The 143,857-nt window shown below is 47.1% G+C and overlaps 1 protein-coding gene, 1 long non-coding RNA gene and 5 pseudogenes across 29 annotated transcripts in view; all 7 read right to left on the reverse strand.

Moving 5' to 3' along the window:
• Positions 1 to 1,163: 1,163 nt before the first annotated feature.
• On the reverse strand, positions 1,164 to 65,322 carry LOC100437020 (suppressor APC domain-containing protein 2-like; annotated as a pseudogene).
• On the reverse strand, positions 21,180 to 31,242 carry LOC100433645 (borealin-like; annotated as a pseudogene).
• Positions 65,323 to 75,295: 9,973 nt separating the features above from the next.
• On the reverse strand, positions 75,296 to 77,560 carry LOC112134375 (putative uncharacterized protein FLJ44672; annotated as a pseudogene).
• Positions 75,296 to 78,592, reverse strand: LOC112134376 (putative uncharacterized protein FLJ44672; annotated as a pseudogene).
• Positions 75,296 to 83,724, reverse strand: LOC134761730 (proline-rich protein 36-like). Its single transcript, XM_063725826.1, has 3 exons — positions 83,626 to 83,724; positions 75,918 to 83,460; positions 75,296 to 75,597 (listed from the first exon to the last, which is right to left on the reverse strand). Exons 1-2 carry the CDS (start codon positions 83,722 to 83,724, stop codon positions 82,012 to 82,014), a joined length of 1,548 nt encoding a protein of 515 aa, XP_063581896.1. The 3' UTR covers positions 75,296 to 75,597; positions 75,918 to 82,011.
• A 14,835-nt stretch (positions 83,725 to 98,559) lies between these two features.
• Positions 98,560 to 102,137, reverse strand: LOC112131706 (putative uncharacterized protein FLJ44672; annotated as a pseudogene).
• Positions 102,138 to 102,575: 438 nt separating this feature from the next.
• Positions 102,576 to 143,857, reverse strand: part of LOC129060625 (uncharacterized) — a 71,809-nt gene continuing 30,527 nt past the window's right edge. For 6 of the 28 annotated variants that reach the window (XR_010140673.1, XR_010140665.1, XR_010140664.1 and 3 more), the window contains 15 exons: positions 139,243 to 139,330; positions 127,651 to 127,834; positions 126,352 to 126,495; positions 125,888 to 125,954; positions 125,378 to 125,467; positions 122,984 to 124,125; positions 122,393 to 122,497; positions 116,532 to 116,894; positions 116,080 to 116,398; positions 114,138 to 114,261; positions 113,243 to 113,441; positions 112,686 to 112,779; positions 112,308 to 112,372; positions 111,829 to 112,029; positions 102,576 to 106,820 (listed from right to left, as the gene is read on the reverse strand). This is a non-coding gene — a long non-coding RNA (uncharacterized LOC129060625). Of the gene's footprint in view, positions 106,821 to 111,828; positions 112,030 to 112,307; positions 112,373 to 112,685; positions 112,780 to 113,242; positions 113,442 to 114,137; positions 114,262 to 115,854; positions 116,035 to 116,079; positions 116,399 to 116,531; positions 116,895 to 122,392; positions 122,498 to 122,983; positions 124,126 to 125,377; positions 125,468 to 125,887; positions 125,955 to 126,351; positions 126,496 to 127,650; positions 127,835 to 139,242; positions 139,331 to 143,857 lie in introns of all 28 variants that reach the window. The other 22 variants (XR_010140672.1, XR_010140667.1, XR_010140658.1 and 19 more) reach the window with 22 other exon arrangements.

Genomic DNA, 143,857 nt, shown 5'->3' on the forward strand with positions numbered 1-143,857 from the left:
TGGCTAACATGGTGAAACCCCGTCTCTATTAAAAATACAAAAAAATTAGTCAGGTGTAGTGGTGGGCACCTGTAGTCCCAGCTACTCCGGAAGCTGAGGCAGGAGAATGGGGTGAACCTGGAGGCAGAGCTTGCAGTGAGCCGAGATCGCGCCACTGCACTCAAGCCTGGGAGACAGAGCGAGACTCAGTCTCTAAAAATAAAAATAAAAATAAAGACAAAATATTAGCTGGGCGTAGTGGCGCATGCCTGTAATCCCAGCTACTTGGGAGGCTGAGACAGGAGAACCACTTGAACTCGGGAAACAGAGGTTGCAGTGAGCCGAGATCGAGCCATTGCTCTCCAGCCTGGGCAACAAGAGTGGAACTCCATCTCAAAAAAAAAAAAAAAAAAAAAAATCAATTAATGTGATTAAATCAATCAATTTTTGTGGTTGGGTCGGTTCTGTGATTGAGTCATTTTGTGCTTAGATTAAGCCCAGACAGCCTTTAAGAGTGCCAATAAGTATATATACATGTAATTTTTTTTTTTTTTGAGACAGAGTCTTGCTCTATTGCCCAGGCTGGAGTGCAGTTGCGCGATCTCGGCTCACTGCAAGCTCTGCCTCCTCGGTTCATGCTATTCTCCTGCCTCAGCCTCCCGAGTAGCTGGGACTACAGGTGCCCGCCACCATACCCAGCTATTTTTTTTTTTTTTGTATTTTTTAGTAGAGACGAGGTTTCACTGTGTTAGCCAGGAAGGTCTCGATCTCCTGACCTCGTGATCTGCCCACCTCAGCCTCCCAAAAGTGCTGGGATTACAGGTGGGAGCCACCATGCCCGGCCATATATGTGTAATTTCTTTTATATAATTTCAACTTTTATTTTAGATTCAGAGAGTACATGTGCAGTTTTCTTACATATTGTGTGATGCTGAAGTTTGGGGTACGAATGATCCCATCACCTAGATAATGAGCATAGTACCCAATCACTAGTTTTTCTGCCCTTGCCTTCCCTCTCTCTTCCCTCTGCCCCATCTAGTAGCCTCCTGTCTGCTATTCCCATCTTTATGTCCATATGTACCCAATGTATGTCCATATATCCCATTTGTAAGTAAGAACATGCAACATTTGGTTTTCTGTTTCTATGTTAATTCTGTTAGGATGATGGCCTCTAGCTGCATCCATGTTGCTGCAAAAGACATGTTTTTTTTTTATGGCTGTGTAGTATTTTACAGTGTATATGTACCACATTTTCTTTATCCAGTCCACTATTGATGGGCATCTAACTTGACTCCATGTCTTTACTATTGTGAATAGTGCTGTGATAAACATACAAGTGCATGTGCCTTTTTGGTAAAATGATTTATTTTCTTTTGGGTCTATACCGAGTAATGGGATTGCTGGGTAAATGGTAGTCCTGGGCAGATTGCTTGAGGCCAGGAGTTTGTGACCAGCCTGGGCAACATGGCAAAGCCCCGTCTCTACTAAAAATACAAAGAAATTAGCTGGGCATGGTGGCACATGCCTGTAGCTCCAGCTACTTGGGAGGCTGAGATAGGAGAATCACTTGAACCCAAGAGATGGAGGTTTCAGTGAGCTGAGATCACATCACTGCACTCCAGCCTGGGTGACAGAGCAGAACTGTCTCAAACAACAACAACAAAAAAGACAATGTGAGAATATTGAAAGCTCAGAGAAAAGAGCAACTCTCATAGACAAGGGATCTGGATAACATTAGCAGCTGATTTCTTGGCAGAAAGCTTGAAGGCCAGTAGGCAGTGGATTATATATTTAAAATAATGAAGAAACCTGTCAATTGAGAAATCTATAGCTGGAAAACTTGTCCTCCAAAAATGAGGGAGAAATGAAGACATTTCCAGATTTTTTTCCCCTCGTTCATATTTCCAGAAATCTTTTTTATTTCTTTAGATATATAAACACTGTTACTTTATATTGTGACAATTCTAGTATCTGGGTCTACAGAGTCTATCTGTTGCTTCTGCTGGGTCTCATAGTGTATTGTTTCCTTGTGGTGTCTGTGAATTTTTAAAACTGGAGATCTCATTCTCTTTTTTTTTTTTTTTTTTGGTAGAGATGGCGTCTCTCATTATGTTGCCCAGGCTGGTCTCAAACTCCTGGCCTCAAGTGCTGGGATTCCAGGCATGAGCCACCACGCCCGGCCAAGATGTTCCTTTTCCTTGGAACTTGATCAACATAAAATCCTGAGGCCTGGTGTGGTTGTGTTCCTCTGGGGCAGATTCTCAACCAGGGACATTTCTGCCCCCAACGACACATTCTGACATCCTAAGACATTTCTGGGTGTCATAACTGTGTGTGCACGCACGTGTATGTACCTGCACATGCTACTGGCACCTCGTGAATAGAGGCCAGGGATGCTGCTCACATCCTGCAAGGAGATTGACCCGCCCAGTGTCACTAGGGTGGGCTCCAGGCAGGGTCCGCATGTGCCTCTGCCAGCCACCTGGACCCTGCCAGCCAGGGCCACTTTAAATTCTCTTTAAATTAGCTGGGTGTGGTGGCACATGCCTGTAGCCCCAGCTACTTGGGAGGCCGAGATGAGAGAATGACTTGAACCCAAGAGACGGAGGTTTCAGTAAGCTGAGATCACACCACTGCACTCCAGCCTGGGTGACAGAGCAGGACTCTGTCTCAAAAAAACGACAAAAAAAGACAATGTGAGAATATTGAAAGCTCAGAGAAAAGAGCAACTCTCACAGACAAGGGATCCAGATAACATTAGCAGCTGATTTCTCGGCAGAAAGTGGTCTCCAGGGCCACACACTAGCCTGATTACAAGCTGTAAACTTGGAGGACCTATTTTTTTTTCACCTTGCATGGAACACCAAGGCTGAGATGCAGTTTTTCCGGAGGTGCCAGCCTGTCTCACATTTCCACTTTAGCCGTGGGGTCCAGCTCTACGTGGGCGATCTCCTGATGAAGTCACCCTGGGACAGACACTGTTCTGTCTTCTGCTTGCAGTCCTATAAAGATGCCAGGATCCCCCAGGGCATGGTAGGCACCCTCAAAGGCAGATGTGGGGAGGCCCTGGTGGGCAGACCCCAGCATGTTGATGAAGTGCTTCTCTCTGGCTGCTGCTGGCCCACCCACTGTACTGCAGTCCACCTGGTGCTGGGGCTGTGGGCGACAGGCCTTCAGGACTGGCTCCCTTTCCTGCCCAGGAGGTCCAGGCCTGGCATCCTTATGTCCCCTGGAAAGCCCACTCCCATCCTCAGGGTAGGAGGGCAGCTGCACACTGGACTGGCTTGGGCCTATCCTGTGACACCCCTGCAGGCCAGGTGCAGCAGGGGATATGGTTCTGTGGGGTTGCTGTGGGCAGGTTAGCGTGGAGCTGGGTTCCAGAAGGGAGTCGCCACGCTGTCTACCAGGACTCCTCTTCTGAGACACGGGTGCCTTGTGGGACAGTGCACCAAAGTGCCCTGGACACAGGAGGTCCCTGCGCCTCACACACAATGACCCTGCATCAGGATCCCTGCACCCCACACACACTGACCCTGCATCAGGGGTCCTGCTCCCCACACACACTGACCCTGGATCGGGGGCCCTGGGCTGCAGAACCCATCCATGATGTTGCTGTGCCCCTCGCTCTGGTGGCACTGGGACCCTCCAGGCTGGGCTGAGCAGGGGCCCCCCACCAGTGCGTACCAGCGGGAGTGGGCCTGGATTGGGGGGCATGGATTGACACCCAAGGGGACCTGCCCCAGCCTCCTCCTGTACCGTGGGGGTTCTAGTTTTCCTTGGCTGAGGGAAGTGGCCTCTCCCTGCTGAAACCTGGGGTTGGGCTGGGTGTGAGAGGAAATGGGGGTGAGCAGGACCCCAAACCTGGGGAATCCTGAGTGTGTGTGTGTGTAGGGGGCCAGGCCTATGATGTGCCTGGGAGCTGTCTGGGTGCCCTCCTGGGGAGCCAGGCTCACAGACTGTTGTGTGGGACTCAACGTGGGGCAGTGTCCTGGCCAGGATGAGGAAGGCCATCACCCCGGGGTCTGCGGGAGGTACATGCAGGCTAAGATCTCGCCCACCCGGCTCCCCGATCCACTGCAGCCAGAGTCCCTCAGCCTTGGCCAGGACCTGAAGTCCGAGCGCCATCCCTGGGGCTCCCCGGCCAGGCGGGCACCCCCGCTTACAGGTCATCCCCACCCCCTCCATCTGCTTCCGTTGGAGTGACAGCTACAGTGTCCTGGTGCCCTGGTTGAAAGGGGAAGCTGCCCTTGGACCCGCATCGGAGCCACACGGCGCCTTCTGTTGGCAGTTGTCGGAAGTGCAGCCTGGTGTGAGCAGTGCCTTTCCCTGTAGATGGGACCCAGGGCAGCACAGCTGGAAATGGGGGATGGTAACTTGTGAAGGGGATCCCCACTGTCCACTGACAGTGGCAGTAGTAGCTGCGGACTATGCAGACTCAAGACGGCCCCAGCCCATGTCAGCACCAGGAGCTAAAACGGAGTCAACGGTTTGGTGTGGGGACCAGCCGGGGGCAGGCCTGGGGAGCCCATTTGGCAAGGGGGGCAGGAAGGTGCCCACTCTGGGACTGTGTCTGGGCCTGCCGGGGGTCTCCAGCCAGAGGGTGGGTGTGATGGGGCGCCCACCCTCGAAGGGCTGAGTGCCAGGCCGGCCCTGGGGGCCCGCGCTGCCCACACGGACTAAAGTCTAGAGGCACCCCCCGTCCCGCTGGCTCAGGGCGCGGGCCTCAAACAGCTGCTTAATGAGTGCTGACTTCTCCTGCTCCAGCTGCGTGATGCGCTGACTAGTCTCTGTCACCTCCTGGGTGAGGAGTCGGTTCTGCTCATTCAGCATAAGGATGGTCTGCTGCTGCCGGCCCAGGGGCGAGGTGGACGTGCGGGCAGGACAGGGTGGGGGGCGGAGGAGGACGTGGACAGGGCTCGGCTGGCACAGGCCGCAGCCAGCAGCTCCCTCAGGCACCGGGCCACCTCCTGTGCCTTTGGCAGTAGCCGCCTCTGTGGGCGGGGGCTCCCGCAGCCCCATAGTCGGTGCTGGCACTCCTGCACTCGTCGCAGCTGCTGCTGGTACCAGCCGCGGCCCCTCGCCATCATCTCCAAAGCCTGCAACAGCACCGCCTTCTCCTGATCCAGCTTCTTTATCTGCTTCAACAGGCCGCAGTCCACGCCGCTGGTGATGGTGTGCCTCCGACGTTCCCCTGGGGCACTGGGGGCCCGCCAGGCATCCCCTGAGTCTGCCTCCTGGGCCCTGGGCCCTGCAGGCCACTGCACCTGCGTCCGCGCTCCGGCTCGGTTCCAGCGCGGTGCTCTGGGACAGCTCCGGCTCCGCAGGGCAGGGCGCCGCCTCGGCCCGGGAGCACAGCTGCTCCGGGCTTTGGGCCGAGCCGCTGGGACCGGCCAGAGGGCCGCCCACGCCCAGGGACTGGGGCTTCCTCTCCAGGACCGTCCGCAGCTCTTCAGCGGGCGCGAACACCAGGCGCTGCGGCGGTGGCGGCTGGTCCCTGGTCCCGGCCGCGGCGTGTGTGGGGTCCCGGGGGCCGCCATCGGGCTCAGCAGCGTGGTGAGCAAGCCGGCCACGAAGCCCCTGAAGTCAGGTAGCCGCTGGCCTGGGCTACCTGGCACAGGCCCTCCAGCACCCCGCGTGGCAACTCCCACGTGTTGGCACCCTCCCAGCGAGACTGGATCTCGTACAGGTGCATGCAGCCGTAACGCCTGTTGTCCAGGATGTGGAACAGGGTGTGCAGGCTCTGCAGCAAGGCGCGCGGCAGCCCCTCAGTGCTGGGCGTGGGCGCGGGCGCAGGCACGGGAGTAGGCACGCGGCCCCGCTCGGCCACGGCGGCCATGGTCACAGGTGCCCGGGCTCGGTCCCCTCGTCCCCCTGCGTGCGTCCCCGGGCGGCCCCATGGAGGGGCCGGCCCAGAGCGCTCCCAGATTTTTTAAAGCAGAAAAAAATTCATTTATCTCTAAATTTGTCATACAAGTAGTGTTAAATTCCTTCAGGTTCAAATAAATGAACTCTAGGCAGTACCTATATAAGTAAATAAGCAAGCTATATGAATATATAAAGCTCTTTGGTAAAGGTAAACACAAACATAAAAACAGTATTATTGTAATTTTGGTTTGTAACTGCACGTTTTATTTTCTACAGAATTAAAAAGACAATGCATAAAATGTAATTATAAATCTGGTAGGTGGTATACAATGAATAAAGATATAATTTGTTACATCAATAACGTAAAAAGAGTAGAGCTATATAGCAGTAGAATTTTGGTATGTGATAAGCTGATATAAATTCAAATTAGAATGCTATAACTCTAGGATGTTGTATGTAATTCTCATAGTAACCAAAAACGAAATATACATCGAATATAAACAAAAGAAAATGAGAATAGAAACAAAAACAAAAATAAAACTGAAAATAAACGAAGTAAATAATTGAGAAAATGACTGGCAAAAATCAGTAACACTGACTTATTAAAACTTTCCATGCTACATAAATCTGGAAACTCTATTTCACGTAAAACTGGAGCTGAAAGAGACAAATATTTACTTATAAAGTTAAAAGTTATATAGGAAACAAACACTAAATTTTTTTAGAAAAAATTATGAAAAGAGTAAAAATATGCCTTATACTATCATATAGTTTCATGTTTTATAGCTCTGGGAAAATAGAAAAGAAAATGTTCTCTTAGCATGAATCCTTCTGTGCCCCAAAAAAGCCCTATGGATTATACCATTATTACCTAAAAAGTCTATTCTCAAATGCAGCAGAGTGATAATTTTTACAAGGTAGATATTATTTTTAGATATGGAATAATATTGGTGATTTCAATTTTAATAACATTGGATTAAGATGAAATAATGAGAAGATAAAGGTCCCTCAGCAACATAACTCACAAACATTTTCAAAAGCAGTAAGAATTTACATTAATTATCTTTTTAAAGTCAATAATCTACATTTTTAATGTATGCATATAGCATAGCTAATGTACTATCGCTGGGTCCATTTATTCAATGAAAAATTGCTGCTATGTATCAGACATTGTTCTAGGCCTAGGAATGGATACATAAGTGAACAAAGCAAAGATTCTGGTTCTTGTAGAGTTTCCATTAAAAGACCATTTAGTAAAATTTTCTTTCCCCCAAATTTAAAATCCGTAAGATCATTTAACAACATGTATAAAAGTCACTGTGGACCGGGCACGGTGGCTCACTCATACCAGGTGTGGTGACTCATAGTGCTCTGTCACCCAGGCTGGAATTCAGTGGCACAATCTCTGCTCACTGCAACCTCTGCCTTCCGGGTACAAGTGATTCTCCTGTGTCAGCTTTCCAAGTAGCAGCGACTACAGGTGCACACCACCACACCTGGCTAATTTTTGTATTATTAGTACAGATGGGGTTTCGCCATGTTGTCCAGGCTGGTCTCGAACTCCTGACCTCAAGTGATCCCCCCCCACCTCGGCCTCCTAAAGTGCTGGGATTACAGATGTGAGCCACCACACCCAGCCTTATTTTCTACAACTTTGATAACTTTAGCATATACCCCAAATCTGTAAGACCTAATATTATCATTCAAATGCAACTCATGGCTTCTCATTGTACTCTGACTTACTCTAACTTTTGAATTCTTGATTCTAATATCAGTTTTAAGTCTGACACAAAAACATGGGAGTTCTAATCAAAATCCCACCTTTTATCATAATAAAAACTATCAAGAAATTATTAGTAGAATTTAAGAAGGAAAATAGGCCTATTAACATAATATTTTATGCCTATGGGCCCCAACAAAGCCTCCAGCTTCTATTTAGATACAAAATGTAAAAGTCACTACTGGATCCACAAGTGGGTCTATGGTAAAGAAATTTCTCCACCTAACCAGCTCCTTTTACATGATGTTACATGTTTCCATTGTTTTTTCATTTTGGCAAATATTGATTGAATGTCATCTTTGTGTTTGTCTAAGTGCTGGGATACAGAATCTGAAAAGATGGACACAGGACCTGCGTTCAGGGAGTTCACACATTTTTTTTTTTTTTTGAGACAGAGTCTCACTCTGTCACCCAGGCTGGAGTGCAGTGGCATGATCTCTGCTCACTGCAAGCTCCACCTCCTGGGTTCATGTCATTCTCCTGCCTCAGCTTCCCAAGTAGCTGGGATTACAGGTGCCAGCCACCGTGCCTGGCTAATTTTTGTATTTTTAGTAGAGACAGGATTTCACCATGTTGGTCAGGCTGATCTTGAACTCCTGACCTCAGGTGGTCCACCCACCTCAGCCTCCCAAAGTGCTGGGATTACAGGCATGAGCCATCACACCCCACTAGGTGTTCATGCTTTAGTTGGGGAAAATATACAATAAGCAAGCCAATTTTTAAAATGAGAACTGCAATCAGAGTTAAATGCTACAAAGACAATCTCACAGGAAGATGGGATGTAGAATGATAAGGCTGTCAAACAGAATAAGAGAAACTATTATTTCTTACGATCTTTGTCTTTCTTTGTATTGGTGCTCAACTGAGTCGGCCGTGCTTCAGAGGCAGCCTTCATTTTATAAAATCTATTATTTCTCCTTCCAGTTTTTTCTCTTCCTCAAGCTTCCTTATCTCCTCCTGTTGAATCATTTTAAGACGCATGAACTTGTCCTGCAGCTGTGAAACCAATGTGCAGTTGTGACACCAAAGCATGATGTGGCTGAACACCCAAAAGAATATGTTTTTTTCTGATTATCAAACACACCCAAATCATCACAGTAGAGCATGATCTTAATAACAATCTCAAACACTCAGGAGTTAAACACTCAGATATGGAATTTTTCTTTTCTTTCATTTTTCCTTTTTTAAGATGAAGTCTCACTCTGTTGCCCGCTGGAGTGCAAATGCATGATCTCGGCTCACTGCAACCTCCATCTCCTGGTTCAAGTGATTCTCTTGCCTCAGCCTCCTGAGTAGCTGTGACTACAGGCATGCACCACCATGCCCAGCTAATTTTTGTATTTTTAGTAGAGACAGGGTTTCACCATGTTGGCCAGTCTGATCTTGAACTCCTGATTTCAGGTGATCTTCCCTCTGTGGCCTCCCAAAAACTTTTTTTTTTTTTTTTTAATATAGAGACAAGGTCTCACTATGTTGCCCGGGCCAGTCTCAAACTCCTGAGCTCAAGTGATCCTCCCACCTCAGCTTTCTGAAGTGCTAGGACTAACTGGATGCAGTGGCTCATGCTTGTAATTTCAGCACTTTGGGAGGCCAAGGCAGGAGGATACAAATACAAAATCAGCCAGGCATGGTGATGCAAGCTTGTAATCCCAGCTACTTGGGAGGCTGAGGCAGGAGAATCACTTGAACCCAGGAGGCGGAGGTTCTGGTGAGCAAAGATTGTGCCATTGCACTACAGCCTGGGCAACAAGAGAGAAACTCCATCTCAAAAAGAAAAATTGCATATCTTGACACAAACGAAGATTAAAAAACAACATATCAATGGTTACGAGATACAGCAAAAGCAGTTTAAGTTCACTCTCACTAAAGGCCTATATTAAGAAAAAAGAAAAAGATCAAATAATGTAATTTCACACCTCGAGGAAAGAGAAAAAGAAAAACCAAGTGCAAAGTCAGTAAAAGCAAGAAAATAGTAAAAATTGGGCTGGGCACGGTGGCTCACACCTGTAATCCTAGCACTTTGGGAGGCCAAGGCGGGCGGATCACCTAAGGTCAGGAGTTTGAGACCAGTCTGACCAACATGGAGAAACCCTGTCTTTACTAAAAACACAAAATTAGCCAGGCATGGTGGTGCATGCCTGTAATCTCAGCTACTTGAGAGGCTGAGGCATGAGAATTGCTTGAACCTGAGAGGCAGTGGTTGCGGTGAGCAGAGATTGTGCCATTGCATTCCAGCCTGGGCAACAAGAGTGAAATGCTGTCTCAAAAAAAAATAGTAAAAATCATAGCAGAAATAAATAAGATATAGACTAGAGAAACAACAGAAAAAAAATTAGTGAACTAAATCTGTTTTTAGAAGATAAACAACCCTTAGAAAAACTAAGAAAAAAAGAGAAAACTCAAACAAATAAAATCAGAAATGAAAGGTGACACATTACCGCTGATACCAAAGAAATACAAATGATCATGAGACTACTATGAAAAATTATAAGCCAATAAAATTTGATAACCTAAAAAAGAAATTGGATAAACTTTGTTAATAAATTCCTACAACCACACAATCTACAAAGATTCTATCATGAAGAAACTGAAAATCTGAAAAGACTACTAATAGGTAAGAAGATTTAATCAGTAATAAAAACTGCTACCAAAGAAAAGGTAGTACTAGGTGACTTTGCTGGGGAAGGCTATGAAACATTTAAAATTGAAATAGTAGGCCAGGTTCAGTGGCTCATGCTTGTAATCCCAGCAGTTTAGGAGGCTGAAGCAGGCAGATCACTTGAGCTCAGGAGTTCAAGACCAGCCTGGACAACATAGTGAGACCCCATCTCTACTAAAAGTACAAAAAAAATCCAGGCAAGGTGGTGCATGCCTGCGGTCCCAGCTACTCGAGAATCTGAAGTGGGAGGATCACTTGGGCCTGAGAAATGGAGGTTGCAACAAGCTGAGATTGTACCACTTCACTGCAACCTGGGTGACAGAGTGAAATCTTGTCTTAAATAGATAAATAATATGGAAATAGTATAAAAATACATCCCAAACTCTTCCAAAGAATTGGAGAGTACGCTTCTTCTTTTTCTTCTTATTTTATTTTTATTTTTTGAGACGGAATCTCGCTCTGTTTCCAAGGCTGGAGTGCAGTGCGGTGGCATGATCTCGGCTCACTGCAACTTTCACCTCCTGGATTCAAGCGATTCTCCTGTCTCAGCCTCCTGAGTAGCTAGAAAGACAGGTGTGCACCACCACGCCTGGCTAACTTTTGTATTTTTAGTAGAGATGGGGTTTCATCATGTTGGCCAGGCTGGTCTTGAACTCCTGACCTGAGGTGATCTGCCTGCCTTGGCCTCCCAAAGTGCTGGGATTACAGGCATGAGCCACCACGTCCGGCCAGGATAATACACTTCTAAATGCATTTGAAGAAGACATTATTACTCTGATACTACAGCCAGAAGAGGACATTATGATAAAAAAAATTATAGGCCAACATTTGTGATAAGCAAACTAGCAAATCCTCAACAAAATACTAGCAAACTGAGTTAGATCACACATTAAATACCAGATAGTCCAAGTGGAATTTATTCTTGGAATGCAAGGATGATTCAACTACATGAATCAATAAATGTGACCACATGCAGAAAAACAAAATTAGATCTTTATCTCAAACCATATGCAAATCTCAACTCAAAATGGATGAAATACTTAACTGCTGTAAGATCTAAAGCTGTACAACTACTTTAAAAAATTAGGTATAAGTTGCTTAACTTGGTCCGAGCAATGATTTTTTGGATACAAACTCCAAAGCATAGACAACATAAGCAAAAATGTACAAATAAAATTATATCAAACTAAAAAGCTCCTGCACAGCCAAAAAAAAATCAACAAAGAACCATGAAATGTGAGAAAATATTTGCGAACCATACATCTCATAAGGGGTTAATGCCCAAAATATACAAGAACTCAAACAATTCAATAGTATGAAAACAACCTCATTCCAAAAATGGGCAATGACCCTGTAATTTTTTTTTTTTTTTTTTGAGATGGAGTCTCACTCTGTCACCCAGGCTGGAGTGCAGTGGCATGATCTGGGCTCACTGTAACCTCCACCTCCTGGGTTCAAGCGATTCTCCTGCCTCAGCCTCCTGATTAGCTGGGACTACAGGTTTGTGCCACCACATCTGGCTAATTTTTGTACGTTTAATAGAGATGGAGTTTCACCATGTTGGTCAGGCTGGTCTTGAACTCCTGACCTCAAATGATCTGCCCACCTCCTGACCTCAAATGATCCGCCACCTCAGCCTCCCAAAGTGTTGGAATTACAGGCATGAGCCCTGCGCCCGGCTGAATCTGAACATTTTTTAAAAGAAGACATAAAAGGCAAATAGGGATATGAAAAAATATTCAACCTCATTAATCATCAGAGAGATGCTAATTTAAAACACAATTAGATGGCACCTCATATCTGTTAGAATGGCTATTACCAAAAAAAGAAAGATAAGTGTTTACAATAATGATTTTATAAAATGTTGATGAAAATGTAAATCAGTACAGCTATTATGAAAAACAATATGGGAATTCATTAAACAATTGAAAATAGAATAACCATATGGTTCAGCAACCCCACTAATAGTTACATATTCAAAGGAAATAAAATCATTATGTCAAAGGGATATCTACACTTTCATGTTTATTGCAGCATTAATTAACAATAATCAAGATATGTAATCAACCCTAAGGGACCACATAGCTGAGATATCAAAAAGAAACTAATCTCCAGAAAGAAAAAAAAAAAGCAGCAGATGTACAGGAATAAGGTTCATAACTAAGGGAAGTGAGGTGGGAGAGAAAGAGAAAATTTAAATGGTTGCTTTGGTTTCTGGTCACTTCCTAGTTTCAGTTTAAGTCTTCATGAGATCCAGCTATGCCTCTTGTTCTTGGATGCCATGACGTACCCCTGTATACCTCCAGACTTTTCCTTTATACCTAAGCTAATGGATTTTTTTTTTTTTTGAGAAGGAGTCTCACTCTTGCCGAGGCTGGAGGGCAGTGGCGCGATCTTGGCTCACTGCAACCTCCACCTCTCAGGTTCAAGCAATTCTCCTGCCTCAGCCTCTCAAGTAGCTGGAATTAAAGGCATGCACCACCAGGCCTGGCTAATTTATTTTTAGTTGAGACGAGGTTTCATCATGTTGGCCAGGCTGGTCTCAAACTCCTGACCTTAGGTGATCTGCCTGCCTCTGTCTCCCAAAGTGCTGGAATTATAGGTTTGAGCCACCACACCCAGCCAAAATTTTTATTACTTATAATTCAACTGTCTTTGAGTGAGACATCTGGCCTATAGTGCCTAATTACCAATTTATTTTTATGAAAAAGGAAGTTCATGTTCCAGTTTACCTAACAACACTAAATGTTCTTAAACTAAAGCCACCTACACTTGAGAGAAAGAAATTATGGTTTCAAAAATATGTCTTCACCAAAAACGTATTTGTGGCAATTAAAACTATATTAATAGCCTTCTTTTCCATTTTATTAGAAATGGCATGGAATAAAATAATTTACCAACTTAAAATTTTCTCATTAATCAAGGCCAGCATTAGTCAACATTTGCTTATTTATAAAATGAAGACAATTTTCTAGTGCATTAATAGCATTAGACAGTACAAGACTCTTCTCAAAAGTAAATGGCTTGGGTTTGTCACAAATTAAACTTTGTGCATGAAAATTTAAATTATAAATAAAATAAATAAATTTTTATAAAATGATCTTAAGGGTTATTTAAGTGGAAAATTATCTAAGTTCTCTTGAAAAAACACTACAGACTATACTTTTATAAAGGCTATATTCCAATCTACATGGTAAAAACTTACTTTTTGAAAAACAGCAAGTATCCTCCAAAAACTAAACTCTTGAGATTAAACCCCTGAATTAATCGGGCACCCAAAAATTAATGCAAATTATATCCAACTTCAGTACTGACTTCTTTTTTGGCTTCTTTCAATGTTGCTTCTTTCTCCTTGACTCGCTGCATAAATCTCTGTTTCAACTTTTCTTCCTCCCTCTGACATTGATCATAGAACTCTTGTCTTTTGGCTTCAGAGATTTCTTGAAAACTAAAGAGAAATGTTTTCTTAGTCATATTAAAATGAGGTAGGAGAATCGCTTGAACCTGGGATGAGGAGGTTGCAATGAGCCAAAATTGTGCCACTGCACTCCAGCCTGGGAGACTGAGCAAGACTCCATCTCAAAAAAAAAATAATAATGCTAGTATAAACATGTAAAAAATATATATTGTATGTAAGGTCCTATATAAGGAAATTTACCAACATTCTCTCATGTTTAGCAGCACAAAATGGAAATTTCCATATCATAAGATGTAAAAACCAAGGCATAATACTTAAGATCAGAATATATAGAGAGTATATGTAAAGAATACCAGAATTTTCCAACACTTGTATGAGTGAATTCTTATCCCCACCACTTTCCAGCATGTCATACTTCTTCACATCTTTTGACCATAAAATTCAGGGAAACCTCTAATGTATGAGACAATTTTCAAAAATAGTCTAAAATAAGGCAAATAGTCTAAAATAAAGCAATAATATTTTGAAATAAATTTCAAAATATTATTCATTTAAGATGGTTAAATTTTTGGTGTCTGCAGAGAACAATGAATGATATAACTGGATTATATACACTGCAGTGCCATATTTTTGCAACATGAGTCCTACTTGTCTTTTTTTTTTTTTTTTTTTTTTTTTTTTGAGGCAGAGTCTTTCTTTGTTGCCCAGGCTGGAGTGCGGTGGCATGATCTTGGCTCACTGCAACCTCTGCTGACCAGGTTCAAGTGATTCTCCTGCCTCAGCCTCCAGAGTAACTGAGATTATGGGCACCCACCACCATGCTCGGATAATTTTTTTTGTATTTTTAGTAGGGACAGGGTTTTACCATGTTGGCCAGGCTGATCTTAAACTCCTGACCTCAGGTGATCTGCCTGCCTTGGCCTCCCAAAGTGCTGGGATTACAGGCAGGAGCCACCACACCCAGCTGTATTATTCTTCAAGTTAGAGAAGTACACCTGCTCTCAAACTTTTCTCATTTAACTTCCAGGACACTGCACTACAGCTTTTCAGCTGGTTCCTCCATCAAACTCTTCTTAATATCTTTTGTCAAACTTTGCTAATATTTTTCTATCTTTTTCTTTATCTTTTATTTTGAGATAAATTCTAGCTCTGTCGCCCAGGCTGGAGTGCAGTGATGCAATCTCAGCTCACTGCAAACTCCGCCTCCTGGGTTCAAGTGATTCTCCAGCCTCAGCCTCCCGAGTAGCTGGGATTACAGGCACACACCACCATGCCCAGCTAATTTTTGTATTTTTAGTAGAGATGGGGTTTCACCATGTTGGCTAAGCTGGTCTTGAACTCCTGACCTCAGATGATCCGTATGCCTTGGCCTCCCAAAGTGCTGGGATTACAGGCATGAGCCACTGTGCCCAGGCTATCCTGTCTTTCATATAATAAATATACCTTTCATATAAATACAAAAAAAATAGAATACTGGGTTTTTTCTTTGATACACATTTCAACTTATATATGTACTGTATATACATATTTCAGCATAAAAATGAGATCTCACATTATGTTGTTCCTACTAACTATCTCTATCTTCATCAAAAGATGATTAAAACATCTAACATTCAGGATTTTTCTTTAGGATGGTTCAAGATGGGAGAAGTATAATTATTCTCATACCCAAATTATTGTACCTTGTGTTTGTAGGGGACTCCTAAATTATCCATTTGGTTGTGCTAGCAATATTTTTACTCACCTTCCTACTTCTGTAAAGCCCATTTTCTGCAGTTTTTGGTACCTATAACATTCATAGTGCTGAGTGTGGGTTTTTTCTTTTAGATTTTCCATATTGGTACAAAGAAGCGTATCTCAGAGCTTAATGAAGTCACAGTGATTTTCATTTTCCACTAGTAAAAAAATAATAGTGAATCAACCACATTCATTATCAATCCCTGACAATCATGAATGAATGAAATCATGAAATAATGAATGAATACATTATTAATAGCTATTAATAGCTATAATTCTTTAAACCACATAAGTGTGGTTGTACTATACGTACCAACTATAGGCAGAGATTATATATAGGTTAGCAAATTTGCTTTAAAGTTATTACCTGAAGAATAAGCAAGAAAGAGTGAAATATTTTATATGCATATATGCTATAGGTTTTTATTAACAATTGTGTTGTATGTTATAAACTACCTCTGGGTATTTTGGAGTGCTAACAATATGTAATATAACATCACTAGTGTAAATAATTTTATCAAAGTAAATTCTGCTAGCAAAAAGGCCTTACAATTATACATACTTTAGTTGGAAAGATATTCCATGCAATTAGAAACTCAAAGAGGGAGCACAGAGAGCTATACTCCTATCACAGAAGATAGACTTTAAGTCAAAAACTGTAAAATGATATGAAGAAGGTCATATAATGATGAAGAGGTCAGTTCATTAAAAAAAATTGTAAATATATATGGACCCAATATCAGAGCTTCTAAATATATAAGGCAAATATTAATAGACCTGAGGGGGAGATAGACTATATTACAATAATAGTAAGAAACTTACATACCCTACTTTCAGGAATGGATAGATTATCCAGCCAGAAAATCAGTTAAAAAAAAAAAAAAGTCAGATTTAAACTACACTTTAGACCAAACAGACCTAATTGACATATGTGGAATATTTCATCTGACAGCAATGTAATACACATTTTTCTCAAACAAACACAAGACATTCTTCAGGACAGATTATATGTTAGGCCACAAAATAAGTCTTAATATATTTTAAAAGACTGAAATAAAAATGTGAGTGCAGATATCTTTTGACAGATCAATTTCATTCCACTAGGGTACATACCCAGAAGTGGTACTGCTGGATCATACAGTAATACTATTTTTAGTTTTTGAAGAACCTTTATATTATTTCCCAAAATGGCTGTACCAACTTAAATTCCCACCAATGGTGTTTAAGAATTCCCTTTTCTCTTGGGAATGTATATAAACTGCTGGTGGGAATATAAATTAGTTCAGCCATGGTGAAAAGTAATTTGATAATTTCTTTCTTTCTTTCTTTTTTTCAGACAGAGTTTCACTCTTGTCACCCAGGCTGGAGTGCAGTCGGACGATCTCAGCTCACTGCAACCTCTGTCCTCCTCTTAGGTTCAAGTGATTCTCCTGTCTCAGCTTCTCGAGTAGCTGGGATTACAGATATCTACCACCACGCCCAGCTAATTTTTGTATTTTTAGTAAGAGATGGAGTTTCACCATGTTGACTAGGCTGGTTTCAAACTCCTGATCTCAGGTGACCCACCCTTTTCAGCCTCCCAAAGTGCTGGGATTACAGGCATGAGCCACCGTGTCCAGCCTGACAATTTCTTAATGAAGTTAAAACAGAACTACCATTTGACCCAGCAATCCTATTACTGGGTTTATACGCAAAGGAATATATATTGTTCTACCATAAAGACACAGGCATGTGTATCACAGCACTATTCACAATAACAAAGACATAGAATCAACCTAAATGCCCATCAGTGGTAGACTGGATAGAGAAAACATACATATACACCATGGAATACTGCACAGCCATAAAAAAAAAGAACAAGATCGTGTCCTTTGCAGCAACATGAATGGAGCTGAAGCCATTATCCTAAGTGATGTAATGCAGGAACAGAAAACCAAATATCACACATCCTGTCTTTTATAAGTGGGAGATAAATATTGAGAACACATGAACACAAACAGAGGAACAACAGACACTGAGGCCTCCTTGAGGGTGGGAGGAAAGTGAGGATAGAAAAACTACTGTTTTTCCTTTTTTTTTTTTTTAGTATACGTGCTGCCAAAGTGAGCATTTTCTTTCTTGTTGTTTTTGAGATGGAGTCTCGCTCTGTTGCTGAGGCTGGAGTGCAAAGGCACAATCTCAGCTCACTGTAACCTCCGCCTCCCGGGTTCAAGAAATTCTCCCACCTCAGTCTCTTAAGTAGCTGAAATTACAGGCGCATACCACCATGCCCGGCTAATTTTTGTATTTTTTAGTAGAGATGGGGTTTCACCATGTTGGTCAAGCTAGTCTTAAACTCCTGACCTCAAGTGATCCACATGCCTCTGCCTGCCAGAGTACTGGGATTACAGACTCGAGCTACTGCATCCAGCCAGTACTATGCTTATTATCTGTGTAATGAAATAATCTGTACACCAAACTCCCATGACATGGAATTTGCCTGTATAACAAACTTGCACATGTACCCCTGAACATAAATACAAAATTTTTTTTAAAAAGAATTCTTTTTTCTCCATATGCTTGCCAGCACTTGTTATCGTTTGTCTTTTTGATAATAGTCATTCTAACAGACATGAGGTGATACTTCATCATGTGTTTAATTCACATTTTCCTGATGACTAGAGATAGTATTTTTTTCATATTGCTTTTGGCCATTTGTGTTTCTTCTTTTGAGAAATGCCTGTTCAGATCCTTTGCCCATTTTTCCTTGTGTTGTTTTCTTGCTATTGAGTTGTTAGAGTCATACCAAAAATATTGTATATTTTGGACATTAGCCCCTTATCAGATGTATAATTTGAAAATATTTTTTTCCAGTCTCTGGGTTATATCTTCATGCTATTAATTGTTTCTTTTGGTTTTGTTGCTGGTGCTTTTGAAATTCTTCTTTTTATTTTATTTTATGTTATTTTATTTGAGGCAGAGTCTCGCTCTGTCATCCAGGCTGGAGTTCGGTGGCATGATCTCGGCTTACTGCAACCTCTGCCTCTCAGATTCAAGCAATTCTCCTGCCTCAGCCTCCAGAGTACCTGGGATTACCGGCACCCGCCACCACACCCAGCTAATTTTTGTCTTTCTAGTAGATGGGGTTTCACCATGTTGGTCAGGCTGGTCTGAAACTCCTGACCTTAGGTGATCCACCCGCCTCAGCCTCCCAAAGGGCTGAGATTACAGGCATGAGTCACTGCACCCTGCCAGCTTTTGGAGTTCCATTCAAGAAATAATTGTCATGACCAATGTCATGGAGCTTTTCCCCTGTTTTATTCTAATGGCTTTATAATTTTAAGTATTGAGTTTAAGACTTTTATGCATTTTGAATTGTTTTTTTGCATGCTGTGAAATAAGAGTCCAATTTTATTCTTCTGCGTGTGAATATCCAGTTTTATCAATACTATTTATTGAAGAGACCATACTGTGCCCAGTATGTGTTCTTGGCACCTTGGTCAAAAATCAATTGACTATACTTAAGTTTATTTATGGGCATTCTATCCTGTTATGTGGATTAATGTGTCTGTTTTTATGCCAGTGCCATGCTGTTTGGATTACAATTGCTTTATAATATATTGTGAAATCAAGGAGTACAATACTTTCAGCTGTGTTGTTTTCTCCCAAAATTGTTTTGACTATGCAGGGTTTTTTCTGGTTTTGTATAATTTTAGGAATTTTTCTATTTCTGTGAAAAATGACTTAGGAATTTTGATAGGAATGGTATTAAATCTGTAGAGCACTTTGTGTAGTATGGACATTTTAACAATATTATTTCTTCTAATCATGAAAATGGGGTAACTTTCTATTTATTTGTGTCTTCTCCAATTTTTTGTAAACACAAAACCAGAATTTATTGAAAGCAGGTACCAGCTCTGATTACAACCAATCAGTTTAGAGATACCATTACTCAGAAGAACAATATATACAAAATATATATATATGTGTGTATGTCTGTGTGTATATATATGTGTGTATATATATATATGTATATATATATACACACAATATACACAAAAATCTCAAAGAAAGGAGAATAAAAGAACTTAAAAGAATTAAACTTGAACAGGACTGTATTACTAAAATGGTCTTGTTGCAAAGTAATAACAAATATCACAATGAGCCCTACTTGAGAAAACCATGTGCCCTCAAGCCTGGGGGTGAGGACTCTAGTTCTCAAATTCTTAGAACACAGCACAGGATTCTCTGGGGCAGAGAGCTGGCTGCAGCATGAGGGCCTCACTGTTGACTCCATTTAACCAAGTCCATGCCCCAGACACAGGATAAACACAGAGAATGAGGCCACCAGGCAAATCACACCAGCCCCTGCCCCCATGAGCCCCATAAAAGAGAAGTGGTTTCTGAAATCAACAGACTTGGCAGGGACCACTGGGCCATAGATAGCTTAAAGAGAATTATTTTGTGATCAGTCACATAAAAACCCTAGAATCTAAGCCCTACAATTCCCTTATCCAAATTCCCACTGACTAGGGAGGTAGAAGAGTAAGACACAGAAGCTGTCACCAAACCAGTATTTGGTCTTCTGTAAACAGGGATAAACATAAAACAATGTTTCAGCCGGGCACAGTGGCTCATGCCTGTAATCCCGGCACTACAGAAGGCTGAGACAGGTGGATCACTTAAAGGTCAGAAGTTCAAGAACAGCCTGGCCAACATGGTGAAACCTCATCTCTAGTAAAAATACAAAAATTAACCAGGTGTAGTGGCATGTGCCTGTAATCCCACCTACTTGGGATGCTGAAGCAGGAGAATTTCTTGAATCTGGGAGATGGAAGTTGCACTGAGCCAAGATCATGCCATTGCACTCCAGCCTGGGTGACAGAGCGAGACTCCATTTCAAAAAAAAACCAAAAAACAAAAAACCAAACACTGTTTCACAAGTGGGCTTCAAAGTGCTACTGGGCACAGCAGGTGAAAGATCCCAAAGTCCCATTGAGCACCTCCCACAGGAGGAGGAAAAGGATGGGGAGGGGGAGGAGAGATGAGTGCCTGAGGGGAGATGTGCATGTTCCCTGCTGAGGTTACTGATGCCAACTGTCCTGCTCTGCTGATTTGTACAGTTCCCCCTACTTTCTGGAATAGCTCTCTCATGGCCCAAAGCTCACTTCTCTGAGTCTAAACCCAGCCATCCCATTACTGGGTATATACCCAAAGGACTATAAATCATGCTGCTATAAAGACACATGCACATGTATGTTTATTGCGGCATTATTCACAATAGCAAAGACTTGGAACCAACCCAAATGTCCAACAGTGATAGACTAGGATTAAGAAAATGTGGCACATATACACCATGGAACACTATGCAGCCATAAAAAATGATGAGTTCACGTCCTTTGTAGGGACATGGATGAAATTGGAAATCATCATTCTCAGGAAACTATCGCAAGAACAAAAAAACAAACACCGCATATTGTCACTCATAGGTGGGAATTGAACAATGAGAACACATGGACACAGGAAGGGGAACATCACACTTCGGGGACTGTTGTGGGGTGGGGGAGGGGGGAGGGATAGCACTGGGAGATATACCTAATGCTAGATGACGAGTTGGTGGGTGCAGCGCACCAGCATGGCACATGTATACATATGTAACTTACCTGCACGTTGTGCACATGTACCATAGAGCCTAAAGTATAATAATAATAATAATAATCATAATAATAATAAGAAAAATAAATAAATAGATTTGCCAAAAAATAAAAAAAAATAAAAAAAAATAAACCTCCCAGTCTCAAGCATAGAGAGCAGAAATGCCAGATGCAAAGGCTTTCTGGGTAGGGGTGGTGGAGGCAGTCTTCTAGAGAACATGGAGTTCTTGTGCACCACCTCGGTTGCAGGCAGGGCAGGGCAAAGAGGATGCTGAGGTACAGGGGGCAGAAGGCAGCCGCTCAGAGAGCAGGGAAGATTCAGTTGGAGACTGACAGGATGTTTCCATGGCATGGTCCCTGTAAGCAATGGCTGGGGTCAACTGGGATGGAGGGCTGAACAGCACAGCTCTACCTAACTGGTGTGGGAAGAGCATGTCTCTCCCCTTCCTGAATTTCCCCAGAGGAACATGGCTCCTAGCTTTGGAACTTTACACTCAAACAATAAGCCTGAAGGGAAGAAGTCTTGGCTGGGCACGGTGGCTCAAGCCTGTAATCCCAGCATTTTGCAAGACCAAGGCAGCGGGATTACCTGAGGTCAGGAGTTCGAGACCAGCCTGACCAACATGGTGAAACCCTGTCTCTATTTAAAACACAAAAAATTAGCCAGGCATGGTGGTGGGCACCTCTAATCCCAGCTACTCAGGAGGCTGTGGCAAGAGAATCACTTGAACCAGGGAGGCAGAGGTTGCAGTGAGTGAAGATCATGCCATTGCACTCCAGTCTGGGTGATAAGAGCAAAACTCTGTCCCAAGGAAAGAAAAAAAGTCCATCCTGTCAACTTTGGTTTCTCATTTATGGGTGCGTGTGCTGCTGCAGATTTGGGCAAGATGGTTGGAGAGCTTCTTAATGTTTCCCAAAGCCTACGGATCTAGCTGGGCAATACTGAGCCTCTGCAAGTCACTGGCAAATAATCACATGCACTCTTTGCCACCCACTGGCACAGTGAAGAAGATCTCTTTGCTGTGGGCAAGAGGGCTGCCATTTCCTGAGATGTTGTAAATCTGCTCTCCTGTGGCAGGAGTGCACAGGCCAGGGATCATGAAGACCCTCGAGTCAAATCTGGGTATCAGGCCTGGAGCTGGTTTCACTATGGACACGTCCAATCAGCCCACAGCTCGGGTAACAGTGTTAGCACAGCTTGACCTTTCTCTTCTGCCTTTTTCTTGTACAGACTGAGTTCTCTTCTTGGATGGAGGTCACCTTTTGACTCTTGCAGTTTGAAGATCCCTGTGTATATTTTCCTCTTCTTCGTTCTCTTCCACTATCATTTCATCTACTTGTATCATCCTTCATGCTTTAGTAGATTTCAGGGGTGTTTGAATAGCTCCTGCAGTTAGTTTGCTTATTTCAGTGATATCCAGGTCAGCTTTTGCTGCCTCTTCTAAGCCTTGTTTGTTTCCTCCAAAGGAGAAGTAGTTGAGACATTCATCTTTGCGCAGCGCCTAGGGGAGCCACAGGATCTGGATGTTGTAGAGGTTATCCATCTCCTTGAAGAGGTTCTGCCTGACTGACTCAGTTGGCTTGATTCATATTTCCACTTCACGGTCAAAGTCTTTAAGAAAGGAGGTGAGCTTCCACCTCCCTAAGGAGTTGGTCTTGGCTACCCAACTGCTGCCCTTCCTAGGAGCCATGATGCTCGGTGGAGGCTGTGGGGAGCAACAGATAAGGAGCAGGAAGGCAAACTCTTCTTCAATTTTAAATCGAGTTTTACAGCTCTCTTTTCTTTTTTTGAGGTGGTCTTGCTCTGTTGCCCAGGCTGGAGTGCAGTGGTGCGATCTCGGCTCACTGCAACATCCGCCTCAAGGTTCAAGTGATTCTCCTGCCTCAGCCTCCCAAGTAGCTGGGATTACAGGCATGCACCACCACATCTGGCTAATTTTTATTTTTTTATTTTTTAGATGGAGTTTTGCTCTTGTTGCCCAAGCTGGAGAGCAATGGCGCAATCTCGGCTCACCACAAACTCTGCCTCCAGGGTTCAAGCAATTCTCCTCCCTCGGCCTCCGGAGTAGCTAGAATTACAGGCATGCACCACCACACCCAGCTAATTTTGTATTTTTTAGTAGAGACGGGGTTTCTCCATGTTGCTCAGGCTCATCTCAAACTCCTGACCTCAGGTGATATGCTCGCCTCAGCCTCCCAAAGTGCTGGGATTAGAGGCGTGAGCCACTGCACCCAGCCTAATTTTTCTATTTTTTTAGTGGAGATACGGTTTCCCCATGTTGGCCAGGCTGGTCTTGAACTCCTGACTTCAGGTGATCTGCCAGTCTCGGCCTCCTAAAGTGCTGGGATTACAGGTATGAGACACTGCACCCAGTATTTTTTTGTTTGTTTGTTTGTTTTGAGACAGAGTCTTGCTCTGTCACCCAGGCTGGAGTGCAGTGGTGCAATCTCAGCTAACTGCAATGTCCACCTCCCGGACTCAAATGATTCTCCTGCCTCAGCCTCATGAGTACCTGGGATTACAGGTGCCCACCACCACACATGGCTAAGTTTTTGTATTTTTAGTAGAGATGGGGTTTTGCTATGTGGGCCAGGCTGGTCTCAAGCTCCTGGCCTCAAGTGATCCACCCGCCTCAGCCTCCCAAAGTGCTGGGATTACAGGTGTGAGCCACTGCACCTGGCCAAGATTTACAGTTGTTAGTGCACAGATATTTTACTTCCTTGGTTAGATTTATTCCTAAGCATTATATTTTTCATCATTATTCACAATAGCCAAGACATGGAAGCAATCAAAGTGCCCATCAACAAGGTGCAGAATAAAATACTGTAGAGCTTTTAAAAAGAATGAAATCCTGTCATGTGTAAAACATGAATGAAACTGTAGGACATTATGCTAAAAAAAAAAAAAAAACCAGGCACAGAAGGACAAATACTGCATAATCTCACTTATATGTGGTTAACTAAAAACGTAAATCTCACAGAAATAGAGAGCAGACAGGTGGTGACTGGAGGAAAGTGGGGAGGCAGAGGGATGGGGAAATGGAAAATACTGATCAAACAGTACAAAATTTTAGTTAGACTGGAGGAGTAAGCTTCAGTGATCTATTGCACTGCATGGTGCCCAAAATTAATAATAAGCTACTGTATATTTCAAAATTGCTAAAATGGGGAGTGGGGTGAAGGAAAGTTGCTGAATAGAACCCCTCCTCAGTCAGCCCCCTATATAAACACCAAATTGAACAATTATCCATGCATGAAGGCACCTTCATAAGAATGAAAAATCAGGTGAGCAATCACAGTACCTGCTTTTAACATTATATCAAGAAAAGAGGCACTGAAGATTGTAGTAAAGAGTCTTGTGTAACCTGCGTCTGCTGACGTTCATCCCCCAGCAGCACCATACTGAACAGAGAGAGAATCTGTGTGCTTTGGGGAGGGAGAGTGAAGTGACTGTGGGACTTTGCATTGGAATTCAGTGACTGCCCTGTCACAGTGGAACACAACACAGGGCAGAATTCTGCTAGGGCCCACAAAGGGAGCATTTTTTTTTTTCACCCAGGCTGGAGTGCAGTGGCACGATCCTGGCTCACTGCAACCTCCAATTCCCAGGTTCAAGTGATTCTCCTACCTCAGCCTCCTGAATAGCTGGGACTACAGCTACACACCACCACGCCTGGCTAATTTTTGTATTTTTAGTGGAGACAGGGTTTCACCATATTGGCCATGCTGGTCTTGAACTCCTGACCTCAGGTGATCCATCTGCCTCAGCCTCCCAAAGTGCTGGGACTACAAGTGTGAGCCACCACTCCTGGCCAAAGGGAGCATTTAACCTAGAACCCACTAAAGAGGAATCACCCATGCCAGAGATAGATAGGAAGTTAAGTTCCAGCTACCTCCACCACATGTTAATTAAAGTGCCCTGGGGTCCTGGATAAATTTGAAAGGCAGTCAGGCCACAAGGTCTGCAGTCCTTGGGCAAGTCCAGGTACTGAGCTTGCTCAGAGCCAGTGGAATGGGAATGCCTGTGACCCAGCAAGATGCCAGTTTTGGTGGCCAAGAAATGCTTGTATCACACCTCCCCCAACTCCAGGCAGTGCAGCTCAAAGAGAGATGCCTTCCACTTGTGGGAAAGAGAAGGACAATTAGAAGAGAACTTTGTCTTACAACTTGAGTAGCAGCTCAGCCACAGTAAAACACACACTAAACCGATTCCAGGACCTACTTCCTGGACGTTTCTAGACCCACTCTGGGACAGAAGGGAACTTGCTGCACTGAAGAGGTGGACCCAGCCCGGCAGGACTCACCACTTGCTGACTAAAGATCCTTTGGGCCTCAAACAAACATAAGTAGTAGCAAGGCAGTAGTTGCCATGGGCCTTGGGCAGGACCCAGTAATTTGCAGGCTTCATATGTGACCCAGCACAGTCCCAGCCGTGGTGGCCACAGGAGGGACTATGTCACCCCTTCCTCAACTCCAAGCAACCTAGCACAGACAGAGAGACTCCTTCTGTTTGGGAGAAAGTGAGAAAGAGTTTGAGAGATTCTGCCTAATAATCCAGGGAATTCTCCCAGATATTATCTAAGACCACTGAGGCAGTATGAGTCTGCTAGAGTCACAGTGTTACTGGGCTTGGGGTACTCCCTAGTAAATTCCCTTTGAATACTTAGAAAACCCTCTCAAGAAGAACAGGCACAATTGAGCCCAGACTGCAAAGATTACAATACATATATAACTATTCAATGCCCAGATATAGATAAACATTGACAAACATCAAGACCATCCCAGAAAACATGACCTCACCAAATGAACCAAATAAGGCACTAGTGACCAATCCCAATCTCATGTCTCAGGACAGAGATAAGTAACCCTTCAGAGAACTCAAAATAGCTGTTTTAAAAGAGCTCAATGAAATTCAAAATAACACAGAGAAGAAATTCAGAATTATATTAGATAAATTTACCAAAGAGATTAAAATAGTTTTTAAAAATCAAGCTGAAATATTGAAACTAAAAAAATTAATTGACATACTGAAGAATGCATCAGAGTCTCTTAACAGCAGAACTGGTCAAGCAGAAGAAAAAATTAGTGAGCTTGAAGAAAGCTATTTGAAAATACAGTTAGAGGAGACAAAAGAAAAATGAATTTAAAAGTAAAGTTTACCTACAAGATCTAAAAATTGTCTCAAAAGGGCAAATTTAAGAGTTATTGGCCTTAAAAAGGAGGCAGAGAGGGAGAGATAAGAGTAGAAAGATTATTCAAAGGGATAATATCAGGGAATGTCTCAAACCTAGAGAAAGATATCAATGTTCAAGTACAAGAAAGTTATAGAACACCAAGCAGATCTAACCCATAGATTACCTCAAGGGATGTGATAATCAAACTCCCAAAGGTCAAGGATAAAGAAAGGATCCTAAAAGCAGCAAGAGAAAACAAACAAATAACATACAATGGAGCCTCAATGTGTCTGGCAGCATACTTTTCAGTGGAAAACTTACAGGCCAGGAGAGAATGGCATGACATATGTAAAATGCTGAAGAAGAAAACCTTTTAGCCAAGAATGGTATATCCAGCAAAAATATCCTATGAACATGAGGGAGAAATGAAGACTTTCCCAGACAAATACAAGTTGAAGGATTTCATTAGCACCAAACCTGTCCTAAAATAAATACTAAAGGGAATTCATATATATATATTACATTGATGGGCAATAAGAAACCATTTGAAGGTACAAGACTCACTGGTAATATTAGGTTGGCTCAAGAGGAAATGTGGGTTGTGCATGGTGGCTCATGCTTGTAATCCCAGCACTTTGAGAGGCTGAGGCAGGAGGATCACAAGGTCAGGAGTTCAAGACCAGCCTGGCCAACACAGTGAAACCCCATCTCTACTAGAAATACAAAAATTAGCTGGACGTGGTAGTGGGTGCCTGTAATCCTAGCTACTCGGGAGTCTGAGGCAGGATAATTGCTTGAACCTGGGAGGTGGAGGTTGCAGTGAGCCGAGATCATGCCACTGCACTCCAGCCTGGGTGACAGAGCTAGACTCTGTCTCAAAACAAAACAAAAAAAAAAGAGGAGCTGTGTTTTTTGCCATTACTTTTAATGGCATAACTTTTAATAGCAAAACTGCAACTACTTTCGCACCAACCTAATAGTAAGTATACAGATACACATGGAATGTTATAACAAGCTTATTGTGGTGGGTAAAGCACTCATATCTGGAGTAGAAATACTAAAAGGTAAACCTATCAAAAATGATAACTACAACTTTTCAAGACATAAACAGTATAAGATAGAAATAGAAATTTTTTAAATGTTAAAAAAGTGGAGGGATGAAGTTAAAGTGTAAAGTTTTTATTAGTTTTTTGCTCATTCATTAGTTTCTTTGTTCATTTATGCAATCAGTGATAAGTTGTCATCAGTTTAAAATAATGGGTTATAAGATGCTATATGCAAGCCTCATGGTAACCTCAAATCAAAAAACATACAACAGATACACAAAAAATAGAAAGCAAGAAATTAAAGTATACCATCAGAGAAAATCACCTTGGCTAAAAGGAAGACAAGAAGCTAGGAAAGAAAGAAGAGAAGACCACAAAGTCACCAGAAAACAAATAACAAAATGATGAGGAAGTCCTTACTTATCAATAATAACCTTGAATGTGAGTAAATGGACTAAACTCTCCAATCAAGAGACATAGAGTGATTAGCTGGGTGTAGTGGTGGGCATCTATACTCCCAGCTACTCAGGAGGCTGAGGCAGGAGAATCACTTGAACCCTAGAGGTGGATGTTGCAGTGTGCTGAGATTGTGCCATTGCACTCCAGCCTGGGTGACAGAGCAAGACTCTGCCTCAAAAAAAAAAAAAACCAAAAACCAAAAAACAACAACAACAAAAAAACAAGACCCAATGATCTGTTGCCTACAAGACCACACTTAAAATGACACAAATAGACTGAAAATAAAGGGATGGGAAAAGATAATTCCATGCAAATGGAAACCAAAACAGAACACAAAAATGTATACTTATATCAGATAAAATACATTTCAAGACAAAAACTGTAAAAACAGACAAGGAAGGTTCATCACATATGAATAAAGGAATCAATTCAGCAAGAGGCTATAACAACTATAAATATGTATGTACCCAACATTGGAGCACTTAGGTATATAAAGGAAATATTATTAGAGCTAAAGAAAAAGAAAGATTCAAATACAATAATAGCTGGCGACTTCAACACTCCACTTTTGGCATTAGACAGACCATCCAGACAGAAAATCAGCAAAAAAATCCCGACTTAATCTGCAGTATGGACCAAATGGACCTAAAAGATAGTTACAGGACATTTCATCCAATGGCTACAGAATGCACATTCTTCTCCTCCACATGTAGCATATTCTCAAGGATAGAGCATATGTTAGGCGACAAAACAAGTCTTAAACAATTCAAAATATGAAATCAGCAAGTATTATCCCTGACTACAATGGAATAAAAGTATAGATCAATAACAAGAGGAACTTTGGAAACTACACAAACACATGGAAATTAAGCAATATGTTCCTGAATGACCAGTGGGTCAATGAGGAAATAAAGAAGGTAATTTTAAAATTTATTGAAACAAATGAAAATGGAAATATAACATACCAAAGCCTATGGGACACAGCAAAAGCAGTACCAAGAACAAAGTTTATAGCAATAAGTGCCTACATCAAGAAAAGTAGAAAAACATCAAATAAACAATCTAACAATGCATCTTAAAGAACTAGAAATGCAAGAGCAAACCAAACCCGAAATTAGTATAAGAAATAATAAAAATCAGAGCAGAAAGAAATGAAAAAAATACCAAAGATCAATGAAATGAAAAGTTTATTTTTTGAAAATATAAACAAAATCTGTGAACCTTTAGCCAGACTGAGAAAGAAAAAGAGTAGATCCAAATAAATAAAATCAGAGATGAAAAAGGAGACATAATGGCCAGGTGCAGTGGCTCATGCCTGTAATCCCAGCACTTTGGGAGGCTGAGGCAGGAGGATGGCTTGAGCCAGGAGTCTGAGACCAACCTGGGCAACATAGTGAGACTCCCATCTGTAAAGACAAAAAAAAAAGAGAAAGAAAGAAAAAGGAGACATTACAACTGAGGCTGCAGAAATCCAAAGGCTCATTAGAGGCCACTGTGAGCCACTATATGCCAATAAATTAAAAAACATAGAAGAAATTGATGAATTCCTAGACATATACATACTATCAAGATTGAACCATGAAGAAATTGTAAACCTGAATGGACAAATAACAAGTAATGAGACCAAAATCATAATAAGAAATCTCCCAGCAAAGATAAGTCCAGGATCTGATGGCTTCACTGATGAATTTCAGCAAACATTTAAAGAACCAATACTAATTCTACTCAAACTATTCTAAAACATACAGGAGAAGGGAATAAATCAGAACTCATTCAACAAGGCCAGTATTACCCTGATACCAAAACCATACAAAGACACATCAAAACAAGAAAACTCCAGGCCAATATCTCTGAGGAACATTGATGAAAAACCCCTCAAAAAAATACTAGCAAACTGAATTCAACAACACATTAAAAATCATGCATCATGACCAAGTGGGATTTATCCCAGGGATGCAAGGATGCTTCAGCACACACAAATCAATCAATATGGTACATTATATCAGTATGGTACATTCCTATCAGAATGAAGGACAAAAACCATATGATCATTTCAACTGATGCTGAAAGGGCATTTGATAAAATTCAATATCCCTTCATCATAAAAAAATTTAAAAAACTGGGGTAGAAGGAACATACCTCAACATAATAAAAGCCATGTATGGCAGACTCACAGCTAGTATCATACTGAATGGGAAAAAACTTAAAGCTTTTCCTCTAAGATCTGGAAAACGACAAGGATGCCCACTTTCACCACTGTTATTCAACTGGAAGTCCCAGCTAGAGCAATAAGACCAGAGAAAGATATAAAGGGTTTCCAAACTGGAAAGGAAGAAGTCAAATTATCCTTGTTTGCAGATGATATGATCTCCTACGCAGAAAAGCCTAGACTCCATCAAAAAAAACTATTAGAACTGATAAACAAAAGTAATAAAGTTACAACATACAAAATCAACCTACAAAAATCAGTAGCATTATTATATGCCAACAGTGAAAAATCTGAAAAAGAAATAAAAACTAATCCAATTTACAATAGCTATAAATAAAATAAAATACCTAGAAATAAACATGACCAAAGAAATGAAAAATCCCTACAATGAAAACTATAAATACTGATGTAAGAAATTGAAAAGGACGCAAAACAATGAAAACAGAGTTCATGTTCATGGATTGGAAGAATCAATAATATTGTTAAAATGTCCATACTACCCAAAGCAATCTATAGATTCAATGCAATACCTATCAAAATACCAGTGACATTCTTCAAAGAAAAAGAAAAAACAATCCTAAGATGTATATGGAACCAAAAAAATACTTAAAGCAATTCTGGGCAAAAATAACAACACTGGAGGAATCGGATTACCTGACCTCAAATTATACCACAAAGCCATAAGTGAAACAGCATGGTACCAGCATAAAAACAGACACACAGACCAATGGAACAGAATAGAGAACCCAGGAATAAATCCATACAGCCACAGAGAACTCATTTTCAACAAAGGTGCCAAGCACATACATTGGGGAAAGGATAAGCTCTTCAATAAATGGTGTTGGGAAAACTGGATATCCATATGCAGAAGAAAGAAACTAGACTTTTATCTTTCACCACATATAAAAATCAAATCAAAACGGATTAAAGACTTAAATCTAAGACCTCACACTATGAAACTACTATAAAAAACATTGGGGAAACTCTTCAGGACATTTATTAATACCCCACAAGCACAGGCAATCAAAGCAAAAATAGACAAATGGGATCATCTCAAATTAAAAAGCTTCTGCAAAACAAAGGAAACAATCGACAAAGTGAAGAGAAAACCTACACAATGAGAAAATATTTGCAAATGATTTATCTGACAAGAGATTAATAACCAGAATATATTTAAGAAGCTCAAGCAACTCAATAGGAAAAAATCTAATAATCCAATTTAAAATGGGCAAAAGATCTGAATAGACATTTATCCAAAGAAGACATAAAAATGTCTTCTTTTGTCTTACTGATAATAGCCGTTTTAACATGTGTGAAGTAACTGCTCATTATGGGTGTTTTAAAATGCCAAACAAGCAAATGAAAAGGTACTCAACATCACTGATTACCAGAGAAAGGCAAATAAAAACTACAATGAGATATCATCTCACCCCAGTTAAAAAAGCTTTTAACCAAAAGACAGGCAATAACTAATGCTGGTGAAGATGTGGAGAAAAAGGAATCCTTGTACACTGTTGGCAGGAATGTCAATCAGTATAGTCTTTACGGAAAACAGTATGGAATTTCCTCAAAAAAACTAAAAATAGAACTACCGTATGATCCAGCAATCCCACTAGTGGGTATATACCCAGAAGAAAGGAAAGTAGTATATTAAAGAGATAGCTCCACTCCCGTGTTTGTTACAGCAGTATTCACAATAGCCAAAATTTGAAAGCAACCTAAGTATCCATCATCAGATGAATGAATAAAGTAAATGTGATACATATACATGATGGAGTACTCTTCAGCCATAAAAAATAATGAGATCCCGTCATTTGCAACAACATGAATGGAACCGAGGATATTATGTTAAGTGAAATAAGACACAGGAAGACAAATTTCACATGTTCTCACTCATTTGTGGAGCTAAAAATTAAAACAATTGAGCCCATGGGGATAAAGAGTAGAATGTTTATTACCAGTAACTAGGAAAGGACTGGAGAGGGAGAGAAGTGGGGATGGTTGATGGTACAAGTAAATAGTTACATAGAATGACTGAGATCTAGTATTTGATAGCACAGAAGGTGACTACAGTCAACAATAATTTATTGTACATTTTAGAATAACTAAAAGAGTATACTTGGATTGTTTGTGACACAAAGAAAGGATAAATGCTTGAGTTGATGGGTACTCTATTTATCCTGATGTGAGTACTACACACTGAATGCCAGTATCAAATATCTCATGTGCCCTATAAATACATACACCTACTGTGTATCCATAAAAATTAAAAATTAAAAAACCCAGGCCCAGTGTGGTGGCTCATGCCTGTAATCCTAGCAGTTTGGGAGGCTGAGGCAGGCAGATCACCTGCGGTCAGGAGTTTGAGACTAGCCTGCCCCACATGCCAAAACCCCATCTCTACTAAAAATTCAAAAAAAAAATTACCTGTTTATGGTGGCATGTGCCTGTAATCCCAGCTACTAGGGAGGCTGAGGAAGCAGAATTGCTTGAACCCAGGAGGCAGAGGTTGCAGTGAGCCGAGATCACACCATTGTACTCCAGCCTGGGCAACAAGAGCTAAACTCCATCTCAAAAAAAAAAAAAAATTTAAAACACAATAAGCTGTTACTTCACCCATGCTAAAATGACCAAGACAAACAAGTGCTGGTGAGGATGTGGAAAAAAGGGAATGCTTGTACACTGTTGGTGGCAATGTAAATTAGGATAGCCATTATGAAAAACAGTATTGGAGTTTCTTCAAAAAATTAAAAATAAAACAACTACCATATGATCCAGCCATCTCACTACTGGATATATTACCTCCCCAAAATGAAGTCAGTATGTCGGAGAGATACCTACACTACCATTACTCACAAGAGCCAAGATACGGAAGCAATCTCAGTGTCCATGTATGGATGCATGAAGAAAAAACGTGTGGTATATATACACAATGGAATACTATTCAGCCTTACACATCAGGAAATCCATCATTTGCAGCAACATGGATGGAACTGGAGGACTTTACACTAAGTGAATATGCCAAGCACAGAAAGACAAATAGTAAATGATCTCACTAACATATCAAATTTTTAAAAGTTAAACTTGTAGAAACAGAGAGTAGAATGCTGGTTACATGAGTTAGGTAGAGGGTATGGTAGAAGAGATGTTAGTCAAAGGATACAAACTTTTAGTTTAGTTAAAGAGATCTACTGCACAACATAGTGACTACGTTAATAACAATATTTTATACTCCTGAAAATTGCTAAGATAGATGTTAAGCTTTCATCACAAAAATAATTGCGATAACACAGGTTAATTATATCAATTTAGCCATTCCACAATGTATATGTATTTCATAACATCATGTTGTACATGATAAGTACATACAATTTTGTCAATTAAGATTAATTAATGAAAAATAATTTGTATGGCTCTCTCCTGTGTTTATCAGGTCCAGAAGATTGATAATATATGGTTTATTGTGATTAATACTGTGACCAAATTTTACACATCAATATATAGTACAGATATATATTTTATAACACATACTAATATATAATACAACATAATATATATTAAAACATTAAGTTTTAAGTATGTTTAACAAATTTTAAAATTTCTAATATGTCAATTTTTGAAAAACATCATTCGGGGCTGGGCATGGTGGCTCATGCCTATAATCCCAGTACTTTTAGAGGCCAAGGCAGGTGGATCACCTGAGGTCGGGAGTTTGAGATCAGCCTGACTAATATGGTGAAACCCCGTCTCTACTAAAAATACAAAAATCAGCCAGGTGTGGTGGCAGGCACATGTAATCACAGCTACTCAGAAGGCTGAGGCAGGAGAATCACTTGAACCTGGGAGGCAGAGGTTGCAGTGACCCAAGATCATGCCACTTGCACTCCAGCCTGGGTGACAAGAACAAAAATCTGTCTCAAAAAACAAACAAAAAAACCCAAAAATATCATTTGGAAACCAGTACAAGTAGAAATCTTCCATTCCGCAATAATTAGTACCATAAGTATATGAAAAAGATAATAAATTACTGCTTACTACACTATTCTAACTCATTATGATGCTAAATAATAATATAAATGTCAAAGGTATAATCTTTAGCCAAAGGTAAATTGTACTTTGTTTTAAAATGTTTATCATTCTTTTTTCTAGTGACCAGTTTAAAATGGTTTCTACATTAGCTAGCAATGAGTTTATGCAACACGTCTACACACTAGTATTTTTGCTTCCATTTTGTTTAAAGTGCTTTCCAGCATTCTCAATGTCATAATTTATACAAAGACAGATAATATGCATGTGGCACATTGGGAGCATTGGGATAAACAAAGAGGTTCTTCCCAGCCTCTGGAGATTTTGGCTTAAAGCAGCGTTCAGCAAACTTCTATGAGAATGAGTTATTGTCACAGTAAGCATTAATTTACATAAAACAGAGTTTGCCTTCCTCATTAGTAATTGTTAACTTACAGATTAGCAAGAGTTACGAATATTAGCTCAATTTAAAATGTTACTTTGAGACTATGAATGATACACATATATTTAACTTAATCATTCCAGAGTCTGCCCTCTTTCATATTTACCTTGCAAAACTCCCCAAGGGTAGTAACAGCTTCTGACCATCCTTTTTCCAACTTTCACTTCATCCATACTCCCTACCACAGCAAACAGTAACAGTCCCTAGAAAACAAGAATGATATGAATTGAATTTTCTAGCACCAATAAAGCTTACTATATTACTCTCACTCCTGTTATAAAAATGACAGCGATGATGATATTGTAATAAATTTAATCAGGGATCTACCCTGTGTCTCATTTTAAGACTTGACAGTATGCGCTAATTGGTTTCTGTCAGCATCAGTCGCAGGCGGTGCACACAACTGGAAACTGTCTACTGAGCACAACCTAAAGCAAGGTATCCTGCTGAGGGAAACACAAAGAAAAAAGATTTTCAGTAGACATCATTTTTCTCACACTATCTTTACCGTGAACCACCTTTACCCTGAATGTTGAAGAAATAACACGCAAGTAACTTTTAACTCTCGTATAAAAGTTAAAAGACAAAATATTAAAAATGACTACCACTATTATAATAATTAATAGATACAATATAAAATGTATTAATAAACAATACGGTATACATCTCCATAAATTATGTTTATTTTTTGAGACAGAGTCTGACCCTGTCACCCAGGCTGGAGTGCAGTGGCATGAGCTTGGCTCACTGCAACCTTCACCTTCCAGGTTTGAGTGATTCTCCTGCCTCAGCCTGAGGAAAACCTCAGGGACTATCTAAATAAATGGAAAGATATTCCATGTACATGGATAGAAAGACTCAATATTGTCAAGATGTCAATTTTCCATAACTTAACCTATGGATTCACCACAATCCCAATCAAAATTTCACCAAATTATTTTGTGAATAACAAATAACAAATAACAAAATAACAAATAACATGTAATAACAAACAAATAATAACAAACTAACTCCAAAATTTATATGAAAAGGCAAAAGAACTAGAATAGCCAACACAATACTGAAGAACAACAATTTACCACAAAGCCATAGTAATTAAAACAGCATGGCATGGGCAAAATGACAGACAAACAGATCAATGGAACAGAGTAGAGAGCCCAGAAATATGCCTACGCAAACAGTGTCAATTGATATTTGACAAAGAAGCAATGGGAATTGAATGGAGAAAAGATATTCTTTTCAACAAATGGTGCTGGAACAGGATATTCACATGCAAAAATAATAATCTATAAACAGACCTTACGTATTTCACAAAATTAACTCAAATTGGATCATAGGCCTAAATGTATAGCATAAAATGACAAAATTCCTAGAAGATAATGTAAAGTCCCAATTAGGGAAGGGGAGTCAGGCTTGTGGGAGCAGAGGAAAGAAAAAAAAAAAGCAGATAAGCTGCAAGTCTGCCTTTCTTCATAATCCAGAACACACAGCCCTCCTGCACAAATAACTCACAATCTTCCTGTGTCTAGGTATCAGCAGACCCTTGGCTGATACAAAAAATTGCAAGTTAAGTCACTGCCACTGATAGTGGCAGGAGGTGGACAAATGCCTAGGCAGACAGGGGCAAGTCCCCAGGGAAATCCCACCTCCAAGCCAAAGACAGTTTAAAGCCTGAAAGCCAAGCTACAAGTCAAATCCATGGACTGGATTGAGAACCTGTCTTCCTGCTTGGTGCACATTCCTCTGACTGATCCCCACCCTTCAGCTGTTTTACATATACCTATGCTTCCTAATTTTTTTTATATAGTTGTGCCCACCTTTGGGTGGTGCCTTTGTTTTAACCTTTTTGCATACTCACAAACCAATCAGCATGCACTCCCCTATTCTGAGTCCACAAAAGCCCTGGGCTTAGCCACACAAGGAGAGAAACCACCCACAGGTCCCCTCTCCACTGAAAGCTGTTCCATCACTCAATAAAATTCTTCTCTGCCTTCCTCATCCTTCAATTGTCAGGGTATCCTCATTCTTCTTGGATGTGGGAAAAAAGCTCATGAATCACTGATCTCGGGTAGAACCTATAACACAGGCAGGCTAGGGCATGATGGCCCAGCCACAGGCTGAGCCACTGTGCAAGCCAGACTGGGCCAAGTGGACAGGGAGCCTCCTGTGTGGCAGGCAGCATGCCCAAGCAAGGCCCAGGTGGGGGTGTCACTGGCCAGAGGTCCCTGGCTGAGAATGACTGAGGAATCCTGCATCACAACCTCGGCGTTATCAGCACTACACAAAGCCCTCTTCAGCATACAGCCTAAGAACTATCCTATATAATCTCCAGCAATCCTTTGTTGGTTTGCAGTCAGCTGCTTTCTTGCAAGCTGCCCATTGCCTCCCTAGCAATGTATTTTTCTACTTTCTTTAATAAATCTACCTCCCCTACCTACAACAAGGTAAATTCTTTCTTTCTTTTTTTTTTCCAGAGAGAGTCTCACTCTGTCACCCAGGCTGGAGTGCAGTTGTGCAATCTTGGCTCATTGCAACCTCTGCCTCAACAAGGTAAATTCTTTATGCCTGTGCCACCAGTCCAGATAGTCATCACTCCCTCACAACAGATAACATAAAAGGAAATATAGGAGACTTTGGGTTTAGCAATGACTTCATCGATATAACACTGAAAACATGATCGATGAATAGAAAGAATCAATGAGTTGCACTTCATTAAAACTAAAACTTCTGGGCTGGGTGTGGTGGCTCATGCCTGCAATCCCAGCACTTTGGGAGGCTGAGGCAGGTGGATCACAAAGTTAGGAGTTCAAGACCAGCCTGGCCAACATAGTGAAACCTCGTCTCTACTAAAAATACAAAAATTAGCCAGGCATGGTGGTGGGCATCTGTAATCCTAGCTACTCAGGAGGCTGAGGCAGAAGAATTGCTTGAACCTGGGAGGGGGAGGTTGCAGTGAGCCAAGATCACACCATTGCACTCAAGCCTGGGCGACAGAATGAGACTCCATCTCGGAAAAAAACAAAACAAAATGAAACACTAAAACTTCTGGTAGTCAAAGACATTGTTAAAGATAACAAGGTAAGCCATAGACTGAGAGAAAATCTTTGTAAAACACACACTTGATAAAGGACTGATGTCCAAAATATACAAAGAACTCTTAGAACTCAACAACAATAAAATGAACAACCCAATTAAAAATGGGCACAAGATCCAAATAGTCACCTCAACAAAAAAGATATTCAGATAACAAATTAAGATGTAAAAAAGATGATCAACATCATACATCCTCAAGGAATTGCAAATTAAAAGAAAAATACATGGTACTACACATTTATTAAATTTCCACCCAGTGAATCTAAAATAAAAGTTAAAAATTGTTTTTAGGTTGGGCACAGTGGCTCACACATATAATCCCAGCACCTTGGAAGGCTGAGGCAGGCAGATCACCTGAGGTCAGGAGTTCGAGACCAGCCTGACCAACATGGTGAAAATCTCTACTAAAAATACAAAAAAAAAAAAGTAGCCAGCCATGGTAGTGCAGGCCCGTAATCCCAGACACTTTGGAGGCTAAGGCAGGAGAATAATTTGAACCCAGGAGGTGGAGGTTGCAGTAAGCCAAGATCACGCCACTGCACTCCAGCCTGGGTGACAGAGTGAGACTCCATCTCGAAAAAAAAAGAAGACAAAAGAAATTATTCATTTTGTAAACTGAATCTTTGTATACCCTTGCCTATATCACAAACAGAATTTTGAGAGCAGCAAGAGGAAAGCATCTTGTCCCATATAAGGGAGCCTGCATTAGACTATCAACAGGTTTCTCAACAAAAATCTTGCAGGTCAAGAAACAGTGGGATGATTCAATGTACTAGAAGAAAGAGAAAGAACAAAAGGAATACTTTACCCCCAATAAACTGTCCTTTAAGAATAAAGGACAGGCTGGGTGCAGTGGCTCATGCCTGTAATCCTAGCACTTTGGGAGGCTGAGGCAGGCAGATCACCTGAGGTCAGGAGTTCAAGACCAGCCTGACCAACATGGCAAAACCCAGTCTCTACTAAAAATACAAAAATTAGCCTGTGAGATGGTGGGTGCCTGTAATGCCAGCTACTCAGGAGGCTGAGGGAGGAGAATTGCTTGAACTCAGGAGGCAGAGGTTGCAGTGAGCTGAGGCCCCACCATTGCATACCAGCCTGGGCAACAAGAACAAAACTCTGTCTCAAAAAAAGAAAAAAAAAAAGAATAAAGAACAATGCTCCCATCTGATCATTTCAGCTGTGGCCTGGCACTCTTCTGAGAGCCCAGCCCCCAGGTAATCTGCCCTGGCACTGCTGTCACTTTAGCATTCTGCAATTGCCTGAGCATTCTTCCTGACCCTGCCTAAGTTTATTGCCAGCTGTGTGGGGGCCAACCTGCCCCTCTCTATCACAGCCAGCACCTGAACCCTGGGTACCTGAGGACACATATGCCAGCCTTTTCCTGATGCAGTCCCTCCAGCACTTATGCATGCCATCCAGAGCACCATATAGGGATCTGAGAATCAAAAAAATGGCTAGCCTAGTCCACCACTGGCACCTGATCACTCCCTCTGGAGACTAAGGCTGTGCTGACCCAGCTAGCCAACACTACAACAGCTGAAATCCACCCTCATGTGCTGAAAGGTGAAGCTGCTTCCCCTATGTACACAAAGTAGCAGCATTCCTGCATGAGAGAACAGGCAAGCCACAGGGCTGTCTGTATTGGGCTGAGGGAAGAGGTCCTACCCTGAGGTTGCTCCTAAGAAGAGCCACAAGACAGGCATTTTCAATGGCTCTTGGCTACATTATGACCTGGAGATAGATGACAGTGTCTGTCTGAACTGAGAGTCATGAGCTCTGGGACAGGGGTATGATAGGGAAACAGATCATTTTCCTACCTACACAGGAGATAGAGCTGGTACAACTCCTCCCTCCCTACAGAGACCTGTGAGCATTTCACTAGGAGCTGCCCCAGCCACCCCTGTAAAGGCTACTGTTCACATTCATCATTGAGATGTTGGTGGGTAAGCTTTGTGGTCCAGCTCTGCCCAGCTTTGTCTTCCCCTCTTTGCTGAACAGGCAACTCAGAGTCTAGGCATTGCATAGACTAGCTATCACCTGAAACTACAGAGAGGAAATCACAGTAAACAAAGATCAAACACACACTATCTGCTTCTGCCATAGCTGGCTCTTATTCATAATTTCCACTTACTGGCATGCAGGTTAAACTGCACAAACCAATAAAAAGTCTACTGACAGAAGGGAACAGGGCTAAAGAAACAAAGCCAAAGCCTGCTACCTGATATATGCTATAGTTACACCCACAAGGGGGAAAAGCCCCATCTAAATTAAAGTAAATTCAAAAATAAGAATTGGCAACCTTCCCACATGAGAAGAAACCATCATAAGAACTTTGGCATCATGAATAAAAAAAAAAAAAAAAGCAGAATATTTTGACACTACCAAAGGACACACTAGCTCTCTGGCAATGGGTCCTAACTAACCAAAATGAAAATTCTGAAATGAAAGATAATTAATTCAAAATATGGATTATAAGGAAGCTCAAAGAGATCCAAGAGAAAGTTGAAAATCAACACAAAGATATCAGAACAATGCAGAATGTGAGCGAAGTACAGATATCTTTAAATACAAACAATGGAATTTCTGGAAATGAAAAACACACTGAAGGGCTGGTTTACAGTTGAAAGGTTTAACAATAGGCTAGACTAACCAGAAGACAGACAGAAAATAGGATCCCAATACCTTCTAGCATGTAAAGTTTCTTCTGAGAAGTCTGCTGTTAGTCTAATGTTGATTTCCTTTATAGAGGATTTGAAAAGTCTCTCTTGCTTCTTTCAGAGTATTTTCCTTCTAGTTGAGTTTGGATAGTCTGGTGAAGTTCATCTTGCAAAATATTTCCAGGTATTCTCTGAGCTTCTTGCATCTGGATGTGTACCTTTCTAGCAAGGCCAAGAGAATTTTCTTGATTATTCCCTCAAATATGTTTCTAATCTTTTTACCTTTTCCTCTTCTCTCTCAAGAATGCCTACAACTCATAAGTTTGGTTGCTTTACATAATTTCTTATTTCTTGAACTCTTATTTAAATTTTCTTTATTTTTTGTCTGACTGTGTTAGTTCAGAAAACCTGTTTTGTTTTTTGAAAAGATAAGAAAATTGATATGGTGCCAGGCTGGGCACAGTGGCTCATGCTGTAATCCTACCATTTTGGGAGGGTGAGACAGGTGAATCGCCTGAGCTCAGGATTTCAAGACCATCCTGGGCATGATGGTGAAACCTTATCTCTACTAAAATACAAAAGATCAGCTGGGCATGGTGGCAGATGCCTGTAATCCCAGCTACTCAGGAGGCTGAGGCATAAGAATTGCTTGAACCTGGGAGGCAGAGGTTGTAGTGAGCTAAGATCGCTCCATTGCACCCCAGCCTGGACAACAAAGCAAAACTCTGTCTCAAAAAAGCAAATAAAAGAAAGAAAATTGATATGGTGCTAGCTAGATTAACCAAGAAAAAAGAGAGAAGATTCAAGTAAGCACAAGCACAATCAGAAGTGATATAAGTGACATTACAATGGATACCACAGAAAACAAGATCATCAGAGACTATTATGAATATCTTTATGCATACAAACTAGAAAACCTAGATAAAATGGTTAAATTCATCCCTCCCTGCTCAGATGTGGCTCAAGCAGGAGGGGCACAGGGACAGAGATGCCACAGACCTTCGACCCAGAGCAGCTTGAAGGCAGTGAATAATAGCTCTTCAGATCTGCAATAAAAAATGGCCTCTTCTAGAGAATTGTTTGAATCCAGGAGGTGGATATTGCAATGAGCTGAGATGGCACCACTGCACTCAAGCCTGGGCAACAGGGTGAGACTCCGTCTCAAAAAAACAAAAAAGCCCTCTTCATAGCTTAAATTACAAAAGTTAACTAAAATACTTGCATGTTTTTTCTTTACCCCAACTCATTCCTTACATGTAGGCTCAATCTTTTCAGTATTTGCTTTACTCGTTCAGCAAAAGCCAGGAAAAACAACTTTGTGGTAATCAGGATGTTATCCAACTGTATATTGTTTACCTTATTGTAAATACTGGTGAACAGTGGTGAATAATAGTTTTATATTCCTTTAAAAAATAAGAAAATGGATAAATTCCTGGAAACATAAAACCTCTTAAGACTGAACCAGGAAAAAATAGATACCCAAAATAGATGAATAACAAGTAATAAAATTGACTGAGTAATAAAATAATTTCAAACAAACAAACAAACAAAAAGAACAGATGGGTTTACAGCCAAATTTTGCCAGAAGTATAACGAAGAGCTGGTATCAATCTTACTGAAACTATCCCAAAAATTTATGGAATTTTTGGATTGGAAGAATAAATATAATTACAAAGACCTTACTAACCAAAGCAATCTACAGATTCAACACAACTCCTACCAAATTACCAACATCATTTTTCATAGGATTAGAAAAAGCGATCCTAAATATCATATGAAACCAAAAAAGCATCTAAATAGCCAAAGTAATCCTAAGCAAAAAGAACCAAGTCAGAGGCATCATGTGTCTGACTTCAAATTATATTATAGTGTTAATGCTATACTAAATAAAACAGTATGGAATTGGTACAGAAATAGTTAGATTAATGGAACAGAATAGAGAGTTCATTGTTAGGAAGGATACAGCTAAAAAAAGGACAAAAAAATTGTGAAAGAAAAGAGAATAAAGAACCAGTAATAAAGCCACATGCCTACAACCAAGTGATCTTTGACAAAGTTGGCAAAAATAAACAATGGGGAAAGGGCATTCTGTTCAATCAATGGTGCTGGGAAAATTGGCTACCCATAGGCAAAAGAATGAAACTGAATCCCCATCTCTTATCATATACAAACTTTAACTCAAGATGCATTAACGACTTAAATGAAAGACCAGAAGCTATAAAAATCCTAGAAGAAAATTTAGGAAAAACTCTTCTACATATTGGCCTAGACAAATAATTCATAAATTAGACCTGAAAAGCAAATGCAACAAAACCAAATATACACAAACGGTACTTAAACTAAAGAGCACAGCAAAAGAAATAATCAAAAAACAGATAACCTACACAATAGGAATAAAATATTTGCATCTGACAAAGGACTAATATCCAGAATCTAAAAAAGAACACAAACAACTCAACAACAACAAAGAACAACCCCATTAAAAAGACTGCAAAGGATATAAACAGACATTTCTCAAAAGAAGACATACAAGTGGCCATCAAACACATGAAAAATTGCTCAATACCTCCCACAAAATAATAATGGGAAACTTTAACACCCCACTGTCAACATTAGACAGATCAACAAGACAGAAAGTTAACAAGGATACCCAGGAACTGAACTCAGCTCTGCACCAAGCAGACCTAATAGACATCTACGGAACTCTCCACCCTAAATCAACAGAATATACAATTTTTTCAGCACCACACCACACCTGTTCCAAAATTGACCACATAGTTGGAAGTAAAGCTCTCCTCAGCAAATGTAAAAGAACAGAAATTATAACAAACTATCTCTCAGATCACAGTGCAATCAAGCTAGAACTCAGGATTAAGAATCTCACTCAAAACCACTCAACTACATGGAAACTGAACAACCTGCTCCTGAATGACTACTGGGTACATAACGAAATGAAGGCAGAAATAAAGATGTTCTTTGAAACCAACGAGAACAAAGACACAACATACCAGAATCTCTGGGATACATTCAAAGCAGTGTGTAGAGGGAAATTCATAGCACTAAATGCCCACAGGAGAAAGCAGGAAAGATCCAAAATTGACACCCTAACATCACAATTAAAAGAACTAGAAAAGCAAGAGCAAACCCATTCAAAAGCTAGCAGAAGGCAAGAAATAACTAAAATCAGAGCAGAACTGAAGGAAATAGAGACACAAAAAACCCTTCAAAAAATTAATGAATCCAGGAGCTGGTTTTTTCAACGGATCAACAAAATTGATAGACTGCTAGCAAGACTAATAAAGAAGAAAAGAGAGAAGAATCAAATAGACGCAATAAAAAAAGGATAAAGGGGATATCACCACCGATCCCACAGAAATACAAACTACCATCAGAGAATACTACAAACAACTCTACACAAATAAACTAGAAAATATAAAAGAAATGGATAAATTGCTCAACACATACACTCTCCCAAGACTAAACCAGGAAGAAGTTGAATCTCTGAATAGACCAATAATAGGATCTGAAACTGTGGCAATAATCAATAGCTTACCAACCAAAAAGAGTCCAGGACCAGATGGATTCACAGCCAAATTCTACCAGAGGTACAAGGAGGAACTGGTACCATTCCTTCTGAAACTATTCCAATCAATAGAAAAAGAGGGAATCCTCCTTAACTCATTTTATGAGGCCAGCATCATCCTGATACCAAAGCCTGGCAGAGACACAACAAAAAAAGAATTTTAGACCAATATCCTTGAGGAACATTGATGCAAAAATCCTCAATAAAATACTGGCAAACCAAATCCAGCAGCACATCAAAAAGCTTATCCACCATGATCAAGTGGGCTTCATCCCTGGGATGCAAGGCTGGTTCAATATACGCAAATCAATACATGTAATCCAGCATATAAACAGAACCAAAGACAAAAACCACATGATTATCTCAATAGATGCAGAAAAGGCCTTCGACAAAATTCAACAACCCTTCATGCTAAAAACTCTCAATAAATTAGGTATTGATGGGACGTATCTCAAAATAATAAGAGCTATCTATGACAAACCCACAGCCAATATCATACTGAATGGGCAAAAACTGGAAGCATTCCCTTTGAAAACTGGCACAAGACAGGGATTCCCTCTCTCAACACTCCTATTCAACATAGTGTTGGAAGTTCTGGGCAGGGTCATTAGGCAGGAGAAGGAAATAAAGGGTATTCAATTAGGAAAAGAGGAAGTCAAATTGTCCCTGTTTGCAGATGACATGATTGTATATGAAGAAAACCCCATTGTCTCAGCCCAAAATCTCCTTAAGCTGATAAGCAACTTCAGCAAAGTCTCAGGATACAAAATCAATGTACAAAAATCACAAGCATTCTTAATACACCAATAACAGACAAACAGAGAGCCAAATCATGAGTGAACTCCCATTCACAATTGCTTCAAAGAGAATAAAATACCTAGGAATCCAACTTACAAGGGACATGAAGGACCTCTTCAAAGAGAACTACAAACCACTGCCTAATGAAATAAAAGAGGATACAAACATATGGAAGAACATTCCATGCTCATGGATAGGAAGAATCAATATCATGAAAATGGCCATACTGCCCAAGGTAATTTACAGATTCAATGCCATCCCCATCAAACTACCAATGACTTTCTTCACAGAATTGGAAAAAACTACTTTAAAGTTCAGATGGAACCAAAGAAGAGCCCACATCACCAAGTCAATCCTAAGCCAAAAGAACAAAGCTGGAGGCATCACACTACCTGACTTCAAACTATACTACAAGGCTACAGTAACCAAAACAGCATGGTACTGGTACCAAAACAGAGATATAGACCAATGGAACAGAACAGAGCCCTCAGAAATAGTGCCACAGATCTACAACTATCTGATCTTTGACAAAGCTGAGAAAAACAAGCAATGGGGAAAGGATTCCTTATTTAATAAATGGTGCTGGGAAAACTGGCTAGCCATATGTAGAAAGCTGAAACTGGATCCCTTCCTTACACCCTATACAAAAATTAATTCAAGATGGATTAAAGACTTAAACATTAGACCTAAAACCATAAAAACCCTAGAAGAAAACCTAGGCATTACCATTCAGGACTTAGGCATGGGCAAGGACTTCATGTCTAAAACATCGAAAGCAATGGCAACAAAAGCCAAAATTGACAAATGGGATCTAATTAAACTCAAGAGCTTCTGCACAGCAAAAGAAACTACCACCAGAGTGAACAGGTAACCTACATAATGGGAGAAAATTTTTGCAACCTACTCATCTGACAAAGGGCCAATATCCAGAATCTACAATGAACACAAACAAATTTACAAGAAAAAAACAAACAACCCCATCAAAAAGTGGGTGAAGGATATGAACAGACACTTCTCAAAAGGAGACATTTATGCAGCCAAAAAACACATGAAAAAATGCTCACCATCACTGGCCATCAGAGAAATGCAAATCAAAACCACAATGAGATACCATCTCACACCAGTCAGAATGGCAATCATGAAAAAGTCAGGAAACAACAGGTGCTGGATAGGATGTGGAGAAATAGGAACACTTTTACACTGTTGGTGGGACTGTAAACTAGTTCAACCCTTGTAGAAGTCAGTGTGGCGATTCCTCAGGGATCTAGAACTAGAAATACCATTTGACCCAGCCATTTCATTACTGGGTATATACCCAAAGGACTATAAATCCTGCTGCTATAAAGACACATGCACATGTATGTTTATTGTGGCACTATTCACAATAGCGAAGACTTGGAACCAACCCAAATGTCCAACAATGATAGACTGGATTAAGAAAATGTGGCACATATACATGATGGAATACTATGCAGCCATAAAAAAGGATGAGTTCATGTCCTTTGTAGGGACATGGATGAAATTGGAAATCATCATTCTCAGTAAACTATCACAAGGACAAAAAAACAAACACTGCATGTTCTCACTCATAGATGGGAATTGAATAATGAGAACACATGGACACAGGAAGGGGAACATCACACTCTGGGGACTGTTGTGGGTTGGGGGAAGGGGGGAGGGATAGCTTTAGGAGATATACCTAATGCTAAATGACGAGTTAATGGGTGTAGCACACCAGCATGGCACATGTATACATAGGTAACTAACCAGCACATTGTGCACATGTACCCTAAAACTTAAAGTATAATAATAATAAAATGAAAAAGAAAAAAAAGAAAAAGAAAAATTGCTCAACACCACCAATCATCAGAGAAATGCAAATTAAAACCACAATAAAGGCCGGGCACAGTGACTCATACCTGTAATCCTCGCACTTTGGGAGGCCAAGGTGAGTGGATCACCTGAGGTCAGGAATTCAAGACCAGACTGACCAATATGGTTAAACCCCATCTCTACTAAAAATACAAAAATTAGCTGGGCATGATGGTGGGCGCCTGTACTCCTAGCTACTTGGCAAGCTGAGGCAGGAGAATCCCTTGAACCCAGGAGGTGGAGTTTGCAGTGAGCCAAGATCACACCACTGAACTCCATCCTGAGTGACAGAGTGAGACTTGACTCAAACACACACACATACACACTTACACACACACAATAAGATATCATCTTACATAGTCAGAATGGCTATTATTACAAATGCAACAGATGTTGGTGTGGATGCAGAGAATAATGAATGCTTATTCACTGCTGGTGGGACTATAAATTTGCACAACCTCTACGAAAAACAATATAGAGATTTCTCAAAGCACTAAAAATAGAGCTACCATTTGACACAGTGATTATACTACTAGGCATCTACCTGAAAGAAAATATTATATAAAAAAATCACTTTCCCTCATATGTGTATTACATTCCTACTCATAATAGTAAAGTCATGGAATTAACCTAAATGTCCATTAACAGTGGACTGGATTTTTTAAATGTGGTATATATACACCATGGAATACCACACAGCCATAAAATAAATGAAATCATGCTCTGTGCAGTAACATGGTTGGAGCTGGGGGACATCATCCTAAGTGAAATAACTCAGAAACAGAAAATCAAATACCACATGTTCTCACTTATAAGCAGGAGCTAAACAATGAGTACACAAGGACATAAAGATGGAAACAGTAGATAGTGAGACTCCAAAAGGGAGAGATTGGGAGGGGGCTGATGGTCAAATAATTATCTATTAATAGTGAGATGTGATCACACCACTGCACACCAGCCAGGGCGACAGAGTGAGACTGTATCTCAAAAAAAAAAAAAAAAAAAAGATCTGTTGGTTAAAATGTTTTACTATCTCAGGGATAGGTACACTAGACACCAAACCTCACCATTATGCAATATATCTATTTGACAAATGTGCACATATACCCTCTGAATCTAAAATAAAAAAACAAAGGAAGTTTATAGTAGCAAACACCTACATCCTTTTTAAAAAGATCTTGCCCACAAGTGGTGGCTCACACCTGTAATCCCAGCACTTTGGGAGGCTGAGGCAGGCGGATTGCCCGAGGTCAGGAGTTTGAGACCAGGCTGGCTAACATGGTGAAATCCCTTCTCTACTAAAAATACAAAAAAAAAAAATTAGCAGGGTGTGGTGGTGCACACCTGTAGTCACAGCTACTCAGGAGGCTGAGGGAGGAGAATCGCTCGAACCTGGGAGGCGGAGGTTGCAGTGAGCCAAGATTGCACCACTGCACTCCAGCCTGGTGACAGAGGGAGACTTCATCTCAAAGAAAAAGATCTCAAATAAACAACCTAACTTTACACCTCAAAAAAAAAACCTTAAACCAAAAATTAGTAGAAGGAAAGAAATAACAAAGATTAGAGCATAAATAAATGAAATAGAGAATAAAATATTTTTTTAATCAGCCGGGCACAGTGGCTCACATCTGGAATCCCAGCAGATATCTTGAAGTCAGGAGTTTGAGACCACCCTGGCCAACATGGTGAAACCCTGTCTGTACTAAAAATACAAAAATTAGCCAGGCGTGGGGGCATGCTCCTGTAATCCCAGCTATTTGGGAGGCTGAGGCAGGAGAATCACTTGAACCCTGGAGATGGATGATGTAGTAAGCCGAGATCATGCCACTGCACTCCAGCCTGGGCATAGAGTGAGACTCTGTCTCAAAAAAAAAAAAAATTAATCAATGAAGCTAAGAGTTGATATGGAAAAATAAATCAAAACCAAAGCCATTACCTAGACTAAGAACAAAAAGAGAGAATATGTTAATAAAATAAGAAATGAAAGAGAAGACATTACAATTTCTTACAGAAATAAACAGAATTATAAGGGACTACTATGAACAATTATACACTAACCAATTTGACAACTTAGAAGAAATGGTGAAATTACTAGAAATACATAACCTACCAACATTGAATGGAGAATAGATAGCTTAAAGAGACCATTAACAAATAGAGAATCTAAAGAAGTAATTTTCTAAAACTCCAAAACATAGCCTAGGACCAGATTACTTCATGAGGAAATTCTACCAAACTTTAAAAGAAAATTTAATATAAAAAATCCTCAAATTCTTTGAAAAAATAGAAAAAGGAGGTAACAATTTCAGAGTCATTTTATGAGGCAAGCATCCCACTGATATCCAAGCAAGAAAATATACTTCCAAGAAGAAAATTATAAACCAATATCCTTGAGGAATATGGTGTATGAATTAAATCTAAATAAATCTGTTTACAAAGAATCAATTCTCAGCAGAAGTTTTCCAAATTAAAAAAATAAAAAAAATTCTCACACTGGATTCTGGATAAAAACTCATTTATAGCCTCTTTGTCAGATATTGTTACTGAAACTTATGTTAATGGAGGAGTTCGCTTGAGCAGTAGCTTCTTCATCTGTTGGGAGCTGATATATCTGGATGCCACTGCTAATCAATTCACTCATTATCTTACTCTTAAAAGTCTGTAAATAATTTTTAGAAATTGTGTCTGCTTTGGCAATCAGCGGTATAATGTTCACCTATTAAGATGACAAAATCTCAGCATCAAGGATTCATTGTTCATCCTATAGTTTTTACAGTAAAGCCTTCACAGTCTCTGACAACAAATTGTGTAACTAGATAATCACTGGCTGTCATGCCTTTCTTAAAAATTATTTTCCAAAATTATCAATACTTTTGAGATTCATCTTTTAACTAAATTCAGGTTTACAAGTCTCAACATTGTTTCCTTTTAAAAATCCCTTACACCTCTACACATATGGAGTTAGTAAAACGTAAATAGTAGGACAATGTAAATTATTTATTTTCAATTTTCTTATAAGGCTGAGTGATTAAAGACAGATTGAATGATGTTTCATCAAAATTGTGGAAAAGATTTTGTCTTTCTACTTTTTCCATCAATTAATCTTAATTAATGTCCCATTTTCATATACTCTTGCCCCACCTAGATGTGTTTGCAGATAGATTTGATTTTGTTTTCCAAAGACCACCTAAAAAGAATTTCTTTTTTTTTGAGACAGAGTCTTGCTCTGTCACCCAGGCTATAGTGCAATGGCATGATCTTGGCTCACTGCAACATCCACCTTCCAGGTTTAAGCGAGTCTCTACCTCAGCCTTCCGAGTAGCTGAGATTATAGGGGCGTGCCACCACACCCGGTTGATTTTTGTATTTTTAGTAGAGATGGGGTTTCTCCATGTTGGCCAGGCTGGTCTCGAACCCCTGACCTCAGGTGATCTGCCCACCTCAGCCTCCCAAAGTGCTGGGATTATGGGTGTGAGCCACCGCACCCAGCCTGGTTACCATAGTCTAAAGGCTGTGTGTGTGTGTGTGTATGTGTGTATGCGTGTGTAAGAGCACCTTGCAAACAAATATATTCATTCTTTTGTAAAAAGACATAATTTCCACATTGGAAGTTGAATAGTTGCATATTTGAGGTTGAATTTTTACCCACAACGTTTTTTCCTAGTGCTTCAACATGATCACTCCTGTGTTTTGCATTTGCACTTAAATAAACTTTTTAGAAAATAACAATATACAAAATTATAAAATGTTTTATTACTGTTAAAATATCTTATTAAATTATAGCTCCACAAAATCAGTATCTGTAATACAGTACAAATATATAAATATAAATTTTAGGCAGACTGCTTTTTAGATTGCTCAAAGCACATTTTTCAAAAAATCCATGGACAGGCCGGGCACAGTGGCTCACGCCTGTAATCCCAGCACTTTGGCAGCCCAAGGGGGGTGGATCACCTGAGGTCAGGAGTTTGAGACGAGCTTCGCCAACATGGTGAAGCCCTGTCTCTACTAAAAATGCAAAAATTAGCTGGGCATGGTAGTGGGCACCTGTAGTCCCAGCTACTTGGGAGGTTGAGGCAGGAGAATCACTTAAACCCAGGAGGCGGAGGTTGCATTGAGCCAAGATCATGCCAAGACCAAAACTCCATCTAAAAAAAAAAAAAAAAATTAGCCAGATGTGTTAGCAGCACCTGTAGCTCCAGCTGCTCAGGTGGCTAAGGTGGGAGGATCACTTGAGCCCAGGAAGTCGAGGCTGCAGTGAGCTGTGATCTGACAAAAAACAAAAACAAAGAAACAAAAACCAAACAACAACAAAAACTCCATAACCTGACCTCCTCGCTATGAACAAAGCTGGATAGGACACCTCTTTTCTCTCACTGTCCATCATGAGGACTGCTACAGCACTCTGTAAGCTCCCTCATAAAGGCTTTGGACTGATCACCCTGGCATTTTAGTAGTTCGCCCTGTGGAATTCAAACCAGCCCCATCTCTGGACCATTTGGGGCACTCCTTTGTGGGAATTCATCTGCACCACTTTTGAGGCAGCTCCAGCCAGCCTTGAATTTGACATGACATAACATAGTGATGGTAAATCATTAACATAAAGAAATGGAAACTTTCGGCTGGGCGTGGTGGCTCAGGCCTGTAATGCCAACACTGGGAGCCTGAGGCGGGCGGATCACCTGAGGTCATGAGTTCGAGACCAGCCTGGACAACAGGGTGAAACCCCATCTCTACTAAAAATACAAAAATTAGCCAACCATGGTAGTAGGTGCCTGTAATCCTAGCTACTTGGGAGACTGAGGGAGGAGAATCCCTTGAACCTGGGAGGTGGACGTGGCAGTGAGCCAAGATCATGCCACTGCACTTCAGCCTGGGCCACAGAGTGAGACTCTGTCTTGAAAAAAAAAAAGAGAGAGAGAGAAAGAAAGAAATGGAAACTTTCTATGTCAATAATTCCTCAGGTGTTCAGATTTAAGGGGAAAGGCATTCATTGCAAGGAGAACTGACCAACTTGAGAAAGAAGACAAGCAAGGCATGGTGGCTCACACCTGCAATCCCAGCACTTTAGGAGGCTGAGACCAGCAGATTGCTTGAGCCCAGGAGTTCCAGACCCATCTGGACAATACAGCAATAACCCTCTCTCTACAAAAAATTAAAAATTAGCCAGGCATGCAGGTACACGCCTGTGGTCCCAGCTACTTGAGGCTGAGGTGGGAGAATTCCTTGAGCCTGGAAGATCAAGGCTGCTGTGAGCCTGGTTCATGTCACTGCAACTCCTGCCTGGGCAACAGAGTGAAATCTTGTCTCAAAGAAAGAGAAAAGAAAAAGACAGTAGCCATATACTCTTGCCTATCCCTTTATATAATGGTTTTGTGAATATTAGAGATTTTATATTCTGGAAAATGGCTTGATAATAACAAGTGAACATGAAATTAAGAGTGCGTATCCCAGCTGGGTGTGGTGGCTCACGCCTGTAATCCCAGCACTTTGGGAGGCTGAAGTGGGCAGGTCACCTGAGTTCAGGAGCTCGAGATCAGCATGAACAACATGGAGAAACCCTGTCTCTACTACAAATAAAAAATTAGCTGAGTGTGGGACATACATATATATAGTATATAGTATATATAGGGCTCTGTACCATGCATGCTTTCAGGCATCCACTGGGGATCTTGGAACTTACCCCCAAGGGTGCTACTCTGTAGGCAAATGGCCATGATCGGTAAGGTAAGTCAAGATAGAAATCTATCAAATGTGAATTGTCTCCCCCAACAACCAAAAACTTTGTATGTTGAAGCCCTAACCCCCAGTACATCAGAATGTCATTTTAATGGAGATAAAGCCTTTAAAGAGGTGATAAAAGAGTGAGACTGAGCTGGGCACAGTGGCTCATGCCTGTAATCCCAACACTTTGGGAGGCTGAGGTGGGTGGATCACCACAGGTTAAGAGTTTGAGACCAACCTGGCCAACATGGTGGAATCTCGTCTCTACTAAAACTACAAAAATTAGCCAGGTGTGGTGGTACATGCCTGTAATCCCAGCTACTCAGGAGGCTGAGCCAGGAGAATCACTTGAATCTGAGAGGCAGAAGTGGCAGTGAGTCAAGATCATGCCATAGCACTCCAGCCTCAGCATAAAAAAAAAACTGAGACAGTTATAGTGGGGTCCAATCCAAACTGACTGGTGCCCTTATAAGAAGATAAAATGTAGGGCTGGGTGCAGTGGCTCATGCCTGTAATCCCAGCACTTTGGAAGGCTCAGGCGGGCGGATCAACTGAGGTCAGGAGTTCGAGACCAGCCTGGCCAACATGGTAAAACCCCGTCTCTACTAAAAACACAAAAAATTAGTCAGGGATGGTGGTGCATGCCTGTAATCCCAGCTATTCAGGAGGCTGAGACAGGAGAACTGCTTAAACCCAGGAGGCAGAGGTTGCAGTGAGCTGAGATTTCAGAACTGCACTCCAGCCTGGGCAAAAAAAGTGAAACTCGGTCTTGAAAAAAAAAAAGATAAAATGTGGATACCCAGGAGACACCAGGGAAAACACCATGTGAGAAAACAGAGATAAGGTTGTCATCTGCCAGACAAGGACAGAGATTTTCCAAGAAAGCACATCTTCTGATACCTTGATCTTGGACTTCTAGCCTCCAAGACTGTGGGAAAATATTTTTCATTGTTTAAACTACCCAGTGTATGGCATTTTGCTATCCCAGCCCTAATACACTAATGCAAATGCCTTAACAATTAACAGAAAAAAATAATTAGGATATACACATATAATACAAAATAACAGGTACAGTCATGCACATGCATAATGCCATTTCAATAAATGCTGGGTCACATATATGATGGTAGTCCCATAATATTGTAATACTGTACCTTTGCTTTTTGTTGTTGTTATCATTTATTTATTTATACATGTATTTATTTATTTAGAGACTGAGTCTTTCTCTGTCACCCAGGCTGGAGTGCAGTGGTGTGATCTTGGCTCACTGCGACCTCCGCCTCCCAGGTTCAAGCAATTCTCCTGCCTCAGCCTCCTGAGTAGCTCGGATTACAGACACACACCACCACGCCTGGCTAATATTTGTATTTTTAGTAGAGGCGGGATTTCATCATGTTGGCCAGGGTGGTCTCAGACTCCTGACCTCGGGTGATCTGCCCACTTTGGCCTCCCAAAGTGCCAGGATTACAGGTGTGAGCTTCTATGCCTGGCTATTTATACATCTATTTATTTAATTTCTGGATTCAGGGGATATATGTGCAGGTTTGTTACTTAGATACATTGCATATTAGTGAGGTTTTGGCTTCTAGTGTGCTCATCACTCAACTAATGAGAATTGTACCCAATAGGTAATTTTTCAAATATCAACCTCCTCCCACCCTTCCCCCTTACAAATGGCCCATTGCCTATTATTTCTGTCTAATACTGTACCTTTATTTGTTTACATACAGAGATACAACCGGGTGCGGTGGTTCATGCTTTGGGAGGTCGAGGCAGGCAGACCACTTGAGGTCAGGACTTCGAGACCAGCCAGGCCAACGTGGCAAAACTCTGTCTCTATTAAACATACAAAAATTAGCTGGGCCTGGTGGCACAGGCCTGTAGTCCCAGCTACTCAGGAGACTGAGGTGGGAGAATCACTTGAACCTAGGAGGCGGAGGTGGCAGTGAGCTGAGATCACGCCACTGGACTCCAGCCTGGGAGACAGTAAGACTCCATCTCAAAATAAAATAAAATAAAATAAAATAAAAATAGATAAACAGATGCTTGCCATTGTGTTATAATTCTACAGTATTCCATACAGTACCATGCTGTCCAGGTTTGTAGCCCAGGAGCAATAAGCCATATCATAAAAGACTATAGTCTAGGTATAGTCTAGGTGTGTAGTGGGCTATATCATCTAGGTATGTGTAGGTACACTCTATGATGTTTGCATAATGATGAAATCACCTAAGGCTAGGTAACTACACTTGCATGCATGTGCCTTCAAGATGTGTTATTATCTCAAAATTAATATTACATCGTGAAAGGTTGGGACCAGGAACAATGGCTCACACCTGTAATCCCAACACTCTGGGAGGGCAAGGTGGGTAGATCACTTGAGCCCAGAAGTTCGAGTTCATCCTGGGCAACATAGTGAAACTCCATCTCTATAAAAAATATAAAAAATAGCTGAGCTTGGTAGCAAGCTCCTGCAGTCCCAGTTACTTGGATGGCTGAGGTGGGAAGACTGCTTGAGCCCAGAGATGGAGGATGCAGTGAGCTATGATGGCACCACTGCACTCCAGCCTGGGTGACAGAGCAAGACCGTGCCTCAAATATAAAAAAAAAAAAAAAAAAAAAGGAAAACTTGGTGGATTTACCAAGCATGCTTTACTGCCAAGGTTCTTCATTATTAATAGATCAAGAGACTTCAGGGAATGTCCTGTAGGTGAAATGAAGTAAAGACACATGTGGACACGAGAATCATGGTACTCAAGGAATGCTTAATCTTCAGTTATTCTTGAAGACAGGCCATAAATTGGGCATCTATGTAGTCAATTATTGGTTGGTAGCTAAAAAAATAATTTATACATTTAGCATAGCAGTTTAATAAAATCTGAAGCCTGCTTTTTTGATCACTTAACAGTTAACATGTATGCTAAGCAGTTTTCTATAGTGATAAAGAAAAACTTGATAACATGTCCATACAAAGATATTAATTCCAAATGAATAATAAGGCTCATGCTTTGCTCTACGGTTATGCAAAATGTAAACATAGAGGAAAGCTGGGTGCATGCCACAGAGGACTAGTATCCAGAATATACAAAGAACGCAAGCAACTAAACAATAACAGCAACAAGAACAAATAATTGCATTAAAAATTGGGCAAAGGACATGAATAGACATTTTTCAGAACACCAAAATACAAAGTAAAACCACAATGAGATATCATCTTACCTCAATCAGAATGGCTATTGTTAAAAACATAAAAAATAACAGGCCAGGTACAGTGTCTCATGTCTGTAATCCCAGCACTTTGGAAGGCTAATGTGGTAAGATCACTTGAGGCCAGGAGTTTGACACCAGTCTGGGCAACACAGCAAGACCCCATCTATACAAACAATTTTAAAAATTAGCCAGGCATGATGGCATGTGCCTATAGTTCCAGTTACTCAAGAGGCTGAGGCAGAAGGATCAGTTGAGCCTGGGAGGTCGAAGGTGCAGTGAGCCGAGATTGTGCCACTGCACTCCAGCCTGGGTGAAAGAGTGAAACATTATCTCAAAAAATAATAAAAATAAATAAATAACATAATTTGGCAAGGATACAGAGAAATGGGAACCTTTAGACACTGTTGGTGGGAATGTAAATTAGTACAACCTCTATGGAAAATTTGTACAAATAAAGTTAAATAAAGAAATAAGGAAGCCAGGCCCAGTGGCTCATGCCTGTAATCCCAGCATTTTGGGAGGCCAAGGTGGGTGGATCACCTGGGGTCAGGAGTTCGAGACCAGCCTAACCAACATAGTGAAATCCTGTCTCTACTAAAAATACAAAAATTAGCTGGGTGTGGTGGCAGGTGCCTGTAATCCCAGCTACTCAGGAGGCTGAGGCAGGAGAATCACTTGAACCCGGGAGGCGAGGTTGCAGTGAGCTGAGATCATGCCATTGCACTCCAGCCTGGGGGACAAGAGCGAGACTTCATCTCAAAAAAAAAAAAAAAAAAGAAAAGAAATAAGGAAATAAGCTAAAACTAATAGAAGCTATATTTAAAACCTTTTGCTATAACTGTTTAAAAATCTAAAAATCTTGTAAAAAATCAATTAAATACAAAAGTATTAATCCTACAAGAAAAGAACATTACTTAGGAAAATAATAAAATCTGGAAGAAAGGGTATTACTTATACAAATTAGTCTATGTCAAAGGAAGGAAAGTTCCTTGAAAGAAGAAAAGCTTTTTGAATTTAAATAAGAAAACACTAACCTGGCTTCTTTGTTTATTTGATCACCATATCCCACTGTCTCCACAACAGTCAATTTCAACTGAACATTGCTTTCCTGAAGTTCATATGTCTGAATTTAAAGTCCAACATTTGAGTAAAAATGTGAGGATTTGTTATCTTTCAAGTTAGTATTAAACAATGTGCCAATCAGTGTTGATTTTCCAATTCTAATTTCCCCGTAATAGATGTAGACTCATTGTCATAGGGGCATAAAGGGGCTGAGAAGGAGCAACACTTTGAATTCTTATGGTGGTTTTTAAAATCTTAGAAAGTTTAACTCATAGAAGTAGAGAGTAGAATTTTGGCTACCAGAGGCTGGGGAAGCAGGGAGAAAGGAAAGGTGGAGTTGTTGGTCAAAGAGTACAAAGTGTTTTTTTTTTTAACTTTTATTTTAGGTTTGGGGGTACACGTGCAGGTTTGTTATATAAACTCATGTCATGAGGGTTTGTTGTACAGACTATTTCATCACCTAGGTACTAAGCATGGTACTCAATAGTTATTTTATCTGATCCTCTCCCTCCTCCAAACCTCCACCCTCAAGTAGACACCAGTGTCTGTTATTCCCCTTTTTGTGTCCATGTGTTATCATCATTTAGCTCCCACTTATGTGAGAACATGGCACATGTTCTCAGCCATAAAAAAGAAAGAGATCATGTCCTTTGCAGGAACATGGATGGAGCTGGAGGCCGTCATCCTTAGGAAACCAACAGAGCTCACTGCAGCACTATTCACAATAGCAAAGATATGAAATCAACCTAAATGCTCATCAATGGTAGACCGGATAAAGAAAATGTGGTACATATACACTATGGAATACTACACAGCCATGAAAAAGAATGAGTTCATGTCCTTTGCAGGAACATGGATGGAGGTAGAGGCCACCATCCTTAGCAAACTAACAGTTTCAAACAGAGAGGAGAAATAAGTTTTGAGATCTATTGCACAGCAGAGCGACTACAGTCAGTGTATTCTATACTTCAAAATAATCAAGAGAGTTAATTTCAAATGTCTCATCATAAAAAAATGATAGGCAAGCCAGGTAATAGATATGTTATTTCACTTGATTGAATCATTCCACAATGTAAACATTTATCAAAACCTCACATTGTATCCATACATGTAAATAAGCATGATTTTTCAATTAAGAATAATATTAATTGTAAAAATAAATAAAGGGTCTCAAATACTTCAAAGATGGGGATGGCCTTGAAAGTATACATGCTAGCCCTGATTCAGTCATTAACATAATACAGAAAGAAAGTACACACTAAGCTACATCAGACTTTTAAGAGGATAGGAATGTTTCAATTTTTAACAATCATTACAGGTCGAGTATGGTGTCTCATGCCTGTAATCCCAGCATTTTGGGAAGCTGAGGTAGGTGGGTTGCTTGAGCCCAGGCAGCTGAGGTTACAGTGAGATGACCACACCACTGCACTTCAGCCTGGGCAACAGAGTGAGAACCTATCTCAAAAAATAAAAGGATTACATAATATGGCTAAGATGAGAATCACTGTAAACATGAAGATATATTTGAATTAATAGCATCAATGTTACACTGCTTAAGATAAGTTGAAATGAACATTGGGAAAAATGAAGTAGTAGTTCAGATGAGGTGTTTGACACTTACCCACACAGAGGATATTAAAAGTGAATCCTTGTCGGATAGATCTGTTCATCAACCGATTGGGCAAACATTCAAAACCAAAATGACCAATCGTATTTAAACAACAAATATTATTTTCTTTTGGCTTAAATAAAACACAAATTTAGAGTTTTGTGTTAGAATAGAAAATAAAGTCATTTGAAAGGAAAATGATTATAGTACATCAAAGAAATTAGAATAGATTATCATTTATCATACCTGAGACAAGATGCAAATATATTAAGTAAATTTGTGAAAATAAAAGTGTGTGTTCAAACACATAGATTTGCCTATTATTTTTATAAATAAAGTGAATCTATCTCTCAGCACACTCAAAGATGCTCTGTTTCTAAATTTTAAAAGAAATAGGGGACAAACACGGTGGCTCACGCCTGTAATCTCAGCACTTTGGGAGGCTGAGGCAGGCAGATCACGAGATCAGGAGTTCAAGACCAGCCTGGCCAACACTGTTGAAACCCATCTCTATTAAAAATACAAAATTAGCCGGGCATGGTGGTGCACACTTGTAATCCCAGCTACTCAGAAGGCTGAGGCAGGAGAATCACTTAAATCTGGGAGGCGGAGGTTGCAGTGAGGCAAGATCACACCACTGTACTCCAGCCTGGGTGAAAGAGTGCTCCATCTCAATAAATAAATAAGGGAATTAAGGAAATACTACAAGAAACTCTAACGTATTACTCTAACACAATAAATTATTTATTCTATAAGAAAAAAGAGAAAAATTTTAACATCCTTTCATTCTGCTGCAGTGTGTTAATTTATTGAAAAAATCCCACACATGTTAATCCAGATGATTCTCAACTTATGATGAGGCTATGTCCCAACAAACCCATCATAAATTGAACATATTGTAAGTCAAAAATGCATCTAATATACCTAACAAAACTGAACATTATAGCTCAGCCTTGCCTGCCTTAAACATGCTCAGAACACTTACATTAGCCTACATTTGGGCAAAATCAAGTAACACAAAGCTTATGTTATAATAAAGTATTGAATATCTCATGTAATTTATTGAATAAAGTAAAAAACAGCACTATCACAGAGTCAACAATTTAAGTTCAATGATTGTAAGCTGGAGATCCTCTACATAAGTGAGAAACAAAAATCAATTTGAAATTTTTAAAAAATCAAATGATTTTTACTTCCAATTTGTTATATACCCTCTGAGGGCTTGTGTTATATTGAAGAAATCTACTACTAATAACACCATTCTAGAAAATTAGAAATCCATCAATATTATATACAAAGTTACCAACTGATCATTTTTAAAAGGTTAAAAGGTAATTCTTTTTTTATTTCTAAGCACTTCTATTTTAAAAATGAGAATTATATAACCCCCTCCACACCTATAAACACATTAAATACCACTTTGCAATGACAGCTCAGCATGCTTCACAGTTCTTAACACTATTTTATGAGGAATACAAAATGCCTTTTTATCTAAATTAACATGCTTTAAATAATGTTTTAGTATATGTGAGAATAAAGGAATTATAAAACAGTAGGAAAGATGTTAAGGTAGAAGCATCAACAATCAGCTTGTTAGACGTTGTCTACATTTATTTTGTACTTTTATAAAACAAGAACATGCTAACGAGCCTGGGAGGCAGAGGTTGCAGTGAGCTGAGATCTTGACTCACTGCAACCTCCATCACGTGGGCTCAAGCAATTCTCCAGCCTCAGCCTCTCGAGTAGCTGGGACTATAGGTGCGTGCCACCATGCCCTGCCAATTTTTGTATTTTTTGTAGAGAAGGGGTTTCACCATGATACACTGCATTTGGATAATTTTTGTATTTTTGGTAAAGATGGGGTCACAAACCACATTGCTTGGGCTGGTCTTGAACTCCTGAGCTCAAACGATCCTCCTGCCTTGGCCTCCAAAGGGCTGGGATTACAGGTGTGAGCCGCTGAGTCTGATTGAACTCCTGAGCTCAAACGATCCTCCTATCTTGGCCTCCAAAGGGTTGGGATTACAGGTGTGAGTCACTGAGTCTGATCTACTAACAGAGATTTTAAAACCATTATTATAAATGTGCAGAGACATAAAGGAAAGTGTGGATATACAATGAGTCAAAAGGTAAAAATCCCAGGAGAAAAACAAAAATCATAAAATTAAGATAAAAGCAGAAAGCACAGCTGGCCATGTTGGCTCATGCCTGAAATCCCAGCACTTTGGGAGGCTGAGGTGGGTGGATCACTTGAGGTCAGGAGTTTGAGACCAGCCTGACCAACATGGTCAGTTCAGAAACTGAGCGTGAGCATTTAGAAACTTGTAGAGGCCAGGCATAATGGCTCATGCCTGTGATCCAAGCACTTTGGGACACTGAGGTAGGAGGACTGCTTGAGCCCAGGAGTTCGAGACTAGCCTGGGCAAAATAGCAAGATGCTGTCTCTATTAAAAAAAAAACAAAACAACAACAAAACTTTTATACACATTCAACAATGCCATGACATACAAGTGCATGACCAGTGATTTGTCTTGCTGAACAGAGAGTAATAACTGATCTAGGTGCTGTCAAGCTCATGTGGGGAGGTGCATATGGCATGATATGTACTAGGCAGGTATGGCAGAATCAAGTTACATGGGAAATGCTATGGCTATTTTACCAACTACCTAAATGTATACAAAAATCTGAGAAAATGCACAGGTTTATTCATTTTTATAACTAATTTTGCGAACATTTTCATCTTAAGCCTGTTTTTATATTTGTAATTTAACATGAGTTAAACTAGAGCACTGAAGTTTACATTCTTTTTAACCAAATTTACATACGGATAAACAAGCTTCAGTTGATTGTGCAGCATCTTTTCAGTGGAAAAGACACGTCTCTGAATACAGTAAACCATAGGACAGCGAAGGAAGTTAATCCAAAGAGATGAAAACCAAGATGCCACACCACTTTCACTGAGGAGTGGGGCTGAGCCCTCATATACTGAGTTCAGGGTTGTAGCCATAATTAATGGTGAAGTGTAATGTCACAGTGTGTTAACTGCAGAGATATACTGGTTAATGGAGCAACAAAATCATCAAAATTTAAGAGGCATTTATAAAGAAAATATACAGACATAAGAAAATATACAGACAGAATTCTTTGAAAGACTATTAAATTTGAAAGGCTAACAGGAGCAGATGATCAGTATTTTATCTATAAATGTTTTAGAGTCTTCCTGTCCCAGCACTTTGGATTGCTAAAATAAAAATGCTAAATACAATTGTCAAGAAACAAGTGAATATTACTTACATCAAAGGATATATCTGCACCTTCCAATGAAAGCACAGCCTGCTACCTTTGGAAACTAATGATACAGGAGACCAATTTACAAAACACAACTTGCAAAGTGCTTTTCACTGTACCTTGACAAGTGTGCAGATATTGCTAATGTGCTCTCCAAAAATGATGGTGATGTGAAGGAAGAATTCTTGTTCTCAGTTTTACATCCACCAAACAGAACTAGTTCTGAATTAAGTAAAACAAAGAGAATTATGTTGGCAACAAAACTGGTTTGGAATTTTGTATACAAGAATGTTCTGACAGAAGAGCTGCAATGACAAGGATACATTCTGGAACAGTTCCCCAGATTAAGCAGCTTGCACTAGAAAGAAAATCACACACTGCTTCTTTCATTGACAAGATCTTGGTACAAAAAATGTCAGTTGAACTAAACAGTATGTGTGTAGTGTCATAATAAAAATCATGAGAATGCAAATACACATAAACAATTATTCTCATGTGCTAATAAAAAAGGATACTGTTAGTGAATTAATGTTAAAACAATATTCATATTAAAACAATGGTACTGAGTAGAAATTTGAATTAAAGAACAGACTCAGTGCTTCTGCAAGGTAAGAAACAAGTTTGTTTCCAACTTTTAAAAGATGTGAACTGGTTAGCCAACTTGTCTAATATCTTCAGTACTTTTAATTATCTTAATACTTCCTTATGAGGAAGGAAAGCAACATGCTTTTTAACAACAGGTAAGATTAAAAGGCAACAATGAAAGTTAGAAGCTTCACAGAACAATTTCAACAGATTCACCAAATGCCTTATAAATGTAACAGAACATTTTGAAATTTAATTTTCCAACCAATGAGATCCACACACAGGAAATGTAATAGAACCAAATCTATTTCTTTCACCTAAAGATAATTTAACTCTTCATGGCATAAACTGTTAGAATTGGCTAATGCTGAAAGATAAAGGATAAAAGAGACTTGCTTTATTTTGGATAAAATTGGAAGTGCATATCCTGAACTTGATGAAATTGTTTTTAAGATCTCTTCCTTCATTCCCATCAAGACATCTCAGTAACAATGGTTTCTCTACTTAAGAGTATTATTAAATCAAAACACAGCAAAGTGTAGCTTTATATTGTCACTTGAAAGTGGTGCTGTGCCCGGGCAAGGTGGCTCATGCCTGTAATCCCAGCACTTTGGGAGGCCAACTTGGGTGGATCACTTGAGGCTAGGAGTTTGAGACCAGCCTGGTCAACACAGCGAAACTCCATCTCTATTAAAAGCACAAAAATTAGCCAGGTGTGGTGGTGTGCACCTGTAATCCCAGCTACTTGGGAGGCTGAGGAAGAATTGCTTGAACCCAGGAGGTGGAGGTTGCAGTGAGCCAAGATTGCACCACTGCATTCCAGCCTGGGCAACAGAGCAAGACCCTCCGTCAAAAAAAAAAACTAGTACTGTCTTCAATCCAGCCTAGATAAATTAACAAGATGTAAGCTCATCTATCACATTATTTCATCACTTTTAATTCAGTTACAATTGCAAAATAACTATGTATATGACTCTAAAAATCCAGTTTTTATAATTCTTTATATTGCATTTATTGATATTATTAAAATGTAATTCAGCTGAATTACTTCAGCTTGTATTTTACATGTCTGATGTTTTTATTTTTTATTTTATTTATTTATTATTTTTTAACACTCTAAGTACTCTGGAAGCCAGGTGTCAAGTCTCAATTTGCTACTACCTATGTTATCTTGGGCAAGTCACTTAACCTCTGAATCTCAGACAAAGCAAGGAGCAGTAAATGCTTCTAGGTTCTATTTTATTTTATTTTTTGGAGATGGCTTGAACCCTGGAGGCGGAGGTTCCAATGAGCCAAGATTGTGCCATTGCACTCCAGCCTGGGCGACAAGAGCAAGACTCTATCTCAAAAAACAAAACAACTTAAGCATACAATAAAGTACTCTTTCCATGCCCCAATGTTAAAAGTTCTATTTATTATAGACTACTTGTTTCAAAACAAATCTAAAATTGGTAATAATTCTGCTTAAATTCCATATTAAACTAGGATCAAAAGTTATTTTTAGTTCTTGTTTCTTAAACACTTGAAATGTGCTGCTACATGTTTTCCTTATATATTTATTCATCCAGCTAACTTTGGGTGGAAAGTACTTGTAAGTTTAAAAGTCCTTTCTGAAAGTGGAAATAACAAAAATATTTGTACAGAAGACAATCAATGGTTCTCAGAGGGTATCTGAGAGTCTAATCAGCCTATTAACTTTGTCCTGAGTAGCCAACAACAAATGTGAGCTTTTTGTCACATCTATGTATTTTCCTCTGTAAACTGATAACTACATCTCAAATGCATTTTTAAAATGTTTCACTTGGCCCTATGATAATTATTTCCCCTGTAAAAAGCTACAGGATTTTGGCTTAAGAGCAAATGAGATAGAGTATCTGGTCCATGAAAAAGGTTAAGTGCAAAGATCAGCTGCCTAAAGTTTGTAACCAATAACAAGACAAACTCCAGTGCTACCTTGTTCATGTAATCAACAACATGTGAGTCGAAATAAACTGGTGAGCTATACATTTCTGATATATACCAATTTACCAATCAGCAGGAGGGGAAGAAATCGCTCAAATGTGACTACTGTTAACAAACATCTAAATAACAGACAAAGTTTCTATTAAAATCAAAACTTACCAATTTTGAAATCATTCCTTCGACTTTGTTATGTTTTTAATCCCCCAATGAAAAAAAAAACAGCAGCCACTTTTAAAATGTAAATTCCTCCCTTTTTCAAAGTAACTTGTCTAGGAAAATTTAGTGCATTAAAATAAAAAGTAACAGACAAACCAATTACAACACTAAAAAATAAAAACTAAAATGACCAGTAACACAAACCAATCGCTCTAGTTTCGCAAAGCATGTGTTTTTCATCTGTTGTGGGTATCCTATTATACTAATAAGCAACAATGTTTAAAAGTCATCCCAATGCCTAAAACACCGCCATATACGTAACATACTTGTCCTTTACTCCAATGAAGCTTAAACTAGACTCGAACTCAGACCATTTCCCCCCCCGGCACGCTGAAATATAAGAGGGGGAATCCAAGAAATCAGATCTGTTAAGTGCCACTATCTTCTTCCAGAGTAGGGTCAAATTCGTGTTTGCCCACAAATGTCACCGTCCCAGTAAGTCTGCAAATTCTCACCAGCCCTGGAGTACAAAGAGGCCTGACCACGGAAACACCTACCTGTCCTAGCACCAGGAAGACAGTGGGAAACGCAACCCTCCTTGGGTCTGGGTGGCCCCAAAGCCTCCGCTGCAGCGATGGGGGGACAAGAGGCGGCCGCTGGTCTCGCGGGTGCGGCGCACAGGGTCCCACACCCCGCCTCCCGAGAACCAGGAAACCTATCAAGCTGGCCGGGACCCACCCTCCGCAGCCCCCTCGCGCTCCTGCCTAGCCCGCCCGACCGTTCCCCGTCTGCCCCAGCCTCCAGGCTGCACTCTGCCACCTCATCCCTCCCCGGCGGCCTCGCGGACCCCCACCTCCTCCCGGCGACCTGGGCTCGGGTCGGCCCGGGCAGGAGCGCCCGGTCGCCGCCCTCCGCCCGGCCCCGACCCTGACCCCATCAGTCCCCTTGCGGCCGGTCCCCGCCGCCTCCAGGCCCGAGCTCCAGCGGCGCGCTCCCCAGCCCCAGACACCGCCCTCATCCCGCTCAGCCGCTCCTGGCCCACTCTCCCACGACGGCTACCTGGAGGCAAGCGCAGCGGAGCACTTCACTCAGGGTCCCAGGTCGCAGAGGGCCCGGTGCTCGGGGTCCCACTCCTTCTCCAGCTCCACCGCTGCCGCCTCCCTCCGCCTCCACCCTGCCACACCCGCCTCCACCTCACCGCCGCCGCCAGTCTGGGCCCGGGACATCTTCAGCGGCAACAGCCACCGCCGCCGCCGCCGCGACCCATCGCTTGGTCGCCTGCTCCGGGCCCCGCCCCGACAGGCGTGCGGCCCAACCATCGCGAAAGGAGGTGGGCGGGGCGAGGAAGGCGCGCGCCAATGCGGAGGGAGTGGGCGGAGCGCTTAACCGCCAGGGAGGTCCCATCTGCCCGCAGAGACTGTGGCTGCCAGGCGTGGGGCCCGGGGGAGAGAGGGGCGGGGCTGGGGAGGGGCGGGGCCGGGCGGGCCAGCGCGGGAGGGACTTAGGGGAGCGGTGCAAGGAACGCATTGCAAGGATGCCATTGTGGGTGACTGGGTGAGGCCTCGGCCCCTCCCTCTGGGGATGGCAATCAATTGCCATCCTTTTTCCCTTTTTTGTCGTTATCACTTGATATTTCTGACCCAATTCAAATCAACCCTGGCCAATGCTTGGAGCTTTAAACACACTCCTATGACCCCATCTTCCCACTACCAACTCCAGGAACTCTGTGTTCAACCTGTGCAAAACTTTTTTTTTTTAATGTGCAAAACTGTTTTAAATTAAAAAAAACTGTTTTAAAAAAATGATTTATGGGCCGGGCGCGGTGGCTCATGCCTGTAATCCCAACACTTTGGGAGGCCGAGGCAGGTGAATCACTTGAGGTCAGGAGTTTGAGACGAGCCTGGTCTACATAGTGAAACCCTATCTCTAATAAAAATACAACAACAACAACAAATTAGCCAGGTGTAGTGGTGGGCGCCTGTAATTCCAGCTACTCGAGAGGCTGAGGCATGAGAATTGCTGGAACCCAGGAGGCAGAGGTTGCAGTGAGCTGAGATCGTGACACTGCACTCCAGCCAGGGCAATAGAGTGAGAGTCTCAAAAAAAAAAAACGAATGCCTTGCTTTTCTGTAAGCTGAATTTGAGGTGGCTTGCTATAATTCACATAATATAGGAAACTATAAAGATTAGCTAATACAATCAGGACAAAGAAAATGAAAAGACAGTAAAATGAAAGGCCAGGAATAAGAACACAGATAAGCAGGCCATAGGGGCCTACACAATTATTAAGATTGCATCATAAATTTGGCTCTGAGCTTCCCGGTGGCCAAAACTAAAAGGAAAACAGATGTATGTGCTTTTCTCACTGTCTTTAAGAAAAAACAGTGTCCTTGGAGATTTTCAGTGTTTCCCTGGTTGCAGCTTTCAATTTTTCAGGGGCTTTATATATTGATTTTGAGTAATAAGCAATATCGTTGTATTCGTTATCTATTGTTGGGTAAAAATCGCCCCAAATTCAGCAGCTTAATAAACAATAAACTTTTTTTTTTCTCAGTTTCCATGGGCTAGGAATCTGGTTAGGGTTAGCTGTGTCCTCTGGCTCTGGCTCTCACGAGGATACAATCAAGCTGTCAGCCAGGGCTGCAGCTCTCTCAAGCCTTCAGAATCCTCTTTCAAACTCACTTCCACAGCTGCTGGCAGGCCTCAGGCGCTCTCTGGCTGTTGGCTGGAGACGTCAGTTCCTGTCCACTTGCACCTCTTCATAAGAAGCAGCTGGCTTACCCCAGGGCTAGGGAGGGGAAAGAGGAAGAGACAGAAAAAGAAAATGAGAGAGAGTGAGATCACAGTCCTTTTTGTAACCTAATCCCAGAACTGACATTCCAAGATAAATAAGTATAATACATATTGTATTACATGGTGGTAAATGCTAAGGAAAGTAATCAAAATTCTCCATGTGTTATTAGCTCATAGCACAGAGGTTAAGAGCTTGAGTCCAGGAGGTAGACTTGCGGTTTGAATTCTGGTTCTGAAACTTATTACCCATGTGATTTTGGGAGGCTCTATTGCCTCTCTGAGCCTCAGTTTCCTTATTTCATGATTGTCAGTACAGAGAAAATGCTCATTTTTAAAAACCTGGAGGAAGAGTGGACCAGTAAACATCATTTGTACACACAGGACCCGCTGACCCACCAGGCAAAAAAGAGGCCTCCATTAAGCAAGTCTACCTTCCAGATGCTAGGTCATATTTAAACTTCATGGGATCTGTCCAGGCACAGTAACTCATGCCTGTAAATCCCTGCAGGTTGAAGTGGGAGGATTGCTTGAGCCCAGGAGTTCAAGGCTGCAGTGAGCCATGATTGTGCCACTGCACTCCAGCCTGGGAGACAGAGCGAGACCCTGTCTCCACAAATAAATAAACATCTTATGATCTGTACCAGGGTACAGGCAGCTGTTACTATCCCCACTTTTCATCCTCAACTCTGAGTTGAGTCATACATCAACTCTGATGACCTTTGTTTCCACTCCCCTTAAGCTACATCCACAGGAACAGCTACTTTACATAGAAAAGTCAATCTCAGAGGGTTGAGTAACTTGCACAATTACTGTAAAAGGTAGACCTTCAATTAGCCCCAAAGCCCATGTGATGCTAGTATTCCCTCTCCACCCCTCCATGTGGCTTCCTGGTATTTATTAATTTAATTTTTTTTTTTTTTTTTGAGATGGAATTTTACTCTTGTTGCCCAGATTGGAGTGCAATGGTGCAATCTTGGCTCACTGCAACCTCCATGTCCTGGATCCAAGCGATTCTCCTGCCTCAGGCTCCCAAGTAGTTGGGATTACAGGTGCCTGCCACCACATCCAGCTAATTTTTGGGGGTTTTTTTTTGCTTGTTTTGTTTTGTTTTTTTTTTTGAGATGGAGTCTTGCTCTGTTGCCCAGACTAGAGTGCAGTGGCATGATATCAGCTCATTGCAACCTCTGTCTCCTGGGTTCAAGCAATTCTCCTACCTCAGCCTCCCAAGTAGCTGGGATTACAGGCACCCACCACCACATCCAGCTAATTTTTGCATTTTCAGTAAAGACGGGGTTTCACCATGTTAGCCAGGCTGGTCTTGAGCTCCTGATCCACCCTCCTCAACCTCCCAAAGTGCTGGGATAGCAGGCATGAGCCACCATGCCCGGCCTTGTCTTCCTTTTAATAAATCACCACTCAATTTGATGTGGAGGTTCTGTTCATTCCCAGAATATAATGAATGCATTATTTCCCAACCCACTGCCTCTGTTTTATCAGTGTAATCAAGGGCCAGGGTGTTCCCTTGTTCTTGCCTCAAGGTGAAACAGAGGGAGCTCCCCTGTGCTCTGCAGCAGGTTAGACCTAGGCTTAAATCCTAAAGTGTGCAGAGACTTCACTGCACACTGCCATCCCAAGGCCCCTGTGATGTGTCTCGACTAGGGTCCTCTCCCTCCAAGCTCTGTGAACTTCAGCACTGGGACCCTGAAAATACTTTAAGACAGGCATAAACAAGACCCTGGCCACAAGCCTAAACTTAGTCTCAGAGCTCAGTTACCTTCAGGAACCCTGAAGCCCATGACTTCTCACAACCCTGCCATCCTATTCTTTGTCTAAAAGAATTTAAACATTTTATTTATTTTTATTTTTTAATTTGTTCTTTTTGAGATGGAGTTCTGCTCTGTCACAGAGGCTGGAGTGCAGTGGCATGATTTCCGCCCACTGCAGCCTCTGTCTCCTGGGTTCAAGTGATTCTCCTGCCTCAGCTGAGTAGCTGGGATTACAGGAATCTGCCACCATGCCCGGCTAATTTTTGTATTTTTAATAGAGACAGGGTTTCAACATGTTGCCCAGGCTGGTCTCGAACTCCTGACCTCAGGTGATTGGCCTCCCAAAGTGCTGGGATTACAGGTGTGAGCCACTGCACCTGGCTGAGACTGTATATTTTTTATTAAAAAAGTGATTTTTGAGGCCAGGTGCAGTGGCTCAAGCCTGTAATCCCAGTACTTGGGGATGTTGAGGCAGGCAGATCATTTGAGGTCAGAAGTTTGAAACCAGCCGGGCCAACATACTGAAATCCAGTCTGTACTAAAAATACAAAAATTACCTGGGTATGGTGGTGTGTGCCTATAATCCCAGCTACCTGGGAGGCTAGGGTAGGAGAATCACCTGAGCCTGAGAGGCAGAGGTTGCAGTGAACAGAGATCACACCACAGCACAATGATAGCTCACTGCTGCCTCAGATTCCTGGGCTCCAGTGATCCACCTGCCTCAGCCTCCTGAGTAGCTGAAATTGCAGGCATGCACCACCACACCCAGTGTCAGAAACAATCTCACCTGTCCAAACCCAAAGAATGGACTCAGAGACCCAGAGAACAGTGAAAGTGAGACTTTTAATGATGGTCTTGCAGGATCAGATGTCTGGCACCAGACACACCCAGCACAGTTCCAACAAGAAATTTAACCCTTCATGTGCAGGTCCCTCCCCTAGTTCCTCATAGGCTGAGTACTATGGGGTCACAATATTCCTGGATGTCACCTATTGGTTGTTGGGTAGGGGCTTTCGGTGTTTTGTTTAGGATTGTTGTTAGAAATACCAAAATTGTTAGAAATAGATAATTGGTGCCATGAAGAAAAGCCAGCATGAGGACAAAAGATCTCTCAGCCAAGCAATCTTTACTTTCTGCAGAAAGGGTGCTCAATCACAGATGGAACAATGGCAAGAGCACATTCAAGCAAAGGAAAAGCAGATCTATTTATCCCTTATCCATTTGGGTCATCCTTACTGCTGTGTCCTGCATCCATTGGCTGGAGCTGAACCTCACAATCTTAAACTGATATCCGATTTGCTAATAGCCTAAAACTTTTCTAAATAGGTAAGTGTAGGGAAGAACAAAGAAGGAGAGGAAGTTGCTTAGGAAAGGTTTAAGGAAGCAGTAACATTTCCAAATAAGAAAGAGTCATAAACTGTGAGCTGAGACTTGCCTGGGCCTGTCCAGACATGCCTGAGTAAGCCAAGCAACTTAATGGGCTGAAGTGTAAGAATAGTTAATAGGAGGCTTTAGAGTAAGGAGCTATTATTCCTAGTGTCTGTTATTTTATGTTTAAACCAAGATGAGATTTGAAGAGAAACTTTTCTACTTTTGACAGTTGTCCTGCTGCATTTTTTTGCAGCCCACAATGTGTTGAAATCCTAGTTACCTCAGAGCCTCTTCAAGTATTTGACTAATGACCCAAGTAGCTGGGCAGGCTGATAAGAACAGAAAAAAACAGCTGTTTTGCAGGCTAGTAAACTTTCATCTTATACTAAACTTCTTTGGTTCAGGAGGGGGCAACTAAAATGGTGAGGGTGGTGACAAGCAGGCATTCAGTGTCCAAGCAGGGGCCTAGTATATATGGTTTATTTTGTAGTTTGCTGACCTAACCTGATTTAAGGCACTTTGTCTTGGAAATGGACAACTTCCAGCCTGGGTGACAGAGCAAGACTCTGTCTCAAAAAAAAAAAAAAAAAAAAAAAAAAAAGAATAGTAGAATAGTTATCCAAGTATAAACACATTAAACAGAAACTCTCAAACATGCATCAATTCCAAAACTACAGCAGCTGTGGGTGACAATAGAAACTGCAGGTTAAAAAGAATCATGATACTTCTATTGTCTTTTTTCATAATTTTAATGAATGTTGAATAAAAAGATATTGAGAGGTGACAGCATGCTGGCAGCCCTCACAGCCCTCACTTGCTCTCAGCGCCTCCTCGGCCTTGGCACCCACTCTGGCCAACCCACCGCTGTACTGTGGGAGCCCCTTTCTGGGCTGGCCAAGGCCAGAGCCGGCTCCCTCACCTTGTGGGGAGGTGTAGATGGAGAGGCATGGGCAGGAACCAGGGCTGCGTGCAGTGCTTGCGGGCCAGCACGAGTTCTGGGTGGGTGTGGGCTCAGCGGGCCCTGTACTCGGAGTGGCCAGCTGGACTGCAAGTCCTGGGCAGTGAGGGGCTTAGCACCTGGGCCAGCAGCTGCTGTGCTCAGTTTCACACTGGGCCTTAGCTGCCTCCCTGTGGGGCAGGGCTCGGGACCTGCAGCCATGCCTGAGCCTCCCTCCCCCTCCATGGGCTCCTGTGTGGCCCGAGCCTCCCTGACAAGCACCACCCCCTGCTCCACGGCGCCCAGTCCCATCAACCACCCAAGGGATGAGGAGTGCGGGTGCATGGTGAGGGACTGGCAGGCAGCTCCACCTGCAGCCCCAGTGTGGGATCCACTGGGTGAAGCCAGCTGGGCTCCTGAGTCTGGTGGGGACTTGGAGAACCATTATGTCTAGGTAAGGGATTGTAGATACACCAATTGGCACTCTATATCTAGCTCAAGGTTTGTAAACACACCAATCAGCACCCGGTGTGTAGCTCAGGGTTTGTGAATGCACCAATCAACACTCTGTATCTAGCTACTCTGGCGGGGACTTGGAGAACCTCTATGTCTAGCTAGAGGATTGTAAATACAGCAATTGGCACTCTGTATCTAGCTCAAGATTTGTAAACACACCAATCAGCATCCTGTGTCTAGCTCAGGGTTTGTGAATGCACCAATCGACACTCTATATCTAGCTACTCTGGTGGGGACTTGGAGAACTTTGTATGGACACTCTGTATCTAGCTAATCTAGTGGGGACGTGGAGAACCTTTGTGTCATGTCTGGCTCAGAGATTGTAAACACACCAATCAGCACCCTGTCAAAACAGACCACTCAGCTCTCTGTAAAATGGACCAATCAGCAGGATGTGGGTGGGGCCAGATAAGAGAATAAAAGCAGGCTGCCTGAGCCAGCAGTGGCAACCTGCTGGGGTGCCCTTCAACACTATGGAAGTTTTGTTCTTTTGCTCTTTGCAATAAATCTTGCTGCTGCTCACTCTGGGTCTACACTGCCTTCATGAGCTGTAACACTCACCACGAAGGTCTGCAGCTTCACTCCTGAAGCCAGCGAGACCATGAACCCACCAAGAGGAATGAACAACTCCAGATGTGCCACCTTAAGAGCTGTAACACTCACCGCGAAGGTCTGCAGCTTCACTCCTGAAACCAGCGAGACCATGAACCCACCAGAAGGAAGAAATTCTGAACACATCCGAACATCAGAAGGAACACACTCCAGACATGCTGCCTCTAAGAACTGTAACACTCACCACAAAGGTCCACGGCTTCATTCTCGAAGTCAGTGAGACCAAGAACCCACCAATTCTGGACACAATATCACTTTCACATAGGCATTTATCTGAAGTTCAGAAATTCTCCTACCTTACTTTAGTTTCTTCAGCTTCTGTGGTATCAAGCAAAATGAAAATTATATATATTTAAACTAAAACACATATAAAAAATGTAAAGTTATTTATGGTTTTGAGACAGTGTCGCTCTGTTGCCAGGCTGCAGTGCAGTGGTTCGATCTCGGCTCACTGCAACATACGCCTTCCAAGTTCAAGTGCTTCTCCTGCCTCACCCTCCCAAGTAGCCAGGATTACAGGCAACCGCCAGCACACCCAGCTAATTTTTGTATTTTTAGTAGAGACACGGTTTCACCATGTTGGCCAGGATTGTCTCAATCTCCTGACCTCGTGATCTGCCTGCCTCGGCCTCTGAAAATGCTGGGATTACAGGTGTGAGCCACCATACCAGGCAAAGTTATTTTTAATCCATTAATATATCTACCTACCTAACTACCTATTTGCACAAAAAGAGGTAGGAATTTCACTTTGTTTTTTCTGTTTTTTTTTGAGACAGAGTCTCTTTCTGTTGCCCAGGCTGGAGTTGGAATGGTGTAATCTTGGCTCTCTGCAACCTCTGCCTCGGAGGCTCAAGCGATTCTCATGCCTCAGCCAGGGATGAGCTATCAGGCCTGGCCATATCATGTAATATTAAGAGTTATTTCTTGGTGGTTGAAAATTTCATGATTTATTACTTGCTTCTTTGTACTTTCCTTGTTTTTCTCTCTCTTCTCTCTCTCTCCCCCATGCCCTCTCTTTGACAGAGTCTCACTCCGTTACCCAGGCTGCAGTCTTAAACTCCTGGGTTCTAGTGATCCACCTGCCTCAGCCTCCAGAGTAGCTGGGACTACAGGTGCACATTACCATAACTGGTTTTTAATTTTTTATAGAGATGAAATCTTGCTATGTTCCTCATGCTGGACTCATACTCCTTGCCTTGAGCAATCCTTCTACCCTGACTTCCAAAAGTGCTGGGATTACAGGTGTGAGCTATAGCACCCGGCCTGCTTTGTATTTTTCTATAGGACTTAAGATTGTATATAATAATTACAAATAATTTTTACAAAACCCATAGTCATTCTAAACTTTTCAAAATTAAACAGTGATTAAGAATGAGGTACAGAAAGTAGTATTAATTCAGCACTTATTATATACTAGATATTTTGCATATAGTGGATAACCTAGTCCACATATCAAGGCAGGAATTATAATCTTTATTTTCCAGGAGACAAAACTGTGGAATACAAGCATTTGTTAATTCTAGAGTTACACAGCTGCTGCCACAACAAGTTCCCTCTTCCCAGCAGCCTGTCCCTTGTTGGTTTTATCAAATTCAACACCCCTCCACTTCCAACCCCACATCTATGAGCAAGAATATTCACACACACACACACATTTCTGCTATATCTGCCTAGGCCAGGAGATTGTCATGACAAACCAAATGCAATACGTATTTCCTGACCAAAGCTATTATTCAATATCTCTACGACTTGAGAAATAGTTTGATTTCAACCTGACAAGGATCACACTGAGGTCTTAAAAGAAGTAATAATTATAAACCATCCAAGTCTATGTGAAAGGGTGTGATGTTCAGATATATCCAGCACTTTGAGATGCTCTGCTGGAAGGTGGTTGAGGTGCAAAGTAATATTGACTCATGGTCATCTTGGTTCATGGTCATTAATAATGATAGTTTATACTTCTTTCATGTTTGTGCTAAGGGTGCTTTCAAAACCTGGAAGAAGCCTATCAATTTCTAGGTATTCCAAATATCTCTTTCACAATGTAAATGTGTGTGTGTGTGTGCGTATGCTATGAAAATATATACACACATATATTCACATATGAATATACACACACACATATTTATATATTTACATTATACTATTAAAAAGTAAATTCATTTTTTTTTGAGATGGAGACGCACTCTGTCACCCAGGCTGGAGTGCAGTGGCATGATCTCTGCTCACTGCCACCTCCACCTCCCAGGTTCAAGCAGTTCTCCTGCCTCACCCTCCAGAGTAGCTGGGATTGCAGATGCCTGCCACCACACCAGGCTAATTTTTGTATTTTTAGTAAAGACAGAGTTTCACCATCTTGACTGGGCTGGTCTTGAACTCCTGACCTCGTAATCCACCCAATTCATCCTCCTAAAGTGCTGGGATTACAGGTGTGAGCCACGGTGCTGCCATAAAGGAAATTCTTAATAATCCATGAAAAGAAAATGGTAGACCAGGTGTGGTGGCTCCCACCTGTAATCCCAGCACTGCAAGAGGTTGAGGGGGTGGATGGCTTGAGCCCAGGAGTTTCAAACCAGCCTGGGAGATATGGTAAGACCCACTCTCCAAAAGAAATATAAAAATTACCTGGGCATGGTGGCTCATACCTGTGTTCCCAGCTACTCAGCAGGCTGAGGTGGGAGGATCACTTAAGACAAGAAAGAAGAGGTTGCAGTGAGCTGGGATAATAACACCACACTCCATCCTGAAAAAGTGGTACATTGCCTCAAAAAAAGGGAAAAAAATTAGTTATCCATGAAAAATTTAAAGTATCTATATATACATGAATCTATATAGAAATAGTATATTAATCAAAAAGTAAATTCTTAATAGTTCATTCCAAGCAAATAGCAGGCCAGGCATGGTGGCTCATGCTTGTAATTGTAGCACATTGGGAGGCTCAGAACCAACCTCTCAGAAAAAAATCAGCAATTAGCCGGGCGTGGTGGCATGTGCCTGTAGTATCAGCTACCCAAGATGCTGAGTTGGGAGAATCACTTCAGGTCAAAAGACCAAGGCTGCAGTAAGTGATGATGACATGACTACACTCTAGCCTGGGTGACAGAGCAAGACCCTAACAAAACAAAAAAGATTACAGTAAAAAATATAAACATAGAAAACATGAAATGAGAAGCTGCCATTTCCAGAGTGAAGAAAAAGGGCCCAAGCAGAGGCTCATTCCCATTGCCACTGAAAGAAGACAAGAAAAATGATGAGACACTAAATAAAATAAAAATCAGTATGAAACCACGCAGGCAAAATTTATTACAAATTTGTTAGAAATCCACTGTCAAGGTTAAAAGAAGAGACAGGTGTTTTCCTAAGGCACTCTGCTGTGAAGTTACAAATAAAAAAGAGTCCAAGGAAGACTTAGGCTCCTTGATGCTGTTGACCATCAAAGAATAAAAATCTGGATCTGGAAGAGGTGAATGCGAGGCATGAGCAAAACCAGAAGAGGCCAGGATGAGGCAGAAGATGGATTTGAGTCGCCACTATGAGGTCAAAGATGGGCCAGAAGAGGCCACCATGAGACAGGAGCTGGTATAAATGAGACCACAGTGAGACAGGAGCTGGGAATTGGGAGGCACACATGAGGAAACAGATGGGCCAGGTGAGGACAGCGAGAGACAGCAGCTGGGCCTAGAGGGGCCAGTGTCAGGGAGGAGCTGGGTTGGTTGAGGCAGGTTTAAGAAGCCATTGTCACGCAAAATTTAGGTTTGTTCAGCCTAAAACCAGGAAGGCAGTGAAATTCGAGGGCTGGAATTCAGAAAGATAGTGATATAGAAAGGACACAAGGAGCTGGATAGGAGCAGTCTAAAAGAGGTAGTTGTGAGGAAAACATGAACAAATAGATGCACCTGAGAAGAGGCGATGGGCCAGACGAGGATTCCACAGTGCTGCAGGTGGGCTTGGAAAAGCAAACTTCAGAAAGTTCTCACCATACAAAGGCCGAGAAAAGAAAAAAACTCGGCATAGAAAGGCTGTATTGAGAAGTAAAGTGGACTTGACGAACACATCCCAAGGCACCAACTGGGCATATCGAAGGTTCCGGAAGGCAGGGGCTTTGGACTAGGTGGGACATAGGGAGGCCAAGAGTTGGAGGTGGAGACTCCGTTGTGAGGCAGAGCCTGGGCATGTCTATGGGCGCTCGTGAGGCAGGAGGCTGGGCCTGGAAAGGCCGACCGGAGGTCAAGACCTGGGCCTGAAGAGGCCGCCAAAGTCAAACGCAGGGCCTGGGAGGGCCGCCGGGAGGCATGAGACGGGCTGGGCCTAAAGAGGCCACTGCGAGGCAGGAGGAGCTGGGCCTGGAGAGGCCAACTGGAGGAAGTTGTGCACCTGGAGAGGCCGCCGAGAGGCAAGAGCTGGGCCGGGGGTGGCCGAATGGAGGACGACTTGGGCCCGCAAAGGCCGGCGGGAGGCAGGAGCTGGCCCTGGAGAGGCCCACTTGAGGACAACTTGGGCCTGCAGAGGCCGCCGGGAGGAAGAGCTGGGCCCGGAGAGGCCGACTGGAGGAAGTTCAGGGCCTGGCGAGGATGCAAAGGAGCAAACGCCAGGCCTGGAAAGGCCGCCGTGGAGGCAGGAGCTTGGCCTACGGACGCCACGCGGAGGCAGGAGCTGGGTCTGCAGAGGCTGCCGAAGGGCAGGAGCCTGGCCCGAGGAGGCCACGGTGAGGCAAGTGGTGGGCCTGGAGGGCCCATTGCGAGGTCGAGGCTGGGCCGGGAGAGGCCTCCAACAGGCAGGGGCTGGGACCGGGGAGGCCACGAGAGGCAGGAGCCGGGCATCCACGGCCCAGCATGAGGGAGGACCTCAGCCCGCACCGGCCAGTGTGAGGCAGGAGCTCACACCGCTGGGCGGGTTGCGAGAGGCATGAACTGGGCCGAAAGAGGCCACCGTCAGGGAGGAGCTGGTCCTGTCGAGGCTGCCGGGAGGCAGGCAGGAAGCTGGCCCCGGGAAGCCGCCGTGAGGCCATGCGAGAGCCGGGCCCGGAGAGGCCCCTGGGAGGCAGGAGCAGGGCCTGCAGGGGCTGTTCTTCAGTCAGGGCTGCGTCTGCGCAGGCCACCGGGAGGCAGAAGGCGGGCCTGCAGAGCTTCGGCTGGAGAAAGTGCTGGGCCAACAAAGGCTGGCGGGAGCCGGGCAGGAGCTGAGCCCAAAGAGCTTGTTTTGTTTTCTTGGGAGGCAGGAGTTGGGCCTGCAAACGCAGCCAGGAGGACGAGGAAGAGCCAGGCCCAGAGGGGCCGCCATGAGGGAGGCAGAGGCTGGGCCTCTAGAGGCCGACGGGAGGCAGAAGCTGGCCCTGGAGGGGCCTACTCAAGGACGTGCTGCGCTCACAGAGGACTCCGGGAGGCCGGACGTGGGCCCGGGGAGGCCGACTTCCCGACGAGTTGGGCCCACAGGGGCCGCCGGGAGGCCCAAGCTGGGCCGAGAGGAGCCCACTGGAGGAAGTCTGGGGGCCCAGAGACGCCGTCGGAGGGCGAGGAGCTGAGCCCAGTGAGGCCACCATGGAGGCCTGAGCTGGGCCGGGAGAGCGTGGCTTGAGGAAGTTTTGGGACAACAAAGGCCGCCAGGAGCTGGCCAGGAGCTGAGTCCCAAGCGGTGGCTGTGAGGCAGGAGCCGGGCCCGTAGACGCAGCTGGGAGGAAGAGCTGGGCCTGGAGAGGACGCCGTGAGGCTGGAGCTGGGTCGGGAGAGGCCGACTTGAGGAGGAGCTGGGCCTGGAGAGGCCGCCAAAGGGGACAAACCGGGCCCGGAAAGGCCGTCGTGACAAGCGAGCTGGGCCTAAAGAGGCCGTCGGGAGGCAGGAGGTGGGCCTGGACAGGCCGACCGGAGGTCGAGCTCTGGGCCTGAAGGGGCCGCCAAAAGTCAAACGCGGGGCCTGGGAGGGCCGCCGGGAGGTGAGAGCCGGGCTGGGCCTAAAGAGGCCACTGGGAGGCAGGAGGAGCTGGGTCTGGAGAGGCCGACTGGAGGAAGTCGTGCACCTGGAGAGGCCGCCGAGAGGCAAGAGTTGGGCTGGGGGAGGCCGACTGGAGGCCGACTTGGGCCAGCAGAGGTCGGCGGGAGGCAGGAGCTGGCCCTGGAGAGGCCCACTTGAGGACAACTTGGGCCTGCAGAGGCCGCCGGGAGGAAGAGCTGGGCCCGGAGAGGCCGACTGGAGCAAGTTCAGGGCCTGGCGAGGATGCAAAGGAGCAAACGCCAGGCCTGCAAAGGCCGCCGTGGAGGCAGGAGCTTGGCCTACGGAGGCGATGGGGAGGCAGGAGCTGGGCCTGCAGAGGCCGCCGAAGGGCAGGACCCTGGCCCAAGGAGGCCACGGTGAGGCGAGAGGTGGGCCTGGAGGGCCCACTGCGAGGTCGAGGCTGGGCCGGGAGAGGCCGCCAACAGGCAGGGGCTGGGCCCAGGGAGGCCACAAGAGGCACGAGCCGGGCCTCCACGACCCAGCGTGAGGGAGGACCTCGGCCCGCACAAGCCAGTGTGAGGCAGGAGCTCACACCGCTGGGCGGGTCGCGAGAGGCATGAGCCGGGCCGAAACAGGCCACCATCAGGGAGGAGCAGGGCTTGTCGAGGCCGCCGGGAGGCAGGCAGGAAGCTGGCCCCGGGAAGCCGCCGTGAGGCCAGGCGAGAGCTGGGCCCGGAGAGGCCCCGGTAGGCAGGAGAGGGGCATGCAGGGGCTGTTCTTCAGTCAGGGTTGCGTCTGCGCAGGCCACCGGGAGGCAGAAGGCGTGCCTGCAGAGCTTCGGCTGGAGAAAGGGCTGGGCCCACAAAGGCTGGCGGGAGCCGGGCAGGAGCTGAGCCCAAAGAGCTTGTTTGCTTTTCTTGGGAGGCAGGAGTTGGGCCTGTCGACGCAGCCAGGAGAACGAGGAAGAGCCAGGCCCTGAGGGGCCGCCATGAGGGAGGCAGAGGCTGGGCCTCTAGAGGCTGACGGGAGGCAGGAGCTGGCCCTGGAGGGGCCCACTCGAGGACGTGCTGCGCCCGCAGAGGCTGCCGGGAGGCCGGACATGGGCCCGGGGAGGCCGACTTCACGACGAGTTGGGCCCGCAGGGGCCGCCGGGAGGCCCAAGCTGGGCCGAGAGGAGCCCACTGGAGGAAGTCTGGGGGCCCGGAGACGCCGTCGGAGGGCGAGGAGCTGAGCCCAGAGAGGCCACCGTGGAGGCCTGAGCTGGGCCGGGAGAGTGTGGCTTGAGGAAATTTTGGGCCGACAAAGGCCGCCAGGAGCTGGGCAGGAGCTGAGTCCCAAGCAGTGGCTGTGAGGCAGGAGCCGGGCCCGTAGACGCAGCCGGGAGGAAGAGCTGGGCCTGGAGAGGACGCCGGGAGGCTGCAACTGGGTCTGGAGAGGCCAACTTGAGGAGGTGCTGGGCCTGGAGAGGCCGCCAAAGGGGACAAACCGGGCCCGGAAAGGCCGTCGTGAAGAGCGAGCTGGGCATAAAGAGGCTGTCGGGAGGCAGGAGCTGGGCCTGTCGAAGCCGCCGCAAGGCAGGAGCTTCAGACTCGGGGGGGCGGCAGGGAGGCCAAGAGCGGGGCGTGGAGACTCCGCTGTGAGGCAGAGCCTGGGCCTGTCTACGGGCCCTCGGGACGCACGAGGCTGGGACTGGCGAGGCCGACCGGAGGTCGAGCTCTGGGCCTGAAGGGGCCGCCAAAAATCAAACGCGGGGCCTGGGAGGGCCGCCGGGAAGCGTGAGCCGGGCTGGGCCTAAAGAGGCCACTGGGAGGCAGGAGGAGCTGGGCCTGGAGAGGCCGACTGGAGGAAGTTGTGCACCTGAAGAGGCCGCCGAGAGGCAAGAGCTGGGCCGGGGGTGGCCGACTGGAGGATGACTTGGGCCCGCAGAGGCCGGCGGGAGGCAGGAGCTGGCCCTGGAGAGGCCCACTTGAGGACAACTTGGGCCTGCAGAGGCCGCCGGGAGGAAGAGCTGGGCAAGGAGAGGCCGACTGGAGCAAGTTCAGAGCCTGGCGAGGATGCAAAGGAGCAAACGCCAGGCCTGGAAAGGCCGCCGTGGAGGCAGGAGCTTGGCCTACAGAGGCCACGGGGAGGCAGGAGCTGGGCCTGCAGAGGCCGCCGAAGGGCAGGAGCCTGGCCCGAGGAGGCCACGGTGAGGCAAGAGGTGGGCCTGGAGGGGCCACTGCGAGGTCGAGGCTGGGCCGGGAGAGGCCCCTGGGAAGGAGGAGTGGGGCCTGCAGGGGCTGTTCTTCAGTCAGGGCTGCGTCTGCGCAGGCCACCGGGAGGCAGAAGGCGTGCCTGCAGAGCTTCGGCTGGAGAAAGGGCTGGGCCTACAAAGGCTGGCGGGAGCCGGGCAGGAGCTGAGCCGGAAGAGCTTGTTTGCTTTTCTTGGGAGGCAGGAGTTGGGCCTGTCGACGCAGCCAGCAGGACGAGGAAGAGCCGGGCCCCGAGGGGCCGCCATGAGGGAGGCAGAGGCTAGGCCTCCAGACGCCGACGGGAGGCAGGAGCTGGCCCTGGAGGGGCCCACTCGAGGACGTGCTGCGCCCGCAGAGGCCGCCGGAGGCCGGACATGGGCCCGGGGAGGCCGACTTCACGACGAGTTGGGCCTGCAGGGGCCGCCGGGAGGCCCAAGCTGGGCCGAGAGGAGCCCACTGGAGGATGTCTGGGGGCCTAGAGATGCCGTCGGAGGGCGAGGAGCTGAGCCCGGAGAGGCCAACGTGGAGGCCTGAGCTGGGCTGGGAGAGCGTGGCTTGAGGAAGTTTTGGGCCGACAAAGGCCACCAGGAGCTGGCCAGGAGCTGAGTCCCAAGCGGTGGTTGTGAGGCAGGAGCCGGGACCGTAGACGCAGCCGGGAGGAAGAGCTGGGCCTGTAGAGGATGCCGGGAGGCTGCAGGTGGGTCTGGAGAGGCCGACTTGAGGAGGTGCTGGGCCCGGAAAGGCCGCCAAAGGGGACAAACCGGGCAGGGAAAGGCCGTCGTGAGGAGCGAGCTGGGCCTAAAGAGGCCGTTGGGAGGCAGGAGCTGGGCCTCTAGAAGCCGCCGGAAGGCAGGAGCTTCGGACTGGGGGTGGCTGCAGGGAGGGCAGGAGTGGGGCGTGGAGACTCCTCTGTGAGGCAGAACCTGGGCCTGTCTACGGGCCGTCGGGAGGCACGAGGCTGGGCCTGGAGAGACCAACCGTAGGTCGAGCTCCGGGCCTGAAGGGGCCGCCAAAAGTCAAACGCGGGGCCTGGGAGGGCCGCGGGGAGGCGTGAGCCGGGCTGGGCCCAAAGAGGCCACTGGGAGGCAGGAGGAGCTGGGCCTGGAGAGGCCGACTGGAGGAAGTTGTGCACCTGGAGAGGCTGCCGAGAGGCAAGAGCTTGGCCAGGGGAGGCCGACTGCAGGACAACTTGGGCCCGCAGATGCCGGGGGGAGGCAGGAGCTGGCCAGGGAGAGGCCCACTTGAGGACAACTTGGGCCTGCAGAGGCCGCCGGGAGGAAGAGCTGGGCCCGGAGAGGCCGACTGGAGCAAGTTCAGGGCCTGGCGAGGATGCAAAGGAGCAAACGCCAGGCCTGCAAAGGCCGCCGTGGAGGCAGGAGCTTGGCCTACGGAGGCGATGGGGAGGCAGGAGCTGGGCCTGCAGAGGCCGCCGAAGGGCAGGAGCCTGACCCGAGGAGGCCACCGTGAGGCAAGACTTGGGCCTGGAGGGCCCACTGCGAGGTTGAGGCTGGGCCTGGAGAGGCCGCCAACAGGCAGGGGCTCGGACCGGGAAGGCCACGAGAGGCACGAGCCGGGCCTCCACGGCCCAGCGTGAGGGAGGACCTCGGCCCGCACAGGCCAGTGTGAGGCAGGAGCTCACACCGCTGGGCGGGTCGCGAGAAGCATGAGCCGGGCCGAAACAGGCCACCGTCAGGGAGGAGCTGGGCCTGTCGAGGCCGCAGGGAGGCAGGCAGGAAGCTGGCCCCGGGAAGCCGCCGTGAGGCCATGCGAGAGCCGGGCCCGGAGAGGCCCCTGGGAGGCAGGAGCGGGGCCTGCAGGGGCTGTTCTTCACTCAGGGTTGCGTCTGCGCAGGCCACCAGGAGGCAGAAGGCGGGCTTGCAGAGCTTCGGCTAGAGAAAGGGCTGGGCCCACAAAGGCTGGCAGGAGCCGGGCAGGAGCTGAGCCGGAAGAGCTTGTTTGCTTTTCTTGGGAGGCAGGAGTTGGGCCTGTCGACGCAGCCAGGAGAACGAGGAAGAGCCGGGCCCCGAGGGGCTGCCATGAGGGAGGCAGAGGCTGGGCCTCTAGAGGCCGACGGGAGGCAGGAGCTGGCCCTGGAGGGGCCCACTCGAGGACGTGCTGTGCCCGCAGAGGCCGCCGGGAGGCCGGACCTGGGCCCGGGGAGGCCGACTTCACGACGAGTTGGGCCCGCAGAGGCCGCCGGGAGGCCCAAGCTGGGCCGAGAGGAGCCCACTGGAGGATGTCTGGGGGCCCAGAGACGCCGTCGGAGGGCGAGGAGCTGAGCCCAGAGAGGCCACCGTGGAGGCCTGAGCTGGGCCGGGAGAGCGTGGCTTGAGGAAGTTTTGGGACAACAAAGGCCGCCAGGAGCTGGCCAGGAGCTGAGTCCCAAGCGGTGGCTGTGAGGCAGGAGCCGGGCCCGTAGACGCAGCCGGGAGGAAGAGCTGGGCCTGGAGAGGACACCGTGAGGCTGGAGCTGGGTCGGGAGAGGCCGACTTGAGGAGGTGCTGGGCCTGGAGAGGCCGCCAAAGGGGACAAACCGGGCCCGGAAAGGCCGTCGTGACGAGCGAGCTGGGCCTAAAGAGGCCGTCGGGAGGCAGGAGGTGGGCCTGGACAGGCCGACCGGAGGTCGAGCTCTGGGCCTGAAGGGGCCGCCAAAAGTCAAACGCGGGGCCTGGGAGGGCCGCCGGGAGGTGTGAGCCGGGATGGGCCTAAAGAGGCCACTGCGAGGCAGGAGGAGCTGGGCCTGGAGAGGCCGACTGGAGGAAGTTGTGCACCTGAAGAGGCCGCCGAGAGGCAAGAGCTGGGCCGGGGGTGGCCGACTGGAGGATGACTTGGGCCCGCAGAGGCCGGCGGGAGGCAGGAGCCGGCCCTGGAGAGGCCCACTTGAGGACAACTTGGGCCTGCAGAGGCCGCCGGGAGGAAGAGCTGGGCCCGGAGAGGCCGACTGGAGCAAGTTCAGGGCCTGGCGAGGATGCAAAGGAGCAAACGCCAGGCCTGGAAAGGCCGCCGTGGAGGCAGGAGCTTGGCCTACGGAGGCCACAGGGAGGCAGGAGCTGGGCCTGCAGAGGCCGCCGAAGGGCAGGAGCCTGGCCCGAGGAGGCCACGGTGAGGCAAGAGGTGGGCCTGGAGGGGCCACTGCGAGGTCGAGGCTGGGCCGGGAGAGGCCCCTGGGAGGGAGGAGCGGGGCCTGGAGGGGCTGTTCTTCAGTCAGGGCTGCGTCTGCGCAGGCCACCGGGAGGCAGAAGGCGTGCCTGCAGAGCTTCGGCTGGAGAAAGGGCTGGGCCTACAAAGGCTGGCGGGAGCCGGGCAGGAGCTGAGCCGGAAGAGCTTGTTTGCTTTTCTTGGGAGGCAGGAGTTGGGCCTGTCGACGCAGCCAGGAGGACGAGGAAGAGCCGGGCCCCGAGGGGCTGCCATGAGGGAGGCAGAGACTAGGCCTCTAGACGCCGACGGGAGGCAGGAGCTGGCCCTGGAGGGGCCCACTCGAGGACGTGCTGCGCCCGCAGAGGCCGCCGGAGGCCAGACATGGGCCCGGGGAGGCCGACTTCATGACGAGTTGGGCCCACAGGTGCCACCGGGAGGCCCAAGCTGGGCCGAGAGGAGCCCACTGGAGGAAGTCTGGGGGCCCGGAGACGCCGTCGGAGGGCGAGGAGCTGAGCCCAGAGAGGCCACCGTGGAGGCCTGAGCTGGGCCGGGAGAGCGTGGCTTGAGGAAGTTTTGGGGCAACAAAGGCCGCCAGGAGCTGGCCAGGAGCTGAGTCCCAAGCGGTGGCTGTGAGGCAGGAGCCGGGCCCGTAGACGCAGCCGGGAGGAAGAGCTGGGCCTGGAGAGGACGCCGTGAGGCTGGAGCTGGGTCTGGAGAGGCCGACTTGAGGAGGTGCTCGGCCTGGAGAGGCTGCCAAAGGGGACAAACCGGGCCCGGAAAGGCCGTCGTGACGAGCGAGCTGGGCCTAAAGAGGCCGTCGGGAGGCAGGAGGTGGGCTTGGACAGGCTGACCAGAGGTCGAGCTCTGGGCCTGAAGGGGCCGCCAAAAGTCAAACGCGGGGCATGGGAGGGCCGCCGGGAGGTGTGAGCCGGGCTGGGCCTAAAGAGGCCACTGGGAGGGAGGAGGAGCTGGGCCTGGAGAGGCCGACTGGAGGAAGTCGTGCACCTGGAGAGGCCGCCGAGAGGCAAGAGCTGGGCCGGGGGAGGCCGACTGGAGGCCGACTTGGGCCCGCAGAGGTCGGCGGGAGGCAGGAGCTGGCCCTGGAGAGGCCCACTTGAGGACAACTTGGGCCTGCAGAGGCCGCCGGGAGGAAGAGCTGGGCCCGGAGAGGCCGACTGGAGCAAGTTCAGGGCCTGGCGAGGATGCAAAGGAGCAAACGCCAGGCCTGCAAAGGCCGCCGTGGAGGCAGGAGCTTGGCCTACAGAGGCGACGGGGAGGCAGGAGCTGGGCCTGCAGAAGCCGCCGAAGGGCAGGAGCCTGGCCCGAGGAGGCCACGGCGAGGCGAGAGGTGGGCCTGAAGGGCCCACTGCGAGGTCGAGGCTGGGCCGGGAGAGGCCGCCAACAGGCAGGGGCTGGGCCCGGGGAGGCCACAAGAGGCACGAGCCGGGCCTCCACGGCCCAGCATGAGGGAGGACCTCGGCCCGCAGAAGCCAGTGTGAGGCAGGAGCTCACACCGCTGGGCGGGTCGCGAGAGGCATGAGCCGGGCCGAAACAGGCCACCGTCAGGGAGGAGCTGGGCTTGTCGAGGCCGCCGGGAGGCAGGCAGGAAGCTGGCCCCGGGAAGCCGCTGTGAGGAGAGGCGAGAGCCGGGTCCGGAGAGGCCCCTGGTAGGCAGGAGCGGGGCCTGCAGGGGCTGTTCTTCAGTCAGGGTTGCGTCTGCGCAGGCCACCGGGAGGCAGAAGGCGTGCCTGCAGAGCTTCGGCTGGAGAAAGGGCTGGGCCCACAAAGGCTGGCGGGAGCCGGGCAGGAGCTGAGCCCAAAGAGCTTGTTTGCTTTTCTTGGGAGGCAGGAGTTGGGCCTGTCGACGCAGCCAGGAGGACGAGGAAGAGCCGGGCCCGGAGGGGCCGCCATGAAGGAGGCAGAGGCTGGGCCTCTAGAGGCTGACGGGAGGCAGGAGCTGGCCCTGGAGGGGCCCACTCGAGGACGTGCTGCGCCCGCAGAGGCCGCCGGGAGGCCGGACATGGGCCCGGGGAGGCCGACTTCACGACGAGTTGGGCCCGCAGGGGCCGCCGGGAGGCCCAAGCTGGGCCGAGAGGAGCCCACTGGAGGATGTCTGAGGGCCTAGAGATGCCGTCGGAGGGCGAGGAGCTGAGCCCGGAGAGGCCACCGTGGAGGCCTGAGCTGGGCTGGGAGAGCGTGGCTTGAGGAAGTTTTGGGCCGACAAAGGCCGCCAGGAGCTGGCCAGGAGCTGAGTCCGAAGCGGTGGCTGTGAGGCAGGAGCCGGGCCCGTAGACGCAGCCGGGAGGAAGAGCTGGGCCTGGAGAGGATGCCGGGAGGCTGCAGGTGGGTCTGGAGAGGCCCACTTGAGGAGGTGCTGGGCCTGGAAAGGCCGCCAATGGGGACAAACCGGGCAGGGAAAGGCCATCGTGAGGAGCGAGCTGGGCCTAAAGAGGCCGTTGGGAGGCAGGAGCTGGGCCTCTCGAAGCCACCGAAGGCAGGAGCTTCGAACTTGGGGTGGCTGCAGGGAGGGCAGGAGTGGGGCGTGGAGACTCCGCTGTGAGGCAGAACCTGGGCCTGTCTATGGGCCCTCGGGAGGCACGAGGCTGGGCCTGGAGAGACCGACCGTAGATCGAGCTCCGGGCCTGAAGGGGCCGCCAAAAGTCTAACCCGGGGCATGGGAGGGCCGCGGGGAGGTGTGAGCTGGGGTGGGCCTAAAGAGGCCACTGGGAGGCAGGAGGAGCTGGGCCTGGAGAGGCCGACTGGAGGAAGTTGTGCACCTGGAGAGGCCGCCGAGAGGCAAGAGCTGGGCCGGGGGAGGCCGACTGGAGGACGACTTGGGCCCGCAGATGCCGTGGGGAGGCAGGAACTGGCCAGGGAGAGGCCCACTTGAGGACAACTTGGGCCTGCAGAGGCCGCCGGGAGGAAGAGCTGGGCCCGGAGAGGCCGACTGGAGCAAGTTCAGGGCCTGACGAGGATGCAAAGGAGCAAACGCCAGGCCTGGAAAGGCCTCCGTGGAGGCAGGAGCTTGGCCTACGGAGGCGATGGGGAGGCAGCAGCTGGGCCTGCAGAGGCCGCCGAAGGGCAGGAGCCTGACCCGAGGAGGCCACCGTGAGGCAAGACGTGGGCCTGGAGGGCCCACTGCGAGGTTGAGGCTGGGCCGGGAGAGGCCACCAACCGGCAGGGGCTCGGACCGGGAAGGCCACGAGAGGCACGAGCCGGGCCTCCACGGCCCAGCGTGAGGGAGGACCTCGGCCCGCACAGGCCAGTGTGAGGCAGGAGCTCACACCGCTGGGCGGGTCGCGAGAAGCATGAGCCGGGCTGAAACAGGCCACCGTCAGGGAGGAGCTGGGCCTGTCGAGGCCGCCGGGAGGCAGGCAGGAAGCTGGCCCCGGGAAGCCGCCGTGAGGCCATGCGAGAGCCGGGCCCGGAGAGGCCCCTGGGAGGCAGGAGCGGGGCCTGCAGGGGCTGTTCTTCACTCAGGGTTGCGTCTGCGCAGGCCACCAGGAGGCAGAAGGCGGGCTTGCAGAGCTTCGGCTAGAGAAAGGGCTGGGCCCACAAAGGCTGGCGGGAGCCGGGCAGGAGCTGAGCCGGAAGAGCTTGTTTGCTTTTCTTGGGAGGCAGGAGTTGGGCCTGTCGACGCAGCCAGGAGGACGAGGAAGAGCCGGGCCCCGAGGGGCTGCCATGAGGGAGGCAGAGGCTGGGCCTCTAGAGGCCGATGGGAGGCAGGAGCTGGTCCTGGAGGGGCCCACTCGAGGATGTGCTGTGCCCGCAGAGGCCGCCGGGAGGCCGGACCTGGGCCCGGGGAGGCCGACTTCACGACGAGTTGGGCCCGCAGGGGCCGCCGGGAGGCCCAAGCTGGGCCGAGAGGAGCCCACTGGAGGATGTCTGGGGGCCCAGAGACGCCGTCGGAGGGCGAGGAGCTGAGCCCAGAGAGGCCACCGTGGAGGCCTGAGCTGGGCCGGGAGAGTGTGGCTTGAGGAAGTTTTGGGGCAACAAAGGCCGCCAGGAGCTGGGCAGGAGCTGAGTCCCAAGCGGTGGCTGTGAGGCAGGAGCCGGGCCCGTAGACGCAGCCGGGAGGAAGAGCTGGGCCTGGAGAGGACGCCGTGAGGCTGGAGCTGGGTCGGGCGAGGCCGACTTGAGGAGGTGCTGGGCCTGGAGAGGCCGCCAAAGGGGACAAACCGGGCCCGGAAAGGCCGTCGTCACGAGCGAGCTGGGCCTAAAGAGGTCGTCGGGAGGCAGGAGGTGGGCCTGGACAGGCCGACCGGAGGTCGAGCTCTGGGCCTGAAGGGGCCGCCAAAAGTCAAACGCGGGGCCTGGGAGGGCCGCCGGGAGGTGTGAGCCGGGATGGGCCTAAAGAGGCCACTGCGAGGCAGGAGGAGCTGGGCCTGGAGAGGCCGACTGGAGGAAGTTGTGCACCTGAAGAGGCCGCCGAGAGGCAAGAGCTGGGCCGGGGGTGGCCGACTGGAGGATGACTTGGGCCCGCAGAGGCCGGCGGGAGGCAGGAGCCGGCCCTGGAGAGGCCCACTTGAGGACAACTTGGGCCTGCAGAGGCCGCCGGGAGGAAGAGCTGGGCCCGGAGAGGCCGACTGGAGCAAGTTCAGGGCCTGGCGAGGATGCAAAGGAGCAAACGCCAGGCCTGGAAAGGCCGCCGTGGAGGCAGGAGCTTGGCCTACGGAGGCCACGGGGAGGCAGGAGCTGGGCCTGCAGAGGCCGCCGAAGGGCAGGAGCCTGGCCCGAGGAGGCCACAGTGAGGCAAGAGGTGGGCCTGGAGGGGCCACTGCGAGGTCGAGGCTGGGCCGGGAGAGGCCCCTGGGAGGGAGGAGCGGGGCCTGGAGGGGCTGTTCTTCAGTCAGGACTGCGTCTGCGCAGGCCACCGGGAGGCAGAAGGCGTGCCTGCAGAGCTTCGGCTGGAGAAAGGGCTGGGCCTACAAAGGCTGGCGGGAGCCGGGCAGGAGCTGAGCCGGAAGAGCTTGTTTGCTTTTCTTGGGAGGCAGGAGTTGGGCCTGTCGACGCAGCCAGGAGGACGAGGAAGAGCCGGGCCCCGATGGGCCGCCATGAGGGAGGCAGAGGCTAGGCCTCTAGACGCCGACGGGAGGCAGGAGCTGGCCCTGGAGGGGCCCACTCGAGGACGTGCTGCGCCCGCAGAGGCCGCCGGAGGCCAGACATGGGCCCGGGGAGGCCGACTTCATGACGAGTTGGGCCCACAGGTGCCACCGGGAGGCCCAAGCTGGGCCGAGAGGAGCCCACTGGAGGAAGTCTGGGGGCCCGGAGACGCCGTCGGAGGGCGAGGAGCTGAGCCCAGAGAGGCCACCGTGGAGGCCTGAGCTGGGCCGGGAGAGCGTGGCTTGAGGAAGTTTTGGGGCAACAAAGGCCGCCAGGAGCTGGCCAGGAGCTGAGTCCCAAGCGGTGGCTGTGAGGCAGGAGCCGGGCCCGTAGACGCAGCCGGGAGGAAGAGCTGGGCCTGGAGAGGACGCCGTGAGGCTGGAGCTGGGTCTGGAGAGGCCGACTTGAGGAGGTGCTCGGCCTGGAGAGGCTGCCAAAGGGGACAAACCAGGCCCGGAAAGGCTGTCGTGACGAGCAAGCTGGGCCTAAAGAGGCCGTCGGGAGGCAGGAGGTGGGCCTGGACAGGCCGACCGGAGGTCGAGCTCTGGGCCTGAAGGGGCCGCCAAAAGTCAAACGCGGGGCCTGGGAGGGCCGCCGGGAGGTGAGAGCCGGGCTGGGCCTAAAGAGGCCACTGGGAGGCAGGAGGAGGTGGGCCTGGAGAGGCTGACTGGAGGAAGTCATGCACCTGGAGAGGCCGCCGAGAGGCAAGAGCTGGGCCGGGGGAGGCCGACTTGGGCCCGCAGAGGTCGGCGGGAGGCAGGAGCTGGCCCTGGAGAGGCCCACTTGAGGACAACTTGGGCCTGCAGAGGCCACCGGGAGGAAGAGCTGGGCCCGGAGAGGTCGACTGGAGCAAGTTCAGGGCCTGGCGAGGATGCAAAGGACCAAACGCCAGGCCTGCAAAGGCCGCCGTGGAGGCAGGAGCTTGGCCTACGGAGGCCACGGGGAGGCAGGAGCTGGGTCTGCAGAGGCCGCCGAAGGGCAGGAGCCTGGCCCGAGGAGGCCACGGTGAGGCAAGAGGTGGGCCTGGAGGGGCCACTGCGAGGTCGAGGCTGGGCCGGGAGAGGCCCCTGGGAGGGAGGAGCGGGGCCTGCAGGGGCTGTTCTTCAGTCAGGGCTGCGTCTGTGCAGGCCATCGGGAGGCAGAAGGCGTGCCTGCAGAGCTTCGGCTGGAGAAAGGGCTGGGCCTACAAAGGCTGGCGGGAGCCGGGCAGGAGCTGAGCCGGAAGAGCTTGTTTGCTTTTCTTGGGAGGCAGGAGTTGGGCCTGTCGACGCAGCCAGGAGGACGAGGAAGAGCCGGGCCCCGAGGGGCCGCCATGAGGGAGGCAGAGGCTAGGCCTCTAGACGCCGACGGGAGGCAGGAGCTGGCCCTGGAGGGGCCCACTCGAGGACGTGCTGCGCCCGCAGAGGCCGCCGGAGGCCGGACATGGGCCCGGGGAGGCCGACTTCACGACGAGTTGGGCCCGCAGGGGCCGCCGGGAGGCCCAAGCTGGGCCGAGAGGAGCCCACTGGAGGATGTCTGAGGGCCTAGAGATGCCGTCGGAGGGCGAGGAGCTGAGCCCGGAGAGGCCACCGTGGAGGCCTGAGCTGGGCTGGGAGAGCGTGGCTTGAGGAAGTTTTGGGCCGACAAAGGCCGCCAGGAGCTGGCCAGGAGCTGAGTCCCAAGCGGTGGCTGTGAGGCAGGAGCCGGGCCCGTAGACGCAGCCGGGAGGAAGAGCTGGGCCTGGAGAGGATGCCGTGAGGCTGGAGCTGGGTCTGGAGAGGCCGACTTGAGGAGGTGCTGGGCCGGGAGAGGCCGCCAAAGGGGACAAACCGGGCCCGGAAAGGCCGTCGTGACGAGCGAGCTGGGCCTAAAGAGGCCGTTGGGAGGCAGGAGCTGGGCCTCTCGAAGCCGCCGGAAGGCAGGAGCTTCGGACTGGGGGTGGCTGCAGGGAGGGCAGGAGTGGGGCGTGGAGACTCCGCTGTGAGGCAGAACCTGGGCCTGTCTATGGGCCCTCGGGAGGCACGAGGCTGGGCCTGGAGAGACCGACCGTAGATCGAGCTCCGGGCCTGAAGGGGCCGGCAAAAGTCAAACGCGGGGCCTGGGAGGGCCGCGGGGAGGCGTGAGCCGGGGTGGGCCTAAAGAGGCCACTGGGAGGCCGGAGGAGCTGGGCCTGGAGAGGCCGACCGGAGGAAGTTGTGCACCTGGAGAGGCCGCCGAGAGGCAAGAGCTGGGCTGGGGGAGGCCGACTGGAGGACGACTTGGGCCCGCAGATGCCGGGGGGAGGCAGGAAATGGCCAGGGAGAGGCCCACTTGAGGACAACTTGGGCCTGCAGAGGCCGCCGGGAGGAAGAGCTGGGCCCGGAGAGGCCGACTGGAGCAAGTTCAGGGCCTGACGAGGATGCAAAGGAGCAAACGCCAGGCCTGGAAAGGCCTCCGTGGAGGCAGGAGCTTGGCCTACGGAGGCCACGGGGAGGCAGGAGCTGGGCCTGCAGAGGCCGCCGAAGGGCAGGAGCCTGACCCGAGGAGGCCACCGTGAGGCAAGACGTGGGCCTGGAGGGCCCACTGCGAGGTTGGGGCTGGGCCGGGAGAGGCCGCCAACAGGCAGGGGCTCGGATCGGGAAGGCCACGAGAGGCACGAGCCGGGCCTCCATGGCCCAGCATGAGGGAGGACCTCGGCCCGCACAGGCCAGTGTGAGGCAGGAGCTCACACCGCTGGGCGGGTCGCGAGAAGCATGAACCGGGCCGAAACAGGCCACCATCAGGGAGGAGCTGGGCCTGTCAAGGCCGCCGGTAGGCAGGCAGGAAGCTGGCCCCGGGAAGCTGCCGTGAGGCCATGTGAGAGCCGGGCCCGGAGAGGCCCCTGGGAGGCAGGAGCGGGGCCTGCAGGGGCTGTTCTTCAGTCAGGGTTGCGTCTGCGCAGGCCACCAGGAGGCAGAAGGCGGGCTTGCAGAGCTTCGGCTAGAGAAAGGGCTGGGCCCACAAAGGCTGGCGGGAGCCGGGCAGGAGCCGAGCCCGAAGAGCTTGTTTGCTTTTCTTGGGAGGCAGGAGTTGGGCCTGTCGGCCCAGCCAGGAGGACGAGAAAGAGCCGGGCCTGGAGGGGCCGCCATGAGGGAGGCAGAGGTTGGGCCTCTAGAGGCCGACGGGAGGCAGGAGCTGGCCCTGGAGGGGCCCACTCGAGGACGTGCTGTGCCCGCAGAGGCCGCCGGGTGGCCGGACCTGGGCCCGGGGAGGCCGACTTCACGACGAGTTGGGTCCGCAGGGGCCGCCGGGAGGCCCAAGCTGGGCCGAGAGGAGCCCACTGGAGGAAGTCTGGGGGCCCGGAGACGCCGTCGGAGGGCGAGGAGCTGAGCCCAGAGAGGCCACCATGGAGGCCTGAGCTGGGCCGGGAGAGCGTGGCTTGAGGAAGTTTTGGGGCAACAAAGGCCGCCAGGAGCTGGCCAGGAGCTGAGTCCCAAGCGGTGGCTGTGAGGCAGGAGCCGGGCCCGTAGACGCAGCCGGGAGGAAGAGCTGGGCCTGGAGAGGACGCCGTGAGGCTGGAGCTGGGTCGGGAGAGGCCGACTTGAGGAGGTGCTGGGCCTGGAGAGGCCGCCAAAGGGGACAAACCGGGCCCGGAAAGGCCGTCGTGACGAGCGAGCTGGGCCTAAAGAGGCCGTCGGGAGGCAGGAGGTGGGCCTGGACAGGCCGACCGGAGGTCGAGCTCTGGGCCTGAAGGGGCCGCCAAAAGTCAAACGCGGGGCCTGGGAGGGCCGCCGGGAGGTGTGAGCCGGGATGGGCCTAAAGAGGCCACTGCGAGGCAGGAGGAGCTGGGCCTGGAGAGGCCGACTGGAGGAAGTTGTGCACCTGAAGAGGCCGCCGAGAGGCAAGAGCTGGGCCGGGGGTGGCCGACTGGAGGATGACTTGGGCCCGCAGATGCCGGGGGGAGGCAGGAACTGGCCAGGGAGAGGCCCACTTGAGGACAACTTGGGCCTGCAGAGGCCGCCGGGAGGAAGAGCTGGGCCCGGAGAGGCCGACTGGAGCAAGTTCAGGGCCTGACGAGGATGCAAAGGAGCAAACGCCAGGCCTGGAAAGGCCTCCGTGGAGGCAGGAGCTTGGCCTACGGAGGCGATGGGGAGGCAGCAGCTGGGCCTGCAGAGGCCGCCGAAGGGCAGGAGCCTGACCCGAGGAGGCCACCGTGAGGCAAGACGTGGGCCTGGAGGGCCCACTGCGAGGTTGAGGCTGGGCCGCGAGAGGCCGCCAACAGGCAGGGGCTCGGACCGGGAAGGCCACGAGAGGCACGAGCCGGGCCTCCACGGCCCAGCGTGAGGGAGGACCTCGGCCCGCACAGGCCAGTGTGAGGCAGGAGCTCACACCGCTGGGCGGGTCGCGAGAAGCATGAGCCGGGCCGAAACAGGCCACCGTCAGGGACGAGCTGCGCCTGTCGAGGCCGCCGGGAGGCAGGCAGGAAGCTGGTCCCGGGAAGCCGCCGTGAGGCCATGCGAGAGCCGGGCCCGGAGAGGCCCCTGGGAGGCAGGAGCGGGGCCTGCAGGGGCTGTTCTTCACTCAGGGTTGTGTCTGCGCAGGCCACCAGGAGGCAGAAGGCAGGCTTGCAGAGCTTCGGCTAGAGAAAGGGCTGGGCCCACAAAGGCTGGCGGGAGCCGGGCAGGAGCTGAGCCGGAAGAGCTTGTTTGCTTTTCTTGGGAGGCAGGAGTTGGGCCTGTCGACGCAGCCAGGAGGACGAGGAAGAGCCGGGCCCCGAGGGGCTGCCATGAGGGAGGCAGAGACTAGGCCTCTAGACGCCGACGGGAGGCAGGAGCTGGCCCTGGAGGGGCCCACTCGAGGACGTGCTGCGCCCGCAGAGGCCGCCGGAGGCCAGACATGGGCCCGGGGAGGCCGACTTCATGACGAGTTGGGCCCACAGGTGCCACCGGGAGGCCCAAGCTGGGCCGAGAGGAGCCCACTGGAGGAAGTCTGGGGGCCCGGAGACGCCGTCGGAGGGCGAGGAGCTGAGCCCAGAGAGGCCACCGTGGAGGCCTGAGCTGGGCCGGGAGAGCGTGGCTTGAGGAAGTTTTGGGGCAACAAAGGCCACCAGGAGCTGGCCAGGAGCTGAGTCCCAAGCGGTGGCTGTGAGGCAGGAGCCGGGCCCGTAGACGCAGCCGGGAGGAAGAGCTGGGCCTGGAGAGGACGCCGTGAGGCTGGAGCTGGGTCTGGAGAGGCCGACTTGAGGAGGTGCTCGGCCTGGAGAGGCTGCCAAAGGGGACAAACCAGGCCCGGAAAGGCTGTCGTGACGAGCAAGCTGGGCCTAAAGAGGCCGTCGGGAGGCAGGAGGTGGGTCTGGACAGGCCGACCGGAGGTCGAGCTCTGGGCCTGAAGGGGCCGCCAAAAGTCAAACGCGGGGCCTGGGAGGGCCGCCGGGAGGTGTGAGCCGGGCTGGGCCTAAAGAGGCCACTGGGAGGCAGGAGGAGGTGGGCCTGGAGAGGCTGACTGGAGGAAGTCATGCACCTGGAGAGGCCGCCGAGAGGCAAGAGCTGGGCCGGGGGAGGCCGACTTGGGCCCGCAGAGGTCGGCGGGAGGCAGGAGCTGGCCCTGGAGAGGCCCACTTGAGGACAACTTGGGCCTGCAGAGGCCGCCGGGAGGAAGAGCTGGGCCCGGAGAGGTCGACTGGAGCAAGTTCAGGGCCTGGCGAGGATGCAAAGGACCAAACGCCAGGCCTGCAAAGGCCGCCGTGGAGGCAGGAGCTTGGCCTACGGAGGCCACGGGGAGGCAGGAGCTGGGTCTGCAGAGGCCGCCGAAGGGCAGGAGCCTGGCCCGAGGAGGCCACGGTGAGGCAAGAGGTGGGCCTGGAGGGGCCACTGCGAGGTCGAGGCTGGGCCGGGAGAGGCCCCTGGGAGGGAGGAGCGGGGCCTGCAGGGGCTGTTCTTCAGTCAGGGCTGCGTCTGTGCAGGCCATCGGGAGGCAGAAGGCGTGCCTGCAGAGCTTTGGCTGGAGAAAGGGCTGGGCCTACAAAGGCTGGCGGGAGCCGGGCAGGAGCTGAGCCGGAAGAGCTTGTTTGCTTTTCTTGGGAGGCAGGAGTTGGGCCTGTCGACGCAGCCAGGAGGACGAGGAAGAGCCGCGCCCCGAGGGGCCGCCATGAGGGAGGCAGAGGCTAGGCCTCTAGACGCCGACGGGAGGCAGGAGCTGGCCCTGGAGGGGCCCACTCGAGGACGTGCTGAGCCCGCAGAGGCCGCCGGAGGCCGGACATGGGCCCGGGGAGGCCGACTTCACGACGAGTTGGGCCCGCAGGGGCCGCCGGGAGGCCCAAGCTGGGCCGAGAGGAGCCCACTGGAGGATGTCTGGGGGCCTAGAGATGCCGTCGGAGGGCGAGGAGCTGAGCCCGGAGAGGCCACCGTGGAGGCCTGAGCTGGGCTGGGAGAGCGTGGCTTGAGGAAGTTTTGGGCCGACAAAGGCCGCCAGGAGCTGGCCAGGAGCTGAGTCCCAAGCGGTGGCTGTGAGGCAGGAGCCGGGCCCGTAGACGCAGCCGGGAGGAAGAGCTGGCCCTGGAGAGGACGCCGTGAGGCTGCAGCTGGGTCTGGAGAGGCCGACTTGAGGAGGTGCTGGGCCTGGAGAGGCCACCAAACGGGAAAAACCGGGCCCGGAAAGGCCATCGTGAGGAGCGAGCTGGGCCTAAAGAGGCCGTCGGGAGGCAGGAGCTGGGCCTGTCGAAGCCGCCGGAAGGCAGGAGCTTCAGACTGGGGGTGGCCGCAGGGAGGCCAAGAGTGGGGCGTGGAGACTCCGCTGTGAGGCAGAACCTGGGCCTGTCTACGTGCCCTCGGGAGGCACGAGGCTGGGCCTGGAGAGGCAGACCGGAGGTCGAGCTCCGGGCCTGAAGGGGCCGCCAAAAGTCAAACGCGGGACCTGGGAGGGCCGCCGGTAGACGTGAGCCGGGCTGGGCCTAAAGAGGCCAGTGGGAGGCAGGAGGAGGTGCGCCTGGAGTGGCCGACTGGAGGAAGTTGTGCACCTGGATAGGCCGCCGAGAGGCAAGAGCTGGGCCGGGGGAGGCCGACTGGAGGACGACTTGGGCCCGCAGAGGCCGGCGGGAGGCAGGAGCTGGCCCTGGAGAGGCCCACTTGAGGACAACTTAGGCCTCCAGAGGCCACTGGGAGGAACAGCCGGGCCCGGAGAGGCCGACTGGAGCAAGTTCAGGGCCTGGCGAGGATGCAAAGGAGCAAACGCCAGGCCTGGAAAGGCCGCCGTGGAGGCAGGAGCTTGGCCTACAGAGGCGACGGGGAGGCAGGAGCTGGGCCTGCAGAGGCCGCCGAAGGGCAGGAGCCTGGCCCGAGGAGGCCACGGCGAGGCAAGAGGTGGGTCTGGAGGGCCCACTGCGTGGTCGAGGCTGGGCCGGGAGAGGCCGCCAACAGGCAGGGGCTGGGCCCGGGGAGGCCACGAGAGGCACGAGCTGGGCCTCCACGGTCCAGCGTGAGGGAGGACCTCGGCCTGCACAGGCCAGTGTGAGGCAGGAGCTCACACCGCTGGGCGGGTCGCGAGAGGCATGAGTCGGGCCGAAACAGGCCACCGTCAGGGAGGAGCTGGGCCTGTCGAGGCCGCCGGGAGGCAGGCAGGAAGCTGGCCCCGGGAAGCCGCCATGAGGCCAGGCGAGAGCCGGGCCCGGAGAGGCCCCTCGGAGGCAGGAGCGGGGCCTGCAGGGGCTGTTCTTCTGTCAGGGCTGCATCTGCGCTGGCCACCGGGAGGCAGAAGGCTGGCCTGCAGAGCTTCGGCTGGAGAAAGGGGTGGGCCCACAAAGGCTGGCGGGAGCCGGGCAGGAGCTGAGCCCAAAGAGCTTGTTTGCTTTTCTTGGGAGGCAGGAGTTGGGCCTGTCGACGCAGCCAGGAGGACGAGGAAGAGCCAGGCCCCGAGGGGCCGCCATGAGGAAGGCAGAGGCTCGTCCACTAGAGGCCGACGGGAGGCAGGAGCTGGCCCTGGAGGGGCCCACTCGAGGACGTGCTGCGCCCCCAGAGGCCGCCGGGAGGCAGAACCTGGGCCCGGGGAGGCCTACTTCACGACGAGTTGGGCCCGCAGGGGCCGCCGGGAGGCCCAAGCTGGGCCGAGAGGAGCCCACTGGAGGAAGTCTGGGGGCCCGGAGACGCCATCGGAGGGCGAGGAGCTGAGCCCGGAGAGGCCACCGTGGAGGCCTGAGCTGGGCCGGGAGAGCGTGTCTTGAGGAATTTTTGGGCCGACAAAGGCCGCCAGGAGCTGGGCAGAAGCTGAGTCCCAAGCGGTGGCTGTGAGGCAGGAGCCGGGCCCGCAGACGCAGCCGGGAGGAAGAGCCGGGCCTGGAGAGGACGCCGGGAGGCTGCAGCTGGGTCTGGAGAGGCTGACTTGAGGAGGCGCTGGGCCTGGAGAGGCCGCCAAAGGGGACAAACCGGGCCCGGAAAGGCCATCGTGAGTAGTGAGGTGGGCCTAAAGAGGCCGTCGGGAGGCAGGAGCTGGGCTTGTCAAAGCCGCCGGAAGGCAGGGGCTTCGGACTGGGTGGGGCCACAGGGAGGCCAAGAGCAGGGCGTGGAGACTCCGCTGTGAGGCAGAGCCTGGGCCTGTCTACGGGCCCTCGGGAGGCACGAGGCTGGGCCTGGAGAGGCAGACCGGAGGTCGAGCTCTGGGCCTGAATGTGCCGCCAAAAGTCAAACGCGGGGTCTGGGAGGGCCGCCGGGAGGCGTGAGCCGGGCTGGGCCTAAAGAGGCCACTAGGAGGCAGGAGGAGCTGGTCCTGGAGAGGCCGACTGGAGGAAGTTGTGCACCTGGAGAGGCCGCCGAGAGGCAAGAGCTGGGTCAGGCGAGGCCGAGTGGAGGACGACTTGGGCCCGTAGAGGCCGGCGGGAGGCAGGAGCTGGCCAGGGAGAGGCCCACTTGAGGACAACTTGGGCCTGCAGAGGCCGCCGGGAGGAAGAGCTGGGCCCGGAGAGGCCGACTGGAGCAAGTTCAGGGCCTGGCGAGGATGCAAAGGAGCAAACGCCAGGCCTGGAAAGGCCACCGTGGAGGCAGGAGCTTGGCCTACGGAGGCCACGGGGAGGCAGGAGCTGGGCCTGCAGAGGCCGCCGAAGGGCAGGAGCCTGGCCCGAGGAGGCCACGGTGAGGCAAGAGGTGGGCCTGGAGGGCCCACTGTGAGGTCGATGCTGGGCCGGGAGAGGCCGCCAACAGGCAGGGGCAGGGCCCGGGGAGGCTACGAAAGGCACGAGCCGGGCCTCCACGGCCCAGCGTGAGCGAGGACCTCGGCCTGCAGAGGCCAGTGCGAGACAGGAGCTGACACCATTGGGCGGGTCACGAGAGGCATGAGTCGGGCCGAAACAGGCCACCGTCAGGGAGGAGCTGGGCTTGTCGAGGCCGCCGGGAGGCAGGTAGGAAGCTGGCCCCGGGAAGCTGCCGTGAGGCCAGGCGAGAGCCGGGCCCGGAGAGTCCCCTGGGAGGCAGGAGCGGGGCCTGCAGGGGCTGTTCTTCAGTCAGGGCTGCGTCTGCACAGGCCACCGGGAGGCAGAAGGCGGGCCTGCAGAGCTTCGGCTGGAGAAAGGGCTGGGCCCACAAAGGCTGGCGGGAGCCGGGCAGGAGCTGAGCCCAAAGAGCTTGTTTGCTTTTCTTTGGAGGCAGGAGTTGGGCCTGTCAACGCAGCCAGGAGGACGAGGAAGAGCCGGGCCCGGAGGGGCCGCCATGAGGGAGGCAGAGGCTTGCCTCTAGAGGCCAACAGGAGGCAGGAGCTGGCCCTGGAGGGGCCCACTCGAGGACGTGCTGCGTCCGGAGAGGCTGCCGGGAGGCCGGACCTGGGCCCTGGGAGGCCGATTTCACGACGACTTGGGCCCGCAGGGTCCGCCGGGAGGCCCAAGCTGGGCCGAGAGGAGCCCACTGGAGGAAGTCTGGGGTCCCGGAGATGCCGTCGGAGGGCGAGGAGCTGAGTCCGGAGAGGCCACCGTGGAGGCCTGAGATGGGCCGGGGGAGCGTGGCTTGAGGAAGTTTTGGGCCGCCAAAGGCCACCAGGAGCTGAGCAGGAGCTGAGTCCAAAGCGGTGGCTGTGACGCAGGAGCCGGGCCTGTAGACGCAGCCGGGAGGAAGAGCTGGGCCTGGAGAGGACACCGGGAGGCTGCAGCTGGGTCTGGAGAGGCCGACTTGAGGAGGTGCTGGACCTGGAGAAGCGGCCAATGGGGACAAACCGGGCCTGGAAAGGCCATCATGAGGAATGAGCTGGGCCTAAAGAGGCCATCGGGAGGCAGGAGCTGGGCCTGTCGAGGTCACTGGGAGGCAGGCTGGAACTTGGCCCTGGGAAGCCGCTGTGAGGCGAGAGCTGGGCCTGAGAAGTCCCTGGGATGGAAAAGTGGGGCCTGTAGGTGTTGTTCTGCAGCCAGAGCTGCATGCGTTCCAGCCAGCTGTGGGTATAAGTTGGGCCTACATAGATTTGGCGGAAGAAAAGTTTGTTCCTGCAGATCCTTGTCTGGAGAAAGGCTTGTGGCTACAAAGGCTGGCATTATCGGGGTAGTATCTTAGCCCAGAGACGTTTGTTGTGAGGTGGTAGGTTGGCCTGTTGACGCAACCACGAGGAACACCTGGGCATGGAGTGGTCGCCACGCACAAGGAAGAGTGTTGGCCTCTAGACGCCGACGGGATTCAGGAGCTGGTACCGGATGGGCCCACTTGAGGACACGTTGCTCCTGGAGAGGCTGCCGGGAGGCTGGATCTTGGCCTCAAGAGGCAGACTTCAGGACGCTTTGGGCCAGCAGAGGCTGTCGAGAGGCCCAATCTGGGATTAGAGAAGCCGAATGAAGTTTGCGGGCCTGAAGACTCACATCAGTGGGCAGGAGCTGAGTCTGGCAAGGCCTCCATGAGGCGTGAGGTGGGCCGGGAGAGCTTTGTTTGAGGAAGTTTTGGGCCTACAATGACTGTTAGGAGCTGAGTAGAAGATGAGTCTGAAGAGGTTGCTGTGAAGCAGCAGTTGTGCCTGTAGATGCAGCGGGGAGGAACAGCTGGGCCTGGAGAGGAGGCTGGGAGGCTCCAGCTGGGTCTGCAGAGGCCTACTTTAGGAGGTTCTGGGTGTGGAGAGGCCACCAAAAGGGACAAAATGGGCCTCGAAAGGCCCTTTTGAGGAGTGAGCTGGGTCTAAAGCGGCCATTGAGAGGCAGGAGCTCGTCCTGGAGAGGCTGATTTGAGGAAGTTTTGCTCCTGGAGAGATCACTGAGAGGCAAGAGCTCCTCCTGGAGAGACGGACTTCAGGAAAATTTGGGCTTGCAGCCGCCACGTGGATGCAGGAGGCTAGCCCTGTAGAAGCTGAGATGAGCACCACTATTTCAGACTGCAGAGGTCGCTGGAAGAGCTTCGCCTGGAGAGACCGACTGGAGGAAGTTCAGGGCCGGTAGAGGATGCAAAGAAGTCAACGCTTCGCTTGTACAGGCCGCCGTGAGGCATGAGGTTGGCCTACAGAGGCCACTGGGATGCAGGAGCTGAGCCTGTAGAGGCTGACTTCAGGATGATTTTGGGCTGCAGAGGCTGTTCAGAGGAAGAGCGTGGCCTGGACATGCCGACTGCAGGAAGCTGTGGGCCTGGAACAGATGTCAAAAAAGCAAAGGCCGCCGAGAGGCCTGAGCCTGGCCTATAGAGGACATTGGGAGGGAGGAGCTGGGCCTGTAGAGGCTCCTGAAAGGCAGGAGTTTGGCCTCAGGAGGCCACGATGAGGCAAGTGGTGGGCCTGGAGGGTCCACCGTGAGGTAGAGTGTAGGCCTGTGTACGCCGATGTGAGGCAAGAATTGGGCTGGGAGGAGCCGTCTTTGGACAATTTGGGCCTGCAGAGGCTGCCAGGATGCAAGAGCTGTGCCTGGAGATTCCGCCTTTTTGCATGAGCTGGGCCTAAAGGGGCCATTGTGAAGCAGCACCTGGACTTGTCGTGACTGCTGGGAGGCAGGCGGATTTGTGGCCCGGGTAGGCCACCATGAGGCAAATGCTCAGTTTTCGGAGGATGCCGTGATGCAGGCAGAAACTCAGCTTTCAGAAGCTTCCGTAAGGGAATAGTTGTTCCTGTCGAGGCTGCCGGGAGCCTGAAGGTAGGCCTGGAAAGCTTGACTTTAAGAATTCTGTGGCCTACACAGACTGCCAGCAACTTGGCAGGAGTTGGGCCAAAGGAGGTTGTTGTGAGGCAGGAGATGGGCCCATTGATGCAGCCGGGAGGATGAGCTCGTCCTGGAGATGCCAAATTGAGGACATTCTGGAGAGGCTGCAAAAGGCAAAAGCTGTGCCTGGAAAAGTCACCATGGGGCATAAGCTTGGCCTAAAGAGGCCATTCAGAGGCAGGAGCTGGGCCTGTAGAGGTTGCTGAAAGGCAGCTGCTTGTTCTGAGGATGCTACAGTGAGACACGAGCTGGATCTGAAGGTTCCACTGTGAGGCAGAGGCTGGGCCTGTAGAGGCCAACAGAAGGTAGGAGCTAGGCCTGAAATGGCTGATTTGAGTAAGTTTGCAGCTCTGAGAGTCCACAGGAGGCAGGAACTGGGCCTGCATAGGCGACGACAGACATGAGTTGGCCCTAAACAGCCCAGTGTGAGGGAGGACTTGTGCCTGTCGAGGCTGCTGCCAGGCAGGCAGAAACTTGGCCTGGGGCAGCTGCCATGAGGCAAGAGCTCGGCCTGGAGAGGCCCCTGGGATGCAAGAGTGGGCCCTGCAAAGATTGTTCTCAAGTCAAAGTTGGGCCTGAACATGCCACTGGGAAGCAGGTGGGCCTGGAGAGTTTGACTTGAGGAAGTTTTGGGCCTACCGCAGCTGCCATGAGCTGTGCAGGAATTGGGCCAAAAGAGGTTGTTGTGAGGCAGCAGACTCAGCCACGAGGAAGAGCTGAGCCTAGAGAAGCCATCCTGAGGCAGAGGCTGGGCCTGTAGAGGCCGATAGGAGGCAGGAACTGGGCCTGGAGAGGCCAACTTAAGGAGCCTTTGGGCCTTCAGAGGCTGCCAGGAGGCAGTAGCTGGGACTAGAGAGGCTGAATTAAGGAAGTTTTAGGCCTGGAGACGACATCCCAGGGCAGGAGCTGGGCCTGGAGAGGCCACCATGAGGCATGAGCTGGGTGTAGAGGCCAGTGTGAGATAGGACCTGGGCCTGTCCAGGCTGCTGGGAGACAGGCAGGAACCTGACCAGGGGAAGGTTGCCGTGAGACAAATGCTGGGCCTGGTAAGGCCCTTGTGACTCATAAGCTTGGCCTAAGAAGGCCACCAAGTGGCAGGAGCTGGGTGTGTAGGGGCTGCTGAAAGACAGGAGCTTGGCTTGGGGGGGCCGCAGTGAGGCAGATATTGGGCCTGAAGAATCTGCTGTGAGGCCGATGGGAGGCCGGAGCTGGGCCTGGAGAGGCCACCAAGATGCAGGAGCTGGGCCTGGAGAGGTTGCCAATAAGCATGAGCTGGGCCTAAAGAAGCCAGTGTGAGGCAAGAGATTAGCCTGGAGAGGCCAACTTGAGGAAGATTTTGGCCTGGAAAGCCTGTCAGGGGCAGGAGCTGGGCCTGGAGAGGCCACCGTGAGGCATGAGCTGGGCCTAATGACAACAATGTGAGGCAGGAACTGGGCCTGTCGAGGCTGCTGGGAGGCAGGCGGGAACTTGGCTGGGGGACGATCTCCTTGAAGCAAGAGCTGAGCCTGGAGAGGCCACTGTCACACGGGAGCTGGCCCTGTTCAGGCCACCGGGAGACAGAAGTGTGTGCTAGAGAACTTGATGTGAGGAAGTTTTGGGCCTACAAAGGCCACCAGGAGCTGAGCAGGAGCTGAGTGGAAACACATTGTTGTGAGGCAGGAGGTGGGCCTGGAGATGCAGCCAGGAGGAAGAGCTGGGCCTGGAGAGGCCCACTTGAGGAAGTTCTGGGCCTGGAGAGGCTGCCAAAAGGCAAAAGCTAGGCCGGAATGGCCACTGTGAGGCATGAGCTTGGTCTAGAGAGGTCATTGGGAGGCAGGAGCTGGGCCTGTAGAGGCTGCTGAAAGGCAGCAGATTGGCCTGGGGGGCTGCGGTGAGGCAGAGGCTGGGCCTGGAGAGTCTGCTGTGAGGCAGAGGTTGAGCCTGTAGAGGCAGGAGTTGGACCTGGAATGGCAGACTTGAGAACATTCTTGGTCTGGAGAAACCACCAGGATGCAGGAGCTGGGCCTGGAGAGGCCACCGAGAGGCATGAGCCATGCCTAAAGAGTTAGGCAGGAGCTCTGCCTGAAGAGGCCGACTTGAGGAAGTTTTGGGCATGGACAGCCTGTTGGGGGGCAGGAGCTGGGCCTGGAGAAGCCACCGTGAGGCATAAGCTGGCACTAATGATGTTAGTGTGAGGCAGGATCTGGGCCTATCAAGGCTGCCAGGAGGCAGGTAGGAAACTGTTCAGGGAAGACCTCCATGAGGCAAAAGCTGGGCCTGGAGAGTCTGCTGGAAGGTAAGAGCTGGGCCTGGAGAGGCCATTGTCACGCAGGAGCTGGGCCTGGAGAGGCCATTTTCACGCAGGAGCTGGGCCTGTCCAGGACATTGAGAGGCAGAAAGTGGGCCTGGAAAGCTTGACTTGAGGCAGTTTTGGGCCTACAAAGGCCACTAGGAGCTGGGCAGGAGCTGAGCCAAAAGAGGTTGTTGTGAGGCAGAAGTTGGGCCTCCAGGCACAGCCAGAAGAAAGAGCTCGGCTTGTAGAGGCCACCTGCAGGCAGCAGCTGGGCCTGGGAGGCTGACGAAAGGCAGGAGCTGGGCCTTGAGAGGCCGACTTGTGGACATTTTGGGCCTGGATAGGCCACCTACAGGCAGGAGCTGGGACTAAACAGGCTGTTTTAAGGCAGGAGCTGGGCTTGTACAGGCTGCCGGGAGGCAGAAGGTGGGCCTCAAGACACCACTGTAAAACAGGAGCTAGGTCTTGGAGGGTGGCTGTGAGGCAAAAGCTGGCCCTTGGGAGGCTGATGAGAGGCAGGAGCTGGGCCTGGTGAGGTCAATTTGAGAAAGCTCTGGGCCTGGAGAGAAGGCTGGGAGGCAGGAGCTGGGCCTAAAGAGGCCGTTGTAATGATGGAGCCACGCCTGTGGAGGCTGCCATGAGGCAGTAGCCTCAACTGCAGACTGTTGTGAGGTAGGGTATGGGACTAAATAGGACATTGGATGCCATGAGCTTGGTCTGTAGAGGCTGACTGGAGAAAGTTCTAGGCCTGAAGAGGCTGCTGGGAGGCAGGAGCTGGGCCAAAAGAGTCAAGCACATTACATTTATTAGGTACTTTATTTCCCCTATTATGTTGTAAGATATAATGAAATTATAGAATTCACCATAATGTAGCATCAGTGGCTGTGTTAAGCCTGTTTTCCTGTGACTAGATGGTCCCATCCTCTGAGCATGATGGGAGAAAGTGACAGATCATCAGGCATTAGATTCTCATAGGGACAGCGCAACCTAGATCTCTCACATGCACGGTTCACAAATAGGGTGTGAGCTCCTATGAGAATCTAATGCTGCTGCTGATCTGAGAGAAGGTGGAGCTCAGGCAGGAATGTGAACAAAGGGGAGTGGCTGTAAATACAGATGAAGCTTCCCTCACTCTACACCACTCACCTCCTGCTGTGTGGCTCCTTACAGCTATATGGCTCAGGGGTTGGGGACCCCTGCTCAAGTGCATCCAAAAGGACCCTTCCCACACCACTCTTCACAGTGGTCAAGTGCAGCAACCACTTAACTCCCAAGGCATGTGCCTCAGCTGGCATTTCATCACAATCAACAGTAAGTGGTAGCTTGAGTTATTGTGAGGTCACTTCCTGGAAATCACCAGCATCCCATTTCCCATTGGCAAGGAGCTCAGCACTGCCCCTTGGATAACCAAACCTATGCCCAAATCCCATCTGTGTGGGTTTATCTCCTGGGACCCTTCCTAGCATATTAGTCAGAGTCCAATCAGGAGATATAAACCACTCAAAAGTTTAAAGTGGTAAAATTTAATACAGAGAATTATTCATTATAACAGGGGAACAGCACAATGAGAGATTGGCTAGCACAAAGTAAAGAGAACTCCAGAAAATAAAAGACTAGCACAGGCCAGACATCACGGCTCATGCCTGAAATTCCAGCAATTTCAGAGGCCAACGCAGGAGGATTGCTTGAGGCCAGGAGCTAGAGACCGGCCTGGACAGCACAGCAAGACCCTGTCTCTATCCAAAAAAAGAAAAAAATTAGCTGGGAGTGCTGGTGCACACTTGCAGTCCCAGCTACTCGGGAAGCTGACATGGGAGGGTAGTTTGAGCATGGGAGGTCAAGGCTGCAGTGAGTCATGATTATGCCATTACAGTCATCAAGCCTGGGTGACACAGCAAGACCCTGTCTCAAAGAACAAAACAACAACAACCATTTACAGACAGAAAAGAAATAGAGCTAATGAGCTAAGGAAAGATGTTAAAATGTGACAAATAAAGTAACATGAGGTCTTTTATCTGTTTAAAACAATGAAAGAAAACTTATTAAATTATAATACCCTGTGCTGGCAGAGGTGCAGTGAAATGGACACTTTCTTATACTATGAGGGGTGTTTTAAGTAGTACATAGCATTCCAGGGTAAAGCTTGGCAATTTTTTAAAATAATAGAGACAGGGTCTTACCTTACTGCCTCCTCCAACTCTTGGCCTCAAGCAATTGTCCTGTCTTAGCCTCCAAAGGGCTGGGATTATAGCTGGGAGGCACCTAAAACCTTGTCAGTTTACACCAAGGGCAAATAGAATGTCCATTCACCATGACTCACAGTAATCTTACTTCTGGAAATACCTTGGGGAAGCAATTCAATCTAAACAAAAGGTCAACTGTACAAACTCAAGTGAAAATCTAGGAGTGATTGAAGACAGAGTAGTTAAGTGAAATAAGAAACAGTTATAAGAAACTAAACTATGATATTTATAGGCACCTAGTAAAAGGTCACTTCATGTTAGCTGCTTCTTTTTTGAGACGGAGTGTCACTCTGTCACTCAGGCTGGAGTGCAGAGGCCTGATCATGACTCACTACAGTCTCAGCTTCCCTGAGCTCAAGTGATCTTCCCACCTCAGCCTCCCAAGTAGCTGGGACTACAGGAACACATCACCACACTAGGCTAATTCATGTATTTTTCTGTAGGGACGGTGACTCCCTTTGTTTCTGAGACCTGTCTCAAACTCTTGACCTCAAGCCATCCTCCTGCCTCAGCCTCCCAAAGTATTGTGATTAATGGTGTGAGCAACCACACTTGGCCAACTGCTACTTTTATCAATATTATTATTCCACCCTATTAAAAATTATTTGTCATTACAAATTATTATTTTAAAGGCTACAGAACTGTATGTGTCCTACAGCATAATTGTAAAACCACATACAGTTGTCCCTTGGTATACAGAGAGAATTCGTTCCAGCCACCTATCTCTGCATATACCAAAATCTATGCATACTCACGTTTCGCAGTCATCCCTCTGGAACCCACATACAGAAAAAGTCCAAATATGAGTTGGGCATAGAGGTAAGCACCTATAGTCTCAGCCACTTGGGAGGCTGAGGTGGGAGGATTGCTTGAGTCTGGGAGGTTGAGACTACAGACAGCTCTGACAGCACCACCACCACACTCCAGCCTGGACAACCAAGCAAGACCTTGTCTTGTGGGGGGGGGGGAACAGGTTAGAAATTATCTAATGAGGTTTGTTGGGTAAAACTCCATATAAGCAAAATATATATTAATGAAGCAAATCATGATAAATTAGTACAACGGACTTTTTGGAGTCTCTGACAATAAAGGTAAGAAAAATGCAAAACACAGAGATAGATGGTAAAAAAAAAAAAAGAAATTAGGGAAGCATTCTATATGTCTAATAAAAAGATGCTAGCCATGTTTGTGCAGCAGCAGTATGTCACAATACGACATACCTTGGAGAAAAGTTAACCAATGAGGAAGTTGATAAAAATGATCAGAGAAGCAAAATACTGATACAGATAGTCAATAAACCACGAAGAATTTCCATAACTGATGTCAGCAAAGTGGGAATATTGTACAGTGTGTGTTGAAGTTCTTATACAACAGTTTATTTGCCTTTTTTTTTGTAAGGAACATATATACTACAAGTTCTTCTTGCTGTCGAAAGAATATGTGTGAATAAGTTATTTGAACTTACTCTTCTGTTTTTCTACTTTTCCTGCCATCATCCCACAGCCTTTAGACATTTTTTATCTTTTTAGAAAATTGAGCAAGTGCTTGTTGTCATGGTTCATACCTCTAGGATGGGAGGCAGGGGTGGAAAGGTCACCTAAGGCCAGGAGTTTGACACCAGCCTGGCCAATAAAGTGAGACCCCATGTCTACAAAACAATTTAAAAATTAGCCAGGTGTCATCATGTATACCTACAGTCCCAGCTACTCAGGAGGCTGAGGCAGGAGGATCCTTAGCCCAGGAGTTCAAAGCTGCAGTGAGCTGTGATGGCACCACTGTACTCCAGCCTGAGTGACAGGGTGAGACCCCATCTCCTAAAAGAAAAGAGAAAGAAAGAAAATAGATTAAGTAGCAAGTTCCATGTACCTTACTTTGAATACTTCTAAACTAGAAGTTCTCAATCTTTTGGGGTCTAGCATCCTTTTACATTTTTTAACTTTATTGAAGATCTCTAAGGCTTTTTCTTTATATAAATATATTAAAATTAGAAAATATAACTAAATTTTAAAAATATTATTACATATTAATAAAACCATTACATGTTGATATAATACAAATTTTAAAAAATATTTAATATTCATTACATATTAATAATAAAATCATTACATGTTAATACTCTTTTTTTTTTGGAGATGGAGTCTCGCTATTTCGCCCAGGCTGGAGTGAAGTGGCGCGATCTCGGCTCACTGCAACCTCCACCCCCAGGCTCAAGTGATTCTCCTGCCTCTGCCTCTCAAGTAGCTGGGCAGGTGCCCACCACCAGGCCCGGCTAATTTTTGTGTTTTTTCAGTAGAAACGGGGTTTCACCATGTTGGCCAGGCTGGTCTCGAACTCTTGACCTCAGGTGATCCATCCCCTTTGGTCTCCCAAAGTGCCAGGATTACAGGCATGAGCCACTGCACCTACCCCAATTAATACATTTTTAAAAACACTGATTAGTCAGGCAACAACACTGGGCAGGGGTCTCCTCATTCCCAGAAATACAAACCCCACTGCACAGCTCCGAGGTTGCAAGGGCTGCAGAGACAAAAGGCTCTAACTTGAGATTTCATTATTTTATTTGTATTTCTGTTTGTACTGTGAGACAGGTCGTGCTCTGTCACCCAGACTTGAGTGCAGTTGTGTACTTACAGCTCACTGCAGCCACAATCTCCTGGGCTCAAGCCATCTTGCTGTCTCATCTCCCCAGTAGCTGGTACTACAGTTGAGTGCTACCATACCTGGCTATTTTTTAAATTTTTTGTAGAGTGAGGGGTCTTGCTATATTGCCCAAGCTGGCCTCAAACTCCTGACCTCAAGAGATCTGCCCACCTCAGCCACCTGAGTAGCTGGGACTACAAGTATACATCACCATGCCTAGCTACATTTATTTTATTAAATTTTGAAAAACATTTTTGTAGAGAGGAGGTCTTGCTATGTTGGCCACGCTGGTCTTGAACTCCTGCCCTTAAAAGATACTCCCATCTCTGCTTCCCAAACAGCTGGGACTACAGGCATGAACCACTGCACTGAGAATGAAGAGATTTCTTTAATCTAGCATCCCATACTTGGTAGGATTGAGAAAGGCAGTAGTGTTTTTTAAAATTACTTAATAATTCAGTAAGAATCAAACTCAACCTTGACCCCTGCCTTCTCTCACACCCCACATCTAGTCTGTCAGGAAATCCTGTTGACTGTCTTCAACACGTACTGAAGATCCCCACCCAGCAACTCCCTGGCCTCCTCCCCTACTTCTCTCCTCTGACCATCTCTCAACACCACCAAGACCCTGGTCAAGACCACTAACATCTCCTGCCTGATGTTGCCACAGCTTGGCCCCCATGCTTCTACCCAAATCTTCCCACAGCCTTTCTCAACTCAGCAGCCAGAGAATGCTTTTATATCGGGAGACAGATCATGTCGCCTCTCTGCTCAGAACCCTCCCACAGTTCCCATCTCAGTCAGAGTAAAAGCCAAAGCCCCAGCAATAACCTCCCAGGGCTTATGCGATATGTACTGATCCCTTCCCCTAATTCTCTCCCTCTATCCTTCTGCTCCACTGGCCTCCTTCCAGAGCCTTAGACACACCTCAGACACTTTATTCTGTTTTTCTGCCTATAATCCTCTTCCCTCAGCACCTTGGCCAACTCCTTCCCCTCCTTCAAGTCTTTGCTCAATTTTCACTTACGAGGCCACCCCTGACCATTCTATTTAACATTGCCATCTGTCCCCATGCCCACCATGCTCATGTCTTCTCTTTTTTTTCTTTTCTTTCTTTCTTCTTTCAGTCCCTCTCTCTTTCTTTCACAAGATCTCACTTTGTCACCAAGGCTGGAGTGCAGTGGTGCAATCACAGCTCACTGTAACCTCAAATTCCCAGGCTCAAGTGGTCCTCCCACTTCAGCCTCCCTAGTAGCTGGGACTACAGGTGTATCCTATCATCCCTGGCTCACTTTTCTTATTTTATTATTTATTTTATTTTATTTTATTTTTTATATATTTTATTTTATTTATTTATATATTTTATTTATTTTATTATTTTATTTTAAATTTTGAGACAGAGTTTCACTCTTCTTGCCCAGGCTGGAGTGCAATGGTGCAATCCCAGCTTACTGCAACTTCCACCTCCTGGATCCAAGTGATTCTCCTGCCTCAGCCTCCCAATAGCAGGGATTACAGGTGCTTGTCACCATGCCTGGCTAATTTTTGTATTTCTAGTACAGACAAGGTTTTGCAATGTTGGCCAGGCTGGTCTCGAACTCCTGACCTCAGGTGATTTACCCACCTTGGCCTCCCAAAGTGCTGAAATTTCAGGCATGAGCCACCGTGCCCAGCCAATTCTTTTATTTTTCATAGAGACAAGGTCTCACCATGTTGCCCAGGCTGGTCTTGAACTCCTGGCCTCAAGTGATCCTCCTGTCTAAATTCCTGAAGGGCTGGGATTGCTGGCATTAGCCACCATGACTGGCTTCATGTTCATTTCTTCTTGCTGCTGCAACAGTTTGCAGTTTCTTACATTTAGTGGCTTAAAACACCACCAATCTACCATCTTACAGTTCTGGGGGCCAGAAGCCCAAAATAGGTCTATTAAGGCTAAAGTCAAGGTGTCAGCAGGATGCATTCCCTCTGGAGACTCTAAGGTGTTCCCTTAGCTTTTCCAGCTTCTAGAAGCCACCCACATTCCTTGGATCATGGCCCTTCACTCCATCTTCAAAGCTAGAAGTGAAGCATCTTCAAATCTCCCTCTCTGACCTCTGCTTCCATCACCACATCTCCTGCTCCAATTCTAACTCTCCTACCCTCTTTCTTTCATAAAGATCCTTGTGATTGCTGGGCATGGTGGCTCCCACCCATAATCCCAACACTGGGAGGTCAAGGCAGGAGAAACACTTGAAGCACAAAGTTCAAAACTAGCCTGAACAACATAGTGAGACCCCACCTCTAGAAAAAAATTAAAATAAATATTAGCCAGACATGGTGGTGTGCACCTGTAGTCCCAGCTACTTGAGAGGCTGAGGTGAGAAGACCACTTTAGCCCAGGAGTTTGAGATCAGCCTGGGTGACATAACTAAATCTCATCTCTATGAAAATGAGCTGGGCATCAGTGACGTGCATGTGTAGTCCCAGCTACTTGGGAGGCTGAGGAGGGAGAATGGCTTGATCTCAGGGGGTCAAAGCTATAGTGAGCTATGATCATATCACTACACCCCAGTCTGGATGACACAGGGAGCTTCTGTCTCAAAAAAAGAAAATAAATACATATTTAATCTCTGTCCCTGGTTCCTGGCACAGAGCTTCTAAAGCTCTTACAAAGACCTCAGTGATAGACATGATAGGAGCATCTTTTGTTTTTAATATTTAGTCTTGGTCCCAGGTTTCTAATACAACAGCCTCTAAGAACTTTGGGGGCAACCACATGATCAGAGGCTTGGAACTTTCAGCCTCATGCACTGAACTCCAGGAGGAAGAGGGGCTGAAGATTGACTTAATCACCAGTGGCCAAAGATTTTATCAATCATGCTTGCGTAATAAAGCCTCCATAAACACCCTGAATGGGGTTTGCAGAGCTTCTGGGGTTGCTGAACACAGGAGATGCTGGGAAGGTGGCATGTTCAACAGAGGGCATGGGAGCTCTGTGCCCCTCCTAACTTACTTTGCCCTGGGCATCTTTCTTTTCTTTTGAGACAGGGTCTGGCTCTTTTGTCCAGGCTGCAGTGCAGTGGCACAATCTCAGCTCACAGCAACCTAAGCCTCCCCAGTCCCCAGCTCAAGGCATCCTCTTGGCTCACCTTCCTTGGTAGCTGGAATAATAGGTGCACAACACTGCACCCGGGTATTTATTTTTATTTTTCTAACTTTTTGTAGAGATGGGTTTTCACCATGTTGCCCAGGCTGATCTCAAACTCCTGAGTTTAAGTAATCCTCCCACCTCAGCCTCCCAAAGTGCTGGAATTACAGACATGAGCCACCACATCCGGGAAGTACATCTCTTTCACTGGCTGTTTCTGAGATGTATCCTTTACAATAAGCCAGTAATAGGAAATGAACTGGCCAGATACAGTGGCTCACATCTGTAATCCTAGCACTTTAAGAGGCTGAGGATCACTTGAGCCCAGGAATATGTGGCCAGCCTGGGCAACACAACAAGACCCCATCTCTACAAAAAATAAATTAGCCAGATGTGGTGGTGCAGGCATGTAGTCTCAGCTACTAGGGAGGCTGAGGTGGGAGGACCACTGGAGCCCAGGCAGTTGATGCTGCAGTGAGCTATGACTGCACCATTGCACACCAGCCTGTGCAACAAAATGAGAACCTGTCTCTCAGAAAAAAAGAAAATAAACTCTTTTTCCGAGTTCTGTAAACCGTTCTAGCAAATTATTAAACCCAAGAAGAGGGTCATGGGAACCCCTGATTTGTAACAGGTTGGACAAAAGTACAAGTGACAACGCAGGACTTGCCATTGGCATCTGAAGTCAGGATAGTCTTGTGGGACTAAGCCCCTAACCTCTGGGGTCTGTGCTAACTCCAGGTAGTTTCAGAATAAAATTGTGGGATACCCAGTTAATATCCAGAACACTGGAGAACTTGGTGTACAAACTCCACACACACGTTCAGTCAAAAGTGCATGAGTAGAGACAAACACAGGCTTTTCTGTCACCTGTCTACCTGCTTAACTGCATAGGAGAGGCAATACGTGGTGCTCATGAACAAAGCAAGCATTAAAGTCAGACCAGACCCAACATTTGACTCAGTCTTAATATCCAGGTGAGCCTGGGCAAATCATTCATTATTCCTAAGTCTTCATCACTTCATTCATAAAATGGGGATAACTGTGGCACCTACCTGTGATTTTGTGAGAATTAATGAGATATTACGCTTGGTGTTATTGTGATCACTATACCTATTCCAAATTATTTGACAAGGACAGGGATGGATGATAACATCAAAACATTAGAAACTGTAGTGAGGTCTCTCAGGCAACATTCCATACAATCAAATTATTGTCGCTACAAAGCATTACTGCCACACTTAATTCACCATTTCCTGAAAAAAAAATGTGCCAGCTTCATTGTTCAGGTCATTACAGTGCTGGTTTCCCTGCCTGGGCAGCTCACTCCATCCCATCCCAGCCCTTTCCCCATCCCTCCACCTCCCCCCTTCCCTCCTCATTCTCATACAACTCTTCCTCATCTTTCAGGACTTGGCTTCAAAGGTCACCTTAACTGGAAGCTTCTCTCACCCTCCAGAAGAGCTTCCCATTGCACTTGATGCATGCACTATTATTTGATCATTTTTGAGTTCTATTCCAAGTCTTTTTGTACCTGAATAACATGTTGCCCAGTCAGTCTCTCTTCCTGGACTCTGAAGTCTTTCATGGTAGATCCAGCTGGAAGTTGACAAAAAGACATTCTTTTGAAATAGAACGATGACACAGACAGACATAAGTTCTTAAATGTTTTAAATGGTATGTGAAACTTTAACAAAATTCAAAGGCTTCTGGGGAACATTTAGGAGGGAAAGTTACTGGGAATGTCATAAAGGATTAATTTGTATTTTATTTTATTTTATTTTATTTTGAGACAGAGCCTCAATTCTGTCACCTAGGTTAGAGTGCAGTGGTGCAATCAGGGCTCACTACAGCCTCGACCACCTGGGCTCAGGTAATCTCATTTAATTTTTATTTGGTTTAAAAAACTCACGTGTTGGTTGAGCGTGGTGGCTTATGCCTGTAATCTCAACACCCTGGGAGGCTGAGAGAGGTATATTACTGGAGGCCAGCAGTTTGAGATCAGCCTGGAAAACATATTAAGGCCCTGTCTCTACCAAAAAATAACAGAGCGAATGTGTGGAAGGCAATTTTTCCACAGACTGGGGGTGAAGGAAATGATTTCAGGATGATTCAAATGCATTACACATATTGTGCACTTTATTTCTATTATTATTACATTGTAATATATAATGAAATAATTCTACAACTCACTACAATGTAGAATCAATCAGTGAGATCGCTGAGCTTGTTTTCCTGCAACTAGACTGTCCATCTGGGGTGACGGGAGACAGTGACAGATCATCAGGCATTAGATTCTCATAAGGAGCACAAAACCTAGATCCCTCACATGCACATAACAGGGTTCGTGCTCCTCGGAGAGTCTAATGCTGCTGCTGATCTGACAGGACATGGTGCTTAGGTGGTCATGCAAGTGATGGGAGGGCTAGAAATACAGACGAAGTTTCCCCTCACTCGCCTACTGCTCACCTCCGGCTCTGTGGCCCTGTGGTTGGAGACCCCTGCTCAAGTGCATCCGAAAGGATCCATCCCATGCCATTCTTCAGAGTCATCTTTACTGCCACAGTGGTCAAGTGTAGCACTCCTAAGCTCGCAGGGCCTATGGCTCAGCTGGCATTTCATCACAATCAACAGTAAGTGGTAGCTTGAGTCATTGTGAGGTCACTTCCTGGAAATGACCAGCATCCCATGTCCCATTGGAAAGGAGCTGAGCACTGCTCCTTGGATAACCAAACCTATGCCCAAATCCCATCTGTGTGCATCTATCTCCCGGGATCCTTCCTATTATCAATTCTGTATTTGTAGGAGTCCAATCAGGAGACACAAGCCACTCAAAAGTTTAAACTAGAATGAGGAAAGTGGCTCACACTTGTAATCCCAGCATTTTGGGAGGCCAAGGTGGGTGGATCGCTTTGAGCTCAGGAGTTTGAGACCAGCCTGGGAAACATTGTGAAACCCCATCTCCACAAAAAACACAAAAACTAGCCAGATATGGTGGCATATATCTGTAATCTCACCTACTCAGGAAGCTGAGGCAGGAGAACTGCTTGAGCCTGGCAGGTGGAGGTTACAGTGAGCAGAGATTGTGCCACTGCACTCCAGCCTGGGTGATAGCATGAGACCCGATTTCAAAAAAAAAAAGAAGAAGAAGAAGAAGAAGAAAAAGAAAAACAACATATGTAAAATTAATATAAAAAGTATTAATTTTGGCCAGGTGCAGTGGCTCACGTCTGTAATCCCAGCACATTGGGAGGTAGAGGTAGGCGGATCACCTGAGGTCAGGAGTTCGAGACCAGCCTGACCAACATGGAGAAACCCCGTTCCTACTAAAAATATAAAATTAGCCAGGCGTGATGGCACATACCTGTAAATCCCAGCTACTTGGGAGGCTGAGGCAGGAAAATCGCTTGAACCCTGCAGGTGGATGTTGCGGTGAGCCGAGATCACACCATTGCACTTCAGCCTGGGCAACAAGAGCTACACTCCATCTCAAAAAAAAAAAAAAAAATTAATTTTAACAGAGGATCAGCATACTGAGGGACACACTAGCACAAATTAAAGACAACTCTAGAGAATACAGAACTAGCAGAGGCCAGGCATGGTGACTCAACCCTGTAATCCCAGCAATTTGGGAAGCCTAGGCAGGAGGATCGCTTGAGGCCAAGAGTTGGAAACCAGTCTGACAAACATAGTGAGACCCTGTGTCTACCAAGAAAAGAAAAAAATTAGCCAGGTGTGGTGGTGGTGCACACCTGTAGTTCCAGCTACTTGGGAGTCAAGGGTGGGAGGATCCCTTGAGCCTGGAAGTCTAGGCTACAGTGAGCCAAGATCCTGCCACTGCACTCCAGCCTGGGCAACAGAGACCCTGTCTTAGAAATAAGATAAGATAAGATAAGACAAGATGGGATGAGGTAAGATGAGATAAAATAAAATGAAATAAAAGTGTTAATCCCCCTATGGGAATCTCCTCCGGCCCTCTCTGGAACCTCACTTGTCAGTTCTTCCTCCCACTTCCCTGTATCTTTAACCTATCACCCGCTTTTAGCTCCTTCCCACCATCATTTAAATTACTCAAACGTCTTCTATTTTAAAAACCTCTCCCTAAACTCAGTGTGTCCCCTGCTTTAGGTCTCCAGCACACCCACTGAGCCATCTGCTCCCCCTGGTGCCTTCTCCACACAGCAGCCTGAGCCATGTCTCTAATCCATTAATCTCATCACGTTACTCCCCCATTTACATCACTTCTCCTTGTCTCGGGGATTAAGTCCAAACTCCTTAAAAGCCCCTGCTCTGCCCTGCCTTGCAAGGCAGCCTCACTGCTTGCCCTTCTCCATTTTACCTGCTGTGGAGTCCAACTGAGCCTCATCTGCCCCCTGAATTGGGAATTAGATTCTCATAAGGAGCTGAATCCTGAATCCACATTCTTTGCCCTCTGGGAGTCTCTGAAGTAGGTGATGCCCTCTGCTTAGAGTACACTTCCCCTTAAATCTCTACTCTCTTCCTGGCTAGCTTTGGCTCCTGTCACTTGTCCACTTTGGCATGACCTCCTCCTGGAAGCCTTCCTTGACTCTCCAGATTCTCAGGAGCATGGGAGGTGAAGTGCTCCTCCCATGAATGGATGGAGATTAGCGAGTATGCGTTATTCATGCTTAATTCACCAGTGCTTAGCTGAGTGCCTGGCACAAAACAGTTACTGTGGTGGCCAAAGTAATGACCCCCCCCCCCCCACCAATTGCTCATGTCCTATATTACAATGCACAAATACATAGGAAGGGGGAATTAAGAGTGCAGATGAAATTAATGTTGCTAATCAGCTGACCTTAAAACAAGATTATCCTGGAGTATCTAGAAGAGCCCATGTAATTACAAGTGCTCTTTAAATGTGGAAGAGGGAGGCAGAAAGTTAAGAACCAGAGATGGTGGGCACAATGGTTTATGCCTGTAATACCAATACTTTGGGAGGCCAAGGCAGGAAATTCCCTTGAGTGCAGGAGTTCAAGGCCAGCCCTGGCAACATAGTGAGAGGCCCCATCTCTACCAAAAAAATAATAATAATAATCACCGTGTGTCACAGTGCTTACCTGTAGTCCCAGCTACTGGGAAGGTTGAACTGGTAGGATCGCTTGAGCCTGGGAGTTTGAGGCTACAATGAGCCATGATAGGACCACTGAACTCCATCCTGAGTGACACAGCAAGGTCCTGTTTCTTTTTTTTTTTTTTTCTTGAGATGGAATCTTTTATTGATGAAAATGCTGTAAACACTGTTAAAATGACAACAAAGGATTTAGAAAATTATATAAACTTACTTGATAAAGTAGTGGTGTGGTTTAAGAGGATTGATTCTGATTTTGAAAGAAGTTCTACATTTGAGTAAAAGGCTGTAAGTCAAAGAGCATCTCATGCTGCAGAGTAATCTTCTGTGAAAGGAAGAGTCCATTGATGCTGCAAACTTCACTGTTGTTTTATTTTTAAAAACTGCCACAGCCACTCTAACATTCAGCAACCAGCACCCTGATCAGTCAGCAGCCATCAACATCGAGACAAGACCCTCCACCAACAAAAAGATTACAACTTGCTGAAGGCTCAGATGATCCTTAAAATTTTTCAGCAACAAAGGTCCTGTTTCTAAAGAAAAAAAAGGACATTGGAATCAGGAACCCCTCCATCCTAAGGTGCCTACAATGCATCTCTCTCTGCAAATGAGTAAACATCATCCTCCAACTCCTCACAGAGTGGAGCAGCAGGAAAACTCCCTCACCTCATTTCTGTGCAGTTTGGGAGGCCTGGACAGACCAATAACCAGCTCCTTGCTGATGAAGCAATCGGGAAATGGCTGGAGTTGAGCTAAGGAGAATTTGGATCCTTCTTTCTTTTGGTTCTCAAGAGGCAGGGTAGGGGTCAGGCATGGTGGCTCATATGTGTAATCCTTGCACTTTGGGAGGTCAAGGTGAGAGGATCGCTTGAGGCCAGGAGCTCAAGATAAGCCTGGGCCACACAGCGAGACCCAGGTGGCATGCACCTGTGGTCCCCACTACTTGGTAGGATGAGATGGGAGGATTGATCACTGAATCCCAGCAGTTTCAGGCTGCAGTCAGCCATGATCACACCACTGCACTCCAGCCTGTGTGATAGAAACAGACCATGTCTCAAAAAGTAAAAAAAAAAAAAAAAAAAAAAAAAAGAGAGAGACTATAGGCAGGCACCACCACACCACCACATCTGGCTAATTTTTAAATATTCTGCAGAGATGAGGTCTTGCTAGGTTGCCAAGGCTGGTCTAAAACTCCTGGCATCAGGCTGGGCATGAGGGCTCATGCCTGTAATCCCAGCACTTTGGGAGGCCAAGGCAGGCAGATCACCTGAGGTCAGGAGTTTGAGACCAGCCTGACCAACATGGTGAAACCCCATCTGTACTAAAAGTGCAAAAATTAGCTGGGCAGTAGTGGCATGTGCCTGTAATCTCAGCTACTCGGGAGGCTGAGGCAGAAGAATCACTTGAACCTGGGAGGCGGAGGCTGCAGTGAGCCGAGATCGCACCACTGCACTCCACCCTGGGCGACAGAGTGAGACTGTCTCAAAAAAAAAAAAAAAATACAAAGAAACAAAAACAAAAACAAAAAACAAAAAAAACTCCCAGCATCAAGAGATCTTCCTATCTCACCCTCCCAAAGCCCTGGGATTATAATTTTTGTTTAGAATAATTGAAGACACTTGTTCTTACACTGCTTTAAGGTATAAAGAAAAAAAAAAGATAATAACAAATGTTGGTGAAGGCCGGGCACAGTGGCTCAGCCTGTAATTCCAGAATTTTGGGAGGCTGAGGTGGGCAGATCACTTGAGGCCAGAAGTACGAGACCAGCCTGGCCAACATGGTAAAACCCCATTACTACAAAAAAATATGAAAATTAGCCAGGCATGGTGGTGTGCACCTGTAATTCCCAGCTACTCAGGATGCTGACATGAGAGAATCACTTGTGCCTGGGAGGTCAAGGCTGTAGTGCACTGTGATGGCATTACTGTGCTACAGCCTGAGAGACAGAGCAAGCCCCTGTCTAGAAGAAAAAAAAAATGTCAGTGAAGATGTGGAGGAATTGGAACCCACATACATTACTGGTGGGAACATAAAATCATGTAACCACTTTGTTTGGGTATTTCTTTTCCTGTCATTTTAATTGGATTTTTCAAAAAATCAAGACAGGGTCTCACTATCTAGCCTAGGATGGTCTTGAATTCATGGGCTCAAGCCACCTCCCAACTGAGCCTCCTGAGTAGCTGGGATTACAGGTGTGAGCCATTGCACCTAACTGGTATAGCCACTTTAGAAAACAGTCTGGCAGTGTCTCAAAATGCTAAATGTACAGTCATCATATAATGCAACAATTTCACTCCTAGGCATATATCCCAGAGAAATAAAAATATATGTCCACACAAAAACTTGTACAGCAATCTTCATAGCACCATTATTCATAATGGCCAATACATGGAAAAAACCCAAATGTCCACCAACTGATGAACAGATAAACAAAATGCAGTGTGTCTCTAACACAGAATATTACTCAGACATAGAAGGAATGAAATATTGATACACACTATGACATAAAGGAACTCTGAAAACATTGTGCTAAGAGGGGAAAAAAAGCCACAAAAGACCACATATTATACAATTCTATTTGTCCAGGTTAGGCAAATCTATAGTGGCAAAAAATCAATCAATGGTTGCCTAACGCTGGCAGCCAAGGCAGGTGGGGGGAGTAGGAGGTAGTGGCTAAGGGGTGCGGATTTCTCCTTTCATATAGGGTAATGAAAGATTCTAAAAGTGACTGTGGTGATTGACGTACAGCTCTGGGAATATTCTAAAACCTACTGAATTGCAGATTTCAATAAATAAAGTGAATGGTATGTGAATTGTATTTTAATAAAGCTATTATTTTAAATAATAATAATAAGGGGCTGGGCACAGGTGGTCATGCCTGCATGTAATCCCAGCTCTTTGGGAGGCTGAGGCAGGAAGATTACTTGAGGTCAGAAGTTTGAGCCCAGTCTGAGCAACCTAGCAAGATCCCGTCTCTACGATAAAAAAATTAAAAAATTAGCTGGGCATGGTGGCACACGTCTGTAGTCCCAGCTACCTGGGAGACTGACATGGGAGGATTACTTGAGCCCAGGAGTTTGAAGCTACAGTGACCCATGATCATGTCACTGTACTGCAGCCTGGGTAACAGAGCAAGACCCTGTCTCTAAAAAGGAAAGAAAAGAAATGCAAGTTTTTATCACTTTGTGAGTGTAGCCAAGTTGGTGGAGAAATAGACAAGAATAAAAGGGCATTGAATAATGAGGGTGAGTGGCTGGTTAGGCTCAGCTGCCAGCTAATCAGTTTCTAAAAAATTCATTAGTAAAGTTACAGCTCTGGGGATAGCCATGCAGTCAAAGAATGAATGCTAAATTCATTACAAATGCTCATGGTCTTTCTTTACATGCCTCCTAGTGAAAAATTCCTAAGTGTCTGAATAGGAAGTCTGCAATGATAGCAGCTATTTATTAAAGACTACAAAAAAGAAATGGATGCCATACATGGTGGCTCACGCCTGTAATCTCTACACTTGGGGAGGCCTAGGCAGGCAGTTCACCTGAGGTCAAGAGTTCGAGACCGGCCTGGTCAACATGGTGAAACTCCGTCTCTACTAAAAATACAAAAATTAGCTGTGTGTGGTAGCACTTGGCTGTAATCCCAGCTACTCGGGAGGCTGAGGCAGGAGAATTGGTTGAGCCCAGCAGGAGGAGGTTGCAGTGAGCCAAAATCATGCCATCACACTCCGGCTTGGGCCACAAAAGCAAGACTCTGTCAAAAAAAAAAAAAAAAAAAGAAATGGCATCTTCTTCAAGAATGACATAGTTTCATGATAAAAAAAAGTTCTAATTTTGCGTTTTGATTTGATTTAGCCAATATGACACCAATCTTGGATAAAGTGCAAACAACGCAATTTCATTTTCTCATTAATCAAAACTGATTTGGTAGTCTAATATCAATTCTGATCTTTTAAAAAACTGATCAGATAAAAAAAATTACGGAATGATGGAGCCAATAAGATGTTACAATTTCTTTCGAGAAGAATTTCAAAACCCACACATATCTGAGATGAGGAAGTATGAGGAAACATATTTGATTACTATATTTAAAAATAAACTGATTATGTAGCCAACAGCAACTGGAAAGAGGTCTCCTCATCCACAGCCACACAAACCCGATCACACAGCTATGCGGTTGCAAGGACTGCATAGCCTAGAAGGGACTGGTCTGACTTCAGATTTCATTTCATTTGTATTTGTATTTTGAAACAGGGTCCCACTCTGTCACCCAGGCTGGAGTGCAGTGGTATAATCATAGCTCACTACAGCCTTCACCAACTGGGCTCAAGAGATGCTCCTGCCTCAGCTGCCCCAGCACCTGGGAATACAGGCAAGTAACACCATGTCACGCTATTATTTTTTTAATTTTTGTAAAGAGAGAAGTCTTGCTATATTGCCCAAGCTGGCCTCAAACTCCTAGCTTCAAGAGATCTGCCTACCTCAGCCTCCTGAGTAACTGAGGCCACAGGTACACACCACCATGCCCAGCTATATTTATTTTATTTTATTAAATTTATTTTTGTAGAGAGGAGGTCTTGCTATGTTGCCCAGGCTGCTCTCGAACTCATGGCCTTAAAATGTACTCCCATCTCTGCCTCTCAAGCTGTTGGAACTATAGTTGTGAGACACTGCATCTGGCCTGACTTGAGATTTCTTTAATCTTGCATCCTTTACTTAGTAGGACTGGGAAAGGTAGCAGTGTTTTTTTTTAATTACTTAATAATTCAATTAGAATCAAACTCAAGCTTGACTCCTGCCTTCTCTCGCAGTTCACATCCAGTCTGTCAGGAAATCCTACTGACTGACTTCAACACGTATCCGGGCTCTGACCATCTCTCACCACCACCATGACCCTGGTCAGGACCTCTACCATCTCCCACCTGGATGTTGCCACAGCTTGGCCCCCATGCTTCTACCCAAATCTTCCCACAGTCTTTCTCAACTCAGCAGCCAGGGGGTGCTTTTAAATCAGGAGACAGATCATGTTGCCTCTCTGCTCAGAACCACCACGCAGTTCCCATTTTAGTCAGAGGAAAAGTCAAAGCCCCAGCAATGGCCTCCCAGGGCTTACACGATCTGTACTGATCCCAGCCCAGCAACTCCCTGGCTCCTCCCCTACTTCTCTCCCTCTATCTCTTTGCTCCACTGGCCTCCTTCCAGAGCCTCAGACACACCAGGGAGTTTCCTCCCAATGCCTTTATCCTGTTGATTCAGCCTACAATGCTCTTCCCTCAGCACCTCGGCCAGCTCCATCCCCTGCTTCAAACTTTTGCTCAATTTTCACTCATAAGGCCAACCCTGACCACTCTACTTAACATTGCCATCTGTCCCCATTCCCAACATGCTCATTTTTTTCTTTCTTTTTGAAACACAGTCTTGCTCTATTGCCCCGGATAAAGTACAGTGGTGCAGTCACAGCTCACAGCAACCTCAACCTCTCAGGCTTAAACAATCCTCCTGCCTTGGCCTCCCTAGGAGCTGAGACACCTGGCTAATGTTTTTTTCAATTTTTTTTTTTTTTTTTGAGACAGAGTCTCGCTGTCACCCAGGCTGGAGTACAGTGACGCAATCTCGGTTCACTGAAACTTCCGCCTCCTGGGTTCAAATGATTCTCCTGCCTCAGCCTCCTGAGTAGCTGGGACTACATACAGGTGCCCGCCACCATGCCCAGCTAATTTTTGTTTTTTTAGTAGAGACCGGGTTTCACCACGTTGTTCAGGTTGGTCTTGAACCCCTGAACTCAAGCGATCCACCACCTTGGCCTCCCAAAGTTCTGGGATTACAGGCTGAGACATGCATCTGGCCCCAACCACATTTTTTGAGGCTTGGAACTTTCAGCCTCACTCGCTGAACTCCAGGAGGCAAAAGGGGCTGGAGATTGACTTAACGACCAAGGGCCAATGATTTTATCATGCTTCCATGAAAACCCTAAACAATACGGTTTGGAGAGCTTCTGGGTTGCTGAACACAAGGAGGTGGTGGGAGGGTAGTGTGCCCAACAGAGGGCATGGAAGTGCCCCTTCCCACTTACCTTACCCTGTGCATCTCTTTCATTGGCTGTTCCTGAGATGCAGCCTTTACATTGAGCCAGTAATAGAAAATAAACTGGCCAGATGTGGTCGATCATGCCAATAATCCCAGCACTTTCCCAGATCTTTTTACCTTGACCTCCAAAGTGGCTGGGACAATAGGCATGCATTAGTGTACCGTCATACCTGGTTTTTTTTTTTTTTTTTTTAGTAGAGACAAGGTCTCACCATGTTTCCCAGACTTGTTTCAAACTTCTGGGCTCAAGCAATCCTTTTGCCTCAGCATCTCAAAGTGCTGGGGTTACAGGTGTGGGCCGTGGCCCAGCCTGGAACCATGCTACTTGTATAGTCTGCAGAACTGTAAGCCACATAAACCTTTTTCCTTTATAAACCACCTAGCCTCAGGTGTTTCCTTATAGCAATGGAAAATGGACTAATACAGGAATTGTATATCAACACTTACCAGACTGTGATGAGCACAATGACAGAAGTATAGAGTGGGAATGAAATGCTCCCAAGGGGCTTCTTGTTGCATCATAGAGAGTGGGGTGAGACATCTCAGCTGTGGCTAAAGATGAGCAAAGATGAGAATGAAAGAGTGATGATGGGAGTAGGGAGAGAGTTTCCTGAAGGACCAGTAAAGTCCCGGAAGGAAACTGACATTCTGTGTGGTTGGAGGGTAGGTGAATTCAACTGTCATTGCAATTCAGCAAACCGCACATTTAAGTTTGTGTTTGATTTTCAATAACATCAGCCCCGCGGATACAAGAAATAAGGAATTGTGTTTGCGCTATCATGGAAGCTCTCTGGATCTTAGGCCGTGACTTATGCTGAGAGGTAGACTTGTGCGTTTTGTTTTTCTCTCTGTGAGTGCTCAAGTGCAGCGGTCCCCAATTTTTTTGGCACCAGGGACCGGTTTTGTGGAAGACAATTTTTCCACAGACTGGGTGCAGCAGGTCAGTTTTGGAATATTTCAAGTAAATTACATTTATTGTGGACTTTATTTTTATTATTATTACATTGTAGTATATAATGAAATAATTATGTAACTCACCATAATGTAGAATCAGTGGGAGTCCTGAGCTTGTTTTTCTGCAACTAGACGGTCCCATCTGGGGGTGATGTGAGACAGTGATAGATTACCAGGTATTAGATTCTCATAAGAATAGAGCAAGGTAGATCCCTCACATGCACAGTTCACAATAGGATTCACACTCCTATGAGAATCTAAAGCTGCTGCTGATCTGACAGGAGGCAGAGATCAGGCAGTAATGTGGGGAGTGCCTGTAAATACAGTTCAAGCTTCACTCACCCACCCGCTGCTCACCTCCTGCTGTGTGGCCCAATACAGGCCTGTGAACCAGGGATTAGGGGCCCCTGCTCAAGTGCATCCAAAAAGGCCCTTCCCACACCAGTCTTCATAGTGGTCAAGTGCAGCAACTACTTAGCTCCCAAGGTATGTGCCTCAGCTGGCAATTCATCACAATTAACAGTAAGTGGTAGCTTGAGTCATTGTGAGGTCACTTCCTGGAAATGACCAGCATCCCATATCCCACTGGCAAGGAGCTCAGCACTGCCCCTTGGATAACCACACCTATGCCCAAATCCCATCTGTGTGGGTCTACCTCCTGGTACCCTTCCTAGCACCAATTCTTTATTTGTAGGAGTCCAATCAGGAGACACAAACCACTCGAAAATTTAAAGTGGTAAAATTCAAAATAAAAAAGTATTAATTATAACAGGGCAACAGCATAATGAGAGATTGGCTACCAAAAAGCAAAGAGAAGGCTAGAGAACATAGGACCAACGGAGGCCAGGTATTGTAGCTCCTGCTTATAATTCCAGCAATTTCAGAAGCCAAGGCAGGAGGATTGCTTGAGGCCAGGAGTTTGAGACCCGCCTGGGAAGCACAGTGAGGCGCTGTCTTTAAAAAAAACAAAAAAAAAACAAAAAAAAAAAAACAAAAAAAACCCCACGAAAACAAAAAACCTCCAACTCAAAAACAAATAATAAAAATAAACAAACAAATAAAATAAAAAATAAAAAATTTAGCTTTGCATGCTGTTGTACATCTGTAGTCCCAGCTCCTTGGGAAGCTGAGGTGGGAGTATTGCTTGATCCCAGGAGTTTGACACTACAGCGAGCCATGATCACACCACTGCACTGCAGCCTGAGTAACAGAGCAAGACCCTCTATCTACAAAGGAAAGAAAAGAAATGCAAGTTTTTATCATTTTGTGAGAGTAATAAAGTTTGAGGAGAAACAGAGAAGAACAAAAGAGCACTGAATGGTGAGGGTGGGTAGCTGGTTAGGCTCAGTTCCTAGCTAAGTGGCTTCTGAAAAATTCTTTAATAAAATCATAGCTCTGGGGGTCAGTCATGCAGTCAAATGATGAATGCTAAATCCATTACAAATGCCCATCGTCTTTCTTTACATGCCTTGTAGTGAAAAATTCCTAACTGCCTAAATAGCAAGTGGTCTGAAATCACAGCAGTTGTTTATGAAAGAAATAACATCTCAGCCAGGTGCGGTGGCTCATGCCTGTAATCCCAGCACTTTGGGAAGCCAAGGCGGGCAGATCACCTGATGTCAGGAGTTGGAGAACAGCCTGGCCAGTATGGCCAAACCCCTGCCTCTACTCAAAATACAAAAAATTAGCTGGGTATGGTGGCAGGCACCTTAATCTCAGCTATTTAAAGGCTGAGGCAGGAGAATCACTTGAACCTGGGAGGCGGAGGTTGCAGTGAGCCGAGGTCACACCACTGCACTCCAGCCTGGGCAACAAGAGCAAAACTCCATCTCAGAAAGAATAAAAAAAATCTCAATTTTTAAAAACCATGAGTCAAATATTATTTTCCTCCTCCCATTTTACAGGTGTGCAACCTAAATAACAGAGAATTTAAGCAATTTTCCTAAGTGGCAGAGTGCAGATTTAAACCCTATCACTTTGGCCTCAGAATTTGTGCCTTATATTATTTTATTATTTTAAAATTCATCTTTTTAAAACCAAGAGACTTATGCAAAATTGTGCTAGGATTCAAAAAAATCCTCTTGCTTTTCCTGACCATGGGTGCAGGCAGGGCTCATGCTGCATTTTCTTTACTTATTTATGTCCAGCTTGGATGGAGACATGATGACAGGAGCTCCCTCCATCACCGTGCACCAGAAAGAAAAGTGAAGAGAAGCACAGGGAAGCCAGTCTTACCATGTTTGAGCAACTGAACCAATGTCAGCCTCAGCCTACCAGCACAATTACTTTTATGTGAGAAAAACAGGCATCTCCCTATTTGGAAAATCACAGCTGGCTGCAGTAGTAAACAATCCACAAGTTATTCCTGGTAACACTATTCCTACAGCCCTAACTTGTCTCAAAAAAAAAAAAAAAAAAAAAAGAATAATCCTAATGCAGTTATTTCCTTTTGCATTCATGAGGAGATGGAAGAAATACCCATATTTGATGGTTGGCTGGGAACTGTCTTTGGTATTGTATGAAATATTTCAATATTGTAAACGTGAAAAGATGAGAATCCTGGAGACCCTGTGGGCATGGAGAAAAGGAAGTACATTAGAGGGTGTTGTAGGAAATATTTTCATTCCAGGCACTGCTGTTAAACTACCCCTAAACTTTCTTTCCTTAGAAGAACAGAAAAAACAAAAGAGCACAAAAGATCAAGAAACATTCCAGGTGACCCTCTCCACTCTTATTTGTTGCAATAAAGGAAAAGCGTTTTGGAGATTTTCTTGAGTGCAGTTTATGATGTGATCCAAGTTATTTATTTTCTGCTAATGATTTTCAAAATTTGAATTAAAAACTTTCAGAAATTTAGCTTTATCAAAGGCAGCTATTCACATGTAAAACTAGTTTGGTTACCTTCATCTGTATAAACACATAGCTAGTGAATTGGCATAACTATTAAACTGAAGAATCAACAGAAACATGCCAATGACTGGCCCTTACCTTCCACAGTGACCTCAATTTCAGGAAGCTTTTCATTACTCTCAGGACTTCATGGTCTTTTGGGGGACTGAAAGTTGTAAAATAAGCACAGAATTACTTTAGTGTATTGTAGGAAAAAAAATACAAAAGGAGATGTTTTATAAGAGTAGAGTATTAAACTTCATACAGTTTGACTCTTTTCAAAGAAACCTGCAGAATTAAACTTGTAGTGTAATCCTCCAAAGGCGGCTCAAAAAAGCCATAGAAACATGAATAAAGTAGGATTGCAAATGTGACATTTCCAGTGAAATTTTTTTTTTAAAAAAGAAAAAGAGGTCCATTAAATAAAATACCTTAAAAAGCTAAGAAACTAACTGCAAGCCCCACAAAGATATTGGCCAACGATTCTCTATGATTTTATAAAATGCTAATAAAGAATGTCTTAAGGTAGTGAAATATAACAGGAAGTACATGTAATCTCTTACCTTTAGTGTGGCAAGTAGGAAATAATTAGTTCAAGCCAAGAAAGAATACCAAGAAATGTTACAGAAGCCAGTACAATGGTGGTCTAACAGCTAGTAAAACAGTCCTGATGAGAGTTTTTTCCAAAAGGAGTTCGCAGAGTCACCCTGTAATGTAACAATAATTCCTATCATTGTGGACAAAAACCCTGACTTTTCCTTCCCATGACTGGCAAGTAATTGTATGAAGAATAAATTACTTCTTTCATGAAAAAGAAAATTAACACTAGTGTATTTTCTTCAGCCACTAAAATTCTGCAGAAACATATAGTAAGAAACTCAATCATCACATCAGGCCGGGTATGGTGGCTCATGCCTGTAATCCCAGCACATTGAAAGGTCACGGTGGGTGGGTCACTTGAGTTCAGGAGTTCAAGACCAGCCTGACCAACTTGGTGAAACTCCATCTCTACTAAAAACACAAAGATTAGCCAGGCATGGTGGCGCATTCCTGTAATCCCAGCTACTCAGGAGGCTGAGGCAGGAGAATCGCCTGAACCCAGGAGGCGGAGGTTGCAGTGAGTGGAGATCACACCACTGGACTCTAGCCTGGGCTATGAGAGTAAAACTCTGCCTCAAAAAAAAAGAAAAGAAAAGAAACTCAATCATCAATATTTAGTCACTCTTAAGACTGACCCAGGAGTAACAGAGCAGATAAAACCCAGCAAATTAGACTTCATTCAACTACTTAGGTGTACTGTGAGCCACCATGGTGCCTCTAAACACCATGGAGGCAGTGGTCACTATTCTTGCACTGATGAAGATGGCTGTGTACAGGATGGGGAACTTCAGGGGCAATGGAGAGTGCTAGGACTGCAGCTCAGAGCCAGGCTTTTCCATGAAGGTCTTATGGCCACACTTGTCACCTCTAGCTAGAAAAACATTTTAGTAGAAATGTCATTTTATTGTTTTAATTCCAGAAATGACTTCAGTGGCAAATAGAAATTACTTTTTTACTGTCGTTGTTGTTGAGGCAGAGTCTCACTCTGTTGCCCAGGCTGGAGTGCAGTGCTGTGATCTCAGTTCATAGCAGCCTCTGCCTCCCAGCTTCAAGTGATTCTCCTGCTTCAGCCTCCCAAGTAGCTGGGATTACAGGTGCCAGCCACCATGCCTGGCTAATGTTTTGTATTTTTAGTAGAGATGGGGTTTCACCATGTTGGCCAGGCTGGTCTCGAACTCCTTACCTCAGGTGATCCACCCACCTCAGCCTCCCAAAGTGCTGGGATTACAGGCATGAGCCACCACACCCAGCTTAGAACTTACTTTTTAACAACAAACTTCATTTCATTACTCCCATGGATGATTCTTTCAAGTCATGGAATTCCAAACCACGTAGGGCTTTGAAAGGGAATCCCCTCTGGCAAGCCTTCTACATATAGGAACTCGGGGTTTGATTCAAACGCAGAATATGGTACTTTTACTGCCTCAGCGAGCCCAACAGCTTGAGCTGAAAGTGCAAGAGAACAGTTTGTGGAAGATAAAATTTGACACAGACATTCTTTTATTTGTATCTGCATTCTCAAGTACATTATGGACAAGTTCCCTACAATTGAGCAATATCCACTTCATATTGAAGGCGTTTTGCTTAGGTTATTTGGCAAATCTGAAGAACAAGCCTAAAAGATAAGCACTTTTAAAAGATACATTTAACACTTCTTTTTTTGAGAAGGAGTCTTGCTCTGTTGTCCAGGCTGGAGTGCCGTGGCATGATCTCAGCTCACTGTAATCTCCACCTCCCGGATTCAAGTGATTCTCCGGCCTCAGCCTCCCAAGTAGCTGGGACTACAGGCACACACCACCATGCCTAATTTTTTCTATTTTTAGTAAGCGGGGGTTTCACCATGTTAGCCAGGATGGTCTCGATCTCCTGACCTTGTGATCTGCCTGCCCTGGCCTCCCGAAGTGCTGGGATTACAGGCGTGAGCCACTGCACCAGGCCCATTTTTAACACTGTCAATCAAAAGTAGAGTTGTGTTATTAGTCAAAATGACCTCTGTGTTCTAAGCAGAAATGACTGAAGGCCATTCTCCACACAGCAGTGGTCCCTGGTAGCCTTTCCATTCTCATCAAGAGGCAGGGTAGCTGTGCAAAGACAGGTGGTTTCTATGATGCAACTAAGCAGCGCTCAGTAAGTTCGAGTCATCAGACACAGAGTAGTCAGGATTTCTGATAAGGACAGGAAACGTCAACATCAGGTACTGAGATAATGGACAGGAACGCCCTGGGAATGCTGTGAGTGCTCCCCACTCCTTGCTTCCTTCTCCATGAGGGACATACCCAATCAACTGAAACACACTTTCTTGCTGAGCCTCCTCAGAATCATTCGAGACAGCACTACAGGAAACCGCTGTCAATAAATCTAAGTATTTGCCACACATGTGCTAGCCAGATTAGAAATACAGACAGCAGAATGACACTTACCCAACGCCTCCCTTCCTCTCCCATTCTGACACATGAGAAAGCTGAATCCGAGAGAAATGAAGTTGCCTGCTTGGTTTCAATAGCAAATGTAGTAGTAGAAATAAACCAAAGCCTGTCTTCTGGGACCTTCTGTTTTTAGGTCCTGAACTTCTATAATTCATTCAGACATGACCCTTCATTGATACATTACTAAAGACACACTGTAGGGGAAGGGACTATGTGTCCCTTCATGTTCATATGAAAGAGTAAGACTTTTGTCTCCAAAAAATAAAAAGTACAAAAATGTTTCAATTAAAAAAAAAGTGTGATGGTCTTTGGCAATGTTTAAATAAAAAGTATCCCCTTCAAATAAGCTGACACTAACACATAATAACCAGGGTCACAGAATCACAGAGGCCAGTGAGATTAAAAAGTACCCCTGTGATTCTGTGACAGATACACCACCAGGAAAATTTCCTGTTCCTGTCCTCAACAAATCCACAGCAACATAATGTCAGCAAGTGCCTCCCCTACTTCCAGGCAGCCACAGGGAAAGGGGAGAGCAAAGAAACCACTCTCTGTGTCACTGATAAGTGAGGCTCAATGGGAAACATGAGGCATGAGGGGCATCCAAAGGTAGGTGACAATTTCAGTGTCTCCCCTTTGTCTTCCTGCTTCAGATATCATCTGCATCTTCTGCTCTTTTCATGATAAGGAAGGAGGCAGCAATAGCATGTCTACTGTGAAAAGGTGGAACTACTCATTAGGCATCATGGAACTTATTGTAGAAGTTTAGACAATCCTGGGAAGCTTTCAGACCTGGTCTCCTAACATGTACATCTAAGTCTGCTAAGGCTCTTGAAGAGGCAGTAGACTGTGAACCTCCAGGAGTTAACACAGGTTTTCTAGGGTCTTCACACTGCTAAGTACAGTCATGGCAACTCCTTCATTTCCTTTTTAAACAAGTGTTTTCCCAATTATCCCTTTAAAATTGGGCAGTTTAGGCTGAGCATGGTGGCTCACCCCTGTAATCCCAGCACTTTGGGAGGCCAAGGTGGGTGGATCACTTGAGGTCAGGAGTTTGAGACCAGCCTGGCTGACATAGTAAAACGCCATCTCTACTAAAAAATACAATAATTAGCTGGGTGTGGTGGTAGACACCTGTAATCCCAGCTGCTCAGAAGGCTGAGGCATGAGAATCCCTTGAGCCTAGGAGGCAGAAGTTGCAGTGAGCTGAGATTGTGCCACTGTATTCCAGCCTGGGTGACAGAGCAAGGCTCCATCTCAAAAAAGAAATTGGGCAGTTTTGCGCCTCTGATATAGCAAGTGAGTGTGCACAGTGATTAGTAGTGATGAGCTAATAAACATTAACTAGGCCATGGTGGTTTTTTAAAATCGTGATTGGCTGGGCGAGGTGGCTCATGCCTGAAATCCCAGCACTTTGCGAGGCTGAGGCAGGTGGATCACGAAGTCAGGCGATCAAGACCAGCCTGGCCACATGGTAAAACCTCATCTCTACTAGAAATACAAAATTAGCCAGGAATGATGGTGAGCTCCTGCAATCCCAGCTACCCGGGAGGCTGAAGCACAATGTCTGGAACCCGCAAGGCAGAGGCTGCCAGTGATCGGAGATCACACTGCTGCACTAGAGCCTGGGCGACAGAGCGAGACTCTGTCTCAAGAAAAAAAAGGAAAAACTGATAAAACATGTGGGCCCCTAAAATTTGAAAGTTATATGCAAGACTGGGTTAAAATATGTTTAAAACACATCTTCTAAAAAATGTATGAACAGCGCAGGTGTGACAATATGCTAAAAAAATCTATGAGGAGTGTGGAAGATCAAGACAGTGGTCCCCCTTCCCTGCTCCCTTTACAGTTTGATTTCATCCTTGGCTTTTCATAATGGACTTTTGTAAAGAGGGTAGATTTGCATCCAGGTCTAGGATTACAACTATAGGTTTCTGTTTGTTTGTTGAGATAGAGTCTCACTCTACTGCCCAGGCTGGAATGTAGTGGTGCAATCCTGGCTCACTGTAACCTCCGCCTCCTGGGCTTACGTGATTCTCCTGCCTCAGCTTCCAAAGTAGCTGAGATTACAGGTGCCCACCACCATGACCAGCTAATTTATGAATTTTTTGTAGAGATGGATTTTCACCATGTTGGCCAGGCTAGTCTTGAACCCCTGACCTCAAGTGGTCCACCTGCCTCGGACTCTCAAAGTCCCGGGATTACAAGCATAAGCCACTGCCCCCAGCAGAAGTGTATTTTAAGACCACTTTCAGCAGAAGTGTAGCCTCAACTAGATAAATGCAAACATGTTGGCTCATGCCTGTAATCCCAGCACTTTGTTTGTTTTTTTGAGCTGGAGTCTTGCTCTGTTCCCCAGGCTGGAGTGCAGTGGCGTGATCCTGGCTCACTGCAACCTCTGCCTCCTGGGTTCAAGTGATTCACCTGCCTTAACCTCCTGAGTAGCTGGGACTACAGGAATACGCTACTATGCCTGGCTATTTTTTTGTATTTTTAGTAGAGATGAGGTTTCACCATGTTGCCCAGGCTGGTGTTGAACTCCTGAGCTCAGGCGATCTGCCTGCCTCAGCCTCCCAATGTGCTGGTATTACAGGCTCACCATACCCAGCAATCCCAGCACTTTGGAAAGCCAAGGTAAGATCACTTGAGCCCAAGAATTCGAGACTAGCCTGGGCAACATAGGGAAACACTGCCTCTACAAAAATTAAAAAATTAGCTGGGCTTGGTGACATGTACCTATGATCCCACTTACTTGGGGAGGCTGAGGTGGGAGGATCACTTGAGCCTAGAAGGTTGAGGATGCAGTGAGCTATGATTGTGCCATTGGACTCCAGCCCAGACAACAAGATGAGACCTTGTCTCTTAAAAAATAAAAAGATAAATGCAAATGTGAATCACCTACAGAGTTAAAAGGCCACAAATGTTCCAATGTTAGCAGGGAGCCTAGAAGAAGCCTCCACAGCTGCCCCAGTCAACCCAACTAAGAGAAAGAGGTTTAGGTAAGGCAAGCCTTCATTTAAGCCCATCAGGTTCTGCAGAAAAAATATTCCATGGTCATGGGATGATCTGACTGACTGATACAAACTGTCCACACAGCTAGTTGACCTTTGCCTCCTCCCTAGATCCAAAATGTACTGGAAATGAATGCCACATGAGATCTATCCCTGTCCTCCTTATCACACACCCTTTCTAGGAGAGCCCACACTAGCTGATGACTCTGGAATTCTGGTTTCCATGAATCTAGATATCATGCCACTGAGCTCTGTCTTTCCAACTACCTTTTAGACATCTCTACCTGGATGTCCTGAGCATCTTATGTCCAAAGATTAATTCCTTCTCCCTGACAACATATGTTCTTTGTTTCTCCACTTTCCCTGTCTCAGTTAATGACACTGCCATGCACCAAGATACCTGAACCAGAAACCTGAAGGGCATCCTACACTCCTCCTTCTGCTCTCCTCCTATTTCTATTCACTGTGTTAACAATAAGCTGTCCTGATATTTTACCTCCTAAATACTCTCAAAACCTCACTTTCCCTTCATATTCACTGGCACCCCCTATTCAGCATCTCATCACTCATTCAACAATATTTAATGAGTATGAAGCATAGCTAGGTGTTTTAAAACAGAATAAAAACAGTGTGATCTTTGTTTTCTGATGGCTAAACATCTAGTTTTTTCTTTTTTTTTTTCCTGAGATGAAGTCTTGCTGTGTTGCCTAGGCTGGAGTACAGTGGCGCGATTTCAGCTCACTGCAGCTTTTGACTTCCAGATTCAAGCAATTCTCCTGCCTCAGCCTCCCAAGTAGCTGGGATTACAGGTACACACCACCATGCCCAGCTAATTTTTCTATTTTTAGTAGAGATGGGATTTTACCATGTTGGCCAGGCTGGTCTCAAACTTCTGACCTTGTGATCCATCAACCTCAGCCTCCCAAAGTGCTAGGATTACATGAGTAAGCCACCACACCCGGCTAAAATCTAGTTATTTCATATATGAACTATTCAGGTATACTCTTGACTCTTACTTACAATTCATTCCCTAAACAATATCCAGAGTGTCTCCTCCTCACAACTTAAATTAGATCATTTAATTCAGGAGTCAGTGAACTTTTTCTATAAAAACCAGATAGTATTTTAGGTTTCTGGGCCATATGTTCTCTGTTGAAACTACTTAACTCTGCTCTTGTAACACTAAAAACAGCCATGGACAATATGTAAACCCATGGGTGAGACTGTGTTCCAATATGGTTTATTCGTTAAAATAGGCAGCAGGCCAGATTTGACCCATGGGCCGTAGTTTGTCGACCCCTGATTTAACCACAATGCTTCTTACTCCATTGGAATTCATCCAGATTCCTTTCCATGGCCTAGAAGGTCCATCCTCATCTGAATATTACTTGCTCCTCCAGGGTCTACTATGCTCCAGCCACCCTGACCATCTTTATGGCGCTTCAACACTATGCCATGTCTGTTAACATCTCAGGTCCCTGCCCTTGATATTCTACCCAGCAGGACCAGACCAGATCTTGACCAGATCTTCTTCGAGCTGCCTCAGCTCAAATGTCACCTCCTCAGAGAGGTCTTCACTGCCCACCCCAATAGGTCAGTACCCATTCCAACGCCCATAACTCCTACAGCTCTTTTTATTTTCTTGAAATTACTTATCACCATCTGAAAAAATGTCATTTGTTGCATGTACATAGCCTGCTTCCCCACCAGCACACCACCACTAGAACAGAAGCTCCCCGAGAACAGAGACTGACTTACTCATTCTCCCTTAGTTCCCAGGACCTAGATATGTGCCTGGCACTTAGTAGGGGCTCAAAAAATATCTGTTATCTGAACTGTTATTGCCTCTCGTCTCACTCCCTTCAACTCACTGGTATCTTCACTATCACTAGTCACCTTTCAAAAATACAAATGGGGCCAAACATGGTGGCTCACACCTGTAATTGCAGCACCTTGGGAGCCCGAGGCAGGAGAATCACCTGAACCCAGGAGGGTGAGGCTGCAGTAAGCCATGATCATGTGACTGCAGTCCAGCCTGGGAAACAGAGTAAGATCCTGTCTCAAAAAAAAAAAAAAAATAGCAGTGTGTGGTGGTGCACACCTGTAGTCCCTGCTACTCGAGTGACTGAGGCAAGAGAATCACTGAGCCCAGGAGTCTGAGATTACAGTGAGCTATGACTGCACCACTGCATTCATGCCTGGGCAACAGAACAAGACTCTGTCTCAAAAAAAGAAAAAAGCGCGAAGGGAGCAGGGGCTCATGCCTGTAATTCCAGCACTTTAGTAGGCCAAGGCGGGTGGATCACCTAACATCAGGAGTTTGAGACCAGCCTGGCCAACATAGTGAAACCCCATCTCTACCAAAAATACAAAAATTAGCTAAATATGGTGGTACATGCCTGTAGTCCCAGGTACTTCAGAGTCTGAGGCAGGAGCATCGCTTGAACTCAGGAGGTGGAGATTGCAGTGAGCCGAGATTGTGTCACTGCACTCCAGCCTGGGTCAGAGTGAGACACCATCTCAGAAGAAAAAGTAAAATACAAATGAATCATTGAATCATGTCACTCTCCTGCCTAAAACATTTCTATGGCTCCCCACTGGCTTTAAGATACAAATGCAAATTATGTGGCAAGATCACTACAGCTCTTATCACACCTTCCCACACTCTCCCAGTAGTAGACTCTGAGCTCTAAGTGGCAAGGACCAACTCCTGTTTATCTTTTTATCTCAGGTGATCAGGACAGTATCAGGAACACTGTTGGTGTTCCATGAATACAGAATGAAATCAATCAACAGTAGTACAACAACTACCACAAAGCACAAATCTAATGCAATAACTCAGTAAGTACCCAATTTTAAGGAAATGAAGCAAGATTTTGCACAACACTCGTTTTCTTTTCATTTTTTTTCCCCAAGACACAGTCTTGCTCTGCCACCCAGGCTGGAGTGCAGTGACGCAATTTCACTGTATTTTTAGTAGAGACAAGGTTTCACCATGTTGGCCAGGGTGGTCTTGAACTCCTGACCCAGTGGCCTGCCTGCCTCAGCCTCCCAAAGTGCTGGGATTACAGGTGTAAGCCACCACAATTGGCCTCTTTCTTTTCAAGCTACTTGAGTGAGGGCTATGCTTATAACTCTGGATTTGACTTTGGATTTTGCCACCAAGATTTTACCTGGCAGGCAGTACTTATCACTTTCTATAAGAATGAAGGGAGGAGGCAGGAAGATAAGTCATACAAATCTATTTCCCATGATCAGCTCTGGTAAAAGGGTTAGGAAAAGAGACATAACACGGAGGCTAAAATGCAACTTAGCGATTCTCCACAGATTCCAAGTGTCTACATTCTCTTTGTCATCTATTAGCAAAGAAAACCCAATGCTGGCTGGTTTGCTGTATAAAATAATCTAAGAGATTCAGGATGATCTCACCAATGGAATGTAAATTGTTCCTTCTAGAACAATTTCCATTAGCCCTTTGAAATCCTTCAACATTCATTAATGCCAAAGAGGTTTCACCTAATTTAATCTGATGGGTATGTGACCAGAGTCTTTCTAGGGAATACAGACTCCCAAACTGTTCAGATGGAAAGCAAGGAGGGAATTTATTACTCAAAATTAAAGGGAAATAAAAAGAGGTCAACCTAGAATGTCATTATTCTTGCTTGGTGGGGAGGGGAATGGATTCCAGAGTCATTCCGTGACGTTTACATGACCTCCTTATTAGCATCTAAAAGCTTCCAGTGTTGGATGCAACCAGCTATGTTCTCTTCTAATGTAATAAAATCTGCTTCAGCAAAGCTTATGCAAGGCCATCCCCAGACTGCAGAAATAATAGGCTATAAATTACTGGATTTCCCATTTGATATAATGAAGTATAAGCATGGTCCTGTGTGACCGTTAACCTAAGCCCAGGTAGGACCTTGTTTACTAGAGTATTAGGCATGGGTTGGGGCAATGATTCTAACCAGAGAAACTGGCTTCAGTGAGGGCAGGTTTGCAATCCAAGGCATGGCATGCATAGGACTGGTGAAATTCAGGGTGATTGAAGCAAAAGCTTCAGAACAAGAAAGACCACATCTGGGGGTAGAGCACAAAACTCTCAAGAGATGAATCTTTTTAAGAGTGAGGCAGAGCTACATAGCAGTTTTAGGAGATCTGTTGGTGCCCAGCAAGAGCTCCATACTGGCAATAAGCAGGGATGCATGCTGTAGTCTCAAGAGAGGAGGTTCACAAAAGTAATTCAGACCAACAGCCCAAACTGTGTTCTCTACTAAAAGGAATCAAGGCTCCCTACAGAAATGGCTGACTTCTTGTATGGTGCAGTATACAGATCATGGAACATCTTTTATGCTATCAAAGTCCAAAAAGCCATCAAAGTCCAAAAAGATCACATCAAAAAGACATGAGAGTCAACTTGAAGAGATAATTATTAACCTAAATGAGACGATGTATGCATCCAAAACAATAAATAATAACTGCAATGGTCTAAAATACATCAAATGCAAACAATAATCTATGAGTTCACAATGATATTCAGGAAAAAAACTATTGGTCACTAGAGTAGAGGTTACTAGGTCACTAACTCATTACTCTGAAAAGTGACTTAAAATAGGAGGTAGGGTGGAGAATTTGGTATGTATCCAGTTTTTCCTGTACCAACAAATTTTTAGGGAGATTGAATAAGATGAAACAAATCTGGCAAAATGGAGATAGCTGTTTAATCTAGGGATTGGATACATGGAGGTTCATCTTATTTCTTTTGTGTATATTTGAACCCCCTCCCAAAAAAAGCACAAGACAGAATGCGAGCTAAGCAGCTTAGGGTTTAGGAAAGGCTTCTGCCTACAAGAGACACTAGGATATGAGGGGTAGTTTTAGCCCTGATAAGCTGAGCCAACTGGAGGTATATAGACAGGTGCTAAATTGCAGAGGTATCATGTTGCCCAACACTTGATCAAATCCTAGATCCTAGGTCTGCTTGGTAGCATGTTTCCTAGGTGATGGATCTGAGGCTACCTATAGAACTTCCTTTGCAGTCATAATTGGCTCAGAAACTACAAAACGGCTTGCTCTTGAAAATGGAGCCGTCTTTGTCCATTTCATGCTGCTATAAAAGAATGCCACAGACTGCATAATTTACAAAAAGGAATGAATGAAGGAAGGAAGGAAGGAGAGAGAAAGGAAGAAAAAAGGAAGGAGGGGAAAGGGAAGGGGAAGGGAAAGGGAAAGGAAGGAAGGGAAGGAGAAAAGGAGGGAAGGAGGAAAGGAGGGATGGAGGGAAGGGAGAGAAGGGGAGGGGAGGGGGGGAAGGAAAAGAATGGAGAAAGGAAAGGAAAGGAAGAAATTTATTTTGTACAGTTCTGGAGGCTAGGAAGTCCAAGGTTGAAAGGCCTGCATCTGGTGAGGGTCTTCTTGCTGCATCATCCCATGGCAGGACAAGAGAGTGGGAGAAAGCAAAAGGGACTCAACTCTGTTACAATAAGCCCACTCCTGCGATTACTAAACTATTACCACAATAACATTAATTCATTCATGAGGGCTCTCTTTATTAGGCCCCACATCCCAACTGTTACATTGAGGATTGAGTTTCCAACACATAAACTTCCAACACATTTAAACCATAGCAGAGCCCTTATGTAAATTCAACCAAGAGGAGCTGGGAAAATCAAAGGCATGAGAAAGACAGCAAAGTCTAGCAGAGAAGTATGTGCAGGTTAAGGAAAAAAGTCACAATGAATCCTGTAGTGCAGACTACTTTGTACAAAACACCTAAAAATGATCTCATTAACTCCCCCAACTCACCTGCACCCACATCTAAAGAGCCACACACATGGATCACGAGGTCAGGAGATCGAGACCATCCTGACTAACACAGTGAAATCCCGTCTCTACTAAAAATACAAAAAATTAGCCAGGTGCAGTGGCGAGCGCCTGTAGTCCCAGCTACTCAGGAGGCTGAGGCAGGAGAATGGCATGAACCCGGGAGGCAGAGCTTGCAGTGAGCTGAAATCATGCCACTGCACTCCAGCCTGGGTGACAGAGTGAGACTCTGTCTCAAAAAAAAAAAAAAAAAAAGAGCCATACACAGCACCACCAAAGGCAGCATTCTCCTCAAAACATGAGCTGTGAGAATCCAGGCAGACACCCAATCTCAACAGCTCCAGAACAGCCCCAAGACAGCTCCTCCCTAACCACCACTCAAGTAACCAGCTGGGAAAGTATTCAGAAAACCCAAATCCTGACACACCACTACCAAACAACTTAAAACAGCAAAGAACAACCCATTTAAATAGCAATACCAGCTGCCAGGAACAGTAGGGACAATGAGTAGAGGAAAAGCAGACCTCTTGGGGTCCACCAAGACCCGGTCTCTCAGTGTCAACACTTTCAAATGCAGAATCCATTCATCTCTGAGGCCTGTGGTGCTTGAGTCATGTTGTCCTCAAAGATAAATGAGCAGGCAAGCTGGCTAGAAAACCACTCAAGGTATTACTCTTTAAAGAATCTTTATAGGGTCAAAAAGGAATGGGTCTACATGCTATGTGTATTTCCCACAGATTCTGAAGACGATGTCAGTATACCTTTGCAGATGTGTTTAATACTTTGCAGTCACTTGTATTCCTGCCACTGAGCACCAGTGCTTTTCTAATTTGAACTCATTCCAGCTCACGCTGACCCCAGCTCCGTGGATCTGGTTACCATTAGCCAAGACTGTCATCCATACTGTACATTTTAAAGAGTCCTAAAAACAGCTCTTCCCCTACTCTTCCAAGACAAGTAAAAATGTCTGCCAAAGAAATGGGGAAAAAAGATTCAGAGACAGAATACAATTAACATACTATCAAGAGAGCAAAAAGTGAGGGGAGAAGAGAAACTAGGAAAATCATATGTGACCTCACACCTATTTCCAAAGCTGGGCTACTATCCTTTTGCTTGTGTCTAAATAAGGCACCAATTTTAAGCTGCTACTGGAAAAAAGAAAAAGAGAAAGAAAGAAGCAGGCCCAGGCCAGATCCAGTGGCTCACTCCTGTAATCCCAGCACTTTGGGAGGTCGAGGCGGGTGGATCACCCAAGGTCAGGAGTTCGAGACTAGTCTGGCCAACTTGGTAAAACCCCGACTCTACTAAAAATACCAAAAAAAAAAAAAAAAAAAAAAAAATTAGCCAGGCGTGGTGGTGCATGCCTATAATCTCAGCTACTCGGCAGGCTGAGGCAGAATCGCTTGAACCCGGGAGGCAGAGGTTGCAGTGAGCTGAGGTTGCACCACTGCACTCCAGCCTGGGCAACAAGGGTGAAACTCCATCTCAAAAAAAAAAAAAAAAAAAAAAAAAAGAAAGAAGGTGGTCCAAATCTTACAGTAAAACTTTTAGCATAGAAAATATGCTATGGTGAGAATTCCATTCCCTGGTTACTTACCCCATAGGCTGAAGAGCTGCCTCTACCTCTAAGGATCAGGGCACTCTGTGTTTGATGGCAGAACCTAAGTCAGAATCCAGCACAATCCCTGACAAGTGACAACATCAGGGTGAGTTATCCTGACCTTGACATTGCTTCTCCAGCTCTCCGATTAAAAAAATACATATAAGAACCAAGGAAGAGATCCCTCCTTGCCATCTCAGTTGTTTGAAATCAGCTACTCAAGATCCATTTTGTCGAGATCAACAGCTCCCATGAGAGACTGTGAGGCAGATCTGATCACTCAGAGGGCTAAAGGCAACCTCATAAAACCTGATGATGTGAAAGGAGGATGTAGCTGCTGCTCAGAAACTCCACTAGTCCATCTTGGAAAGAAATAATCTATAAACAGAGTAATTCCCAGTTTCCAATTCTAGGCCTTACAGTTTTGCTGGGTGTCTCTAAGCATTTTTTTTTTTTTTTTTTTTTTTTGGAGATAGTCTCACTCTATCCACCAGGCTGGAGTGCAGTGGTGCAATCCCCACTCACTGCAAACTCCACCTGCTGGGTTCAAGCAATTATCATGCCTCAGCCCCCTGAGTAGATGAGATTACAATTACCCACCACCACACCTGACTGATTTTTGGGTTTTTTTTTTTTTTTTTTTTTGAGACAGAGTCTCGCTCTGTCGCCCAGGCTGGAGTGCAGTGGCACAATCTCGGCTCACTGCAAGCTCTGCCTCCCGGGCTCATGGCATTCTCCTGCCTCAGCCTCCCAAGTAGCTGGGACTACAGGCACCCGCTACCACACCCAGATAATTTTTTTGTATTTTTAGTAGAGATAGGGTTTCACCATGTTAGCCAGGATGGTCTTGATCTCCTGACCTCGTGATCTGCCCACCTCAGCCTCCCAAAGTGCTAGGATTACAGGCGTGAGCCACCGCGCCCGGCCTGACTTTTTTATTTTTAATAGAGGTAGGGTTTCACCATGTTGGCCAGGCTGGTCTTGAACTTCTGACCTCTGGTGATCCACCTGCCTCGGCCTCCCAAAGTGCTGGGATTACAGGCGTGAGCCACCACACTGAGCCTTCTGCTCTTTCTTATTTTGCCCACCTAATGTAAGAAAACTAAGCTAAAATAAATTTTATAACCAAACCAAAATTAAGTTCTCTAGGTGGTATGGCTACTATACTCAGCAGACTTCAACTTCCCTTGACCTAAAAATGGCTATCTACAAGTCACCATCCTCAGAGTACATTTCAGGTGCAAACTAGAATACATCGGTGTACAGTACGAAAGTCCAGAGTCTTTGCTTGAGTAAAACTAGATGCAGCAAAACCGTGGGCTTCGTGCATGATTCGTATTGTAAGAGAGGTCATGGGGAGTAGAATTAAATATGACACCTTCAGCCGGGTGCAGTGGCTCATGCCTGTAATCCCAACACTTTGGGAGGCCAAGGTGGGCAGATCACCTGAGGTCAGGGGTTCCAGACCAGCCAGGCCAACATAGTGAAACCCTGTCTCTACTAAAAATACAAAAATTATCCAGGTGTGGTGGCAGGCACCTGTGATCTCAGCTACTTGGGAAGCTGAGGCAAGAGAATCACTGAAACCTGGGAGACAGAGTTTGCAGTGAGCCAAAATCGTGCCACTGCACTCCAGCCTGGGTGACAGAGCAAAACTCTTGTTTCAAAACAAACAAACAAACAAACAAAAACAAATATGACACCTCTTGACTTACGACCAAAGTTCCTTCTAAACTCAGTTTGGGGCACCATATATCACAAACCAGATGGCAAGAAATTAAATAAATTTTGGTCTTTTTCATGCCATCTCAATTAATTACATCTTGGTCAATTCACAAACATGTTTCAGCAAATGCTGGAGGAGTTTTTCTCTCTTTAGGAGTCCTCTTTCACTTTACCTGCTTAACAAAAGACCACACACACTTAGAAAGAGGATGAAAACAGGGCAGCTTCAGGACATGCTGCATAGGGAAAACTGACTATCCCAAAAAGAGGGCTCTACACCCCCGACAACTCCACAATAGACTGGCTACACACAAATGCCTGAAGGAAGTTTATCAAGAAAATGAACAGTTGACTAGGCGCAGTGGCTCATGACTGTAATCCCAACACTTCGGGAAGCTGAGACGGGTGGATCACCTGAGGTTGGGAGTTTCAGACCAACATGGAGAAACTCCGTCTCTACTAAAAATACAAAAAATCAGCTGGGCGTGGTGGCACATGCCTGTAATCTAAGCTACTTGGGAGGATGAGGTAGAAGAATCTCTTGAACCTGGGAGGCGGAGGTTGCAGTGAGCTGAGACCGCACCATTGCATTCCAGTGTGGGCAACAAGAGTGAAACTCCATCTCAAAAAAGAAAACAAAGAAAAGAAAATGAAGCGTTGGTAAGATCAAGACTTCTGGCCCAAAGGGCCTCCAGCTGTTCTGACCATTTATCAAAAAATCTTAATTTAAATGGAGACACACTGGACTGTGACATGCAATACAAGAACTAAAGCAGCAAAGGGTCTTGATTTGGGTTTCCTTTCCACCCTACACAGCTCCAGTGAATGGAGGTGTGAGCATGCCTGTGGTGCTCCTGACACATCTGGGGTAGTTCCCATTGACAGTGGTCAACCTTTGGGATTTTCTACACATTGCAGGGTCATCGTCCATCTATGCTAACCTAGAATGTCCACATAAAAGCTCCTGTTTAGAGACTGGAGAGAAAATTGTCAAATCTGAAAGCCCATGAACTATCTCAGTCTAGGGAGAACACATGTAGGAAAGACTACAGAATCTGATGTCAGAAGCCTAATTTCAGGTTGACCCATACACCTTTATGATTGTGAGTAATTAACTTACTTTTCAAGGCTCTTTTATTCTCTCATCAATGAGAAAAGTGGACCAAATAGTCTCCCAGATCCCTTCCAATCTTAACATCCTCTGACTTTATGATTAAAGGCTGCAGTGGCTCATGCCTATAATCCCAGCACTTTGGGAGGCTGAGGTGGGCAAATCACCTGAGGTGGGGAGTTTAAGACCAGCCTGACCAACATGAAGAGACCCTGTCTCTACTAAAAATACAGAATTAGCCAGGTGTGGTGGTGCATGCCTGTAATCCCAGCTACTTGGGAGGCTGAGGCAGGAGAATTGCTTGAACCTGGGAGGCAGATGTTGTGGTTAGCCGAGATCACACCATTGCACTCCAGCCTGAGCAACAAGAACAAAACTCTGCCTCAAAAAAAAAAAAAAAAAAAGTGATACCAATAAAGCTAAAACTGTGGCTTAACCCCAATAGGAGCCTGCTGGGATTATGCTAAGCAAAAACTATTCCACACAGAGCCACTCTGACCATGCTCCTCCCTACATCAGCTATCATACAGATATGCACCACTGGTATGAGAACTCCCTTCTACAGAGGACACTGACTGATTCAATAATAGGCTGATTTAGTCATTCAACCAAAAAATATTTACTGAGCACCTTCTAGGTATTTAGGTATACAACAGAACAAAACAGACAAAATCCCTTCCCTCATGGAGCTTACGTTTTAGAGAAAGAGGAAGAGGAGTCAGATATCAAATAGGAAATATGAGTTGAGGATATATTTTATGCAGAGCAGCCTGGAGTCCCTTGATAAGGTGACTTCTGAGCAAAAATCCAAAGCACTGCAGAGTGAGCCATGCAGACACTAGGGGAAGAATGTTCCAGGCAGAGGGAACAGCAAGGCCCAGAGACAGGACGGGGTCAAGCATGCCTGGCATGTTAAAGGAAACACCATGAGCTCAGTGTTTACGCAGAGGAGTAAGAGCAGGAGAGTAGCAGGAAGCAGTGAGACAGGTCGTAGGGGCCAGATCATGTAGAAAACAAAGCCACTGGAGAGTTTGAACAGACAGGTAAACATGTTCTGAATTCCACTGTAAAAGGATTGTTCTAGCTGTTGTACTTAGAGTAGAGTGGGAGGGCAGGGTGGCTCAAGCCTGTAATCCCAACATCTGAGAGGCCGAGGCAAGTGGATCACTCGAGGCCACGACTTCAAGATCAGCCTGGCCAACATGGCGAAACTCTGTCTTTACTAAAAATACAAAAAATTAGCCGGGCCTGGTGGCTCATGCCTGTAATCCCAGCTACTAGGGAGGCTGAGGCAGGAGAATCACTTGAACCCAGGAGGTGGAGGCTGCAGTGAGCCAAGATCAAAACATTGCACTCCAGCCTTGGTGACAAAGCAAGACTCCGTCTTCAATTAAAAAAAAAAAAAAAAGAGAGAGAGAGAGTAGACTGAAAGAGGCAAGCATGGAAACAAGGAAACCAGTTAGGAGACTACGGAGATAATCCAGGTGAAAGATGATGGCAGATGGGTCCAGGGTGGCAGCAGTGAGGAGTGAAGAGGGACAGACTCTGGGATATATTCTGATGTTGAATCAACTGGACACTGGAGGACAGGATGATCTTGGAAAATCTTGGGACTACTGCAGAATGGAATGAAGCCAAATGGCACTAAATTCCAACATATACTGTGAAATCCTGGGATCAGGGATTTGTTCACCTCTGTCACCTACTGTCCCACCCAGTACTTGGCACATAATGGGGATATAAAAATCTTCAATTCTTGAATGAATAAATGTAGAA

The sequence above is a fragment of the Pongo abelii genome, chromosome 6 (assembly GCF_028885655.2).
Source record: "Pongo abelii isolate AG06213 chromosome 6, NHGRI_mPonAbe1-v2.0_pri, whole genome shotgun sequence".
Classification (NCBI taxonomy): Eukaryota; Metazoa; Chordata; class Mammalia; order Primates; family Hominidae; genus Pongo; species Pongo abelii.

What these genes read in the sequence shown, in the direction of transcription:
- LOC134761730 (XM_063725826.1), bottom strand. Translation starts at nt 83,724, where the DNA reads ATGAAGTCGGCCTCCCCGGGCCCATGTCTGGCCTCCGGCGGCCTCTGC. An exon ending in AGGGCCAGCTCCTGCCTCCC is followed by an intron (nt 83,461 to 83,625) that starts GTCGGCGTCTAG and finishes CAGCCTTTGTAG; the next exon opens with GCCCAGCCCTTTCTCCAGCC.